The sequence below is a fragment of the Oncorhynchus clarkii genome, chromosome 3, assembly GCF_045791955.1.
Source record: "Oncorhynchus clarkii lewisi isolate Uvic-CL-2024 chromosome 3, UVic_Ocla_1.0, whole genome shotgun sequence".
Lineage (NCBI taxonomy): Eukaryota > Metazoa > Chordata > Actinopteri > Salmoniformes > Salmonidae > Oncorhynchus > Oncorhynchus clarkii.
In genome coordinates this window covers 24869175-25003076 of record NC_092149.1, presented here as the reverse complement: position 1 = coordinate 25003076, position 133902 = coordinate 24869175, and the positions used below count along the sequence as shown (strand labels likewise).

General features: G+C 42.7%; 2 protein-coding genes across 8 annotated transcripts; both read right to left on the bottom strand.

Annotated features, from left to right (window-relative positions):
* Window positions 1–16436: 16436 nt before the first annotated feature.
* On the bottom strand, window positions 16437–41903 carry LOC139405835 (aromatic-L-amino-acid decarboxylase-like). Its single transcript, XM_071148272.1, has 14 exons — window positions 41863–41903; window positions 36258–36465; window positions 35055–35168; window positions 33935–34054; window positions 31665–31799; window positions 27083–27232; window positions 26666–26732; window positions 26400–26494; window positions 25563–25630; window positions 24263–24339; window positions 23163–23182; window positions 22853–22951; window positions 20796–20897; window positions 16437–18884 (listed from the first exon to the last, which is right to left on the bottom strand). The coding sequence occupies exons 2-14, from the start codon at window positions 36456–36458 to the stop codon at window positions 18684–18686; spliced, it is 1449 nt and encodes a 482-aa protein (XP_071004373.1). The 5' UTR covers window positions 36459–36465; window positions 41863–41903; the 3' UTR covers window positions 16437–18683.
* Window positions 41904–43788: 1885 nt separating this feature from the next.
* On the bottom strand, window positions 43789–133454 carry LOC139391657 (growth factor receptor-bound protein 10-like). Of its 7 annotated transcripts, none has more exons than XR_011629588.1 (18): window positions 133273–133454; window positions 108236–108356; window positions 97023–97119; window positions 84573–84831; window positions 83003–83135; window positions 64560–64716; window positions 61307–61422; window positions 60700–60774; window positions 58375–58512; window positions 57937–58047; window positions 54768–54863; window positions 54475–54549; window positions 54052–54168; window positions 53661–53727; window positions 53459–53546; window positions 53179–53272; window positions 49342–52995; window positions 43789–44598 (listed from the first exon to the last, which is right to left on the bottom strand). XR_011629588.1 is itself a non-coding variant. In XM_071139113.1 (18 exons), the coding sequence occupies exons 5-18, from the start codon at window positions 84794–84796 to the stop codon at window positions 52849–52851; spliced, it is 1638 nt and encodes a 545-aa protein (XP_070995214.1). In that variant the 5' UTR covers window positions 84797–84831; window positions 97023–97116; window positions 107908–107967; window positions 108236–108356; window positions 133273–133427; the 3' UTR covers window positions 48532–52848. The 7 variants fall into 7 exon arrangements, 5 of the variants coding, with proteins under 5 accessions (XP_070995214.1, XP_070995179.1, XP_070995185.1 ...); XM_071139113.1 differs by lacking the exon at window positions 43789–44598 and adding an exon at window positions 107908–107967 and having other exon boundaries at window positions 48532–52995; window positions 97023–97116; window positions 133273–133427; XR_011629596.1 differs by lacking the exons at window positions 108236–108356; window positions 133273–133454 and adding an exon at window positions 106110–106195 and having other exon boundaries at window positions 97023–97116.
* Between the last annotated feature and the right edge of the window lie 448 nt (window positions 133455–133902).

Genomic DNA, 133902 nt, shown 5'->3' with positions numbered 1-133902 from the left:
ATCAAGTGTTCTATTGCTGAGCTGGAATAGTCGATCAGGGATCAGTGGAGCAAGGTTGGCCAATGCTGGTATATACTTTTTTTTGTTCACCTGAAATGTTGGTACAGCCCCCCGCTAACACACCGCATAATTGTTTTTTATCTGCTTAATGTAGACCGTGAAAAACAGACTCGGTGTGTTTCAGGGTTGGATCAAAGGCCTGCACACCCAGTAGCGCTCCTGATGGAGGGTTGACCACATGTGTTTTATACAGTAGCCTAACTAACAGTGCAGTTATATTACTTTGTGATGGGGTTAAGTGCCTTGCTCACGGGCACAATGGCAGGATATGATACATGAATTCAGAGAGCGGCCCCGCATTGTTAAAGGGAAACTTAATAATTGTTCAACTTCATATTCATCATATCCACCACCACCAGAACATCAACATGTCAAAATGGTGCATTTCTATGTTTTGTAGTTAAATGATAAAGGAAGATGTCTTTCCAATAACATCATCGGTGTGTATTGTGTGATTTGGACCAATTGTGAGTAGGCATTGCCTACTAATTGCCTACTAATTGGTTGATGATGTTGCACACACGCAGACACACAAACAGTTGAACATGCACCATAACAGGGTATTTTGAAGCACTCTGTGGAAAACCGAGAAGCTTTACTGCGTTATGATGTGGGGCTTATCTTCTGGGAAATGCACAGACCACATGACAGGGAGGCTGCATATGCTGCTGTAGAATGCTGTCCAAATCAATGGACAAATAAACCTCAAACAGCACTCAGAAGGGCAGGCTGGACAGGCTTCCTTTGATAGCCTACAGTAACAGTACACAGTGTCGAAAGTACCACACAAAGACAGCTAACTAGACTACTGCTGCCTGCATTGAAATCCACTAGACTCGTGTGTGGTCCAAAGCCGAATACAATACAAAGCAAGGGCCGATGATCAAACTGAATTTGATTTATGATTCATCACGCAGAGAGATTTACTGGGGTATTTTTAGCTACTGGGAGTGTGATCTGACACCCGTTTGTCTGAGGAAAGCGGAAAGGCAGCCCCTTACAATTAGATTTAGGAGGAAGATGCAGGAAAGCTAGCAATACTCCACTATCTCCTATACTGACTGAAGCTCTCTGACTTCATGGCTCTGCACACAAACAAAAGCTCCTGCGAACATCAGTCTTTTAGATTGTGAACTTTAATTCAGTTAGCAACACAAATTGATGGTGTGTGTGTGTGTGTGCTCATCTTACACTGTGATAGTAAAGACATTTTTTGCAGTTGTTTTATCATAGTTATTGTTAACCCAAACTTAAGTGTAAAATGTTAACCCAAACTTAAGTGTTGTCTTACAATTTTAATACAAGCTCTACCTATGGAAATGCCTGCAGTAAACAATGCATGCAATGCAAGCATAAAAACGTTGCACACTGAAATGCAACGTATATTGCAACAATATCTATTGAGAACATCTGTGATTGACTTTTTGGAACATAACTGTTTTGATCTCATTGCAACTATAAAATGTTCCATGCATTGTTTTCATAACAGGGCTTTCCATCAACCTTTTTATTAAAATTCTTCCATTTCAGTTCATTAGCATCAACCTCGCTACATGAACAACTGCATTACGACATCTGAATAGACACAAAAATTCATAACATTGAACCCAATGATCTCAGTGCATTAAACTCCCCACTCGGAGATGACACTAGCGTGAATAGTATGTGGTCTTGCTTGTGGCCTGATCAGAAAGCTCTTGGATCCTCGGTTGGGTGACTGTCAGAAGCCACAAAATAAAATTACGTCCAAGTCCAACAGAAGGACAAGCTAATCAACGAGGATAATTTGAGAAGAGACAGATCATACAGTGGGGCAAAAAAGTATTTAGTCAGCCACCAATTGTGCAAGTTCTCCCACTTAAAAAGATGAGAGAGGCCTGTAATTTTCATCATATGTACATTTAAACTATGACAGACAAAATGAGAAGAAGAAAAATCCAGAAAATCACATTGTAGGATTTTTAATGAATTTATTTGCAAATGATGGTGGAAAATAAGTATTTGGTCAATAACAAAAGTTTATCTCAATACTTTGTTATATACCCTTTGTTGGCAATGACAGAGGTCAAACGTTTTCTGTAAGTCTTCACAAGGTTTTTACACACTGTTGCTGGTATTTTGGCCCATTCCTCCATGCAGATCTCCTCTAGAGCAGTGATGTTTAGGGGCTGTTGCTGGGAAACACGGACTTTCAACTCCCTCCAAAGATTTTCTATAGGATTGAGATCTGGAGACTAGCTAGGCCACTCCAGGACCTTGAAGTGCTTCTTACGAAGCCACTCCTTCGTTGCCCGGGCGGTGTGTTTGGGATCATTGTCATGCTGAAAGACCGAGCCACGTTTCATCTTCAATGCCCTTACTGATGGAACGAGGTTTTCACTCAGAATCTCACGATACATGGCCCCATTCATTCTTTCCTTTACACGGATCAGTCGTCCTGGTCCCTTTGCAGAAAAACAACCCCAAAGCATGATGTTTCCACCCCTATGCTTCACAGTAGGTATGGTGTTCTTTGGATGCAACTCAGCATTCTTTGTCCTCCAAACATGACGAGTTGAGTTTTTACCAAAAAGTTATATTTTGGTTTCCTCTGACCATATGACATTCTCCCAATCTTCTTCTGGATCATCCAAATGCTCTCTAGCAAACTTCAGACGGGCCTGGACATGTACTGGCTTAAGCAGGGGACACGCCTGGCACTGCAGGATTTGAGTCCCTGGCGGCGTAGTGTGTTACTGATGGTAGGCTTTGTTACTTTGGTCCCAGCTCTCTGCAGGTCATTCACTAGGTCCCCCCATGTGGTTCTGGGATTTTTGCTCACCATTCTTGTGATCATTTTGACCCCACGGGGTGAGACCTTGCGTGGAGCCCCAGATCGAGGGAGATTATCAGTGGTCTTGTATGTCTTCCATTTCCTAATAATTGCTCCCACAGTTGATTTCTTCAAACCAAGCGACTTACCTATTGCAGATTCAGTCTTCCCAGCATGGTGCAGGTCTACAATTTTGTTTCTGGTGTCCTTTGACAGCTCTTTGGTGTTGGCCATAGTGGAGTTTGGAGTGTGACTGTTTGAGGTTGTGGACAGGTGTCTTTTATACTGATAACAAGTTCAAACAGGTGCCATTAATACAGGTAACAATTGGAGGACAGAGGAGCCTATTAAAGAAGAAGTTACAGGTCTGTGAGAGCCAGAAATCTTGCTTGTTTGTAGGTGACCAAATACTTATTTTCCACCATAATTTGCAAATAAATTCATTTAAAATCCTGCAATGTGATTTTCTGGATAAAAAAAAAATTGTCTGTCATAGTTGAAGTGTACCTATGATGAAAATTACAGGCCTCTCTCATCTTTTTAAGTGGGAGAACTTGCACAATTGGTGGCTGACTAAATACTTTTTAGCCCCACTGTATTTGTCTCTCCTAATACAAAGACAGTCTTATTAGAGGAGCATTGGATAGCCAGCAGTTCAATGTATCACAAGAAAAGGGAACTGTATATTCCATGAAGTACCAAACTACTCAGAAATGTGGAAATACTCAGAAAATAGTTTGTTTAGAGTAGGCCCACATTCCATCCATGATATCCTCCAGACATGGGTTCAAATAATATTTTTTATATTTCACATACTTTGATAGTTTGGTTGAGGCTGCCTGGAGTGCCAAATAGGAGATGTTTGCGAATTCAGGACTATTCCATTGATTTTAAGGATTCCATTATGCCAGGCATCAGTCGAACATAGTTGAAGTATTTTAAAGGTTTCAAGTACTATTTGAACCTAGGTCTGATATCCACTAGACATCTACCCCCATTTGAACAGTTTTCTCCTGTTAAATACAATCAGTCATCTGAAAGTATGCTGCTAATGTCCTGCATGTGTAGATGATGCATTTGAAAACCTGAGGGGAAGCCTGTTTGATGCTAACAGATTTAATATTTTAGTACATGTTATGATAATTATTTATACAAGTTCATTATTCTTGTTATAACAGCATCATAATGCATTATATCTTTCAGACTTACTTCTAATATATTACCTAAGCAGCTTCTCCTTAAAGGATGTTACATAGTACAATAGGTAATAGGCTTTGCATGTAAAGTTGTGAAATACTAACCTTCATTAGCATTAAATGACTGGGGCACTTTGTGCTAATCTCATTTCAATGTGGTACTACTCCAATCAAAGCACAGTTCAACACGAGCATTACACGCAAGCTCGGAAACAGGATACGCTGGTTCTCGGATATAGCTATGACTGTAAATTAGATTAGTTTCTTATGACTTGCAGTGATTTCCCATTCGGGTCTATGACAGTGTCGAAACACATTATCTATCTAGTCTTCTCCCAATTAACAATGTCTAATAGGGAAATGGCCACGATGAATTACAGGGACAATTGGGATTGAGTTTTTAATACAACTTTGTGGTTGCTGGAAGGCTATGGGTGTCAAGCTGATATAAAGGATTTTGGAGACAGGCGCAGGAATACATAATAGGGTTTTTTAATACACCCAAAACAAACATGTGTACAAAAACAAAAAAAACCTTGTTGACCGACACGGGACGGTACCCGTAGTACACAATATTTAAAGCACACAGCATAACAGCTGCAGCAACGCATAGGGAACAGAGGGCACATGAACTCAGCAAAAAAAGAAACTGTAAAAATCCAAATAACTTCACAGATCTTCATTGTAAAGGGTTTAAACACTGTTTCCCATGCCTATTCAATGAACTATGAACTATTAAATGAACATGTACCTGTGGAACGGTTGTTAAGACATTAACAGCTTACAGACGGTAGGCAATTAAGGTCACAGTTATGAAAATTTAGGACACTAAAGAGGCCTTTCTACTGACTCCCTGCTCATCTGCCTGAACATGCCTTAGGCATGCTGCAAGGAGGCACGAGGACTGCAGATTTGGCCAGGGCAATAAATTGCAATGTCTGTACTGTGAGACGCCTAAGACAGCGCTACAGGGAGACAGGACGGACAGCTGATCGTTCTCGCAGTGGCAGACCACGTGTAACAACACCTGCACAGGATCGGTACATCCGAACATCACACCCGCGGGACAGGTACAGGATGGCAACAACAACTGCGCGAGTTACACCAAGAACACACAATCTCTCCATCAGTGCTCAGACTGTCCACTATAGGCTGAGAGAGGCTGGACTGAGGGCTTGAAGGCCTGTTGTAAGGCAGGTCCTCACCAGACATCACCGGCAACAACGTCGCTTATGGGCACAAACCCACCGTCGCCGGGCCAGACAGGACTGGCAAAAAGTGCTCTTCACTGACGAGTCACAGTTTTGTCTCACCAGGGGTGATGGTTGGATTCACGTTTATCGTCAAAGGAATGAGCTTCACACTGAGGCCTGTACACTGGAGCGGGATCGATTTTGAGGTGGAGGGTCCGTCATGGTCTGGGGTGGTGTGTCACAGCATCATCGGACTGAGCATGTTGTCATTGCAGGCAATCTCAACGCTGTCCGTTACAGGGAAGACATCCTCCTCCCTCATGTGGTACCCTTCCTGCAGGCTCATCCTGACATGACCCTCCAGCATGACAATGCCACCAGCCATACAGCTCGTTCTGTGCATGATTTCCTGCAAGACAGGAATGTCAGTGTTCTGCCATGGCCAGTGAAGAGCCCAGATCTCAATCCCATTGAGAACGTTTGTGACCTGTTGGATCGGAGGGTGAAGGCTAGGGCCATTCCCCCCGGGATGTCCGGGAACTTGCAGGTGCCTTGGTTGAAGAGTGAGGTAACATCTCACAGCAAGAACTGGCAAGTCTGGTGCAGTCCATGAGGAGGAGATTCACTGCAGTACTTAATGCCGCTGGTGGCCACACCAGATACTGACTGTTACTTTTGATTTTGACCCCCCCTTTGTTCAGGGACACATTTTTTAAATACATTTTTTTTTACCTTTATTTAACTAGGCAACTCAGTTAAGAACGCATTCTTATTTTCAATGACGGTCTAGGAACGGTGGGTTAACTTCCTTGTTCAGGGGCAGAACGACAGATTCTTACCTTGTCAGCTCGGGGGATCCATTCTTGCAAACTTACAGCTAAATAGTCCAACACTCTAACCACCTGCCTCTCGTTGCACTCCACGAGGAGCCTGCCTATTACGCGAATGCAGTAGAAGCCAAGGTAAGTTGCTAGCTAGCATTAAACTTATCTTATAAAAAACAATCAATCAATCATAATCACTAGTTATAACTACACATGGTTGATGATATTACTAGTTTATCTAGCGTGTCCTGCGTTGCATATAATCGATGCAACGCTGGGGGATGATTTAACAAAAGCGCATTTGCGAAAAAAGCACAATCATTTGATGACTGTACCTAACCATAAACACCAATGGTTTTCTTAAAATCAATACACAGAAGTAAATATTTTTAAACCTGCATATTTAGCTAAAAGAAATCCAGGTTAGCAGGCAATATTAACCAGGTAAAATTGTGTCACTTCTCTTATGTTCATTGCATGCAAAGTCAGGGTATATGCAACAGTTTGGGCAGCCTGGCTCATTGCGAACTAATTTGCCAGAATTGTACGTAATTATGACATAACATTGAAGGTTGTGCAATGTAACAAGAATATTTAGACTTAGGGATGCCACCCTTTAGATAAAATACCAAACGGTGCCGTATTTCACTGAAATAATAAACGTTTTGTTTTCGAAATGATAGTTTTCCGGATTCAACCATATTAATGACCAAAGGCTCGGATTTCTGTGTGTTATGTTATAATTGAGTCTATGATTTGATAGAGCAGTCTGACTGAGCGATGGTAGGCAGCAGCAGGCTCGTAAGCATTCATTCAAACAGCACTTTCATGCGTTTTGCCAGCAGCTCTTCGCAAGCACAGCGTTGTTTATGACTTCAAGCCTATCAGCCTAATGGCTGGTGTTACCGATGTAAAATGGCTAGCTAGTTAGAAGGGTGCGCGCTAATAGCGTTTCAAACGTCACTCGCTCTGAGACTTGGAGTAGTTTTTCCCCTTGCTCTGCAAGGGCCGCGGCTTTTGTGGAGCGATTGGTAACGCTGCTTCGAGTGTGGCTGTTGTCGATGTGTTCCTGGTTCGAGCCCAGGTAGGGGCGAGGAGAGGGACGGAAGCTATACCGTTACACTGGCAATACTATAGTGCTTATAAGAACATCCAATAGTCAAAGGTATATGAAATACAAATGGTATAGAGAGAAATAGTCCTATAAATACTACATTAACTACAACCTAAAACCTCTTACCTTGGAATATTGAAGTCTCATGTTAAAAGGAACCACCAACTTTCATATGTTTTCATGTTCTGAGCAAGGAACTCAAACATTAGCTTTTTTACATGGCATATATTGCACCTTTACTTCTCCAACACTTTGTTTTTGCATTATTTAAACCAAATTGAACATGTTTCATTATTTATTTGAGGCTAAATGTATTTTTATTGATGTATTATACTAAGTTAAAATAAGTGTTCATTCAGTATTGTTGTAATTATCATTATTACAAATAAAACATATTTTTTTATATTTTTTAAATCGGCCGATTAATTGGTATCGGCTTTTTTTTGTCCTCCAATAATCGGTATCGGTGTTGAAAAATCATTATCGGTCGACCTCTAGTGTGTAATCAGACAAGACAGTCTGGGGTTTATGATAATGAATCCCGTTCAGTGAAGCCTAGAAAGCCGGTGAGGTAGACCTCCAGAACTGGTGAACAGAATGAGCATCATTACCGGGGAATCCCTGACAGTACCCCCCCGACGCGCTGCACCAGAAGCGGGATAACACCGGCCTTGGAGACGACCACAGGGGCGCGGTGCGGGTTGGGCTGGGCGCCGACGGTGAAAATCCCTGGTCAGCGAAGTGTCCAGGATGTCCACCGCAGGAACCCAGCACCGCACCTCTGGACCGTACCCCTCCCAGTTGATGAGGTACTGCAGCTTCAACGAGGGACCAGGCACCACTTGCCTGAGGAGAGACACATGAAAGGTCGGGTTAATGCAGTAATCAAAAGGGAGTTGTAAACGGTACGTTACCTCATTAACCCTCCTCAGGACTTTAACTTCTTTGGGGTAGGGGGCAGTATTGGGTAGCTTGGCTGAAAAACGGCCCCAAATTAAGCTGCCTGCTACTCAGCCGTAAAAGCTAGAATATGCATATAACGCCCTAACAAAAGAAGAATTTGGACATAACTGATGAACATTATCGAACAAACATTTATGGTGGAACTGGGATTCCTGGGAGTGCATTCTGATGAAGATCATCAAAGGTAAGTTGTACCCAATATGGCTGGTATCTTTTTGGCTGCTTTGTTGTCTAAACGCTGTACTCAGATTATTGCATGGTTTGCTTTCTCCGTAAAGTTTTATTAAATCTGACACAGCGGTTGCATTAAGGAGAAGTTTATCTGAAGTCCCATGTATAATAGTCGTATCTTTATCAATGTTTATTATGAGAATTTCTGTAAATTGATGTGGCTCTCTGCAATATCACTGCATGTTTTAGAACTACTGAACGTAATGTGCCAATGTAAACTAAGATTTTTTTATATAAATATGAACTTTATCAAACAAAACATACATGTATTGTGTAACATGAAGTCCTATGAGTGTCGTCTGATGAAGATCATCAAAGGTTAGTGATTCATTTTATCTCTATTTCTGCTTTTTGAGACTCCTCTCTTTGGCTGGAAAAGAATGGCTGTTTTTCTGTGGCTTGGTGGTGACCTATCAATCGTTTGTGGTGCTTTCGCTGTAAATCCTTTTTGAAATCAGACACTGTGGCTGGATTAACGAGAATTGTATCTTTTAAATGGTGTAAAATACTTGAATGCTTGAGGAATTTTAATTCTGAGATTTTTGTTGTTTTGAATTTGGCGTCCTGCACTTTCACTGGCTGTTGCGGGGGAGTTCCGCTAGCGGAACGGGGTTCCACAAACCGCGGGCTCAGCTTCCGGCAGGGCAGGCGAAGGGGCAGGTTCCGGGTGGAGAGCCAGACCCGGTCGCATGGGGAGAAAACAGGCGCCTCACTGTGGTGGAGGTCGGGCTGTTCCTTGTGCCAAAATCACTCATCCACCGCAGGAGCCTCGATCTGGCTCAGATGCCAAGGTGCCAGGTCCAGCTGATACCCCAACACACACTGGAAAGGTGTGAGGTTAGTGGAGGAGTGGCGGAGGGAATCCTGTGCATACTCCGCCCAAGGTAGAAACTCCGTCCACTCCCCCGGCCGATCCTGACAGTAACACTGCAGGAACCTGTCCACCTCCTGGTTGACCCTCTCCACCTGCCCATTTGCTTGAGACCGATACCGAGGTGAGACCGAGGTGAGACTGACCGTGACCCCCAGGAGAACGCCTTCCATACCTGTGAGGTGAACTGAAGGCCACGATCTGACACAATATCCTCCGGGATCCCATAGTGCCGGAAGAGGTGTATAAAAAGAGCCTCCGCGGTTTGCATGGTCGACGGAAGCCCAGGCAGGGGAGGAGGCGACAAGCTTTGGAAAACCGTCCGACAACGACAAGAATGGTAGTGTTCCCTTAGAGTGGGGAAGGTCAGTGACAAAGTCCACCGAGAGGTGAGACCAGGGTTGTTGTAGAACCGGCAGGGAACGGAGCTTTCCATAAAGGAGGTGCCTGGGTGTCTTAGACTGAGCACAGATGGAGCAGGAAGAGACTTAAACCCGGATGTCCCTAGCCAAGGTGGCCAGTACTTCTCCGTAAGACAGGCGATGGCACGGCCTATCCAAGGATGACCCGACACAGGCGCCGTGTGCGCCCAGGAAAGGAGGCGGTCCCACACACCTGTGGGAACGTAGGCGCGGTTCTACAGACACTGTGCAGGTGCGGGTTCCGTACGCAGGGCATGCTGTATATGTTGGCGTCCACATCCCATACCACTGGCGCGATGATGCAGCACGGAGGGATGATGTTGGTCTCCTCTCCCTGCCTCTCCTCTGCGTCATAGAGGGGAGACAGGGCATCTGCCTTCATATTCTTTGAGCCTGGCCTATAGGAAATTGTGAAGTGGAACCTGGCGAAGAATAGAGCCCACCTGGCCTGTCTCAGGTTTAGCCTCTTTGCTGCCCTGATGTGCTCCAGGTTGCGGTGGTCCGTCCACACCGGGAAAGGGTGTTTGGACCCCTCAAACCAGTGCCTCCACGCCTTCAGAGCCTTCTTGACCGCCAATAGTTCCCGGTCCCCTACATCATAGTTCCTCTGGGCGGGGCTCAGCTGCTTGGAGTAGAAAGCGCAGGGCCGCAGCTTTGGAGGGGCTCTGGTACGCTGGGACAGCACTGCCCCAATTTCTACTTCGGCGGCATCCACCTCGACAATGAAGGGGAGTGAGGTGTCGGGATGTGCCAACACGGGAGCAGTGGTGAAACGTGCTTTCAGCGTCTCGAACGCCCTCTCCGCCTCCGCCGTCCAACGAAGCTGCTGGGGAACTCCTCTCAGCAGGGAGGTAAGAGGTGCGACCACCGTGCTGAAGCCCCGAATAAACCCCTGGAAATTGTTGGCGAACCCCAGGTATCGTTGGACTGCTTTCACCAAGGTGGGGATGGGCCATGATCTGACTGTACTGACGCATTGCTCCTCCATCTCCACTCCCTCCGTGGCGTTGAGATAGCCCAAAAAGGACACGGACCGCTGGAAAAACAAATATTTATCTTGTTTAACATTTAGGTCATGCTCCAACAATCTTCTCAGCACAGACCTGACCAACAAGACATGCTGGACGCATGTATAGACCAAAATGTTGTCTATATAGATCACTAGGCCGCGTCCCAGCATGTCCCGAAACACTTCGTTGATGAAGGCCTGGAAGGTTGAAGGAGCATTAGACAGGCCAAAGGGCATTACGAGATACTCGTTATGACCCGTGGTCGTGGAAAATGCAGTCTTTCATTCAAAGCCTGCACGAATGCGCACCAGATTGTAGGCACTCCTAAAGTCCAGCTTCGTGAAGTACTGCGCCCCATGCATTTGTTTGATGATGGTTGGGATGAGGGGTAAAGGATAGCTGAACTTGACGGTGGCCTTGTTCAGTGTTCGATAATCAATGCAGGGGTGCAGTCCCCCATCTTTCTTCTTGACAAAAAATAAGCTTGAGGATTCTGGTGACTAAAAGGGGCGGATAAAACTCTGTTGGAGACTCTCCTGTACATAGTTCTCCATGGCCTCGGTCTCCGCGTAGGAGAGGGGATAGACATGTCCTCTCGGGAGGGCTGCGCCAGACAACAGGTCAATGGCACAGTCCCAGGTTCAATGGGGAGGCAGGCGTGTAGCCTGGGTCTTTGAGAAAATCCGGTGCAGATCCTGGTACTCCTCTGGTAAATCCACTTGAGGAGCACAATCCGGACTTACCACCGTGGTGGTGTTAACAGACACAGCGAGACACCTACCCTAACACTCCTGCGACCAACCTAGCAGTCTCCTATCGGACCAGGAAATAACCGGGTTATGCAAACTCAACCAGGATAGACCTAAAACAATGGGGTGCGTGGGAGTGTCTATGATCAAGAAAGTGATCTGTTCTGAATGAGTGTCATGGGTCAGCAAAGAAACCGGAACAGTAATGTGATGTACGAGCCCTGTCCCTATTGGACGATTATCCAGGGCTCGAACTGGAATGGGTGACTGTAGGGGAACCAAAGGAATGCGTAATGCAGTGGCCAGTGCGCTAAGAGATTCCTGGCAGCTCCGGAATCAATCAGAGCTAACTGGAGTAAAGGGCTAGGGTACTCAGGGAATTTAACGGGAAAACACACTGGTTCATTTGACAGACAAGGAGAGGAGACCTTGCCTTCTACCTGGGTTGGCGCAAGAGAATTCCCTGGCTTGTTACCTCCTCGCCTCCTAGTGGATAGAGAGCGGGTCGGAGAGAAATTACCCCTTTCTCCACAATAGAAGCAGATGCTCAGATTACTCCTTCTCTTGTGCTCTGCCTCGGGCAAACGTGCCGAGCCCACCTCCATCAGCTCTGGCCACAGAGCAGGGGTAGCCATGGGCTCCGAATTCTGCACAGGTCTTCTTCGGGACCACAGGAGGTAGTCCAACCGGGTCCGCCATGCTGATGAGCTGGTCGAATTACAGGTTGTTATCACGGCAGGCTAACTCCAGCTGTACCTGGTGGTAAATGGTGACCAGAGCCAACTCGTTCCATCCGGTGGAGGCCGCGATGATCCGGTACTCCAGGAAGAACTTCAAAGCGGTCCTAGATCCCTGGCATAGTCGGAGTAGATGCTCACCCTCCTCCCGGCCTTCCACAGGATGATCAAACATTGAGCGGAAGAGGAGGGTGAAGTGCTCGTAGGACTCGACCTCGGGTCCGCCCGTCTCCCAGACCGCGGCACCCCAGTCCAGAGCCTATCCAGTCAGTGCCAAGATGACGGTGGCAAACCTGTCTCTTCAGCGAGGTACAGGTCGCATTGTAGAAGGAACCCCTTGCATCTTGCTGGTGCACCGTCAAAGCGCTCCGGGAGGGACAGGGGTATTCCACGGACGGGCTCCGATGGAACGGGGGTAGGTCGTGGTGTGGGAGCTGGTACCGGAATCGGTGCTGGAGACTGGAGGGACTGCACACTCCCCTCCAAGCACAGGATGGTTGCCAGCACACTGTTCATGGCGATACCGAGTCTGGAGAGACAGTCCTCGTGGTGCTGTACTGTCCCTACAATGGTCGCTAGCGCAGTCTTTCCTGCGGTCTCCATTTCGCGGGTAGGTTATTCTGTATAAAGGATTTTAGAGACAGGCGCAGGAATACACAATAGGTGTTTTTAATACACCCAAAACAAACAAAAATACTGGGCTGTACCCAAACAAAAGAGTGTGGGTAAACCTCATTGACCGGCACGGAATGATACCCGTAATACACAATATATATAGGGTACAGCATTACAGCTGCACTAACGCATAGGTCTTCACACCACCAATGGACATGGGAACAATAACCGACAAAGACAGAGGGAACAGAGAGCACATATATAACATACTAATCAGGGGAAATGGGAACCAGGTGTGAGCAACTTACATCTGCATCAATCACTTGCAGTTTTAACTTCCTGCACACACACATGGGCTTTCTGTTTCACTAAGGGAGGAGGTCATAGACCTGGCAGTGTGGTGCCAGGACAACAAACTCTCTCAACGCCATTAAGACCAAGGAGCTGATCATGGACTACAGGAAAGAGCATCCTGGTTGTATCACTGTCTGGTATGGCAACTGCACAGCCCTCGACCGAAAGGCCCTACAGAGGGTGGTGCAGACGGCCCACGCATCAGTGGGGACAAGCTCCCGGCAATCCAGGACGTACAGTACATGCCAGGCGGTGTCTGAGAAAGGCCCGACCGAGACATGGACTGTTCTCCATGCTCCCGTCCGGCAGGCGGTAATGGTGGATCAAGGCTCACCCCAACAGGCTCCTAAACAGCTTCTATTCCCAGACCATAAGACTGTTAAAATGGCTAACAATTACTGCTCTCCCTCTCCCACAGACTCTATGCCCATCCACAAGTCTCTACCCACTCAAACACACACCTTCACTGTCACTGCTACTCACACGCACTCACATACACCCTCACACATAACTGACGGCACACACTTACACCCCCTTACACCTACGCTGTTCCTAATATGATTATTGAGTCAATTTATTACCAGCATTACACTGCCATTCTTTGATTATTGATTATCATTAAAATGTATATATTTATCCTGCTACTAGTCAGTATTACTCCTGTTTACATGTACAGTGCCTTCGGTGTCACGACTTCCGCCGAGGTCCGTCCCTCTCCTTGTTCGGGTGGCGTTTGGCGGTCGACGTCACCTGCTTTCTAGCCACCGCCGATCCACTTTTCATTTTCCATTTGTACGGTCTTTGTCTAATCACACCTGGCTTCACTTAATCAATTACTTGTTTATTATTTAACCCCCTGTTCTACATGTTGTATTTGTGAGTGATTGTTTGTTGTATTGTGGTCCGTATTGTGTGGCCATGTATATTACGTGTTATGTTTGAATTTTTGAGTAAAGTATTTTATTACTCATATCTGCTGTCCTGCGCCTGACTCATCTCACCTGCTACAAACAGACACTTTTACATTCAGAAAGTATTCAGACCACTTTACTTTTTCCACATTTTGTTAGGTTACAGCCTTATTCCAAAATAGCTTAAATATTGTTTTCTCCTCAATCTACACACAATACCCTATAATGAGAAAGTAAAAACAGGTTTAGACATTTTTGCAAATTTATTCAAAAATAAAAACTGACATATCACATTTACATAAGTATTCAGACCCTTTACTCAGTACTTTGTTGATGCACCTTTAGCAGCGTTTACAGTATCGAGTCTTCTTGAGTATGATGCTACAAGCTTGGCACACCTGTATTTGAGGAGTTTCTCCCATTCTTCTCTGCAGATCCTATCAAGCTCTGTCTGGTTGGATGAGGAGCGTTGCTGCATAGCTACTTTCAGGTCTCTCCAGAGATGTTCGATCAGGTTCAAGTCCGGGCTCTGGCTGGGTCACTCAAGGTCCCGTAGCAACTCCTGCGTTGTCTTGGCTTTGTGTCTAGGGACGTTGTCCTGTTGGAAGGTGAACCTTCGCCCCCAGTCTGAGGTTCTGAGCGCTCTGGAACTGTTTTTCATCAAGGATCTCTCTGAACTTTGCTTCGTTCATATTTGCCTCGATTCTGACTAGTCTCCCAGTCACTGCTGCTGAAAAACATCTTCACAGCATGATGCTGCCACCACCATTCTTCACCATAGGTATGGTGCCAGGTTATCTCCAGACATGATGCTTGGCATTCAGGCCAAATAGTTCAATCTTGGTTTCATCAGACCAGAGAATCTTGTTTCTCATGGTCTGAGAGTCCTTTAGGTGCCTTTTGGCAAACTCCGGAGGAGTGGCTTCCGTCTGGCCAATCTTCCATAAAGGTCTGATTGTTGTCGTGCTGCAGAGATGGTTGTCCTTCATGCATAAATGTTTTGGTACCCTTCCCCATATCTCTGCCTCGACACAATCTTATCTCAGCGCTCTACGGACAATTTCTTCGACCTCATGGCTTGGTTTTTGCTCTGACATGAAGTGTCAACTGTGTGACCTTATATAGACAGGTGTGTGCCTTTCCATGTCATGTCCAATCAATTAAATTGACCACAGGTGGACTACAATAAAGTTGTAAAAACATCTCAAGGATGATCAATGGAAACTGAGATCAATTTCGAGCAAAGGGTCTGTAAAATTATGTAAATAAGGTATTTCTGTTTTTAATATTTGCAACATTTCTAAAAACCTGTTTTCGCTTTGTCATTATGGGTTATTGTGTGTAGATTGCTGAGGAAAATGGTTAATTTAATCAATTTTAGAATAAGGCTGTAACTTAACAAAATGTGGAAAAAGTCAAGGGGTCTGAACACTCTCCGAAGGCACTGTATATGTTATAATTAGTATACTACTGTCACGTTCTGACCTTAGTTCCTTTGTTTTGTCTTTGTTTTAGTATGGTCAGGGCGTGAGTTGGGGTGGGCAGTCTATGTTAGTTTTTCTATGATTTGGGATTTCTGTGTTTGTCCTGGTATGGTTCCCAATCAGAGGGTGCTGTCTATCGTTGTCCCTGATTGAGAACCATACTTAGGTAGCCTGTTTTCACCCTTTAGTTCTGGGTGATTGTTTTCTGTTGTGTGTCTGCACCAGCCAGAACTGTTTTCGGTCGTTCTCTTTGTTATTTTCGTGTTCATTTAATAAATATGGACACATACCACGCTGCACCTTGGTCCTCCTCTTCTTCCACCACCAACGGCCGTTACAACTACCATAAGTATTGGCGTGTTCTCGCATGCATCTGCATATTTCCGTTAGGGATTGCCTCCTCTGTGAAGTGTGCAATAACTCAATTCAACTTTTGCATTCCTTCTAAACAACTTAGTCCACTCTGTTGATAACACATTCTAGTTTTGGGAACAGAAAACCGTATTGAGATCAAATGATTAATGGATGAGAATGTGCATTGTCGCCCAAAATCCATCTCGTTCCATTTTCTCCCACTGCTGACCAGTGGGCTTCCTCTCACATGTATACATCCAGTGAAATATCCATCTCATTTTTCCATCTGTGGTTTTGCTGCTCCAACCCTCACTGGACTGTGACAATGCTTCCATCTAGTGGTTTGCAAGGGCGTCACAAACTCCTAACGACAATGTATTTGAAATGGTATGATCTGATAGTGCTGATTGAGTTTTAAATGGGCTAATCATGCATAATCAGTTGTGGGTACCAATGGACTGTTCCAATCCAATGTGAAAGTATGACATACTCAAACACACATTGCAAACACATTTATTTTGTTGTGTAAAGAGATGATACAATGATGCCACAAGGCAGACAAGCAGCAGGAAGCCACAAAGCCACTCAATGCCTATAAAAGAATACATCTACACTTCAAAAAACATAGGATTGCACTACCAGCTTATTGCCAGGTAAAAGCTGATCAAGCGTACAATGCAATTTCCCCCTAGTGTTGACTGAAGCGGTCAGCCCAGTGCTGGTTATATCAAGTAAAGACACAAAAGAGACCACTACACATATTCTACACACACACCCCTCCATTCCTCATTCAAAAGGCACACTTGACTTGTGAATCAAACCAGTGAGAGAGATTTTATCTCTTAAGATGACTTAATACATTTTGAGTGACTCTGACAAGCTGGGATTCACAGCTTAAAGTTCTAATCCAATTAAACTGGTTTGTTTATCCAACAGTCCAACAGAAACAGATGTGCATACAGTAAAGCACACATTTGAAACACATTCATATTAGCTTAAGGAGAGACCCTCTCAAGTCAATTCCTCCTTGGCTCACTGCTACTGCTGAGGGCATTAAGTGAAGCTAGGTACATATTGTTTTTGTGTCTCTTCAAATCAACTGAGACAGTAACTGTTGTCTGAATATTTTATTCATGCACTTCAGGGCAAAGGCCTACTGTAAGTGTTTTAACTGATGCTCCCATAAGAGCTCTTATTTGTCTCATGGGTTATTATGATGTTCAAGACAAAGCTGGTTATGAACCAGGGTTGGGGTCAATTCCTTTTTAATTTAGTCGATTATGGAATTACATTTTTTTTCTCAATGCTTATCTAGGAGAACATTTTGGAATTGGAATTTTAGTTTATTTTCAGAATTGACTGAATTTAAATGTGAATGGCCCCAACTCTGGCATACGATACCTGTGTCTCTGGCATACGATATCTGTGTCTCTCTTTGGCATAATCTCAACATGCTGTTCATTTTTTAACTTTTTTCTCTTCATTAAAACAATGAACAGCTCAAACCTTGGAAGGCAATACTTCAGACAAACAGCAAGACTAAAAGGTTAGTCTTTTGTATCTCTTCTTACTGTATAATGGTGCCAAAACATACAATGTTTTTTGACTCTTAAATCTTGTTTTAGGGACCTAGACTACACCAATGTTTTAATCAATATGTCGCTAAGGGGATAAATAATGTTGTACTGAATTGAATACCTCTACTAATCACTCCAGTAGAGCAGGTAAACACAGCTGAGTGATCAGAGCCTGGATAAACCTCAGACAGGATAAAGCCCCACTCATACTAAGTCCTTGCCTGTATTTTTAGCATGCTGACCCTTCTCTAAAGTGATTTGGTTGAACAGTTGGTTGAGAGGGGACAGGGCTGGGTGGGTGAGGGTGGAGAGGGGTTGTAGGAGCAGGTGGGGCATACACAGAGCCCTGAGGGGGGTGGTGCCCGTCTCTAGCCTGGCCTCTCTCATTTAGCACACTGGTGTAGAGTCAGAGCAGAACTCTGGGGCTCCACAGCAGAACTCAGTCAGTCTGGTTTTACATAGAACACATGCTTGTGTAGTGTCAGTAAACCCTACACTACAGTAACTTATCAGGCAAAACCTTAACATCTGGATATGATTTGCTTCACCCAAAAAGCACCTTTAATTTAGTCACGCTCACCCACACAAATTCATTGATTCACATACAACCACACAAAACACACATAAATACACACATGGGATCAGACAGCAGAGAGAAAGGGCTGCAATTTGCTGATGATGTAAACACAGTGAGATCACAGGAGGTTGGTGCCACCTCAATTGGGGAGGATGGGCTCGTGGTAATGACTGGTATCGGAGTCAGTGGAATGGTATTAAATACGTCAAATGCATGGTTTGATGCCATTCCAGTCCCTCCGTTTCAGCCATTATTATGAGCCGTCCTCCCCTCAGCAGCCTCCACTGAGTGAGATCCAGGCCTGTAGCATCTCAGAGTAGGCGTCAAACCGTGCTGAACTAGGATCAGTTTAGCCTTTTACTTCATAAGGAATAAGATAACATGGAAACTCCTACTCTGAGACGCTTTTTGAATACCGGCCATGGTCAGGCGGGGTTAGGGCCCTTATTCATCAAGCATCTCAGAGTAGGAGTGCTGATCTAAGATCAGTTTCTAAGATCAGTTTAGCCTTTTAGATTATAATGAATGGACAGGGGGGACCTGATTCTAGACATGCACTCTTACTCTGAAATACTGCTTGATACATACAGCTCCTGGACCAACCCAGCCTGTCTAGTCCATGTGGAGGGTCAGTGGGGCAGCTCCTGCATGACCTCTTCAGCCAGCTGTGTGATGAGTTGCCAGGCCTCGCGGATGTGACGTGACTCGGTGGTGCGGGCGCAGAGGGCGAAGCGCAGCACAAACTGACCAGACAGCAGGCACGGCACCAGGTGGATCTTCCTGCCATTGTTGATCCTCTTCAGCAAGGTCTCATTCACCTCGTTGGAACCCTTTCGGGAGGAAAGGTTAGATGGGATGCTATTTGGGATACAATCTATTACCTATATAGTGCACCCTATTCCCTATATGGCCATAGGGCCCTGGTTAAAAGAGGGGCACTATATAGGTAATAGTGTGCCATTTGGGATGTTACAATAGTCTAATACATTTTTTTTTATTTTATTTTTTTTAAATGGATGCCAGCAGGTAATGTGAACAATGCATAAGAAGCATAGGTTCCAAAATGTAAACTAAAACTACACTGCTCAAAAAAATAAAAGGGAACACTTAAACAACACAATGTAACTCCAAGTCAATCACACTTCTGTGAAATCAAACTGTCTACTTAGGAAGCAACACTGATTGACAATAAATTGCACATGCTGTTGTGCAAATGGAATAGACAACAGGTGGAAATTATAGGCAATTAGCAAGACACCCCCAATAAAGGAGTGGTTCTACAGGTGGGGACCACAGACCACTTCTCAGTTCCTATGCTTCCTGGCTGATGTTTTGGTCACTTTTGAATGCTGGCGGTGCTTTCACTCTAGTGGTAGCATGAGACGGAGTCTACAACACACACAAGTGGCTCAGGTAGTGCAGCTCATCCAGGATGGCACATCAATGCGAGCTGTGGCAAGAAGGTTTGCTGTGTCTGTCAGCGTAGTGTCCAGAGCATGGAGGCGCTACCAGGAGACAGGCCAGTACATCAGGAGACATGGAGGAGGCCGTAGGAGGGCAATAAGCCAGCAGCAGGACGCTACCTCCGCCTTTGTGCAAGGAGGAGCAGGAGGAGCACTGCCAGAGCCCTGCAAAATGACCTCCAGCAGGCCACAAATGTGCATGTCTGCTCAAACGGTCAGAAACCGACTCCATGAGGGCCCGACGTCCACAGGTGGGGGTTGTGCTTACAGCCCAACACCGTGCAGGACGTTTTTCATTTGCCAGATAACACCAAGATTGGCAAATTCGCCACTGGCGCCCTGTGCCCTTCACAGATGAAAGCAGGTTCACACTGAGCACATGTGACAGACGTGACAGTCTGGAGACGCCATGGACGCCGACGTTCTGCTGCCTGCAACATCCTCCAGCATGACCGGTTTGGCGGTGGGTCAGTCATGGTGTGGGGTGGCATTTCTTTGGGGGGCCGCACAGCCCTCCATGTGCTCGCCAGAGGTAGCCTGACTGCCATTAGGTACCGAGATGAGATCCTCAGGCCCCTTGTGAGACCATATGCTGGTGAGGTTGGCCCTGGGTTCCTCCTAATGCAAGACAATGCTAGACCTCATGTGGCTGGAGTGTGTCAGCAGTTCCTGCAAGAGGAAGGCATTGATGCTATGGACTGGCCCGCCCGTTCCCCAGACCTGAATCCAATTGAGCACATCTGGGACATCATGTCTCGCTCCATCCACCAACGCCACGTTGCACCACAGACTGTCCAGGAGTTGGCGGATGCTTTAGTCCAGGTCTGGGAGGAGATCCCTCAGGAGACCATCCGCCACCTCACCAGGAGCATGCCCAGGCGTTGTAGGGAGGTCATACAGGCACGTGGAGGCCACACACACTACTGAGCCTCATTTTGACTTGTTTTAAGGACATTACATCAAAGTTGGATCAGCCTGTAGTGTGGTTTTCCACTTTAATTTTGAGTGGGACTCCAAATCCATGGGTTGATAAATTTGATTTCCATTGATCATTTTTGTGTGATTTTGTTGTCAGCACATTCAACTATGTAAAGAAAAAACTATTTAATAAGAATATTTCATTCATTCAGATCTAGGATGTGTTATTTTAGTGTTCCCTTTTTTGAGCAGTGTATATACAATAGACCTAACGAGAAATAGTTTTAATGTACTCCAGTCCAAAGAACGTTCAATGATCATGTGCTGAACTAACATTCACAGTTGGCTGAATTGTCTTACCTTTAGTCTAAAGCAGACCAGCCCTAACACGACGTCTGCGCTGATCTCAAAGCGCTGGTCAGCGCGAACCAGGCTCTCAAACTCTTTGGCCAACTCCACATGCTATGAAGGCAGAGAGACAGTCAGTCATTCATTCATACTCAGACAGCCAGTGGTGGAAAAGGTACCCAATTGTTATATTTGAGTAAAAGTAAATATACCTTAATAGAAAAGTAAGTCACCCAGTAAAATCCTACTTGAGTAAAAGTAAAAAAGTATTTGGTTTTAAATATACTTAAGTATCAAAAGTAAATGTAATTGCTAAAATATACTTTAGTATTAAAAGTATAAATAATTTCAAATTCCTTTAAGCAAACTAGACGGCACGATTTTCTTGTTTTTAATTTTTTTAACGGAGAGCCAGGGGCACACTCCAACACTCAGACATAATTTACAAACAAAGCATTTGTGTTTAGTGACTCAGCCAGATCAGATGCAGTAGGTATGACCAGGGATTTTCTCTTGAAGTGCATGAATTAGACCATTTTCCTGTCCTGCTAAAAGCATTCAAAATGTAATGAGTACTTTTGGGTGTCAAGTAAAATTTGTGGAGTAAAAAGTAAAAATATTCTTTAGGAATGTAGTGGAGTTAAAGTTGTCAAAAATATAAATAGTAAAGTAGAGTACAGGTACCCCCAAAAACTACTTAAGTAGTACTTTAAAGTATTTTTGCTTAAGTTCCTTACACCACTGCAGACAGCAGTCTGAGGTGCTGCAGATGGAAATGGGTTAAGGTGAACTTCTTGATATGGACACTAGGTGACACCCTGGTAACTAAATTTGAATTAATATATTTTTTTCTAGAGGGTGGTGTCCTTACAGCAGCTAGCTGGCTGTTGTAATACACATTTTTTTCAGCAATAGTAGCTACATTGTCTTTAATATTCATTCCCCCTTGAGAAGGGCTCCATTCTCAACCAAAGGGTTAATGTGATGACAACTGTTTGATGAGTGAAAATACTAGATAAACATTAAAGCACATGGCCCTAACCATACAACTTCCTGAATTTAACAGAAAATGCATTGTTGTTTAGTATGCCCATGGAATCAGGTATATCTCAGTATGGAAATTAATGCACAAGCTCTTTGACAATGAATCTAGTCATAAAACGGTCAGTATTAGCCCAAAGGCTGGCAGATGGCAATATTGAGTCATTTCAGCTTACTGTCCAAAGAGGATCTACAGTATTCAGCTGGCTATACATTTGTATCCACAGTGGACCAGTTCGTACATAAAACATTCTCCATGTGGGCTACAAAGGCATCGATTTCCTCCTTAACTTGATTTAGTGGTGACAAAATGGTGGCTAATGCTACTTCCTGACATTGCGTACAGCGTTCAGACCAATGGTAAACAGTCTGCTGCAACCTAATTGGCTGAACGCGATACGCAACATCCGGGAATTGCAATTAGCCACTCTAGCATTCTGGTGGAAAATGGTGTTTCATAAAGTAAGTATGCATATTTTCCCAGTTGTTGTATCCCTTCTCACAACTAAATCAAGTTAAGAAGCAAAGTGATGCCTTTGCAGCCTGAATGGAGAATATTTTATGCACGAACCAGTTCACGGGGGATACAAATGTACAGCCGGTTGCATAGATTCCCTTTGGACGATAAAATGAAAAAATTCAATATCGCCATCTGCCGGCCTTTGGGCTAAGTCAGTCTATGTTTGAACTTGGCGCTCCGATACCGCTTGAGTCTGACAATTTTCTGGGCTTTTCTCTGACACTGCCTATTATATAGGTCCTGGATGGCAGGAAGCTTGACCCCAGTGATGTACTGGGCCATTCGTACTACCCTCTGTAGCGCCTTACGGTCAGATGCCGAGCAGTCTCCGCTTTACTGGAGTTTTTCAATCTAATAAAGACAGTAGATGAATGCAGTATGGCTGAAGGCCTTGTGTTGCTGTTGCTTAATTTACTGATAGAGCTAGACAGACACAGACCAGGCTGATTTGATTGACAGACCGATACAGAGGAAGGGAACCGGAGCTGTTTCTGTGCTTTGCTGTTACCTTACGGATGTAGTCCTGAAGGCCTTTGAGCCCATACATTCGGAACACAAACCACATCTTGAGAGAGCGGAACCTCCGGCCCAGTGGAATCTGCCAGTGCTGTGAGGTAGTGTGAGGTACAGGGGGAGATAGGGTGCGGTAGGGGGAGGTAGAGGGTGCGGTAGGGTGAGGTAGAGTGGGAGATAGGATGAGGCAGAGAGGGATAAGTGGGTTAGGGTTAGTGGAGCAAACAGAGTGAACACTGATATGACATCCAGTGCCACTTACACATAGACAGAATATAATGATAATAGATAACCATTCAGCTTACCCTGTAATCTGTGATCAGTCCTGTGAATAAACAGATGAGTAATTATACTACTAGCAATTCACAGCCAACATTTTAATTATTAACATATTATTGAATGTTGTTACCATCGCTGACCTGTATTCTCTCTCTCCCTTCCCAAAGCAAGTGTAGTAGATAATAAACAGATCTCTCGCCCTTCTCTCCACATACAGTAGAAAAGCCCTGTTGCAGTGGTAATAACCTGTAATTTCATTGAGCTGGAACTGGGGAAGCAGTGGCCTTACTGTGAGCAGCCTTCTCTGTGGAGAGGTTGGCCAGTCTTTTGTCTTTCTGTCAGTCCAATTAAGGAGGAGGAGGCTTCAGTGTTGTGTTGAACTGCGTCCCAAATGGCATCCTATTCCCTACATAGCGCACTTTGTACAGTCCTTTGGTGCCCTGGACAAAGTAGTGCACAATCTAAGGAATAGGGTTCCAATTGGGAGAATACATCTGCATCTAAGATGGGTGACACTCTGTCACTGGCTAACACTCTGTCACTGGCTAACACTCTGTCACTGGCTAACACTCTGTCACTGGCTAACACTCTGTCACTGGCTAACACTGGCAGGCAGCGATGCAACATGACCATTAGTGGACTATTACAGTGCAAATGTTTTGTGGGGAGGACATCGGTAATTGAATTGGATTGTTTTAGAGTGACATATTGCGTGTTATTAGGTCAGCGTTTGGACGCCTTATTGTATTTACTCTCTAACACAAGTACTCACACACACACACACACACTTCCTAGCCATATAAAACATGGGGCTGTGGTGGTGAGTATTAGTTTATCCACCTTGGGTTTATTAGCAAGCCTAAAGCCAGCAGGATTGTGAGGTGAGCAGGCCGACAGACCCTCAGATCCTTGATGTGATATACTGGGCTCTCACACTAACACCATTCACATCCCATTACATTACAGGGACTCCAGACATCATCTGCACTTGATCAAATTAAACCACTATACTGTAAATAGGCTGATGAGACTATTGCTAGATTTACCACATTTAAACCTAATAGTTTGGAAATAACACAAAAAAAGTAATGTCAATACAGACTATTGTCAGTGCAAAAATATCTACCTGACTCTTGATGATCATGTTTCAGGTATAGAGGATCCATCTTGAAGGCCCCAATGAGATCAGATCTTTTCTTCACCCTGTGGATAGACACTGAAACACTTAAACACTCTTACCCTATGAGAGCTCCCACAGAAAACATAAGGGTGGGCTAAAGGGCAAGGCTTTTTAAGAAAGAAAACGGCTCCCCCACATACAGGTGTTCAGTGCTACATTAAGTCTTACAAAAGACACACTGTATTGAAGTAAATTATAATCTCTATTTTATTGAAGTATATTCTCTTTTTGTTAACTTATATTGAACAATAAAGTTGTATTGTAAAGTGACAATGATCTAAGGGGACACCCTACAGGGGATGACACAGCAGCATAAATTATGTTTTTGTAAACAATGACTTGGCACAACTTGTGCTCTAGATTTTGTCTCTGAAAATGAGTTGAAAGAATTCTGTTTTCACAATCAGTTGAGCATGAAACAAGAACGTAAGATCATAAGTGAGACCAGGGTCTCTCAGTTACACATTCACCTGACGTATTGTTACAAACTGTTATAAACCAATAATACCATTCATAAACTGAGATGCTACAAGTAATTTTAACTTTATTACAGTTATTAAAATACACTATAGCGTCATAAAAAAGCACAGCTATTTCTGAGCAGACTACATAAGTCTCTCCTTACATAAGTCATTTTCTTTGTTAACTGACGTTGTCATGGCAACTCACCAGGGATGGAAGAGGGCATTGAGCGTTCTATCAACAAGAAATGTTGGGGTTGTTTGTGGGGTGATGAGAGAGGGCAGATGGGATGCCTATTCCCACCCACTGTTTAAAGAATGCTTTAGGTGTCTAGATAGTGCTTCTGGAGGTGACTTTGTTATGTCGGCCCATTGTAGAGTAGACAATAGCCACATTAAGCAACAGTGTAACTAAGGATGGGGAGAATAGTACAGCCTTAGATTTTAGGTTGTAGACACGTATACAGTTGCGCAGTGTCGTGCTGAGCTCAGAAGGTAGTTTAGATTTGAATCAATATTAAAAACCATGCTGAAGCCGCTCCCCTCTCCCCATAGAACAGAAAAGAAACTAAGGGGTCATACAAAAGCAAAGTGAATATATATATATATATATATTATACAAATAAAGATTTTACTTGTATTTTACTTGTATGATTGTTGTATGATTTTATTAAAATGACCAGCAGGGAATCTTACAGACTGTCCCCCTGGTCAGATAAAACAGCCTGTTCAATAATAAAACGATGTTTCTACAAAGGCTGACTGTCAATCACTTGATAACTTACCACATTGTAGAGCAGTCAAAGTTGACCAACAGCCATTTGTGTGCATTGAAATTGAAAGAGTCTGCAAACTGAAAGAGATAAAAGAGTCAGCCAATCAAATCAGCTGATTTTGACGTAAGTGTACAGGTCACCGTCTTAATACACAAGCCATTTTTTCCCCATTTAATTGTAGGAAAACCGTGGTCTTAGAATATATTTGATTTGTCAAAGCCCCTTGCTTCCATCACTAGGTTTGCACTGACTGCAGCTGGCCTTCCCACCTGCCTTCACAGACGCAATAAAAGCAGGCAGCAATAAGAGACAATATTAATCAGAGGGGCTCGTGCCCAGTTGTTACCATGCTGACAGATGCAGGAGCCTGCCTATCACTCATATCCTAGCAACCAGCCTCAGCTGCAGAGGGAGCCGGTGTGTCTGCCCCCTGTCATTCAGGTGTGTGTATGTGTGTGCGCGCGCGTTCCCGCCTCCTCTACTACATCCCTATCCCCCACCCCCCAACATTCTTTGAACTTGTGTCGCTAATAAACAGTGATATTTCTTTGACGAGGAGAGCAGCAGGGTTTTATCTAAAGGTCTGATGATGCCTGAGGAAATGACTTTAGCCTTATCTGTGCTCTCAGTGTGTCACTCCACTCGGCTCTGTTCGGTTGAAGACGCATGATATCCAAAAGGCCAACGGATGCTGTTCTAATTTCCAACGGATTATTGGGATATTACTTATTCTAGCACGCTTCCCTCTTGACAGTTAATTTAAGTTATTATCAAACACAAATTATAATGGGTGTAAAATACAAGTATGTTCACTGGCAATTTAACTGGAAGTGTGTGGTTTCTAACCTCAATGCCGTTCAACAGGGGTCTGAATTCAGGACAGATAAAGGAACTCCCAGCATATGCAGCATCAATGTGCATCCAGATTTTCTCTGCATTACCTGAGACAAAAATACAAATGTGTAGAACCAGTAGTACAGAAACATACAAAGCTGGTCCTGAGACATGGCTGTACAGTAGATTCCTATGTCTTTATCAGTCTACAACCACATGTCGGTGCTAATAGACAGCCTTTAGGAGTATGTTAATAATGCTTTGAGAATCATACTTACATATGGGCCCAAGTTCAATAATGTGATCAAATGCACATGAGGGAGTGGTCCCAAGAGTAGCACAGAACTAAATGAAAGGACAAAAATCAACATGATATTCATAAGAATGTGTTTGTGGACTGTATTGGACTATTGGTTATTTCTGTTTGACTATTGTCTTGGACAACATGTGGCATATTCTTTATAATAAGGGGGAAATGAATGTGTCTATTCTAAGTGCCAATCTGCCGAGGCATGTAAATGGATGTGTGTTCTGACTTCCAAAGAAGGGGATGAGTGCGTTCTGTTCTGACGTAGAAGGGGATGAGTGTGTTCTGTTCTGACGTAGAAGGGGATGAGTGCGTTCTGTTCTGACGTAAAAGGGGATGAGTGCGTTCTGTTCTGACGTAAAAGGGGATGAGTGTGTTCTGTTCTTACGTAGAAGGGGATGAGTCCTGCAGCCTTGTCTTCCTGTATCATTCTCCGGAGGGTCTCTCCCTGGACAGCATACTTGTCTGACTGCTCCGTCGGAATCTTCTTCATCCTCACTCCGGCAATCATACCTGCTCGTTCCACCGAGCAATGAGCCTGTTCAAAGAGAATAGAGTAGAGTTAACACAAGTGACTTCAAGATAGCCAACTGTCACAACCCAAACAGAGCAGATGATAAACATGTAGGCCACTTCAAGATGGTGAACAACGTCCAACCAAAGAGAGTAGAGCTCCCAAGATAGCCAACTGTCACAACCCAAACAGAGCAGATGATAAACATGTAGGCCACTTCAAGATGGTGAACAACGTCCAACCAAAGAGAGTAGAGCTCCCAAGATAGCCAAAGAAAGACAGTGATTTTGGTGACTTAAAAGACAGCCAACATTGTCTCGGCCACCAGACTTAAGCCCGATCATGCTAATAGGTTATTTTAAACCTGTCTAAATTATCATTCTATCTCGGCATATAGTACTGTACATTCACCCAAAGATGAAATAATGTTTGTAGTCCGTCCATCAAGTAAGACGTTAAAGGACCAGTTGTACTGTGTGTAACGTCACTCCTGGAGAAAAGGGCTGTTATCCTCTTCCCCATAAAGGCCAGTGTTGTCCTCGGGGCAAAGCCATAACCTAATCCTATGCTGCTCAGGTCAACAGAGCAGAGCTAGCATGACTGTGCTGCCTGACAAACTGTTACGGGATTTTAATGAAAAAATGACTAAATTATGTATACATTTAAATCAGAACTATAACTAAAACAGAATACTACTATGTTACTGTATGGATGTTTGAATCTTATTATAATCATTAATACTGAATGTAATGTGTGTAGTTTGTCAAGAATTAGTACAAGGACTTTCTGTTCCTTGTTAGAAACGAATGGAGCTATCGTCAGAGGTATATAAACCAATGTACATTGTATTATGACCAGAGCTCTCGAAAATAAACGCTACTGATTAAATATGAGACTGGTCTCTGTCCATTTTATGCAAATAAGTATCTTACAAATTCTTAGAAACGGACAGAGTGTTTTAATTGAACATATAGGAAATAAATTCCTCCAACACATACAGACCCATATCACGAGAAAGTTTTACCAAGAAAAACTTACAAAAGGACTAATTCAAGGCAAAAAGGAGTTGGAGCATGCAAGATTGATTTATTTTAGCTCACTTTAATCCGTTGTAGAGGATGCAAACAGGTGACTGTCGTTTCAACGTCAAGCTGAAGTCTTCCTCAGAGTGACCTAACCATTGCACTTACCTCCTATTTATAGCCTAGTGGCCCATTGAAACACAAGTGCTAGAGGCATTACTACAGATCCGGGTTCATTCCAGGGCTGTGCCACAACCAGCCGTGGCCGGTAGTCCCATAGGACGGCACACAATTGGCCCAGCATCGTCTGGGTTAACGGAGGTTTTGGCTGGTGGGGATTTAATTGGTTCATCGCATTCTAGTGACTCCTTGTGGTGGGCCGGTTTCCTGCGGGCTGACCCCAGTAGCCAGCTGAACGGTGTTTCATCTGACACATTGTTGCGGCTGGCTTCCGGGTTAAACTGGTGTGTGTTAAGTAGAGCGGTTAGGCGGGTCATGTTTCGAAGGGCGCAATATCCCACTTTCACCTCTCCCGAGCCGATTGGGGAGTTGCAGTGACGAGACAAGATCAAAAATTGGGGAGAAAAAGGGGGTAAAAAATATATATATACAGTACCAGTCAAGAGTAGGTTCCATGTGTATTATTTCATAGTTTTGATGTCGTCACTATTCTTCTACAATGTAGAAAATAGTAAAAATAAAGAAAAACCCTTGAATGAGTAGGTGTGTCCAAACTTTTGACTGGTAGTGTAAATAAATAAACAATATAAAACAATTATAATGATTAAGGTAAATGGCAAATTATAGCACACAGTAATACAAATAATAATGTGCATTTGAGCATGTACAGTACATGATATTTGTAGCGCTACAATTAATGAAGCTTGGATTAACGACACATTTATTTTATCCTTAGTATTATTTTGTGCTATAATTTGCCATTTACCTTGAAACACATCATTAAAATGATTTTACATTGTTGTGTCTCAATGGGCCACTAGGCTATACATTGGAGCTAAGTGCAATGGTCAGTTTACTCCGAGGAAGACGTCAGCTTGACGTTAAAACGTCAGTCACCTGTTCGCATCCTGTACAATGGATTAAAGTGAGCTAAAATAAATCAAACTCCTTTCTGCCTTGAATTAGTCCCTTTGTAAGTTTTTCTTGCTAATGATTTTTGTCTACTTTGTTGAGCATCTCTCCTTTCCTTTTGCTGAAGCACCAACGCGTTGTGGCTCACAGGCCTTCTTTAGGGTGCACAGGTGCACAGCAGTGACAGGCGAAATGAATGACCAGAAATTAAAGGGCAGTGCATTCAGAAAGTATTGAGACCCCTTCACTTTTTCCACATTTTGTTACGTTACATCCTTATTCTAAAATAGATTAAATTGTTTTTTTCTTCATCAATCTACACACGATACCCCATAATGACAAAGCAAAAAAAGGTTTTTAGAAATGTTTGGAAATGTATTAAAAAATGAAATATCACATTTACATATTCAGACCCTTTGTACTTAGTACTTTGTTGAAGCACCCTTGGCAGCGACTACAGCCTCAAGTCTTCTTGGGTATGACGTTACAAGCTTGGCACACCTGTATTTGGGGAGATTCTCCAATTCTTATCTTCAGGTCCTCTCAAGCACTGTCAGGTTGGATGGGGAGCGGTGCTGCATGGCTATTTTCAGCTCTCTCCAGAGATGTTCGATCGGGCTCTGGCTGGGCCACTCAAGGACATTCAGAGACTTGTCCCGAAGCCACTCCTACGTTGTCTTGGCTGTGTGCTTAGGGTTGTTGTCCTGTTGGAAGATGAACCTTCAACCCAGTCCTTCGCCTCGCTCTGGAGCAGGTTTTCATCAAGGATCTCTCTGTACTTTGCTCCGTTAATCTTTCACTCGATCCGGACTGTTCTCCCAATCCCTGCCGCTGAAAAACATCCCCACAGCATGATGCTGCCACCACCATGCTTCACCATAGGGATGGTATTGACCAGGTGATGAGCGGTGCCTTGTTTCCTCCAGATGTGACACTTAGCATTCAGGCCAAAGTGTTCAATCTTTTTTTATCAGACCAGATAATCTTGTTTCTCATAGTCTGAGAGTCATTTAGGTGCCTTTTGGCAAACTCCAAGAAGGCTGTCATGTGCCTTTTATTGAGGAGTGGCTTCCTTCTGGCCACTCTACCATAAAGGCCTGACTGGTGTCGTGCTGCAGAGATTTTTGTATTTCTGGAAGGTTCTCCCAACTCCACAGAGGAACTCTGGATCTCTGTCAGAGTGGCCATAGGGTTCTTGGTCACCTCCCCGATCAAGGTCTTTCTCCCCCAATTGCTCAGTTTGGCCGGGTGGTCAGCTCTAGGAAGAGTCTTGGTGGTTCCAAACTTCTTCCATTTAAGAGTGATGGAGGCCACTGTGTTCTTGGGGACCTTCAATGCTGCAGAAATGTTTTGGTACCCTTCCCTATGCTTCGACACAATCCTGTCTCAGAGCACAACGGACAATTTATTTGACCTCATAGCTTAGTTTTTGCTCTGACATGCACTGTCAACTGTGGGACCTTATATAGACAGATGTGTGCCTTTTCAAATCATGTCCAATCATAGGTGGACTCCAATCAAGCTGTAGAAACCTCTCAAGGATGATCAATGGCAAACAGGATGCATCTTAGCTCAATTTAAAGTCGCATAGCAAAGGGTTTGAATACTTATGTAAAAAAGGTACTTCTGTAAAAAATAAACTAATAACATTTGCAAACATTTCTAAAAACCTGTTTTCGCTTTGTCATTATGGGGTGTAGATGTTTAGATTTATGGGAAAACATTTATTTAATCAATTTTAGATTAAGGCTGTAACTTAACAAAATGTGGAAAAAGTGAAGGGGTCTGAATACTTTCCGAATCCACTGTATATTATATTAAACAATAGAAAGAGGAACTAATACCCAAAACTATAAAGAGAAAAAAAAAACGTTTGTTTATTTTTTCTCTTAATTATTTTGGAAATTATTCCCTCTATCTATTGGTAAATATTGTTAACCAATAGATCAATTAGAAGTCCAAAAAAATCAAATCAAATTTATTTGTTACATACACATGGTTAGCAGATGTTAATGCAAGTGTAGCGAAATGCTTCTAGTTCCGACAATGCAGTAATAACCAACGAGTAATCTAACCTAACAATTCCAAAACTACTGCCTTATACACAAAAGTGTAAAGGGATAAAGAATATGTACATAAAGATATGAATGAGTGATGGTACAGAGTGGCATAGGCAAGATGCAGTAGATGGTATCGAGTACAGTATATACTGTACTGCAAAACGCACCTGCATTGCGGTGGGACTGATTGGGTTAAAGTGCTCTATAGTGCTCATCTGGTTTTGTGACCTGACCTGTTCAGGGTAGGAGTAGGATTAATAAGAGCAAGAGTAGAAACCTGACCTGGTCGGAGGAGTAGGCCACCAGTTTGGAGGTAATGCCAGTCTCTGGACGTTGTGGGTCACTGGCCAGGATCATTCTGACCGCCCTGCAGCGGGCAGCTAGGAGAGCCACAAGAGTTGCCTCACTGGCCGTACCCTTCAAAAAGACAGACGAATGTAAGTGGGGTGAGTTTCGATGACTTCAGTCAAACCAGTAGGCCTTGCAACATGTACATCCTCTATGGTCATAGGCAGGTCCCACGTTCTATAAAAAAACAGACTTCACATGTCAAATTTGCTCCACATAAACCTGATGGTTTTCAAATAGCTCTTGTTCTTTGCTGAGGCTAGTCATATGCACATTCACTTAACCAAAAAAGCAGTTAAGAAAAAAACTTAAGAGATAAAAGTAACAAATAATTAAAGAGCGGGGGCACTGGTGTCAAGGTAATTGAGGCAATATGTACATGTAAGTAGAGTTATTAAAGTGACTATGCATAGATAAGAGAGTACTGCAAATACTCTGGGTAGCCATTTGACTAGATGTTCAGGAGTCTTATGGCTTGGGGGTAGAAGCTGTTTAGAAGCCTCTTGGACCTCGACTTGGCGCACTGGTACCGCTTGCTGTGCGGTAGCAAAGAGAAAATTCTATGACTAGGGTGGCTGAAGTCTTGGACAATTTTTAACCCCAAAACCTGCTATATACGTCCTGGATGGCAGGAAGCTTGGCCCCGGTGATGTACTGGGCCGCACGCAATACCCTCTATAGTGCCTTGCGGTCAGAGGCCGACCAGTTGCCATACCAGGCAGTGATGCAACCCGTCAGGATGCTCTCGATTGTGCAGCTGTAAAACCTTTTGAGGATCTGAGGACCCATGCCAAAGGGGCCTCCATCATTCTTCCATTCAAGAATGATGGAGGCTACTGTGTTCTTGCGGACCTTCAATGCTGCAGATATTTCTGTACCCTTCCCCAGATCTGTGCCTCGACACTATCCTGTCTCGGAGCTCTACAGACAATTCTTTCGACCTCATGGCTTGGATATGCACTGTCAACTGTTTCTTTTCTTCTTCCTTCTAAAACTTGTTTTCACTTTGTCATGATGGGGTATTGTGTGTAGATTGATGAGAAACATATTCAATTTAATGCATTTTGGAATAAGGCAGTAACGTAATAAAATGTGGAAAAAGTGAAGGGGTCTGAATACATTTCGAATGCACTGTACTTTAATTACCTCATACCCCTGCACATCCACTAGGTACTGGTAGTCCTTGTATATAGACTAGTTATCATTATTCATTATGTATCTATTATGACATGTTTAACTTTTCTATTATTTCTCTATTTTCTTTCTCTCTGCTTTGCTGGGAAGGGCCCGTAAGTAAGCATTTCAGTAGTCCACACCTGTTGTTTAGGATGCATGTGATTTGATTTTTCAGTATAATAATTTCACTCACAATCATAAATGCAAATCTCACTCATTAGCTTCTGTTTGATAAAACTGCTCCTAAACGCATCTCATACTCTTTCAAATGCTCATCTGAACATGATGCATCATGTGAGATGGCAATTTGTCACAGCTCTCATAAGGCTAGCAACAAGTGAGCGGAGGCCTACTTTTTGCCATAGTGAAGCGCACTTAAAACCCCAGCCACAAACAAAACACCCCTAGGATGAGCGATGATCCTCGATGGATTCAATAGAGGGCCATTAAATTATCTGTCAGCCTTCTCTCTCATGCCTAAGCCACCTCTCCTATCTCATCCCTGGCTGAGACAGTCACCTCAGCTGCACTGCTGTATCCACAACAATAAATGAACACTTTACCACACAAAATTAGTACCCACAACCCCAAAACACACACGCCCATCTTTGACTGACATATTAAAAGGCAATTACCTGCTGTTTATCTGGTGTTGTGAGGCAAACAATAACCAAAACATATATGACAGACAAATTGCTGGCAGCGACAGAATCGTGAGCAGTCAATTGCTTTTCCTACTTTTCTAACATCTGCATTGTTTTAGAAGGCAAAGTGGCAGGCGCTGTAAATACGGTTTTGACCCTACTGTGAATGCCATGTGTTCTGTACAAATATTAGATTTATATTGTTCTTGGATATCCTTACTTGAAATATGACTACGACAAATATATCCGACTACATTTTTCATTTAAATTAATTAATTGAATTGTAAATGTATTTGAAAGTATGTTGTGGCAATGTAGCAATACAACTGTGGAAATAAAAGCAATGCATCGTCTTACCCCAAAGAAATGGTAGTTTTACCATACCTGGATGACGCCTCCTCCTTGTCCGTGTGTCCCGGCAATGAAGTCTTCTGGCAGCTTGAGCATCTTCCCCAGCCAGTCCATCATGACTGTCTCCAGCTCTGTACAAGCTGGGCTGGCAGCCTACAGTAACATGGGGTTAGAGACAGGGTCAACACACAGCTCTGTACAAGCTGGGCTGGCAGCCTACAGTAACGTGGGGTTAGAGACAGGGTCAACACACAGCTCTGTATACGCCAGGCTGGCAGCCTACAGTAACATGGGGTTAGAGACAGGGTCAACACACAGCTCTGTACAAGCTGGGCTGGCAGCCTACAGTAACATGGGTTAGAGACAGGGTCAACACACAGCTCTGTATACGCCAGGCTGGCAGCCTACAGTAACGTGGGGTTAGAGACAGGGTCAACACACAGCTCTGTACAAGCCGGGCTGGCAGCCTACAGTAACGTGGGGTTAGAGACAGGGTCAACACACAGCTCTGTACACGCCAGGCTGGCAGCCTACAGTAACATGGGGTTAGAGACAGGGTCAACACACAGCTCTGTACACGCCAGGCTGGCAGCCTACAGTAACGTGGGGTTAGAGACAGGGTCAACACACAGCTCTGTACACGCCAGGCTGGCAGCCTACAGTAACGTGGGGTTAGAGACAGGGTCAACACACAGCTCTGTATACGCCGGGCTGGCAGCCTACAGTACCGTGGAGTTAGAGACAGGGTCAACACACAGCTCTGTACACGCCGGGCTGACAGCCTACAGTAACGTGGGGTTAGAGACAGGGTCAACACACAGCTCTGTACACGCCGGGCTGACAGCCTACAGTAACATGGAGTTACCACACCATTTGGACATGGACCGATATTAGCATTTTTCACATCAATTAATTAAATTTGTGCCACAAATGCTAAAACGTTAATATTTTGAAACAGTGCTATGGAATCTTAACCAAAACATGGATTGCTGTCATATCTTGTCCATAAACTGCTTACAGGGTAAGGAAGCCAACAAGTAATTTTGTAATGTGGCTGAACTATCCTTTAATGTCTTAAAATGTTGATACTGTTCAAATCATATTCAAAAGAAAGAGAGAGTGTGACAGAAACAGATGACAAGGTCATACATACCCAGGAGAATCCGATGCAACCAATAGCTCCAGACAGCATGTCTGCCAGCATGGCCGGGAAGGAGTTAGCCGTGGGGAAGTAGGCATAGAAGTACGGGCTGTGCCAGTGGGTCACCTAAACACAGAGGAAGAGTCGTGTCAGGTAGCCTAGAGGTTAGTCTGGTTCGAATCCCAGGTGTAACCTGACAGAGTAAATCTGAGGTTTGCTAGTATCAAAATCCTGCTAAATACCATGCCTTGCCATGGTGCCACTGAGCCCTTGATCAAGGCACATAACCCATAAACTGCTCTAGCCCTTGAGCATGGCAGTTAAACTGTTCCAGGCTGAATTCCAGTCTTGTGCGTGTTTGGGGAACCAAGCTAGAGGCTGCCAGTGTCCCTGTCTGTCTCCCTTACATGCTTTCCCATGGTGAGTCATTCATTAGACTAACCAGGCTTATTCCACACTGTTAAAAGCAGAGGTGGTAAAGAAAAAAAATATGTTTTAGAGGGTCAGATTGATAATGGAATAACAGCTTTCATGTTACAGCTAAGGAAAGGGTTTGGGTTGGGAGTAGATAGATTGAAACTGGTTTGTTTCTCTGGTGGTGAGATTATTGATGTGGGGTTAGAGACAGGGTCAACATTCATTCATTCATTTAAAGTCTTTGAACTTTGCCATGTGAAAGTCCACAGAATGCAGGGAATTCTACAACCATTTGCAAAAACAACTACATGGCTGATACGTGTCATATACAGTTAATGTGAGCTTTCGTGAACTGATTTCTCAGTACAACGGAACACTGTCTCGGTAACAAAACGTTCAACACTGAAACTCCTTACTGTACATCTTCTGAATGGTCACTAAACAACAGTCAACAGACCAGAAGTTGATACAGATATTGTGATAATGCCTCCCCCATAACTTAGCGGTTAGTGACTGTGTGCATTGAGTGTTGTGTATGTTCTCATGAAATCATGTTCAATGCAGCCGGAAGCCACTGGGTAAACAGCCCATTGGTATCATCAATGCTTTCATATTTAATGCTTAACTTTTCACTGATGAAATCTGTGAGAAAGCAGATCTCCAATAACAGAGTACCTGACCTATAGCAAGTTATGTATGCCACCTTCAAGTAAAGTTTTACCATCATGTTACAGCTGTAATCAGCCTTCAATCAATAGTCACCTCATCTATAATAATATAATCATCTTGGCCGCCTACCCCAGGCATGATGACCCTCTCAATGTCTTTGACCACGTCCTCGTAGGTGTCAGGCTCCTCAGGGGCCTCCTCAGGGATGAGGGACCGCAGGTACCCAGGCTCCACGTCGGGGTACACCGTCCTCTGCTCTATGTTCTCCAGGTAATCTGCTATCAGGTCTACCATCTCCTTCCCTCTCCTCCGGAACTCTGTAGCGTCCATTGTACAACTGGAACAGACAAATATCCCACTTCATCGTCCCAACCTTCACTAACAGTCCTACAAACTTAATACTGATTGCACGCACACACACACGATTTAGCAAGCCACATTATGACAAAGACACCTTGCTTCCAGACAAACTAAACACCTTCTTCGCCCTGCTTTGAGGAAATCAACACTGAGCTGCCGACGTGGGCCCCTTCCACTCACGAGGACTTTGTGCTCCCGATCTCCGTGGCTTACGTAAGTACCCAGAACCCAAACTTTGGGTTAGCTTGTTGTTAATCCACCTGGCGTGTCAGATTTCAATAAAGCTTTTCAGCGAAAGCATACCAAGCATTTATGTAAGGACATCTCTCTCAGTAGGCAAAATATTACAAACAGCTAACAGCCAAGTAGATTAGTCACGAAAGTCAGAAAAGCAATCAATTAAATCACTGACCTTTGATGATCTTTGGATGTTTGCACTCACGAGACTCCCAGTTACACAATAAATGTTCCGTTTGTTCCATAAAGATTATTTTTATATCCAAAATACCTCCATTTGGTTGGCGCGTTATGTTCAGAAATCCACAGGCTCGAGCGGTCACGACATCACAGACGAAAATTCCAAATAGTATCCGTAATGTTCGTAGAAACATTACAAATGTTTTTTATAATCAATCCTCAGGTTGATTTTACAATATATAATCGATAATATATCAACCGGGAATGTAGCTTATTCTATAGGAGAGAGAGAGAAAATGGCTGCTACAAGCTGTTGCGCATACAAAACGCTGCTGGCACCCAGCAATACAATGTGTGATCTTTCTCGCTGATTTTTCAAAATAAAAGCCTGCAACTACGTCTAAAGACTGTTCACACCATAGGGAAGCCATAGGAAAGGGAATCTGGTTGATATCCCTTTAAATGGAGCAAAGACAGGCTATGGAACATGGAGCTTTCAAAATAGAGGCCACTTCCTGGTTGGATTTTCCTCAGGTTTTCACCTGCAATATCAGTTCTGTTATACTCACAGACAATATTTTGACAGTTTTGGAAACTTTAGAGTGTTTTCTATCCTAATCTGACAATTATATGCATATTCTAGATTCTAGGCCTGAGAAATGGGCTGTTTAATTTGGGTACGTTTTTTTATCCAAACATCAAAATACTGCCCCCTACACTCAAGAGGTTCATTTATGGCAATTTAGCAAGTTAGTTTGCACTTGCTAGCTAATTTGTCCTATTTAGCTAGCTTGCTGTTGCTAGCTAATTTGTCCTGGGACATAATCATTGAGTTGTTATTTTACCTGAAATGCACAAGACCCTCTACTCCGACAAAAAACGACCAACCGAATCGTTTTGAGTCATCTCTTCTCCTTCCAGGCTTTTTCATTGTTTAACTTATATGGCGATCGCATCTAAACTTTAATTTTATTACCACAACTACAGGCAAAACAGTTCGTCTTTCAGTCACCCACGTGGGTATAACCAATGAGGAGATGGCACGTGGATACCTGCTTCTATAAACCAATGAGGAGATGGGAAATGCATGACTTTCAGCGTGACCTGCGTCAGAAAAAGGAATGAGTTTTATTTTAGCCCTTGGTGTCGGAGACGCTCGTTGGCGCAATAATTGAATAATATGGATTTCTACATTTAATTTGCGACGCTCGCGCACGCGACGTGTCCAGTCTGGTCAGCATGTAAAATATAACGCAGTTCTATTTCTGACGCAGATCGTGCTGCAAGTCCTGCCTCTCCCATCTCATCATTGGTTTATAGAAGCAGGTATCCACGTGCCATCTCCTCATTGGTTATAGCCACGTGGGTGATTGAAAGACGAACTTTGCTGCCGGTTGTCGTGGTAATTCAATGAATGTTTAGATGCGATCACCATATAAGTTCAAAGATGATAAAGCCTGGAAGGAAGAGCGATGACTAGAAACGATTCGGTTGGCCGTTGTATGTGTGGATTAGTTGTCGGAGTAGAGGTCCTTGTGCATTTCAGGTAAAATAACAACTCAATGTTTCTATCCCAGGACAAATTAGCTAGCAACAGCAAGCTAGCTAAATAGGACAAATTAACGTTAGCTAGCAAGTGCAAGCTAACTAGCTAAATTGTCATACATGTTTAATGCTTTTTGACCTGTCCCCAAATTAATGTAATTGGTTCAGAGTTTGTTTTGATATTTTAACCTGCGTGTCGTGATCGCGTTTGGTGTAGGGGGACAACATAAATGTATGCACGATGGCGCACGTGCATTCGGTTTGGGTTCCGTAGAGTCCTTGGCGACGCAGATGCTCGTTGGCACGTGCAAGAAGTGTGGGTGCAAAAATTGAATATTAGATTTCTAAATTGATTTTACAACGAGAGCGGTGTATAGACATTTAAGTGTTTTAGCCTTCGCAAGGCTGCCGGCCCAGATGGCATCCCAAGCCATGTCCTCAGAGTATGTGCAGACCAGCTGGCTAGAGGGTTTACGGACATATTCAATCTCTAACTATCCCAGTCTGTTGTCCCCACTTGCTTCAAGATGTCCACAATTGTCCCTGTACCCAAGAAAGCGAAGGTAACTGAACTAAATTACTATTGCCCAGTAGCACTCACTTCTGTAATCATTAAAGTGCTTTGAACGGCTAGTTAAGGACCATATCACCTGCATCTTACCTGACAACCTAAAACCAATTTGCATACCTCCCCAACAGATCCACAGCTGACGCAATTGCCATTGCACTGCACATGCCCTATCCCACCTGGACAAGAGGAATACCTATCTATGTAAGAATGCTGTTCATTGACTACAGCTCAGCCTTCAACACAGTAATGTCCTCCAAGCTCATCAATAAGCTCAGGGCCCTGGGTCTGAACCCCGCCCTGTAGAAATTGAAGCAAATTGTATTTCTGATTCATTCTTGTTACATATCTTTTAGGACAGTCAATAAAGTGAAAAGGTGTTCTTATTATATGATGAAACTGATGTGAAATCATTCAAACTTCAAAGAGTTCATTTATGTAATGCTCCCTGTTAGTGTTTTTTAGGTCAGTGTGTTATGAGTGACAATGTAGGCTTTCTGAGTGAGAATTGTTGCCAGTTATGGTTGAACAAGCTTATTTTGAAACATTAAGTATTTGTGTTTTGAGTGAATTTGAGGTGAGTTTAACTGTTAGGCCAAGATGCATGTTGGTAATGCAGACTGAAGAGTTTTGAAAAGGACTTCATTATTGTTAGCAATTGGAAAAAAAAGTAAATCGGTTTGAGGTCAGGACCACTTCAGAAGGCATATTTTCTTCTGTTGAAGTCATTCTGTTGATTTACTTCTGTGCTTTGGGTCATCCTGTTGGATCACCCAACTTCTGTTGAGCTTCAATTGACGGAGAGACAGCCTAACATTTTCCTGCAAAATGTCTTGATAAACTTGAATTCATTTTTACGTTGATAGCAAGCTGTCCAGGCACTGAGGCAGCAAAGCAGCCCCAAACCATGATGCTCTCTCCACCATACTTTACCGTTGTTATGAGGTTTTGATGTTGGTGTGCTGTACCTTTTTACCTCCACAAATAGTGTTGTGTGTTCCTTCCAAACAACTAAACTTTAGTTTAATCTGTCCACAGAATATTTTGCCAGAAGTGCTGTGGAACATACAGGTGCTCTTTTACAAACTTCAGACATGCAGCAATGTTTTTTTTGGATAGCAGTGGCTTCTTCTGTGGTGTCCTCCCATGAACACCATTCTTCTTTAGTGTTTTACGTATCGTAGACTCGTCAGAGATATTAGCATGTCCCAGATATTTCTGTAAGTCTTTAGCTGATACTCTAGGATTCTTCTTAACCTCCTTTAGCATTCTGCACTGTTATCTCGTAGTCCTCTTTGTAGGACCACCACTCCCTAGGGAGAGTAGCAACAATGCTGTACCTTCTCCATTTATAGACTATTTTTCTAACCGTGGACTGATGAACATCAAGGCTTTGAGATACTTTTGTAACCCTTTCCAGCTTTCTGCAAGTCAACAATTCTTAATCTTAGGTCTTCTGAGATCTCTTTTGTTCACATCAGGCAATGCTTCTTGTGAATAGCGAACTAATTTTGTATTAAAAAAAAAATTATAGGGCAGAGCAGCTCTAACCAAAATATCCAATCTCGTTTCATTGATTAGACTCCAGGTTAGCTGACTCCTGACTCCAATTAGCATTTGGAAAGTCATTAGCCTAGGGGTTCACATACTTTTCCAACCTACACAGTGAATGTTTAAATGATCTATTCAATATAGACAAGAGAAATACAATTTGTGTGTTATTAGTTTAAGCAGACTGTCTATGGTTGTGACTTAGATGAAGATCACAATAAAAACTAATTTGTGCAGAAATCCAGGTAATTCCAAAGGGTTCACATACTTTTTCTTGCCACTCTATCTGCTGCACTAAATGTTTTATATACACTACCATTCAAAAGGTTGGAGGTCACTTAATGTCCTTGTTTTTGAAAGAAAAGCACTTTTTTTTTTGTCCATTTAAAATAACATCAAATTGATCAGAAATACAGTCTAGACATTGTTAATGTTGTAAATGACTATTGTAGCTAGAAACAGCAGATTTTTAATGGAATTTCTGAGGCTCATTATCAGCAACCATCACTCCTGTGTTCCAATGGCACGTCGTGTTAGGGAATCCAGGTTTATCATTTTAAAAGGCTAATTGATCATTAGAAAACCCTTTTGCAATTTATGTTAGCACATCTGAAAACTGTTCTGATTACTGATTAAAGAAGCTATACAACTGGCCTTCTTTAAACTAGTTGAGTATTTGGAGCATCAGCCTTTGTGGGTTCGATTACAGGCTCAAAATGGACAGAAAAAAAATTAACTCGTCAGTCTATTCTTGTTCTGAGAAATGAAGGCTATTCAATGCGAGAAATTGCCAAGAAACTGAAAATCTCATACAACGCTGTGTACTACTCCCTTCACAGAACAGCGCAAACTGGCTCGAACCAGAATAGAAAGAGTGGGAGGCCCCGGTGCACAACTGAGCAAGAGGACAAGTACATTAGTGTGTCTAGTTTGAGAAACAGACGCCTCGCCTCACGAGTCCTCAACTGGCAGCTTCATTAAATAGTACCCGCAAAACACCAGTCTCAACGTCAACAGTGAAGAGGCGACTCCGGCATGCTGGCCTCCTATGCAGAGTTGCAAAGAAAAAGCCATCTCAGATTGGCCAATAAAAATAAAAGATTAATGGGCAAAAGAACACAGACACTGGACAGAAGAACTCTGATCATAATGACTAATCATAGATCAGCACTCCTACTCTGAGAAATTTGCTACAGCCCCTGGTGTGCATGTATTCTGAAGCCCGGTGGAGACCTGCAGTCCTGATAAACCCGAAGAATAATAGAGAGGTGGGTTGGCGGTGGGTGTACTCACGTTGTCGAGCACAGCCGGGGTCAGGTCCTCCTCTCTTTCAGTCTTCACACACCGCAGCAGTGAGTGGTGTACATCAGGAGCGGCGAGCACGGCTCTTTTATCTGCCCAGTGGCCCCCACAGCCAGCCAATGGGAGTGTGGCTCCGGGCCAAGGCAGTGTGCACAGGCAGGAAGGGCTGATTTCACAAGGAGTTAATGAGATCCAAATCACTTTCCACACAGCCTGATTGACACAGAGGCTTAGCACAGCTACCTGCTGAACGGCACTATTATAACTACTATTGTTAACCTATATTACTGTTAGTATTACCACTTACCAGTAAAGCCTGATAATCTTGGGTTTTGGCAAGCAGCTAACTGACAAACATAATTTCAACCAACCAACTTTATTACAGACTTATAAACTATAAACTACTAATTTTACATTTACAAACTAATTATAAACCTTGTTATAACTCATTTTAGGTATACATTTTTGGTTTATTTGATTGAGGTTGGTTTGTTGATTTAACTCTAACTCAAATGTGCGAACTATGTTGACATTTACGCCTCCAGGGATAATATTTGAGACTCAACCCATTGTTAACAAGCTAAAAATAGTTCCAAAATACATATGGTTATGCATCCACTAGTGTCTGGATATATCAATGCTTAAATACACAGATGCCAATCTGACGAAAGATCTTAAGCAAGATAAAATGATACATCTCAATTCTCATCTGCATAACCAGGATGTTGTTTTATCTACATCCTCTTATGGGTCCTGGATGATTGCTCCATTCTAATGCTGCATTCATAACCAAGTGGCAAGGTGGTAATTACCATTTGTGAAGTTGTACATATGAGTTAGATGCATTCACCCCCCTTGAACTGCACCGACCGTAGACAAAAAATACAGATAGTACTCGCAAACAAATTATAGTGTTCACCAACCATATTAATAGATGTATTTTTATAAATAATATTTTGTTTAACTTTACTTCCAAAAATTCTGTTATAGAGATCATTTCCTTAGTGGGTTACGTCAGAGTTCAACATGGGAGAAGTCGGAGCTCAGGGATAACAGAACAGTTTCCTAGTAATTACCAGTTGGAGGGACGGTCAAGTGGATTTTTCTTTACAGTTCTATGCTTGTATTTACGACTTCACAACATGCTATTAACGCAGCATTGGGTCTGTATCGAGTAAACTGTCCAAGTTTTGTGCCAACATCCGTGATGCTTTTGAATGAATCTTGATTGTTGGGACATGAACAATCCTTAAAAATGTGAAATGTGTTAGTTCATGACGTTTGTCCCTTAAAGGGACAATCCATTTTTGGACTTATAAATGAATGATATGTAGTTTCCCACTGAGTCTTGAAGAATATAGCTTATACATGCCTCATAAGCTTAGTTCAACTGCCGTACCCCATCAGAACACAAAATATAAGCTTGATTTACTCCAATGTTTGTGAACAAAGAAAATGTAAACAAACTACATGGCTTCAAAACATGATTAAAACTATCATTTTGATATTATGGATGCTCAGTCCTTGCACCCATATCTCTATGAATTTGAGAGTGGTTACTCCAGCCCAATCCCACAGCTTTTTACCAAAACATAATGCGGGGAATATGCTTTGCTATTGTTTCAACGGATGATTTCCCACTTAAGTAGAGTATTTGATTCGGTATTTGTAGTGGTTGTCTGCCATCTAGTGGGAAAACAGGGTGACGTATAACCCCATGTACAGTTGAACTTTCAAGCAGATATTTATGATAGCTAGATGAAATTATATAACTAAACTCATGGTAAGTTGCAGTGGAAATGTAATGCCATCTATAATAATTAGCATTTGTTTTCAAAAGAATTAGGACTCAAGGTAATTGAGTAATGAGGAAAAAGGTAAAACTTCTCTACCAAGACAATACCATCACTGCTTAAATTAATAACAATGTATTAATGTTTTATTCTAATTACAATAAACAGAACATATCAGTCCCTTATTTGTACAAAAATACCTGAAAAGGTTACAATTAAGAGATATAAGCCATTCAGCTATTTACAGATCGAAGCAAAGCACAGTATGAATACAGGATCTTTCTCTTAAAAAGAGATACAGGTTCTTGTTTTTTTGCATTCCCTGAAATACATAATGGTTTATATTTATATAGATCTATATATATTTGCTTTACTCCTTTGTACAGTCACTGTATCTTGCATTGTGACAATATATGCAAAGCACAAGAGTCATTATCGATCACTGGAAAAGGTTCCCATGAACGGTCCAAAGTCAGCTCTGGTTTAGTGCAGAGAAAAGGGTCATCAGAGGCACCTGCTGCATTTTAGGCTTCTTGGGACAAACAGACTTACACAAGAGAAAAGAGGACACCTGTGCTGTACTACTGTTTGGGAGAAACTACTGGTATTCTGAAAGAACATCATAAAGGCCAAACTACTTACTAAAGAAAAAATGATTTGGTGAAATACTATTAACCCCAAGTTGATCAACAGAACTACACAACATCGCGCATACAAAATGTCACTGGTCTGACGATATGACCAGTTTTCAACAGGCTCCATGTCAACCCTGAGCAACCCAGTTACATTCATTTCTCTGAAATATAAACAAGTACATTTACTTAATTCACTTTCATCAGTTCACTACTTTGCAGGTGATTTAATGTCACTAGTAACATTCTAGTTCATAGCAAGACACTATGTGAGAGAACTCGCCTCTGAATACAAAAAACACCTATCTGTATCTAACAGGCCTAAACAGTTAGTGTTGAGAAGTCAGTGATGTCTGAGTAGCTTAGGATGACTTGCAGGAACTATGAAAATATGTATAACCGTCTGCCCAAGCCAACTCCAGTTCCATACCAGCAACATTTCAATATTACAGACATTTGTGAAGAGGTTTTTAAATGACAAACATTTAAGAAATGAACTCGATGTGCACATTAAATCTGATAAAAATCACCCAAATAAATCAAGTTCCTTCATGGCGAAGGCAGTGTGCATGGGCAGGAAGGGCTGATTCACAAGGAGTTCATGAGATCCTACTCACTTTCCACACAGCCTGATGGACAGAGGCTTAGCACACAGCCACCTGTTGAATGGCACTGTTACAACTAATATTGTTAATTGATTTTACTGTTAATACTTTACCACTTACCAGTAAAGTCTGATAATCTTAGGTTTTGGCAAGCAGCTTACTGACAAACGTAATTTCAACCAATGTGGTATAACTGTTTAGTACAGGCTTAAACTACTAATTTATAGTTTACAAACTACTTATAAACCTTGTTATGACTAATTTTAGGTATACATTTTTGGTTGGTTTATTGATTTAACTCTAACTCAAATGTGTGAACTATGTTGACATTTACGCCTCCAGGGATAATATTTGAGACTCAACCCATTGTCAACAAGGTAAAACTAGTTCCAAAATACATATGGTTATGCATCCTCTAGGGTCTGTGGATATGTTAATGCTTAAATACACATTTAAATTTTTACAGACTGGCCAGATGCCATTCTGACGATAGATCTTAAGCAAGATAAAATTCAAATCGTATTTGTCACATGCGCCGAATACAACAGTGAAATGCTTACTTACAAGCCCTTAACCAACAACGCAGTTTTAATAAAATACAAAAAAAAGGTAAGAGATAAGAAAAACTAATTATTAAAGAGCAGCAGTAAATAACAATAGCGGGCTATATACGGGGGTACCGGTACAGAGTCAATGTGCGGGGCACCGATGTCAAGGTAATTGAGGTAATATGTACATGTAGGTAGAGTTATTAAAGTGACTATGCATAGATGATAACAGAGTAGCAGCAGCGGGGGCAATGCAAATAGTCTGGGTAGCCATTTGATTAGCTGTTCAGGAGTCTTATGGCTTGGGCGTAGAAGCTATTTAGGAGCCTCTTGGACCTAGACTTTGCGCCCCGGTACCTCTTGCCGTGCGGGAGCAGAGAGAAGTCTATGACTAAGGTGGCTGGAGTCTTTGACAATTTTTAAGGCCTTCCTCTGACACCACCTGGTATAGAGGTCCTGGATGGCAGGAAGCTTGGCCCCGGTGATGTAATGGACCGTACGCACTACCCTCTGTTGTGCCTTGCGGCCGGAGGCCGAGCAGTTGCCATACCAGGCAGTGACGCAACCTGTCAGGATGCTCTCGATGGTGCAAGTTGTAAAACCTTTTTGAGGATCTGAGGACCCATGCCAAATCTTTTCAGTCTCCTGAAGGGGCATAGGTTTTGTCGTGTCCTCTTCACGACTGTCTTGGTGTGCTTGGACCATGTTAGTTTGTTGGTGATGTGGATGCCAATACCTTGAATCTCTCAACCTGCTCCACTACAGCCCCGTCGATGAGAATGGGAGCGTAGTCGGTCCTCCTTTTCCTGTAGTCCACAATCATCTCCTTTGTCTTGATCACGTCTCTCCCTTTGTCTTGAGGGAGAGAATGTTGTCCTTGCACCACACGGTCAGGTCTCTGACCTCTTCCCTATAGGCTTTCTCATCGTTGTCGGTGATCAGGCCTACCACTGTTGTGTCATCAGCAAACTTAATTATGGTGTTGGAGTCGTGCCTGGCCGTGCAGTCATGAGTGAACAGGGAGTACACAGGAGGGGACTGAGCACGCACCCTTAAGGGGCCTGTGTTGAGGATCAGCGTTGCAAACGTGTTGTTACCTACCCTAACCACCTGGGGGCGGCTCATCAGGAAGTCCAGAATCCAGTTGCCGAGTGAGGTGTTTAGTCCCAGGGTCCTTAGTTTAGTGATGAGCTTTGACGGGCACTACGGTGTTGAACGCTGAGCTGGAGTCAATGAATAGCATTCTCACATAGGTGTTCCTTTTTTCCAGGTGTGAAAGGGCCGTGTGGAGTGCAATAGAGATTGCATCATCTGTGGATCTGTTGGTGCGGTACGCAAATTGGAGTGGGTCTAAGGTTTCTGGGATAATGGGCCTTGTGAATGTTGACCTGTTTAAAGGTCTTTCTCACATCGGCTGCGGAGAGCGTGATCACACAGTCGTCCAGAACAGCTGATGCTCTCATGCATGTTCATTGTTACTTGCCTCGAAGCGAGCGTAGAAGTTATTTAGCTTGTCTGGTAAGCTCGTGTCACTGGGCAGCTCTCGGCTGTGCTTCCCTTCGTAGTCTGTAATAGTTTGCAGGCCCTGCCACATCCGATCGGAGCCGGTGTAGTACGATTCGATCTTAGTTCTGTATTGAGGCTTTGCCTGTTTGATGGTTCGTCGGAAGGGCATAGCGGGATTTCTTATAAGCTTCCGGGCTAGAGTCCCGCTCCTTGAAAGTGGCAGCTCTACCCTTTAGCTCAGAGCGAATGTTGCCTGATAAAATGATACATCTCAAATCTCATATGCATAACCAGGATGTTGTTTTATCTACATCCTCTTATGGGGATGATTGCTCTATTCTTATGCTGCATTCATAACCAAGTGGCAAGGTGGTAATTACCAATTGTGAAGTTGTAAATATGAGTTAAATGCATTCAACCCCCTTGAATTTGAGAAACGTTGTTTGGCTAATGGCAAAAAAGCTGCATCAACCATAAACTACAAGTACAGATAGTGCTCACAAACAAATTATAGTGTTCACCAACCATATTAATAGATGTATTTTTATAAATAATATTTTGTTTAACTTTACTTCCAAAAATGCTGTTATAGAGGTAATTTCCTTAGTGGGTTACGTCAGAGTTCAACATGGGAGAAGTCGGAGCTCAGGGATAACAGAACAGTTTCCTAGTAATTACCAGTTGGAGGGACGGTCAAGTGGATTGTTCTTTACAGTTCTATGCTTGTATTTACGACTTTACAACATGCTATTAACGCAGCATTAGGTCTGTATCGAGTAAACTGTCCAAGTTTTGTGCCAACATCCGTGATGCTTTTGAATGAATCTTGATTGTTGGGACATGAACAATCCTTAAAAATGTGAAATGTGTTAGTTCAGGACGTTTGTCCCTTAAAGGGGCAATCCATTTTTGGACTTATAAATAAATGAATGATATGTAGTTTCCCACTGAGTCTTGAAGAATATAGCTTATAAATGCCTCATAAGCTTAGTTCAACTGCCATACCCCATCAGAACCCAAAATATAAGCTTGATTTACTCCAATGTTTGTTTACATTTTCTTTGTTCACAAACTACATGGCTTCAAAACATGATTAAAACTATCATTTTGATATCATGGATGCTCAGTCCTTGCATCCATATCTCTATGAATTTGAGAGTGGTTACTCCAGCCCAATCCCACAGCTTTTTACCAAAACATAATGTTGGGAATATGCTTTGCTATTGTTTCAACGGATGATTTCCCACTTAAGTAGAGTATTTGATTAGCTTTCGTAGTGGTTGTCTTTCAAGTGGGCAAACAGGGTGAAGTATAACCCCATGTACAGTTGAACTTTTCAAGCAGACATTTATGATAGCTAGATGAAAATATATAACTAAACTCATGGTAAGTTGCAGTGGAAATGTAATGCCATCTATAATAATTAGCATTTGTTTTCAAAAGAAACAGAATGACTTGCAAATAGAATACAGTGATTTAAATGCATTTGTAATTACCTGGATTAGGACTCAAGGTAATTGAGTAATGAGGAAAAAGGTAAAACTTCTCTACCAAGAAAATACCATCACTGCTTAAATTAATAACAATGTATTAATGTTTTATTCTAATTACAATAAACAGAACATATCAGTCCCTTATTTGTACAAAAATACCTGAAAAGGTTACAATTAAGAGATATAGGCCATTCAGCTATTTACAGATCGAAGCAAAGCACAGTATGAATACAGGATCTTTCTCTTAAAAAGAGATACAGGTTCTTGTTTTTTTGCATTCCCTGAAATACATAATGGTTTATATTTATATAGATCTATATATATTTGCTTTACTCCTTTGTACAGTCACTGTATCTTGCATTGTGACAATATATGCAAAGCACAAGAGTCATTATCGATCACTGGAAAAGGTTCCCATGAACGGTCCAAAGTCAGCTCTGGTTTAGTGCAGAGAAAAGGGTCATCAGAGGCACCTGCTGCATTTTAGGCTTCTTGGGACAAACAGACTTACACAAGAGAAAAGAGGACACCTGTGCTGTACTACTGTTTGGGAGAAACTACTGGTATTCTGAAAGAACATCATAAAGGCCAAACTACTTACTAAAGAAAAAATGATTTGGTGAAATACTATTAACCCCAAGTTGATCAACAGAACTACACAACATCGCACATACAAAATGTCACTGGTCTGACGATATGACCAGTTTTCAACAGCCTCCATGTCAACCCTGAGCAACCCAGTTACATTCATTTCTCTGAAATATAAAAAAGTACATTTACTTAATTCACTTTCATCAGTTCACTACTTTGCAGGTGATTTAATGTCACTAGTAACATTCTAGTTCATAGCAAGACACTATGTGAGAGAACTCGCCTCTGAATACAAAAAACACCTATCTGTATCTAACAGGCCTAAACAGTTAGTGTTGAGAAGTCAGTGATGTCTGAGTAGCTTAGGATGACTTGCAGGAACTATGAAAAGATGTATAACCGTCTGCCCAAGCCAACTCCAGTTCCATACCAGCAACATTTCAATATTACAGACATTTGTGAAGAGGTTTTTACATGACAAACATTTAAGAAATAAACTCGATATGCACATTAAACCAAATGATAAAAATAAATCAAGTTTCTTCATTTCATAAGTAGTTAAGAGTAAGCCAATGCGGTAATAATAGTGATCTGTAACCTAAATACAGTGTTGCATCTACATGGTTTCATATGCTAATATGGTACATTGATACAATACACAACTTTTACATGAGTTGCATATTACATTGTACAGCTAAGATTACCACCGGAGGAGGCAATTCTAACTGATTTCTACTGAAATCATTATGACCAATGGGAAGATATATTGTCTGACGTTTTGACCGAATTTAGCAAAGGAGAAGTAAGCAGCTTTGGCACCTAACCTGCTCATTGTATAGTCATAATGATTCCACACCCAGAGCCATACATTAACATATATTATATATTCATGGCTCTGGTCACACCCAATAAACAGTGAAGTGTAGCTCTGAAGTTACTCTCAAAATGCCATGGAAAAGGGTACTGCAGTGGGCATCTAGTGGTGCCATCACATCCAAGCCTTTCTAATTGAATAATACACACTACGCTGTGGAAAAGACTTGGCCATTTTTAACGTACTCTACACCAATTCGTTCTTTGCAATTGTGGCTCAAGTATTGTAAAGGTATAGCTTCACTTCTGACACAAGAAACAAAGTTCTGATTAACGCAAAGTTTAAAGAGTGAAAGTTCTGTAAAATGGAAGACAACTAACTGTAATGAAATGGGACAGAGCAACTGAACTGCGTATTTGAAAATCAACTCATGAATTAAATATCTAGATATGAAATGAATTTGATTGACATTATCAGTGGAAGTCACACTTAAGAAGATGTCAAATGTTTTAAATATGTTTAAAAAAAAATACATGTAATCTTCTTCAACCTGTGTGTTTGAAATATTCTTGAGGGGTTCATGTGAAAAGATTTCCTAAATGTAGAAGAATGTGTGAGAGAAAGGCATTAAACTGAATATCGATGTGAAACGCACTGTGACTGAAATATTAGTGACTTTTATTCCCCACACTTTTTCTACTGAATGAAAACCATTAGGGAACACCACTTGAATGTTACTTCATAGTAAGTGTTGGTGATAAAATAGTTTGAGTGTTCAAACATAAAAAGCAAGAAATTAATTATAGGCTTTGTAATAGATGCTATGTAATAATTACGCGGTTCAATCATTCTATGTTAATGATAAAACAGTAACGAACAGCACTGAGAAAAGAGCTACATTTCAAGTAATCACTCACATCCAGGTAAATAAATACATTTGCAAAACAATACTTGAAATGATTGAGTCATTACATCTTATTTTTTGAAATGTCATTGTGCAGAACTTGTAGATCGTGTGGCTAATATTCTGTATCTGAATCTATCCAGCTTAAGACACTATAAATAAAATAAAAAGATGGCTCTTTCTTAATGTTGCGTTACAGGTAAAAACATCTTTACAAATCTGTGTGTTCACTGCAACCTTGGACGAGGCTGGACAGTAAAAACCCTTCCACTTCAGGGTATCATCCATTACTAGGGTTTCACAGTGTCTGTTCTAAAAACAATCATTCAATCACATCATGGAAAAGAAAAGCAACAAGTCTAAAATGAATGGACTTGGGGTGAATCCCAAATGGCACTCTATTCCCGATATAGTGCACTACTTTTGACCAAAGCCTTACGGGCCCTAGTCAAAAGTAAGGTAATGCACTATGTAGGGAATACGGTGCCATTTGGGATGCACCCTTGGATTAAGAAGATGGGTCATTGTAGCAGATGAGTCGATTGATTCCAGTTGCATTCTACAGACAGCACAACAGACAGACCAGACCGACCTTGGACTGTACACGTCAACTCTGAGCTAGTCAGATCCCTCTAGTGGATCACAAGAGGTTGATGTAGTGGTTATATTTCCCTGTGTTCTGACGGAGGGAATGCAAACAGGTAGGTTTAAAAGAACTGTGGCACCCTCCCGCCCCAGTGGCCTGTTAGATTTTACTCATATAATCATAACCATGTCTTCAGAGTGCTTACAACATGGAATTACAGTCCACAAGATGGCCATATGCTTTCCAATGTTTTACATATAGCTTTATTATTGTGTTGACACCAAGAGAGACCCAAGAGCAGAGCTGTTATGTTGCTTGTTATCACCTGAAGAGCAGCATGGTAGCCTAGTGCCATTCTGAATACGTACTGTAGCCAACAATAGAAGGGTTGGTTATAGCACACGGTATAGGACTAGGCTAGCAGCGTGGACCTCAACAGCTATCTATGGACTTAAATGAGTGGATGAGACGGGGAGTGAATGAATACCTGTAGTAGTTTATATTTTGGGGGGAAGTTCATGTGGAACACCAGATGGTGGAGCTGATGATGGATTGATTTAACACTGAACTGGATGTAGTGATTGAGTTGTTGTTGTGTGACTGTTAGAAATCTATATGCTCCAGACTACTGATAAGAAACTAAAACGGACTAGGAACACATTTGATGCAGTACTAAAATGTAATGAATACAAACGCCTGTGAGGTCACCAAAGAAAGAAAGAAAGAAAGAAATGAACAAAAGTCCTATGAGAGTGGAATGAATGGATCCTGTGTAGTCCTTGAGTATCCTTCAGCTCCATCCTAAATTACCAGCTCCAGCCTTTCCTTTCCTACAGCTTGACAGAGACAGCTGGCCTCGTGATCTGTCTCGTGATGTTCTTTTTCCGAATATCAGATTGTCCATCCATCCCTCCAACACAGGAGGGATTTGCCATTGTTGGTAACGAGAAGAATGAGACAGTAGAGGAATTCTTCTTCAGTCAGTGTGGAAAGGTCTGTTCCCAGTTTCACAAGCGCCAAACTAGAAAACAATCAGTTTTTCAAAAAAAGGTTGTAGTATAGATGATTTGTAACAAAAAAAATACTTTCATTATGTAAAAAAGTGGCCCAGACTAAACAAAGTCCTGATGATTGGACAAGGAAAATAAAAACTACTTTGATCTCATAAACTGTCACTAAACCGTGTCAGTGGATCAGAGCTTATTGGTGACTATGAATACAAACTTGAAAATGTTTTTGTTTTTTACAAGAGTTAATAACAACGTGGTGCAGCTTTTTGCTTTTATTTTTGCTTCTTTATCTCCTCCTTCCTTCCGAAACACAGAGGTCACTGAAGTCCACTGGCGTCCGTCCTAACCCCCCAACCACTCCGTCCTGTTCCATCCGCAGTCTCTGGCAGCTCATGACACATCAAGAACAACATGAGTTCATCACTTTAGCTTCTCCTAAAGTAAAAGTCTTGAGTTTGTTTTTAGGCAGAGTCCGGTCAAGTCATAGGTCAGGGGTCATAAGGCTACGAGGGTGCAGGGGTGCTTGAGTTTACAAGGCAGGACTCCTCTGTTGAGCTGGTAGAACTCCACCAGCTGGATCAGGTCGGTGAATTTGGTGGACCCGTCGTCAAGGCTGAAGAAGATCTGGCCGTCCTCTTCACACTGCAGGACGAACCATAGAGACAACAGTCAGGTGAGAACAAGAGGAGGTAATGAACAACAAAAGTGACTTTACTCCATAAAATTGTTGACTGTTTTACTTGGTTTTCTAGTGTGCCTGTAGTCATAAGAGAGATGGGGAGGTCAAGGAGAGAAAAGCCCAGAGGCAAGATAAAGCTCACTTACCGGTAAGATCTGGAAATGCTTGATTTTCTGGTGATGGCACAGTGTGAGGACAAAGGCCTTTGGGTTGCTTTGACTGTCCCTCAACAGAAACAACCTGAGCACAAAAGGGGGAAAATCAGTCTTTGGTGAAAACGTCAATGTCGGTCAAATTTACAAATTTAAATCCAACATACATTGGCATGTGGGCTGGGCATTCTGAAGATGCAGCACTTTAATAACCAAATAAATCCCAATGAAATAACAGGTTGGCTGTGTGGTTGCAGAGACTGAGGAGTCTTACCCGTCCACCTGGCCTTGTTGGTGGATCATCCGATGGGACTCTTCTCGCGTTATCCGCCCCTGGAACCACAGCTGTGTTCTGTGAATAACTGGACGTGGAAGAGGAAAGGAGAGCTTTAGGACAGGAACAAGGCTTTTATCTACACAGAATGTAGCCAACTCAAATAACAGAGGGATTGTGAGAATTTATGTTGTTGAATTACCTGAGCTTAATAAACAGGGATGTAGTGGACTGGGACTACCTAGAATGTTCATCCGTTGACTTCTCTTCTGAGATACAGAACAAACAAACATGGATTAGTTTGTTACTCCATTGGTACAGCTGCGTGACAGAGAGCATGATAGCTTTGTGACAAGCATGACTCAAAGAAAAGTTGTTGCACTCTAGCTCAGATTATTTCTAAATCACCAGCAGCAGTACGTTTTCTTTCTGACCATAAGGTCATATTGTAATATCTTAATAACGTTGTAGTCGCATTGTGGACAGGTTGTAATAACATTGCTGTAACGTAGGTACGTTGTAGTAAGGTTGCATTATTGTTGTAGAACCATTGGAATAGTAACATTGTAGTAGCGTTGTAGAAAGAGACTCACCCTCCAGGCATAACCCTCCTCCATGGCAGCGCTCTGGGCCTCCAAGGGATTGTCGATCACCCTGCCTATCCTCCCTGAGAAATCCATGGCAACCAGAGAATTCTCAGACACACTCCGCTAGAGGGAGACAAACAGTGCTAATGTCAATACACTTCCAATGTAGAAAATGCCCTGTTACAGTACTAGGGCTCTTCCTCAATTGTCTGTCATTGAAGTCCTCCTCTCTCCTCACTTCCTTCTCAAAATGCACTGAACAGGTAACCTAGCGGTTAAGAGTGTTGGGGCAGTAACCGAAAGGTCGCTGGTTCGAATCACCGAATAGAGGACACAAAGAGTCAAGGAAAGACAACCGAGAAAGAGTCTGGATGTTAACAACAGTTTGAATGGCATGGTGGCAGTAAGGAGCTAAAAGGAGAGGCTTACCACTGGTGTTGAAAAGTGTGACAGAGTTTTTCTCTGCTGAGGAATCTTGTAGTTCTGATAGAGGACTATTCCATACTGTGAAGAATAATGAAAGTATCCACAAATTAAAAAGAAAAGCAAACCTTCCAAAATATTCATAAAATTCATAAAGATAGATAGTATTCAAATTAGCATGGTATAAGTGACTCTCACAACAACCCATGTGAAGTGAACTTGCATCTGATACAACCCTCTGGTATAACTGAGGCACTACTTTGCAGTGTATTGAGGGCTTGTTGCCATGGAATTGGTACCTTGAAGAGTCTGAAGGCTGTCATCCAGGACGTTCTGCTCTGTTCGTCTTCAGTACACAACATCCTCAACTCTTTCAGCTCAGTCCTCTTGTTTGGCTGTCAATTAACACACAACAACCAATTAGAGAGACCAAACAAACACCTCATCATTAGAAACAACCATTCAGACAGTATGGTTGTACTAAAACACTCCTCCCTCGTACACTGCCATATCCCATGAGATGATAGTTGATCTTGTTCAGGGTTGGTGAGAAAAACTGTAAACCATTACGTTACAAGCAAAAATGTTGTAATCAGATTACAGATACTTTTGAAAAACTAGATGATTACTTCTAGGATTACTTTGAAATTCAGAAATTCTTTGATACCTTTCTGTTGTCTCAATGACATTTAAATCAGCATTGAAAAGGGCGCACGTTAAAGTTTTTCTGCCTGCGCAAGTCTGAGACCACTATGATGACACACCAAATGTGTTAGATGGATTGCGGGAAAAGAGCAGGAATGGGCTTTTGTAGGCTACAGTCCAAAGATTATCCAACTTGAATAAATGCTTGGAGGTAAAGACGACAGCAGTGGTGTAGCCTATGGGCAATACGGATATCACATATTATTGATATCTACAGTGGCTTGCGAAAGTATTCACCCACCGTGGTATTTTTCTTATTTTGTTGTCTTACAACTTGGAATAAAAATAGATTTTTGGGGGGTTTGTGTCAATTGATTTACACAACATGCCTACCACTTTGAAGATGCAAAATATTTTTTATTGTGAAACAAACAAGAAATAAGACGACAAAACAGAAAACTTGAGCATGCATAACTATTCACCCCCCCCCCCCCCCCAAAGTCAATACTTTGAAGAGCCACCTTTTGCAGCAATTACAGCTGCAAGTCTCTTGGGGTATGTCTCTATAAGCTTGGCACATCTTGCCAATGGGATTTTTGCCATTCTTCAAGGCAAAACTGCTCCAGCTCCTTCAAGTTGGATGGGTTCTGCTGGTGTACAGCAATCTTTAAGTCATACCACAGATTCTCAATTGGATTGAGGTCTGGGCTTTGACTAGGCCATTCCAAGACATTTAAATGTTTCCCCTTAAACCACTAAAGTGTTGCTTTAGCAGTGTGCTTAGGGTCATTGTCCTGCTGGAAGTTGAATCTCTGTCCCAGTCTCAAATCTCTGGAAGACTGAAGCAGGTTTCCCTCAAGAATCTCCCTGTATTTAGCACCATCCATCATTCCTTCAATTCTGACCAGTTTCCCAGTCCCTGCCGATGATGCTGCCACCACCATGCTTCACTGTGGGGATGGAGTTCTCTGGGTGATGAGAGGTGTTGGGTTTGCACCAGACATAGCGTTTTCCTTGATGGCCAAAAAGCTACATTTTAGTCTCATCTGACCAGAGTACCTTCTTCCATATGTTTGGGGAGTCTCCCACATGCCTTTTGGCAAACATCAAATGTCTTTGTTTATTTTTTTTCTTTAAACAATGGCTTTTTTTCTGGCCACTCTTCTGTAAAGCCCAGCTCTGTGGAGTGTATGGCTGAAAGTGATCCTATGGACAGATACTCCAAACTCCACTGTGGAGCTTCGCAGCTCCTTCAGGGTTATCTTTGGTCTCTTTGTTGCCTCTCTGATTAATGCCCTCCTTGCCTGGTCCGTGAGTTTTGGTGGGCGGCCCTCTCTTGGCAGGTTTGCTGTGGTGCCATATTCTTTCCATTTTTTAATAATGGATTTTATGCTGCTCTGTGGGATGTTCAATGTTTCAGATATTTTTTTATAACCCAACCCTGATCTGTACTTCTCCACAACTTTGTCCCTGACCTGTTTGGAGAGCTCCTTGGTCTTCATGGTGTCGCTTGCTTAGTGGTGTTGCAGAATCTGGGGGCCTTTCGGAACAGGTGTATATCGACTCATGTGACACTTAGATTGCACGCACACAGGTGGAATTTATTTAACTTATTATGTGACTTCTGAAGGTAATTGGTTGCACCCAATCTTATTTAGGGGCTTCATATCAAAGGGGGTGAATACATATGTATGCACCACTTATCCGGGTTTTTTATTTTTTGAAACAAGTAATTTTTTTAAATTTCACTTCACCCATTTGGACTATTTTGTGTATGTCCATTACATGAAATCCAATAAAAATCTATTTACATTACAGGTTGTAATGCAAAAAAATAGGGAAAACACCAAGGGGGATGAATACTTTTGCAAGGCATTGTACATAGCACATTGATGTGAATCACACTGCTGCTCTCTCTTTTAGCTATTTGTTCATTACGGATTGTGGTTGTTGTGGATGGCTGTTCACAAATGTATATGTGTATTTTAACTCAATAATAGTTGAATTGAAGAAGTTTAAGCTGCCTATAAATCATTGTTTTTTCAACCAGTGGACAGTGAGTGAAAAATGCACTCCCTCAACAGCTGCATAGTGCGGATCCCAGCCTACGGAATAAAAGTTTGAGTTGCTCCCTTCTAAACTCCTCTGTGGTGTTGTGCTCCATACTGTCAAAAACAAGTTTAATTTAAGAAGACCACGAGTGGGGCTTTTATTGCTCAATCTAATCTGTGATGATTCAAAATGTCCATGGGCCTAATGGATACATGATCAAACTCACACAATTAGATCGACTTAAACAGCTGCATATTATCCAGATACCAAAGTGTCACCAACAAAAACGTAAATATGGCATACATTTTTTACACACAAATAGCACTTTTTGGGAGTGATCAAAGCATGCCATTCCATGAGAGCAGCATTTTTTTTTTTTTTTACTGATGAGCCCAATCATTTAGAAAGGAACCTTTCCAACCCTGATCATGTTGCTGAATAAAATAGGATTTTGTTGGATTTTAGTTTCATTCTCTATCCATTTATTATACAGCCAGAAAGTGGGTCAACACAGAGCACACAATGGCAGCGAAGCCTGCCTCTTGTCAGGCATGTCTCAGCAAGATACAGGATGCTTGCCAAATGGCAACCTATTCCCTATATAGTGCACCATTTGGGAAGCAGACACAGTCTAGACACGACACTGTTCAATAACTGTAATAGGAGACGGCTTGTCCTCCATAGAAGACAGCGGAATAATAGACAACATATGAGCATCTGAATGACTTGCAATGCCTCGAGTGCAGAGGCCTTTCTTTCTCTTGAACGTACCTTTATACAGAACTCGTAGTCTGTCGGCGCACTGTGTAGCTTCTTGCCTGTTGTTACTGTGAAGACATTGCTGTCCTCCAGGTCTGCTAGTAACTGTAAATGCCTGGGCTCCTGTGGAGGATAAATCAATAGCCGATGTCATTTCATCACAAAGAAACTTAAACCTGGAGGTAACAGAGAGCAGAGCTCCACTCAAATCAATAGCAGCTTGTGTGGTTGTATGGGACATAGAAAAGGCAGGCATCTCTGAGCAGCAAGTATGTACACTGATGATTGAGGCAAGCAGCCTCTTAACTAACAACTAAAGTATTAGACTTTGTAGGCTATTTACTAGTGCAGTTTAAATGTGGGATATTGGCTAAGGGATTCGGCAATACAAGCCTAATACTAACAGAGTTCATGTACTAAGCCTACCATAGAAGAGAAAAGGCCATGTACCTTTGACGTTCCTTTTGTAGAAAAGTAAAGTCCTGAGCGTCTAAGGAACACGTATAGCTTCTTCCAGGACTTCCTGCCCATCTCTTTCACATATAAAAAGCCCTGGATCTCAGGACAACTGCTGGAGTTCAAGAAATTCTGAGAGAAGGAGAGAGAGAAGAAGGCTTTAGCACACAGCTATCATCATCAAATATCATCATTTTCATGGGGCTCTGAGAAATAAACCTCCACCGCCTTCCTTCCTAGCCAGAAAACAAACATTTATATAACGAACAATCTTGGCATTCTTGTGATACCAATTTTTATGAGCCACTTTAAACATGGGAGAGAAATGTTCAGACAGATGTTCTGTCTTATGTAACAGTATTAACCAAGACACATACACACTGTAGAGACAGGACTTCTGATTCTGACAGCAAATTGTTCCAAGAACTGAGTGGAGCGATAAGATAAGCACCTACTGGTTTTAACATGCCCTGCAGAATACAGAACTCTCTCTGCCACATTCAGACACTGTCTCCTGACCTGACAAGATACTAATTAAAGGTGCAATATGCCACTTTTCGATGACCAAATTGACATAGAAATGCGAGTTAAGGATCTGACATTCTCATTGAAAGCAAGTCTAAGAAGCGGTAGATGTGTTTTATGTGTGCCATTTCTATGCTTCCCGTTCTTAAGTTCTGCTTTTGCGTCTTTTACTTCTGTCTTTGTACACCAGCTTCAAACAGCTGAAAATACTATATTTTTGGTTATGGAAAATATATTTCACGGCGGTTTAGACGGAACACTGATTCTCTACACAATGACTGAAAGTAGGCTAACTATTAGAATTTTTGAGCAGCGCACCTTTAAGTGATCCACTGTTTATGATCTGACTTGATTTGATTCCGACTGGATTCCTGGAACCGCCCCCAGCCTGCTCCTTAAAACTGACCATGTCAGGGATGGTATCATTTTAAAAGCTTTCTGCCATAGTGGATGGATTCCAGTCATGGCCCTTTTAATAACGCTTTGTCACACTACTACATTTGCAGGCTGAACATGTAAACTTCATTCCATTAGAGGCTCAGGTCTTTAAAGGCACCATGCATCTACGCTGTGCTGCCTGGTGCAGAATGGGAGGATGTTGGCCTGATGCGCTGTTCTGCCTGGTGCAGGATGGGAGGATGTTGGCCTGATGCGCTGTGCTGCCTGGTGCAGAATGGGAGGATGTTGGCCTGATGCGCTGTGCTGCCTGGTGCAGAATGGGAGGATGTTGGCCTGATGCGCTGTGCTGCCTGGTGCAGAATGGGAGGATGTTGGCCTGATGCGCTGTGCTGCCTGGTGCAGAATGGGAAGATGTTGGCCTGATGCGCTGTGCTGCCTGGTGCAGAATGGGAGGATGTTGGCCTGATGCGCTGTGCTGCCTGGTGCAGAATGGGAGGATGTTGGCCTGATGCGCTGTGCTGCCTGGTGCAGGATGGGAGGATGTTGGCCTGATGCGCTGTGCTGCCTGGTGCAGGATGGGAGGATGTTGGCCTGATGCGCTGTGCTGCCTGGTGCAGGATGGGAGGATGTTGGCCTGATGCGCTGTGCTGCCTGGTGCAGAATGGGAGGATGTTGGCCTGATGCGCTGTGCTGCCTGGTGCAGAATGGGAGGATGTTGGCCTGATGCGCTGTGCTGCCTGGTGCAGAATGGGAGGATGTTGGCCTGATGCGCTGTGCTGCCTGGTGCAGAATGGGAGGATGTTGGCCTGATGCGCTGTGCTGCCTGGTGCAGAATGGGAAGATGTTGGCCTGATGCGCTGTGCTGCCTGGTGCAGAATGGGAGGATGTTGGCCTGATGCGCTGTGCTGCCTGGTGCAGAATGGGAGGATGTTGGCCTGATGCGCTGTGCTGCCTGGTGCAGAATGGGAGGATGTTGGCCTGATGCGCTGTGCTGCCTGGTGCAGGATGGGAGGATGTTGGCCTGATGCGCTGTGCTGCCTGGTGCAGAATGGGAGGATGTTGGCCTGATGCGCTGTGCTGCCTGGTGCAGAATGGGAGGATGTTGGCCTGATGCGCTGTGCTATAACATTCAGTACGTTCCTTTACTCCCCTCTCACAGTTGCTTCCCTTCAGAAGCTGTAATATCTGTCTGTCTGTTTGTCTTTCTGTTAGGCACACCTGGCCTGCGTGTGCAGAGACACTCGTATGTCAACAGAACATCAAGTGTTACAGTCTGTTCTCTGACAAGACATGCACAAGGAGGTCAAAGGTGAGATCAGACATACAGTACACAACAAAGACTGAAGTACGCAGTATGCTGAGGCAGTGGAGTCTTTATGGTTCTATGGTACATACCTGTAAAAGTTGAGATGGTGGGATTGCACCATTTGTTTCCTGGCACCATGCAACCATATGCTCGGGAAAGAAATTCTGTTGGTAAGTGAGAAAGGGAAGGTTGTGGGTAAAAGGAAAATCAGAAGGATGGAGGTGGAACGCCAAGAGACATTAAATTAATCCCTTTTCCCAAATGAAAATGAAGAAAAACATTAAACAATAACATTTGTCTCATAACTTTTCAATCTAGTTTCAACCTGTTTCTTAAATAAGTACGTTTAGGGACAGTTTCCCAGACCCTGGTTTAGCCTTTCTGAGTCCAGGACAGTTATAGCCACCAGTCTAACAGTGTTATCACAATCTGTTTATTTTTTTGAGTGTGAGTGGGTACATTACTATAAAGTGAGGGAAGGATGATTTTTCTGGGTAATATGCAACATTTAACAAGCACAACCAAACATTCGCCACTCATTTAAGAAATGCATTGCTTGTAAACAAAAAATAACATCCAGGCTGTTTAGCTTGATGTAACCGTTTACACATGTAGAGAATATAAATAGGACAAGGAAAAACTCTGCATGCGAGCTCTGGGATTCTTTGGAAACAAATTAACAAAAAAAAAACCTACCAAGGGATTTCTGAAGAATTCATATTTGGCATAGTTCTTCCTGAACAGAAATCTGCCCTCGCTGGTCATGGATGCCTGCACTTGTACCACTAGCTCATGGTCCTCCAAGCACCTCTCTGTCGAGAGAGAGAATGAGCTAGTTACCAAATGGAAGCCTACAATAAGGACACATTTTCACATGTCTTTAACAAGGAAAAGTTTTAATTTTAATTTCCTGAACATTGCGTGTATAAGGTAAACAATGAAAGAACAAGCAGTTCAGCCTATGAACCCCACCCCCACACACACACACCCCTCCTCACCCATAACCCACTCCCCGCCTACTCTGCCCACCCCCTCTCCCTAACCCTCTAACCCACACCCCTTATCTTATCCAAAACTTGCAGACAAATCAGCATGTTCTTACTATATTCCAGGGTTGGGGTCAGTTCCATTTCAATTCCAGTCAATTCAGGAAGTACACTGAAATTCCAATTATTTTCACTGCTTTTCAAAGATGAACATTTGGAATTGGAATTTGGTTTACTTTCTGAAATGACTGGAATTGACCCCAACCCTGCTATATTCCTCTCCCCCCCATCCTGTCAATGTCTTGAGCATACATGCACTCCCCCCTCTCAAACAATTAGTGGGGCTATGCTGCTATGCTATACAGGCCCTGCTGTCTGCCTGGACCACTGGCCCTGCCTGGCCCCTGCTCTCTCTCAGGAACACATGTTTCACATCCAACTGTGGAAGCAGGATTCCTAAATAGATTTTGGCAGCAGGAAAGGAGACACTGGGGACTGGGGAGGAAGGGCCCAGGCTTTCTTGGACAAGCAGTAAGATTCTCTCACTCATTAAGAGAGAGAGAAAGAGGAAATAGACAATGTGGACGTTTTCAGAAACTATGTGTGTAGTTTCATACTGATGTTGCAACCTGGTTGGATTCCAGTCCACTTATATATCAAGAAATGGAGAGCCAATTCAGTACCTCCTCTACCTTGCCTTTACTGAGGCTCTTTGGTGAGTCACTTCCTCTCTGACCATGAGTCAGTCAAGCCCCTGACTCACTAGCTTAAAGCCTGTAGAGGTTGTAACCCTTTGTGGGGGAAGCTGAGGGAGGGTCATTGGCCATTATTCTTATCAGCTATTCTATTCACCCGATGACTGACAGTGGCCTTCTCTCGCTCTCTCTCTCGCTTTCTTTCTCTAAGGAAACACCCCCACTGATTGTGGGGTTGTCTTTCAACTATCTCCTGACCCATTCTGAAGAGATGACTCAGTAATGACAGACGCATTAGCCTTCTTCATACCAGGGAGTCAGGGACCCCGTCTCCATTTTGGATCTGTGTGTCTCCGTGTCTTTCCTAGTTTCCTCCTTAGTGAGGGGATTGGGAGCAAGGTTGGGAAAGCAACATATCTAATTGGCTGGATGTCATTCTTATACAACAAGGCCCATCTGGACAAGCCTGGTCAGATTAAGGAGCAATTAGGAAGAGTGACCTTGCCTTGCCTCTAGTGGACTGGACTCACCATAGAGAGCCTGCCCTAGCTCCATTCAGGCAGCTTCTAAAGGTCAGATCAGCCCTGGTTCCTTTTACAACGAATGGAGGTTGCGTACAAATGGCACCTTATAGTGCAATATAGTGCCTTGTAGTTCACTGTAAAAAAAAAAAAAAAAAAAAAGTGCCATTTGAGATGCACAAAAGTCTGTAGAATTTTGCCATTGTAGAGGGATGAAGTTATACTTCATGGGGCGGCAGGGTAGCCTAGTGGTTAGAGTGTTGGACTAGTAACCGAAAGGTTGCAAGTTCAAATCCCCGAGCTGACAAGGTACAAATCTGTCGTTCTGTAACCCACTGTTCCTAGGCTGTCGTTGAAAATAAGAATTTGTTCTTAACTGACTTGCCTAGTTAAATAAAGGTAAAATAAATACAAAAATACTGGTCATCCCTACTATACTTAGCACGGTTTTGGCAGCGCTGACACCAAACCAATCAGAACAAATCATGTGACGAAATGAAATACTTATGTCATGCAATAAAATGCAAATTGATTACTTAAAAATCATACAATGTGATTTTCTGGATTTTTGTTTTAGATTCCGTCTCTCACAGTTGAAGTGTACCTATGATAAAAATTACAGACCTCTACATGCTTTGTAAGTTGGAAAACCTGCAAAATCGTCAGTGTATCAAATACTTGTTCTTCCCACGGTATAAAACCTAAATAATTACTGAAAATAATACTGCATATAATTGTTACCCTTTATGTTGTGCGTACATATTGGGTAGCCTACATTTCAGTGTTTAGGCCTAAACGTTCCCAGAAATACAGTACTTTCATTTCACCCATCTGCTATAATGAAGATATAAGCCCAGACACAACTTGTGTTTTATAATTGCTCGTTCCTTAGGGGGTTGAAGTTTGGAGCATTCAGTTTCTCAGAACTCTTAACAAATCACTGCAATGCCGCCACATTAAGCATTCTACGTTTTGACTTACACAACCTAATTTCAATGAATCTAACATTCAGTGAGACGAGCGTTATCCTGTTCAGCTATGGTATAAGCCCAAAGTAAAGTCCCCGTACAAATGTTGACTAGCATGGGGGTGACTAGATATACAGTAACTAGACAGAGCAAGGTACCTGTATGATCCAGTGATCGCTACTCCTGGTCTAGAATTAGATAATAAAGAACATCTCTTACCATATTATTATCATATTACTACCATATTATTACACGTGACCATATTATGGTACATTCTTATCTCCAACTGTAAGTGACCGTATATCCGTTCTCAGGTACGGTAACAAACTACAGTTTGGGAGAGTGATGTCAGGGGGGTTCCCGTTGTCTCAGACTGCATCTCAAATGGCACCCTATTCCCTACATAGTGAACTTCCTCTAACAGGGCCCATAGCGCTCTGGTCAAAAGCAGTGCACTATATAAGGTGCCATATACACCAGACTCTGAAACCGTCTAAAAGACTAAGAGCAGGCGCGGACAGGCAGCTAACGTTTGTTAACCAAAATAATGATATACAAGAGAAAATATAGGCTATAGATATAGGCTATCTATTATTTATGATGACTCTTGGTTTCCATAGCGAGAACTCTGTTGACTTTAACATGAGCAGGAGAACATGTTCATTATCCAGTCGGCTTCTCACAGAGCGAGGGCAGAGGGGGGAGGGAGCGCTAGGCTATGTCCTGCCAGCCAGCCTGCCCACCAGCCCACCCATCCAGCACACCAGGTTGCCACTTACCTAGTCCGAGGAGAGGGTGATGCTCAACAAGTGCCCAACTGTTGTCGTCCACACAATGGCTTTTGTACACGAGGAGCTGGCAAAGATCTCTTGCAGTCATGTCGGCTGGTATTTCCACTACTTTCCCCATGCCGTCCTCGCTGAAAATGTTTATAATCTAAAAGAGGAATGAAAAGGCCCTTTCATGTTAGAACTATTCCCAGACACAACCTCGTAGGCAGACAGACATAATTCAGATAGATGAGGCGCAAAGTTCAGGCGTAGACAGGCATAGTTTTACATAGAAAGCATTTGTAATATAGTACCAAGAGCTAATTTACTTTGATTCATAACCATGCGTGTTTGATGAGCATACGAGACATATACAATCCATTCTCACTGGCAGCGGTTTGTGGGAAAATATAGGTCATAAAAACATAAATGTGACACTCATCAGAATCATACTTCAAGCTTAAATACTAAGGGGACTGTTTTAGTCCTTCAATCCACACCACCTGTTTCCATAGAGATTATCCACTGACAGAATTAGGCACAAAGATAATGCATAGAAAGACACTGTATAGAAAGACACTGTATAGAAAGATACTGTATAGAAAGATACTGTATAGAAAGATAATGTATAGAAAAATAGTGTATAGAACGATACAGTATAGAACAAGATACTGTATAGAAAGATACTGAAATATACTATATAGAAAGATACTGTATAGAGGAATATAGTGCATTAATAGAAACAATGGATAAAACTCTGATAAATCCCCGTCTGAGCACAGATCCTATTTCCTCTGGTTCTCCCAAGGAGATTTTAGTAGAAATTTAGCTTTCTTAGCTTTCCCACTTAGGCTACAGTACGCACACTTTGAACATGATGTCTTATAAAAATACATTCTCATTCCCTTCTCCAGCTATAGCTTCAACAAATTCAAAGCCTTACAACAGATCACATCTTCTTTCGACAGGAAAGGAAAAAACAATTTCTCCTTTCAAGGGGGCATTCTGAGCCTCTCCAATATTCCCTCCTTGCTCGTCATATCTTAAAAAAAATACAATTTTTTTTCGAACTTTATAGCGTATACTTTGACCTTCATCTCAGCTAACCTTTATCAGACTTCAGAGAAAAAGGGAAAAGCGGTTAAATAAGTCTCTTAGAGCTTACCTCTACGGCCTGTAATAGGCAGCAGTCCGGAGAGCACGATGGCATTTTTGGAGTGAGCCTGCCTCCGCACAGAACACACACAGATGAACAACCCTCTCCACAACTTGGTCGAAAAAAAGACTGTAGTACAGCACAGTTCCTTACTCTCTGTCAGCGACTGCCTGTTATGGGACCTGTCACATAATCTCCTCTCCTCTGCCTAGTGCAGGACAAAGCAAGCAGATGGCACTATTTCCAGTCCGGCTAGCTGACAACTTCCCTCTGCATCCCTCACAAAGGGTTACAGCCATGGGCTTTTAGGTAGTGAATCAAACCACACTTCCTTAACCAATCATAGGGCTCGCTCAGGCTGATGTAATCATTCCCACACAGACACACACTCACAGACTCACACAACCTCTCTCTCTCTCTCTCTCTCTCTCTCTTACACGCACACACAGACTCACATACACAGACGCACAGTCATGCACAGACACAGTCAACTTTATCAGGCTGCAGCTCTGAATAGCTTTCAGATTCTTTTTGAGTAAAAGTGAAAATGATCATTTAAGAGGGGTGTGGGGCAGAGCGAAAGAAGCCTTCGTTTTAACCTCCCAACATGTTCTGAAGTTTCAAGTGAGGGCTTGTTTCTTTTCTTTTTTCTCTCCGTGGTACAGCTTTGAACTTTGCAGTCAGAAATCTCTCTCACGACAGTGCAAGGCTCATTACGGGCTAAATTAAACAAACCTGAGTACTTGAACTTCTCGTTGGCCTCCGCTCGAGTCTAGCTTCATGCCAAAATTCTTTCTCTCAAAAGAACAAAAACCGGAAACTTAGTGTTTTCACTATTCCGTTCACCCACCAACCCCCTTTTGTTTTGTTTTACTTCAGATACTTAATACCCCACTGACTGGACTGACAAAGGCTCTGCCCCACCCTGTCTGGAGTAGACATTTAGCCAATGTCCTTTCAACATCCTCATTGGGTCAATATCTATATACAAACACTATGCTGAAGGGAGAAGGAGGATAATGGGAGGTCTTAAATAACAGTTCCCTTCCTTCCAGTGTAGGAAGCAGGAAGCAGCCATAGTGGCCAGGAAGGATGATTTAGGGTTTCACTACAATTGCCATGTTCAAAACAACTGGGAACTCGAAACTGGGAAATCTCTGACTTCCGACTTCAGTGCATTCAAGACAACTGGGAATTCCAAGTCGGGAACTCAGGCCTCTTCCTAGAGCTCCGACTTGCCGACCTGAAGATCACCGACGTTACGATTCAACCTCGATTTTTTTTCTGGGTTTCCAGTTGTCTTGAAAGCATCATAAAGCCTTAAAGAGAGTTGGGCTATGGCAGGGGAGGGGAGAGCTAGAGAAAGAGTCCCATGCCAATAAAGCCCCTTAAATTGAAATTGTATCGAGAGAGAGAGGGTGAGAAAGAAGAAAGAGACGGACAAGTAGAGAGGGGAAAAGACAGTGAAATATGAGAGATAGATGGAGGAAAAGAAAGAGACAGTTAATTAGAGGAAGAGATAGTGAAAGAGCGAGGGAGAGGGGAGGGAGAGAAATAGTGAAGGAGAAAGAGAGCAGATACACAGAGACAGACAATAGTGAGAGAGGTGGGAGAGAGAACAAGAAAGAGAGAAAGAGAATGTTATGTGATAGTAGTAGTAGGGCTATGTGCAGTGTACATGCCACTATACTAGGCTTCCAGTTGTCACTGTAGCCACACCCCTCTCCTCATTGACTTATCACTACCTCACTACTGGCCTGCCTGGTGAATCAGTGGGGAAAACCCCATGTCACATACCTACCATGCTGTACCACAACAGGACACACTACCACTGCCAGCAGCTAACATGTGTGGAATGAGATAGCACAACCAGTACTACACCACTACGCCTATTACATCACTGTTACATCGTATTATTATTCTAGAATACATACTGTACTGGATATTATGAGGAGAGGAGTCACGTGCTTTGACATGTGTGTAGAGGAGTTAACAAGTACACACTTCAGGGGGTAGAGAATTGGAGCACATGGTCCTAACTTAACCGAACAAGAGCAGGGACATTACCTCTCAACCTCTAAGTGGAAAATGTTTCAATCCAACATTGCATCCCAATGTGATGAAAGGAACAGAAAGACATTCAAGTGACTGATGAGGACTGAGGAGACACGGCACGCTTCCTTGACCTACTCCACTTCTTTTTTCTAAAAGAGAAAATAATTCCTTGTGTGTGAGGTGATAAAGAGAGAGGGGGGAAGAAAGAGTGAGAGGGAAAATGAAAGCGAGGAAGGGGAAGAGAGGGAAGGGAGAAAGAGAGAGGCAGAGAAGGAAAGAGAAAGACAGGGAGAGAGAGAGAGGGAGGGGGAGGGAGAGAGAGCGAGCTGGGTTGTCTTCCGGTTCTTTCTGAACACTATTCTCATTCAGTGGTGGGCCTCCAGGATGACTCAGGACTTGTGATGTAATTACCCAGGGACAAGCTGCTGAGAGCCCCAAGCTACACACACAGGCAATGTCCCTCTTCAGCCACTCTCATTCTCTCATAAACACACACACACACATGCAATGTCACGCTTCAGCCACTCTCAGACACACATTACAAGTGCATTAAAAGCACAACATTTACATCAGGGATTGTGTTAAAAACTAGATTACTGGTCAATACTGGTTACTAGCCTCTTAGGGTCGGTATAATATGGACTGCAGTATAAATCTATAAGGTTGTGGTGACATCAGGTCCTCTCTACTCTACCTCTCTACCCACACCGGAAAGGAATGGTGAAGTAATATAGAGGGTCACCAGTGAATAGGTTTTACCATGCTAAGTACTGTAAATGGTGCCATTTGGGACACAGGCAATTGGGGTCTTCAGTAAGCAGGCTACAGTGGGGTAGTAGTGGTCATTCCATATAATTAGAATACGTAGAACATAGTGCACCCATGAGTTTACCAGTGAAATTGCCAAAGTTAGAGGATCCAATACTATTCTGTTCATTCTATTTCTATGAGTAATTCTTCTGATGGAAACATCTGACCTGATCTCTTTGAGAGGCATTTTATATTTAATATAGCCTACTGTACCAGGCTATATAACAACATTTTATTGGCTATGACATAAGAGGCAAAGAATAAGTGGTGGAACCAATTGAATAGGGCTGTGACGATACCAGTATCTCAATATTTCCATGGCAAAAATGAAAACACGAACCAGACCAAACTATTTGGATCTTTAAAATCCTGCTGTATATAATACACTGTGTGCTATAGCTTTGTTTCCAACATTAGGGCTGTTTTTCTAAGGAAGTTTGTATTTTGTTTCCTTGCCACGACACTGACGAGTATCGTGATACTGGTATCTTCCCGGACTTACAATTGAATACCTTAAATCTTATACATAAGAAAAACCTGAGTTCAATGAAATCTCTAAGGAGGCGATTCTAAATCTAGTGCTTCTCTGTAGGATAACTCCATTATCTCCGTAAGTTATTAAAACCAAAGAAGTGGCTCGACTCTCTGATCCCCCAAAAGAACAGCCATTGATTAAACCGTGTTGGCTAGCGGTCGACTGAGTGGTGGTCTCTGCAACCCACCAACAAACCAGTCCCGTTTACAAGTACCTCTTTAATGAAGCCAAATGTACTGTGTGGTCTCTGAACTTCAGTGGCCATTGACATCCACTAATGAGAATGTGAGACAAAACCTTGTGGAATAAAGACAATAGACTTTCAGAGGAGCTTGCCATGTCCTGAGATGCACTCGCTGCCTGCAGTCTGCTCGCCCGGGGGGAAGTGCTGGGCTGAGTCGGCCTGTAAAGGGAAGGCTACGTAAATACTGCTGACTCATGAGGTGGACATGAACCAATCCTTGTTGTCAAATTAAGCCCCCCAAAGAGGGGATTTATCCAGGCTCACTATAGAAGAAAAATGACCAGAACTTTGGCCAAGGACTAAAATGGGGGCTTTCAGATGCACAATACCAAGTCATGTACAATGCACTCTCCATCCCACGCAGTTAGTGAGCTGGGTACAGAACAATAAAACGACAGAATATATAATACGGATGATTTGGAAGGTTTTGAAGTACTATCCTTGTCTCAGGATGGTAAGTTGGTGGTTGAAGATATCCCTCTAGTGGTGTGAAGGCTGTGCTTTGGCAAAGTGGGTGGGGTTATATCCTTCCTGTTTGGCCCTGTACGGGGGTATCATCGGATGGTGCCACAGTGTCTCCTGACCCCTCCTGTCTCAGCCTCCAGTATTTATGCTGCAGTAGTTTATGTGTCGGGGTCTAGGGTCAGTTTGTTATATCTGGAGTACTTCTCCTGTCCTATTCGGTGTCCTGTGTGAATTTAAGTATGCTCTATCTAATTCTCTCTTTCTCTCTTTCTTTCTCTCTCTCGGAGGACCTGAGCCCTAGGACCATGCCTCAGGACTACCTGGCATGATGACTCCTTGCTGTCCCCAGTCCACCTGGCCGTGCTGCTGCTCCAGTTTCAACTGTTCTGCCTGCGGCTATGGAATCCAAACCTGTTCACTGGACGTGCTACCTGTCCCGGACCTGCTGTTTTCAACTCTCTAGAGACAGCAGGAGTGGTAGAGATACTCTTAATGACTGGCTATGAAAAGCCAACTGACATTTACTCCTGAGGTGATGACTTGCTGCACCCTCGACAACTACTGTGATTATTATTATTTGACCATGCTGGTCATTTATGAACATTTGAACATCTTGGCCATGTTCTGTTATAATCTCCATCCGGCACAGCCAGAAGAGGACTGTCCACCCCTCATAGCCAGGGCGGCAAGGTAGCCTAGTGGTTAGAGTGTTGGACTAGTAGCCAGAAGGTTGCAAGTTCAAACCCCCGAGCTGACAGGGTACAAATCTGTCGTTCTGCAGTTAACCCACTGTTCCTAGGCCGTCATTGAAAATAAGAATTTGTTCTTAATAACTGACTTGCCTAGTTAAATAAAGATAAAATTGCCTGGTTTCTTCCTAGGTTTTGGCCTTTCTAGGGAGTTTTTCCTAGCTACCGTGCTTCTTCACCTGCATTGCATGCTGTTTGGGTTTTTAGGCTGGGTTTCTGTACAGCACTTTGAGATATCAGTACAAAGGGCTATATAAATCCATTTGATTTGATCATGCACGTTTAGCAGTGTATTTAGCAGATGCTGGGGCCAGTTAAAACAGTACTTTTATACTTTCAGAAGTGGAGAGATGTGGATGAACTAACAGTGACTACTCATCCCCATCGAACTCCCACATGCAAACCACCCAGCTCATGGCTGAAACTCAACCATATCCCATCGATATAACAAAAGTTAGCCATGGGAGTACAGAGTACAGTACAGGGCAGCCCAGTCAAAGACAGTCAGTCTATTGGCTCAAAGGGCATGATGAAAAAACGACTCTCTTTGGAAAGTTTAGGTTATAATAAGTTATAATATATGACTAACTGTATACATTTCATTTTTTTCTGGTGGTTCCAGATATCAGCATATGTTCAAAAAATGCAGAACAACTTGACTCATTAACTAAAACTCAACAAGCTACCATTATGGAACCCACCCCCAAAACCAAACAATCCTTCAGTTCCTTAGCCACCAGAACAAACCACAAGCAAAAGACCCACGGTTGGTGTCTATATATAGATCAAATAGAGGCTGATCCATCAGCTCTGTGCATTCCTCTGGGAAGAATCCCCCCTGAGCAGAGCCTGGAGCTCCCATACCTCCTCCCTGCCACACACATCTCATCGGCCCCTGCCTCCAACCCCAACAATTCCTTTTGAATGGCCGAGATCTTTCCCTGCGGCTCCCTACTGAGATCAATCCAGAGAGGAGCCAAATATTTCTCCAATAGGAGCAGACTGGTTAATTGCACAGCAGGGGCCTGGGTAGCACCCTTTCAGGCCACCGCACCGCAGATCATTGTCCCCTTACGGGACTCAGGGACTGCCATTGGGCACTCACAAAAGGATGACATCATTCAATTTTGACTACACAATAAAACCAGCCGCCCGCAAGTTGCACTCACTGTACTTCTACTTGCACTTCTACGTTCACCCAAGCTGTAAGGCCAGGCAAAGGCCAGCTAGCTGCTGGTGGTGGCACACAGACACACACACAGACACACACACACACACACACACACACACACACACACACACACACACACACACACACACACACACACACACACACACACACACACACACACACACACGGAACCAGCCCACTCAGACTCAATAATGCTCTGGTATAGGCCTACTACAATACAAGAAGTCAGCAGCAGAATCAGTTTATTAAAGGTGAGTGCTGAGAAACGGTGAGAGAGATTTGATTTCAGAGATTTAACATAGCTGTACATTGTATTCCAGTATAATTAGGTGTTTCTGGAGAGAAGGCGAGATCAGGCCCCATTCCAATGGCGCTGCTCTGCTCTCTAATATGGACGTACAGTCATTACTGCTATTTGAATTAAGCCAGTTGTCCTTCTGCATTTCCTCCAATGGTTGCCTTTTCAAAATTGAACAAGTTAGAGATTAATTGAATGTATATGCTGAGAGTGTGGGAGTATTGTTGCATCTCTTTTTTCCTGTTTACAGAAAGCACTTTCCTTGTGTCTCCATCTCTCACTCTCTCCCCCTTTCTTTCCCCCTCTCTTTTCCCTCCTCTCTCTGTGAACACAAGTTCCACTTGAGAGAAATCTGAGCTGTCCTACTTTCCTGTATGAGAGAGAGTTGAGGCAGAGAGAGATAGAGTTGAGAGAGAGGGAGGAAGAGAGGGAGAGACGGCAGGGCAGAGAGAAAAGCAGAAAGTTGAGAGTTAGAGTTGAGAGTGAGAGAAGCTGTCCTCTTCTCAGTTTAGAGAGCAAGAGAGTTGTGAGGGAGAGAGGCCTGCTCTGCCCTGCAGTGGAGGATTCCATGCAGTCTCCATGACCTACATGAGTCCAGCTGAAGCTTTGCGGGCCCGCTGAGACACTCTACTCGGGCCAGATGAACTAACAGCTTGCAGCAACACATTCCACCCTGTCAAGCCTCCATCCTGGACACAGAGCAGGGCAGTTCACATTCCCTCCAGTAAAGTCATGCAATGATGAATCAACTGCTCTTTTCTCACACGTTCAATATAGGCTAAACACACACTTCTATATATAGATGGCTCTGGTATAATTTTATCAGACTAAAACTGTGGCCCATGCAGATAGTAAACAGTAGCAGCAGTATATGTGAATCAAAACATTTAGTGCAAAAAAGGTCAATGTAGATAGTTAAATTGTTAACCAAATGATACCCGGACTAACTATTTAGCAGTCTGATGGCTTGGGGTGGCTGGAGTCTGACAATTTTTAGGGCCTTCCTCTGATACTGCCTGGTATAGAGGTCCTGGATGGCAGGGAGCTCGGCACCAGTGATGTACTGGGCAGTATGCACTACCCTCTGTAGCGCCTTCCGGTCGGATGCCAAGCAGTTGCCATACCAAGCGGTGATGCAGCCAGTCAAGATGCTCTCAATGGTGCAGTTGCAGAACTTTTTGAGGATCTGAGAGCCCATGCCAAATCTTTTCATCCTCCTGAGGGGAAGAGGCGTTGTCGTGCCCTCTTCACAACTGTGTTGGTGTGTTTGGTTCATGATAGATCCTTAGTGATGTGGACACCGAGGAACTTGAAGCTCTCGACCCGCTCTACTCCCCCCGGGGCGAACGGGGGGCGTGCTCGGCTCTCCATGGTCAGCTCTTTTGTCTTCCTGATGTTGAGGGAGAGGTTGTTGCATTCCTATAGGCTGTCTCATCATTGTCGGTGATCAAGCCTACCACCGTCGTGTCGGCAAACTTAGTGATAATGTTGCAAGTCATGCGTGGACACACAATCATAGGTGAACAGGGAGTCCAGGAGGGGACTAAGCACACACCCCTGAGGGGCCACGTGTTGAGGGTTAGTGTGGCGGATGTGTTGTCTCCCCTCACCCCCTCGGGCGACCCGTCAGGAAGTCTAGGATCCTGTTGCAGAGGGAGGTGTTCAGTCCCAGGGTCCTTAGCTTAGTGATGAGAAAAAAATCGACCCACGGTTGAATCTAGTTGATGATCCCTGTGCTATAGTAATGAACAGGCCTGTACTAAGTGAGGGAATGGTTATGGCTTGTAAAGCTAACATGACACGGCTTACCAGGGTATCGTCTAGCAGTCTCAAAATAAGAGACATAGAACACAAAGGAACATGAAGGTGTCGACCTATAACCTTCCGTTCTTATTTACGTAATAAAGAAAAGAACAGCACAAATCAACCAAGGCATTTAGCAGCATGAAAAAAATCCACTTTTATGTCAACTTCCCTCATAGAAGTTGAGTTAGCGCTTGCCTGTGACCCAACATCACCTGTACATACATGTTGACCATTTGACCTCATCAGCACATAGAAAATAGGTTTGTTACTTAGTTTCATCTGTGACCTGGCAGGCTCAGTGTACAGAGTGAGGGACCTTAATGTCCTTCTCCCAATGTGGGACCACAGCCAGAGAGTTTGTCCAGGTAAGCTTACATCACAGCAGTTAGCATAGCCTATACTAGCATGGTCTAGCATAGCCTAAAATTCATATCTGGGACTGATTTAAACCTGGGACACCATGTTGGTGCAATTAATTATCAGGTACATAGAACAGAAAACCAGCAGTGGTCTAGCTTGACAACTCACACTAAATTATTCCGCTGCTCTGTCGTTTGCTACATACTTTAGTCTGAGACTGTCATCATTTAAATAGTTTGTGGTGACGAGGAGCGTTGTAAAAAAACAATGTCATCATCGATTGGATCATCTCTAACCAATCAGAGTGTCAAAGCCAATTACGAATTTACAAACCGTGTTCTGGCTCAGGCCCAACCGATCGGTTTCTGGACCAATCAGAGATGAACGGGGAGGGACTCATTGCGGAAAATGAATTAACATCCATAGGCGTGGCATAGCGTATGGCTGAAGCGGTAGTCCGGACCTCGGGTAAGATTTAAATACCCTTTGCCTAGCCTAACATAGCGTAGCATTGCGTCTCCCAGTTCCCCAGAACTTAACACACAAAGCAGGACAAGCCAGGGCTGTTGATTAAACAGTCACAGATATTTGTCACTGAGTGACTGCTGCACTGGCCAAGTAATCCAAGCAGCAGGTCGAGGCTTGTCTTGCTGGGTAAGTGGAGGGTTAAATATGGCCTGACACATGAGATGTTCCAGAATAAACCACAAGCTCCCTGGCACGCCACCAACAAGCATTTGTTAACAACACAGTTGCAATTTGTATCTCAAGAGTGCTGCCAGTCAGCGTGCAACACATAGATACACACAGATACGCTGGCTTTGCGGACACACACGTACACACACACACACGTATGCAGGCACCAATTTAAGACCTGCAAGTGAACAGCATGCTTACTTCACCCACGCAATGTCATTAGATACTCAGCTACAGTACAGCAGCCTCTCCTCTCCAGTACCTCTGCCTGCAACGTGCCTCAATTAATTAAATTGAACCCAAACAATTCTCTTTGGGAGGTTGAGAAAGATCTAGTCAGAGCCGAGCCAGCTGAAAGTCCTACAAGCAGTTGCAGGAAGAATGTTCTCTCCCAGCAGCAGCACAGAACTCCAAGTGCTGACTGGTCCCATGTAATCCTTCTATGTTCCATTTGGGAACATTCTTTGGGAAGGAGAAACAATAAGCATGCATTGCTTCCATACACGGGGCTCTGAACAATTATGGGCCGTGATTACATGATACTTTGCCTAAGTTCTAAATGGGACTCTAAATGGGACTATTCCCTACATAGTGCACAACTTTTCTTTCTATGGGCCCTGATCAAAAGTAGTGCACTATATAGGAAATAGGGTGTCATTTGGCCTGTCCACTAAGTTAGCCCGCTGTGGGATCTGGGAAGTGCTGCTTCACTCTTGGTGTGGTTTAAGAGCCTGTTAAAACAGACTCCCTCTAGTCTAGAAGCAAGGCAGCACATTTCTGGCACTGGTCACTTTGATCTCCAACTCAGCGCTGCAGAACACATTAACCTGAAATTGTGTTCCAACGTAATTAACCTAAACACTCAGACGAGCCAACATCAGCAAAATACCAACATTTTATTTACAGTGGAAAAAGGTGAACTCTGACCCAAACTCGGGCATTCCTGAATCCCCAGCAGCCAAGTATGATGCTCAGCTGATGCTCAGGTGATAGAATGCTGCACATCCCTACTAACATGTAGTGAGTTTACTGTGACATTGATGAGTGGCCTCATATGCTCTGCCATGGAATTTACAACATTTACAATTATGCACATTATATTCATTCTATGTTCTAATTAGCCAACTATTACATTCCATACACAGCCATTACTGTTCATGTGAATCCAAGCAATATGGATGACATCAAGTGGAGACTCCTTTCGCAATGTCAAGTTCACCCACTATGCCACCAATGTCAAGTTCTCCCACTATGCCACCAATGTCAAGTTCTCCCACTATGCCACCAATGTCAAGTTCTCCCACTATGCCACCAATGTCAAGTTCTCCCACTACTCCACCAATATCAAGTTCTCCCACTATGCCACCAATGTCAAGTTCTCCCACTACTCCACCAATATCATAACCACCATCGATAAAAGACAGTACTGTGCAGCCGTCTTCATAGACCTTGCCAAGGCTTTCGACTCTGTCAATCACCGTATTCTTATCGGCAGACTCAGTAGCCTCGGTTTTTCGGATGACTGCCTTGCCTGGTTCACCAATTACTTTGCAGACAGAGTTCAGTGTGTCAAATCGGAGGGCATGCTGTCCGGTCCTCTGGCAGTCTCTATGGGGGTGCCACAGGGTTCAATTCTCGGGCTGACTCTTTTCTCTGTATATATCAATGATGTTTCTCATGCTGCGGGCGATTCCCTGATCCACCTCTACGCAGACGACACAATTCTATATACTTCTGGCCCGTCCTTGGACACTGTGCTATCTAACCTCCAAACGAGCTTCAATGCCATACAGCACTCCTTCCGTGGCCTCCAACTGCTCTTAAACGCTAGTAAAACCAAATGCATGCTTTTCAACCGTTCGCTGCCTGCACCCGCACGCCTGACCAGCATCACCACCCTGGATGGTTCCGACCTTGAATATGTGGACATCTATAAGTACCTAGGTGTCTGGCTAGACTCTAAACTCTCCTTCCAGACCCATATCAAACATCTCCAATCGAAAATCAAATCAAGAGTCGGCTTTCTATTCCGCAACAAAGCCTCCTTCACTCACACCGCCAAACTTACCCTAGTAAAACTGACTATCCTACCGATCCTCGACTTCGGCGATGTCATCTACAAAATTGCTTCCAACACTCTACTCAGCAAACTGGATGCAGTTTATCACAGTGCCATCCGTTTTGTCACTAAAGCACCTTATACCACCCACCACTGCGACTTGTATGCTCTAGTCGGCTGGCCCTCGCTACATATTCGTCGCCAGACCCACTGGCTCCAGGTCATCTACAAGTCCATGCTAGGTAAAGCTCCGCCTTATCTCAGTTCACTGGTTACGATGGCAACACCCATCCGTAGCACGCGCTCCAGCAGGTGTATCTCACTGATCATCCCTAAAGCCAACACCTCATTTGGCCACCTTTCGTTCCAGTTCTCTGCTGCCTGTGACTGGAACGAATTGCAAAAATCGCTGAAGTTGGAGACTTTTATCTCCCTCACCAACTTCAAACATCTGCTATCTGAGCAGCTAACCGATCGCTGCAGCTGTACATAGTCTATTGGTAAATAGCCCACCCATTTTCACCTACCTCATCCCCATACTGTTTTTATTTATTTATTTTTCTGCTCTTTTGCACACCAATATCTCTACCTGTACATAACCATCTGATCATTTATCACTCCAGTGTTAATCTGCACAATTGTAATTATTTGCCTACCTTCTCATGCCTTTTGCACACAATGTATATATAGACTCCCCTTTTTTCTACTGTGTTATTGACTTGTTAATTGTTTACTCCATGTGTAACTCTGTGTTGTCTGTTCACACTGCTATGCCTTATCTTGGCCAGGTCGCAGTTGCAAATGAGAACTTGTTCTCAACTAGCCTACCTGGTTAAATAAAGGTGAAATAAAAAAATAAAAAAATAAAAAATATCAAGTTCTCCCACTACTCCACCAATATCAAGTTCTCCCACTACTCCACCAATATCAAGTTCTCCCACTATGCCACCAATGTCAAGTTCTCCCACTACTCCACCAATATCAAGTTCTCCCACTATGCCACCAATATCAAGTTCTCCCACTACTCCACCAATGTCAAGTTCTCCCACTACTCCACCAATGTCAAGTTCTCCCACTATGCCACCAATATCAAGTTCTCCCACTATGCCACCAATGTCAAGTTCTCCCACTACTCCACCAATATCAAGTTCTCCCACTATGCCACCAATGTCAAGTTCTCCCACTACTCCACCAATATCAAGTTCTCCCACTACTCCACCAATATCAAGTTCTCCCACTATGCCACCAATGTCAAGTTCTCCCACTACTCCACCAATATCAAGTTCTCCCACTATGCCACCAATGTCACTTTCTCCCACTACTCCACCAATATCAAGTTCTCCCACTATGCCACCAATGTCAAGTTCTCCCACTACTCCACCAATATCAAGTTCTCCCACTATGCCACCAATGTCACTTTCTCCCACTACTCCACCAATATCAAGTTCTCCCACTATGCCACCAATGTCACTTTCTCCCACTACTCCACCAATATCAAGTTCTCCCACTATGCCACCAATGCCACTCACTAACTGACTGAGTGGCTGCTTTTCCAAGCCTCTTACCTCACCATGTGTAAATATGCATCGCTACAGTAAGGAGCTCAGAGGCTATTAACCATATTGCTCGTCTCTCTCTCCACACACTCCTACTCCTCTTCTCCTTTCAGCGTGCGTGCCAGCTGCTGAGTTCACAGAAAGATTTAAAAGGATAAAGCGCTGCACACAAGGGAAGAGGCGGAGGGAGGGGATGGGAGCGGGAGGTGAACCTGTGTCACCGGTGTGTCAACTTAACAACAGTCTAATAGAAACAGAAAGGAGGCTAAGCTAAGGAGGACTAGGCACCAGGCATGACAGTGCAGTTTATTAACCCAGTAATAGGGCTGCAGCACAGTTGCGTCACATGCGGTGTCGCTGGCGTGCTTAGACTTGTCCCTGATGGTGTGTGGTATGGGCTAGAACCCAGAGTCTGACTGCATGGTGATGGATGCCCTTGGACTCTGTGCTGTGAGAGCCAGTTATGTGGTTCGCATCCATCCTGCTGCCTCTTAGGACTGATGACTTACTACAGAGCAGACATGACAGACAGAGACGGACGGACAGACAGACAGGACTGGGACGGAGGGCGCTCAAGGTACAGACAGTACATGCAGATCTGCAGCTTCTGTCCAACCAATGCCAACCCATGGACAACTCACATCAGATCAGCATACGTCCACTAATTACAGAGATCATTGTGTCCAGATCAGTTGAAGACACAACACTAGGGACAGGGTGTCCAGGTCAGGCAGGCAGCATCAGGATCAGTTAGTATAGTGACTACTGGTTGGTCAAGACCCTCCATCTTCAGCCCAGTTAACAGATCATGAAAGACCCTACGCCACCAGGGTTGTCAAAACCAGCCAGTGAACATCCGTCCGTCCAGCACGAAACAAGTCAGTTATTTGTTAACACTACCATTTAAGAGCACAGCTGGGGTGAGACACAGAGAGAGCGAGAGAGAGAGCTAGGTCATTGACTGATACTTTGGGGGGGAGGCAAATGAAAATCATATAGGCATCGTGTAACACATTGCGCAGTGATCCCTGACAGGCCTGCCTTCAGCGCAGCGTTCGCGTGCCTCCAATGCGCGGGGGCTGGGGAAGAGGAATGGGAGCCTGTCAGAAAGCGCCCAGAGGTTGGAAAATTCTGTAAACAGCTAAACTTCTCACCGGCCCTACTCCGCCAGCCAGCCAGGCCTCCAGGGTCGGCATGCATGCAGGCAGGAAGGCAGAAAGATGGACGTACAGACAGAGCCGATTCTAGAGGGCAGACACTGCATGCTGGGAGAGAAAAGCAGAGCCAGCTGTGGAGCAGGGCTCATCTCTACGACCCTCAGCCTCACACACACACACACACACACACACACACACACACACACACACACACACACACACACACACACACACACACACACACACACACACACACACACTATGCAAAGGTTTTTAGGCAACATGTCTTTATTTCAGTATAGTGGGCCAATCACAAGCCAGAAAAACATGCTTTAGAACTGCTTTACAAACACTGCATGTTCTAGCCAAAGGTACATAGAACCAAATAAATGTATGGTTATTTTCCATCTCCATCTCCCTGCATCTACAGACTACAGCTCATGCTGCCAGTTCTTACAGACCAGGCCTGGGTTCAAATAGTATGTGTCTTCTGTCAAATACTTTCATTGAGCCTGTCTGAAGTGCCAGATTGGCGGGGCCTGCATTTTCCACGAGTTCCATTGAACCAGGCAAGCTCTATCAAGCAGCTGAAAGTATTTGAAAATAAAATGAATACACTTTGAACCCATGGTCTGCTAATACAGGCGCTGATCCCCAGTGCCATAAAAGTCAAGTCAGGATTAGCCAGGGACATATTTATTCGAAATATACATCCCTTTTACAGTAATCTTGGCTCTGCTATAGTAATGACTAAGAGTGACTCTTCCAGGAAAGAGTTCACCGCATCCTTCCCATTTCTTTCAACTAAGGGGGGGTAGTGGGCGTTGGCAATGGCATGGTCCCCAACCGAACATTTAAAGGCTGTCCTCTTGGCCGCAGAAACAAAATGTTGCAGTTTTAAAGCTAGTTTCCTGCAATTCTACACATTTTGCCATGGCTTATGCCGTGTTATCTTATCTGAGTGACTCAAACATTATTAAAAAATCTATGGGGACCCATGCCATGACATTTTTTGAATTTTAGATTCTCCCTGTCTAGTTTTTATTTTGGTGATTGTAGTTCTCAAAGATTATCTTATTTAAAAACATATAGCTCCATTATCCTTTCTACATACTTTATATCTGGTTTTAGTAGTTTAAGTTTACACTGAAAATGTGTTTTTAATAAAACATATACAGTACCTGTCACGCACTGGAAAATAGAGAGGCTTTTATTCTCTATTTTGGTTAGGTCAGGGTGTGACTAGGGTGGGCATTCTATGTTCATTTTCTATGTTTTGTATTTCTTTGTTGTTTGGCCGGGTGTGATTCTCAATCAGAGTCTATCGTTGTCTCTGATTGAGAACCATACTTAGGTAGCTTTTTCCCACTGGGTTTTTGTGGGTAGTTGTTTTCTGTTTTTGTCTCTGCACCAGACAGAACTGTTTCGGTTATTCCCTGCGCTTTGGTCCTCACCTTCTTCCACCGACAGCCGTTACAGTACCAGTCAGAAGTTTGGACACAACTACTCATTCAAGGGTTTTTCTTTTACTATTTTCTACATTGTAGAATAATAGTGAAGACATCAAAACTATGGAATAACATAAAACATATCAAAATATACTTTAGATTCTTCAAAGTAGCCATGCCATTGCCAACGCCCACTACTTTGAAGACAGCTTTGCACACTCTTGGCATTCTGTCATCCAGCTTCAGGAGGAATGCTTTTCCAATTATTTTTTTTAACCTTTTTTTAACTAGGCAAGTCAGTTAAGAACAAATTCTTATTTTCAATGACGGTCCAGGAACAGTGGGTTAACTGCCTGTTTAGGGGCAGAACGACAGATTTGTACCTTGTCAGCTCAGGGATTTGAACTTACAACCTTTCGGTTACTAGTCCAACACTCTAACCACTAGGCTACCCTGCCGCCCCAATAGTCTTGAAGAAGTTCCCACATATGCTGAGCACTTGTTGGGTGCTTTTCCTTCACTCTGTGGTCAAACTCATCCCAAACCATTTCAATTGGAATGAGGTCGGGTGATTGTGGAGGCCAGGTCATCTAATGCAGCACTCCATCACCTTCATTCTTGGTCAAATAGCACTTACACCAGATGGGATGGCGTATCGCTGCAGAATGCTGTGGTAGCCATACTGGTTAAGTGTGCCTTGAATTCTAAATAAATCACAGTCACCAGCAAAGCACCCGCACACCTCCTCCTCCTTGCTTCACGGTGGGAACCACACATGCAGAGAATCTGTTCACCTACTCTGTGTCTCAAAAAGATACGCGGTTGGAACCAAAAATCTAAAATAATCAGACCAAAGGACAGATTTTCACCAGTCGTGTTTCTTGGCCCAAGCAATTATGTTCTTCTTAATGGTGTCCTTTAGTAGTGTTTTCTTAGCAGCAATTCGACCATGAAGGCCTGATTCACACAATCTCCTCTGAACAGTTGATGTTGAGATGTGTCTGTTACTGGAACTCTGTGAAGCATTTATTTGGGCTACAATCTAAGGTGCAGTTAACACTAATGAACTTACTTATCCTCTGCAGCAGAGGTAACTCTGTGTCTTCCTTTCCTGTGGCGGTTCTCATGAAAGACAGTTTTAATATTGCGCTTGACGGTTTTTACGACTGCACTTGAAGAATCTTTCAAAGTTATGGAAATGTTCCAGATTGACTGACCTTCATGACTTAAAGTAATTATGGACTGTCGTTTCTCTTTATACGTATTTTAGCTGTTCTTGCCATAATATGGACTTAGTCTTTTACCAAACATCTCCTGTATCCCACCCCTACCTTGTCACAACTCAACTGATTGGCTCAAACGCATTAAGAAGGAAATAAATCCCACAAATTAACTTTTAACAAGGCACACCTGTTAATTTAAATGCATTCCAGGTGACTACCTCATGAAGCTGGTTGAGAGAATGCCAAGAGTGTGCAAATGTGAAATTAAGGCAAAGGGTGGCTACTTTGAATAACCTGATTGATTGACTAAACACGTTTTTGGTTACTACATGATTCCATGTGTTATTTCCTAGTTTTGATGTCTTCACTATTATTCTACAATGCAGACAATAGTACAAATAATGAATGAGTAGGTGTGTCCAAACTTTTGACTGGTACTGTATTTTGGAGTGGCGGCAACAATTCAGCAGAGGCAACCCGCCACTGATTCTGATGAGAGATAATGACCGTGGGAGAAATAAACCAAACTGCTGTGCTACTGTAGAATGTACGACACCATACTTTAGTGGCCATTTTCAAGAACAATCTTCATGGTTAGCTAAGCTATCATAGTAAGGAGTGAAGAGAAGGGTCTCTGACTTACGTATGTGCCTGAGGGCTGACACGGAGGTAAGGACCCAGGGCTGAGGACAGGAGAGCCGGAGAGCTCGGGAAAGGGGTTGGGGATGGCTGGCAGAGAGGACGTCCGGAGCTGCTGCTCCTCTTCCTGCAGTCTCCTGAGAATCACAACATTCAGGGAGGACATTAACAAAGTGGGGGACAGACACAAACAGACTGAAAAAGCTGTTATGAAGCAGATGAATGCAGATCATGAGAACACGAGGACAGTCTCCCCTAATATAAACCCAATGCTTTGTGGCTGAGTATGAATAATGAATAATCCACGGTTTCACAGTGAGTGAGACTGCTGTCGAGCCGGGGCCTCATGCCCATTACTCTCTGATCACTGCACTGTGAGCTGATTCTTTCTGCCACACCACAGGAAGACTGCCAGCGTTTGAGGAGCTACTAATTACATGCAATATTCATCAAACCATTATTTCATGCAGTTTCTAGAGGAAAGTGCCCATTTCATGACCTGCTGCAAGAGCAACAGCCTGTTCCTTCACTGTCTGCCTGTAAATAAGAAACCGACTAGGGCTGCTATTATTCCAATTACAGTGCATTACTTTTGACCAGGGCTTATTGGGCTCTGGTCAAAAGTAGTACACTATGTAGGGAATATGATGCCATTTGGGATGCAACCCCTGACTGTCAATCAGAAATAGACTAGAGGTTGGCTTGGCTTTATCAGATGACTAGCATCTGAAGTGAACTGCAGCAGCCAGGCAGATAGCCATCATTAGCATCTCTCTACACTTTCTCCAAACCCAGGCGGGGAGGGGAGTTGAAAAGGAGAAGTGTTTGATGCAGTTCCATGTGAGGCAGGAGCAGGGTGCTATTCGGAGGTCAGGACTGAATAATAAACTGAACCGTATCATTTCAATCTGACAGAATGTACCAACGATACATCTCATTACCAGCCAGTGCCAAACTTTCTCTAGGGATCCAAAATAATGGATGCTATAACTCTGACAGACCATTTTAGATTTCATTAAGACCAGAGGTGAATAAAAGTTCCTCTCAGCTTATGGGAGCAGTTGACACTCGGTTTCTAGAATTAAAGAGAATTTTAACTTGGTCTCCCCCTCTGCTAAGCTATGTTAGGACAAGGGGAAAGTGACGGGGAGAATGGGTCACACAGAGATTGCAGATAGGCAAAACTATGAACTATAATAAGCACATATACCTGTCCTCACAGAGCATACTGTGAACATGGTCCCTTGTTTAGATGTACATTGTTTAGATGGACAATGAGAACATGGCCCCTTGTTTCTGTACAGCACTTTGTGACATCAGCTGATGTAAGAAGGGCTTTATAAATACATTTGATTGATTGATAGAGGACTTTTATCTATCAGGTGTGGATGTGTTGTGTGTGGGTGCTCACCAACAGCATGCCATACACACAACTGTGTCCAGTAAGTGCTGTGTGTGTGTGTGTGTGTGTGTGTGTGTGTGTGTGTGTGTGTGTGTGTGTGTGTGTGTGTGTGTGTGTGTGTGTGTGTGTGTGTGTGTGTGTGTGTGTGTTGGTGCCAACACAGTAGACATACCTGACGGCGAGGATGTGCATGGGCTGGGAGCGTCGGAGTCTCTGTTTGGGGGAGGTGGGGCTGTGCTGCAGCTCGCTGGCGGAGGTGTGGGTGTGGGGGGGCATGGGGGCACTGCGGTGGTGGTTGCGGTGCACATGCACCTGGCCGTTGTGCTGCAGGAGGGGAACCGACTCAGAATGCACGCTGCTGCATGTGGAGTACAGGCTCTCGAACGAGGAGTTCATGTCATTCACCAGCGCCTCCAGGTCCACATCATCTTCTGTAGGGGGAGGAGGGAGAGACAGGAGAGAGAGAGAGTCTGTGTGTGTGATATTCAGAGACAGACACAAAGTGCGTGTGTGTATGCATGTGTGTGTGTTATATCATATGCACATCCCAAAAATCTCTACGGCACCAGGTTGACCTCTGCTGTTCACGTGCTTTATTCCTGCATGTAGGTTACATGTGTAAGAATCTACTTCTCTCAATACTTCATGCACACCTGTCATCACCAACCAGTTTTGCAGTGTAGCTGCACACACACAAAAACCCTAACATGACATAGCTTAATCATCATTACCAACCTGTCAGGCAGTGAAGCTAATTCACCAGGTTGAAACACTCCCTACGTTAACTACATGTTCATGTTATCAAGGCTCTCTGTATCTCTGGGGAAGACTAGAGAACAAGCCGGGACCTGTAGTCTCAATACTCCCATCCTTCAGCATAATCACTACTGGCCTCAGGGTAAAAGATCAAACCAGGCCATTGGTTAAGAGGCACAGAGGTCACTCCCAGTGAGTCAATAGTGGATGGAAGTTTTGACAGTTCAGAGGTATGTCCCAAATGGCACCCTATTCCCTATATAGTTCACAAGGTAAGGAATAGGGTGCCATTTGGGACGTTCGTTTCATTACTGTGGGGGAGTGTCTGCAGGGCATGTCATCTCCTAATAATCATTATCTCTGAGACAATGAACAGCCAGTAATAGAAAACTACTGATATTTTCTCAAGTTTCCCCTTTTATTCACCATTGCTATACTGCAGTTACCTATTTCACCACTAGATGCTGCTCAAACTCTACCGTGCAATTCAGGGCTTTGGATGTCCACTTTGGCAATTAGAATGTTCTGCACTGTATGCTATCGTTACCTGGCTGGGCCGGGGTAAGTAGAAAGACCAACGCAATTCTTCATTCATTTATTCTATGTTGTGGTTTTAATCAATCACTTTGAATGGTGAAATCCATAGCATGTGCAATAGGGCACACCACATTTTCTAAATGTTGCATCATGGCATCGATTTGCATACTATGGATTTGCAAGCCTAAATAGTATTAAAATACATTAACACTCTGAACGCTTTTCGACCCAAATCTTATAATTCCTTCATAATGAACCATTGTACGCATTTTCAAATGTAAAGCATGTAACTATAGCCTAATATTCAAACAAATAATGAGCCATTGAGAACAGTCCCCAGTATCTCCCCACAACCTATGCTGACCCAGTGATGCAGTTGCTACCCCCCACCCCTCATACAGAGCTGCAGCTGACAGACAGGCAGACTAACCTATGCCTTTTGAGGAACCTTTCCTGAAAAGGTGTCCCCTAACCAGCTGTATCACAGGTGCCTAATCTGTCAGTATTAATAGTCAGTGAGGTAAGCCCCTTCTCTACAAGATCCTGGAGAGTTAAAGACATGTAGGCTACAGAAGTGTACTGTACGGTCTAAAATAGCTTTGTGTTAGGTGAATAGTATTCATGTGTTTTCTAACAAGATTACTTAGGTATAAGTAACTTTATGTTATCAGGCATGTTGTCTACATGCCGTTACATGTGGGGGTGAAACTCTTGAACGAAGATCCAATCCGATCAAGATATTTGGGGGCGTGGTTGGATAATAGCCAAACTAGATTGTCAACAATAAGCTTATGGCCCAATTTATTAGCTAGAACCGTGACAGGTAAAAACTCACGCACACACAGACTCATACACACCCAACAGGGTCAGGATTATTTGTCTTTGACACTGTGTTTAGAAAATAGAAAAATTGCACTGCACGTTCATCAATTACCTTTGGCTCTGGAGCACGAGGACAACAAGGAAAGCCCAGACAGAGACAGGATGGGACAACAGGCGAAGCCAAGAATGGAATGGGGATGAAGCACATGGACAAGGCTAGCAGAGCCAGGGATTGAAGGATAGGATGGGATGGAAAGCGACAGGATGAGGATGAAGCACATGGACAAGGCTAGCAGAGCCAGGGATTGAAGGTTAAGATGGGATGGAAAGCGACAGGATGAGGATGAAGCATATGGACAACAAAGCGACCTTTCAGAGACTTTGGGTCGTTGAAAAGACTGTATAAGTCCCATGTAATATTATTATTAACAAGACAAGCACAGCCAGTGACAGGATGGTTATGAAGCATGAGGAACAGGATGCTCGAGTTCAGGAACAGCAGATGCTAGAGGGGCACAAGGCTAATAGAAGTCTGTCTGGAATAGAGCCAAGGTCAGGAGTAGAAGGTCTGGTCCGTCAGAAGGTAGATAGATGCAGGGTCAGGGGAGCACATGAAGGTTTAGACACTTAAGCAATAAGGCACAAGGGGGTGTGGTATATAGCCAATATACCGTGCCTAAGGGATGTTCTTAGCACGACAAGTGCCTGGATACAGCCCTTAGCCGTGGTATATTGGCTATATACCACAAAACCGAGGTGCCTTATTGCTATTCTAAACTGGTTACCAACGTAACCAGTTTGTCATTCCTGTGGTATACGGTCTGATATACCACGGCTGTCAGTCAATCAGCATTCAGGGCTCGAACCACCCAGCTTATAATATCTAATAATAACTTCCATTAATGTCTGTTATAGGACACCTGCTCATGTTTTCTCAAATGATGCATCTTTTTTACATTTCAAGTAGTTCCTGAATTAGGCTAGAGAGACTGGACTGTCTAAATGATGTTGTGACCACAATTACATCTGGTCTTGCAGTGAGATCTACCAGGAAAAGAAATTCTAGGAAAAGGAATTATACAACTCCCTCCAGTGCCAGTGGCTAACACTAACCTGACATAAAATTGTCTCGCTAGTCTAGAGATCCGTCTCATGCAGAGGCAAGGAGAAAGAGAGAGAGGGTGCTGTTCAATTTCCTTAAATGGCTGTCATGCAATCTGAACGCTGAATACCTTATTAAGAGCAGTTGTCTCACACTCTGATTAAATCAATCGGCAGAATTTACATTTTGGACTGAGAACATCTCGTTCAGGTTTCAGGCTTATTTTGATATGGCCGAATAATACATTAGAATATAATAGCCTCTTAGAAAAAAAGCTAAACTATTAAAACCATGACTTAAAATAACAGATATTGGTATAAGATGGAGGGAATGTTGGAACGTAACTAACGGAATTACAGTTAACAAAAATGTATGCTTAATCCAGTATAAACTAAAGTATATAATTTATTATACAAGAGACAAAATTCCCAAATTCTAGTCACAGAGTCACAGAGTCATGTCTTAAGTATAAAACTAATAATGACTCAGTAATCCATGCCTTCTGGGAATGTTATAAAGTGCAAAAGTTATGGGTGGAGTTAGAAAGTTGGCTGTCAGAACTATTACAATATAAAAGTACTTTTAATCCGTATATTTCAAGACATGGAATATGAGGGTGCAGTGGGATACCCAATGGGTTGGACGATACTTTCATCGTCAATCATCTTGAAAAAATGTACACTTAAAACTGGAAATTGACCAATCCTCAATTGTTAACAGAATGGAAAGGTCAAATGCTTTATTGTCTAAATGTTGAAAGTGTGTGGGCGACAGAGAGAAACAAAATGGTGCAGTCTGAGGCCATGTGGCAGAGAGTGATGTGGGCTCTGGAGATGGGAGTGTGAGCAGGTGGGTCGGTGAAGGATGATGTTTGTGTGTGTTTGAATGCTGTTGTTTGTATGTGTATGTTTTGTATTGTCAAAAAAAATTATCTAATTGTACAAAAAACAATAATTATTTGTATAAAATAATATAATAGCCTACATACTATCCTGGGATCAAATGGTATTTGTTTTCTGTCAAAAACTTTAGTTGCCCTTGACTGAGGCTGTCCAGCACAAGGTTGCCTAGAACCAATACAATAGTCCCAAAAGTGCAAACCCTGCCCATTCAAACGCTCAAAGTAGTTGTAAGAAAACAAATACTAATTGAACCCATGGCATACTCCTACTACAACTAAAAATATCCTCAGTCAGTCTAGAACAGCGTCAATCAAACTGTAACTCTGACAGCCCCTCACTGTCTCTCAGTGAGACGACAACAAGTCACAGATAGATCCCTATTCATGTTATTGTCTGTCTTATTCAGGGCCTGTCCTGTTTGTATTCCCTATATAGAACACTACTTTTGACCAGAGGCCATAGGGCTCTGGTCAAAAGTAGAGCACTACATAGGAAATAGGGTGCATTACCTAGGCAATAGGGTGCCAGTTGGGACACACTTTGTCAGTACTGTAGGGGCCAAATCGGGGCGTAGCGGTTAGCATAAAGCCCTCCATCGCGACGGAATGGTTCCCCCACTCTCTCTCACCATTCCAGCTTGTCTGCTTCAACAGCCGAAGCTTCCCTTTTCACTGTCTATTATTAATTTGTAAAAGGGAAAAGGATGGCAAGCCCTGGTGATAACTCCATAAAAGCTGTTTGGGATGTTTCCGATGCTTAGCAGACCATTATATGGACCAAATTCCTTATGGCTTTTCTTTACAACCACTCAGGAATGTATGTATTCATTATAATCTTCCTATCTGAATTCATTATGAGTGGCGTCGTCTCAACCAAATTTCCCCCCTGCCCTTTCCCAATGTACTGCTGCTACACACACACTTGCTAAACTAAAGGGAAATAATATGTGTGATAGTTTAGTTGCTCTTATCAGGAGTTCGGGATAACAAATCAAAAAGTACTTTGATGAAAGTGATGTGTTGACAACGTAGCCCAGTCCCTCTAACCAGCCACTGTCAATTAGCATTCAAATGTGTAAAAAACAGAGGGGAGCTGGCATGGCTGGAAGTCAGGAAATGGCACAGCGTCCTTGAGATGTGACGAGGAGACCGGACGATAGGAAGACAACACAGGGAAAAATGGCCCACGTGAAAGGAATCAGTGGACCCATTCTTTCACGGTTCACACAGATACAGTCTTAACTGTAGGGTGGTTCTACAGTGACTAGGACAATACTGGGACAATACGGCGCGCCAGTACACACCCACTGAGGACAGTGGCCCAATCAGAATTGTACAAAAAACAATAATGGTCACAATACAAAAAACAATAATGGTCACTCTGACAAAGCCCAATCAGAATGAACAGAAGAGCCTGTTCTTGGGGAACACTTAATCAGTTTAAATCAGCGTATTTAATTTACATCAGCTACCATCATCTCAAAAGAACCACCCTCCTCATCACGTCTTTCATCTGAGGAATGCGTGATTGGATATTGCCTGTTCCAGATTTCATCAAAACCTGAGTGCCAGCCAGGGCTACAAGCCAGGGCCTATGACTCTCAACAAAGCATAATTTGTTTTAACCTTTATTTAACTAGGCAAGTCAGTTAAGAACAAATTCTTATTTACAATGACGGCCTACCGGGATAGCTGTCTTCTTCAGAGGAAGAATGACAGATTTGAACCTTGTCAGCTCGGGGATTCAATCCAGCAACCTTACCAGTTATTGGCCCAAAGCTCTAACCACTATGGTACCTCCCTCAGTCTTGTTAGCCCCAAATGGCACCCTATGGCCCATAGGGCTCTGGTAAAAAGTAGTACACTATAAAGGGAAGAAGGTGCCATTTGGAGTACAGCCCTATGCTTCAGCCGTAGGTTATATTACTGTTTACCAGTAAACTACCAGAATGTTAGTATCTTTCAAGGATTTTATGTAATCAATCACAAGACATCTAGTGGCTGTGCACTTCAGATTATCACAGGTCTCTAATTATCTCAGATGTCTAATTATCTTTTTACATTACATTTTTTTTGTCATTTAGCAGACACTTTCATCCAGAGCAATTTACAGTAGTGAATGCATACATTTTCATACTGGTCCCCTGTGGGAATTGAACCCACAACCCTGTCATTGCAAGCGCCATGCTCTACCAAGTGAGGCACAAAGGACACTGGCCTTACCACATCTACAATTGATCATATAATCAAATAAGATGACCTTAAAAAAAAAAATACAATGAAGAAACTGTAAAACATTATCCTAAATTTAAACCATCAAATGCAAATGTTTCTGAGTGATCATATGTTAAAACTATTAAATAACAGACACATCATTTGAAAGATATTAAGTAGTATAAGCTAGGGCTGGGAATTGCCAGGGAGCTCACAATATGATATGATCACAATACTTAAGTGATAATTCTATATGTATTGTGATTCGATATGGCAAATGTATTGCGATTTGATGTTCCAAACATACAGTGCATTCTGAATTTATTCAGAACCCTTCCCTTTTTCCACATTTTGTTACATTACAGCCTTACTCTAAAATTGATTGAATAAATATAAATCCTCATCAATCTACACACAATACCTCATAATGACAAAGCAAAAAAAATTTTTTTAAAACAACATTTTTGCTAATTTATACAAAATTAAAAACAGAAATACCTTATTTACATGAGTATTCAGACCCTTTGCTATGAGACTCAAAATTGAGCTCAGGTGCATCCTGTTTCCATTGACCATCCTTAATATGTTTCTACAACTTGATTGGAGTCTACCTGAGGTAAATTCAATTGACTGGACATGATTTGGAAAGGCCCACACCCGTCTATATAAGGTCCCACAGTTGACAGTGCATGTCAAAGGAAAAATCAAGCCATGAGGTCGAAGGAATTGTCCGTAGAGCTCAGAGACAGGATTGTGTCGAAGCACAGGGAAGGGTACCAAAAAATGTATGCAGCATTGAAAGTCCCCAAGAACACGGTGGCCTCCATCATTCTGAAAGGGAAGAAGTTTGGAACCACCAAGACTCTTCCTAGAGCTGGCCGCCTGGCCAAACTGAGAAATCAGGGGAGAAGGGCCTAGGTCAGGGAGGTGACCAAGAACCCAATGGTCACTCTGACAGAGCTCCAGAGTTCCTATGTGGAGATGGAAGAACCTTTCAGAAGGACAACCATCTCTGCAGCACTCCAACAATCAGGCCTTTATGGTAGAGTGACCTGACAGAAGACAGTCCTCAGTAAAAGGCACATGACCGCCTGTTTGGAGTTTGCCAAAAGGCACCTAAAGGACTCTCAGATCATGAGAAGCAAGATTGAACTTTTTGGCCTGAAAGATGAACGGTGCAAAGTACAGAGAAATCCTTGATGAAAGCCTGCTCCAGAGTGCTCAGGACCTCAGACTAGAGCGAAGGTTCACCTTCCAACAGGACAACGGCCCTAAGCACACAGCCAAGACAACGTAGAAGTGGCGTCGGGACAAATCTCTGAATGTCCTTGAGTGGCCCAGCCAGAGCCCAGACTTGAACCCAATCAAACATCTCTGGAGAAACCTGAAGATAGCTGTGCAGTGATGCTCCCCATCCAACCTGCCATCAGTCTTGTTCGTCCCAAATGGCACACTATGGTCCATAGGGCTCTGGTCAAAAGTAGTACACTATATAGGGAAGAGGGTGCCATTTTGAGTACAGCCCTATGATTCAGCCTAGGTTTGCAAAAGGAGAGTATATTACTGCAAACTTTCTAAGTTTACCAGTAAACTACCAGAATATTGGTATCTTTCAAGGATTTTATGTAAACTATCACAAGACATCTAGTGGCCATTTTGGGTACTTCAGATTATCATCACAGGTGTCTAATTATTTCTGGCCCTTTTAACATTATTCACTAAGTTGATGTTGTTAAGGCCTCATAGAAGTGAGAGAAAGAAAGAAATCCAAATGAAGTGTTTGTGGTGGGGGGTGGGACCTAGAGAAGAATGCCTTGCCAGGCCTAGCCTAAACCCCTCCCTGGGCCTGCCGTGTCTGGATCACAACAACCCTGCTGAGGGGCCCCTGAGATTCAGCCTCAGCCTATAGCTATGTATGTCCTCCATATTCAGTCCCAAATGGCTCTCTATTCCCTTAATAGTGCACTACTTTTGACCAGAGCCTTATGAGCCCTATGGTGCATTACATAGGGAGTAGGGTGCCATTTGGGACGTAACCCCTGCCTCCTGCACTCCACCATGACATATCTTCTTTTGCAATAGCTGAAGGCTGCATCGCGACTCTCCACACTTCTCCCAAAGTGTGAACTTGCACAATCCCCGTCAAGGATTTTAAAGCATTGCTTTGGTGTAAAGATTGGCTGGAGAGGGAGTGCCCACCATTGTTCAATCCATGACAGGGAGTGGGGAGTGAGCAAGTGGGTGGAGAATGTGAGCAGCAGGATCTCATCCTCAAACAGCCTAGCCAGGGTAGCAGCAGCAGTATCTATGTCCCAAATGGCACCCTATCCTTATAGTGCACTACTTTAGACCAAGGGCCACAGGTCACTTTATCCCCTAAATGGTGCACTACTTTTGACCAGAGCAGTGCCCATAAGGCTCCGGTCAAAAGTAGTGCACTAAATGGGAAATAGGGTGTCATTTGGGATGTAGGCAGCAGTGTTTATCTGATATCTCCTGCTAATCTCTCTCCCACCTGCCCAGCCCCACTCATGGGAATGTATGGGAGAGAGAGGAGGAACCAATCATTTTGAAGGGGAGCGTCCCATGAGGTTTCTTTAAGAATGGAGCCCTAACACATTATTCACTGCATACATACCACAGTTCTGTATGATAAAGATCTCATATTAACCCTTCAGCGACCAGACCACACCTGGCCTTCAGTGTAGCCAATGTATGAACAAAGGAAATAGTTAGTCAAATAGTTAAAGCAACAACACTGAACTAAAGGCAGACTGCAAAGGCTGTGAACGGCTGCAAAGGCAACGAATACTAGACTACTACTGGACTGGTAAATAGGACACAAGAAATGATGGCAAAACTACCACACCAGAGACTTAAAAACCTTTAGTCCCATTAACAGCACAACACCATGATACACCCCCACACCCCCACACACACAGTGCCAGCACAAAACCCAAATAATCTTTTACCTCATTTCGGCCTTGTACTAATTCTCGCTACAAACGTACTTAATTATCTGCGAAAGGATTTAGCCATGTCAACAAAACTGCACCTTGACATCAAGACATTTCTTAACACAACAATGTTATAACATCTCATAAGAACATGTCATAACATACCCGGGTCAATTTGTACAGTACATTAGTGTGTGTTGACAAGTTATATCTGTCCTTTTACCTATAACAAACTGCTTCAATCCTTCTCATTCCTGAAATATCAAATTATTCAGGGTGCCGTTCCAACAAAAGACTTGTTCTTTCTGCCTAAGCACCAATGAGGTTTATGACAAACACACAAAGTAGGTCTTAGCCCTCGGCTCTATTCAAATCCTATAAGCAATAATTTTGCACGCCCAATTTTTCAATTTTTGATTTGTTAAAAAAGTTTGAAATATCCAATAAATGTCGTTCCACTTCATGATTGTGTCCCACTTGTTGTTGATTCTTCACAAAAAAATACAGTTTTATATCTTTATGTTTGAAGCCTGAAATGTGGCAAAAGGTCGCAAAGTTCAAGGGGGCCGAATACTTTCGCAAAGCACTGTACATATTTGAGATGAGACTCTTTAAAGTATCCACCTTTTGCCTTGATGACAGCTTTGCACACTCTTGGCATTCTCTCAACCAGCTTCATGAGGTAGTCACCTGGAATGCATTTCAATTAACAGGTGTGCCTTGTTAAAAGTACATTTGTGGAAGTTTTTCCTTCTTAATGCTTTTGAGCCAATCAGTTGTGTTGTGACAAGGTAGGGGTGGTATACAGAAGATAGCCCTATTTGGTAAAAGACCAAGTCTTTGGCAAGAACAGCTCAAATAAGCAAAGAGAAAGGGCTGTCCATCATTACTTAAAGACATGAAGGTCAGTCAACACTGAAAATTTCAAGAAATGTTTAAGTTTCTTCAAGTGCAGTCGCAAAAACCATCAAGTGCTATGATGAAACTGGCTCTCATAAGGACCCTCACAGGAATGGAAGACCCAGAGTTACGTCTGATGCAGAGGATAAGTTCACTAGAGTTACCAGCCTCATAAATTGCAACCTAAATAAATTCTTTCTGAGTTCAAGTAACAGACACATCCCAACATCAACTGTTCAGAGGAGACTGTGTGAATCAAATTGGTCAAATTGCTGCAAAGAAACAACTACTAAAGGACACCAATAACAAGAAGAAACTTGCTTGGACCAAGAAACATGAGCAATGGACATTAGACCGGTGGAAATCTGTCCTTTGGTCTGATGAGTCCAAATGTAAGATAATTTGTTCCAACCGCCGTGTCTTTGTGAGACGCAGGGTAGGTGAACGGATGATCTCTGCATGTGTGGTTTCCACCGTGAAGCTTGGAGGAGGAGGTGTGATGGTGCATTTCTGGTGACACTGTCTGTGATTTATTTAGAATTCCAGGCACACTTGGCTACCACAGCATTATGCAGCGATATGCCAAACCATCTGGTTTGCGTAAGTGGGACTATCATTTGCTTTCAACTGGCCAATGACCCAACACACCTCCAGGCTGTGTAAGGGCTAATTGACCAAGAAGGAGAGTGATGGAGTGTTGCATCAGATGACCTGGCCTCCACAATCACCCAACCTCAACCCAATTGAGATGGTTTGGGATGAGTTGGACCGCAGAGTGAAGGAAAAGCAGCCAACAAGTGGTCAGCATATGTGGGAACTCCTTCAAGACTGTTGGAAAAGCATTCCAGGTGAAGCTGGTTGAGAGAATGCCAAGAGTGTGCAAAACTGTCATCAAGGCAAAAGGTGACATTTTCTGGAATTTTCCAAGCTGTTTAAAGGCACAGTCAACTTAGTGTATGTAAACTTTTGACTTACTGGAATTGTGATACAGTGATTTATAAGTGAAATAATCTGTCTGTAAACAATTGTTGGAAAAATGACTTGTGTCATGCACACAGTAGATGTCCTAACCGACTTGCCAAAACTATAGTTTGTAACAAGAAATTTGTGGAGTGGTTGAAAAACTAGTTTTAATGACTCCAACCTAGTGTATGTAAACTTCCGACTTCAACTGTACATTCACACATTTGTTTTCCAGTGTGGGCCTTGTGTACTAAAGATATTGTTTGTCTTTTATTTGATACTCGAACAATAAAAAAAAAAAATGTAAATGCCCATCCCTATATGGATATTAGACAATGCGTTAACAAAGGTTCTATATCAATAATATTGACCAATGTTGAAATGTATAGTTTCAACGGTCTAAACAATGAACCAATGAGCCTTTCAAGTATACAATGGTTATCAATGCAATCCATGATTAATTCATTTATTCCCTCAATCTGATCTTCATATTATGGAGGGAGGGAGGTCTTCACACATATTAAACATTTTGTGTTTTTTACAAAGCATTCTTTTCTAGCATTCTATTCTTTTTTTACCCAAACTCTCATATTATTATAGATAATTTGTCATTTGAATCACAGTGAAAATTATTATCTGTTTTCCCATTCATAAATTCCAGTGCAGTGCTCTCCCTTGACAGTAAAAAAATGACAAATCTAATTTCTGCTCCATTTATTTCCACGACAGCACCAAGCTTTCTCATCCACTACCAGACAGTTCAAAAACCTTCCAGCTTTACATCCCATGCTGGGGAAATATTGTGCGTAAATCTCATGCTCCGATTAACATGGATGAAATTTGTATAGCACAATTAGATTGAAAGCTTAATTATAATGGCACCCCATGTCTTTACAAATCCCCCTTTGAACTGCTGAAATGTTTACAGCGGAAGAGACCCAGAATATACATCCTAATCTGAATTTAATGAGCAACGGAGCCCTCTGCCATAAAATGCATCAATAGTAACCCCCCACCCATATCAAAGCGTGCGCGCATGCACACACAAACACTGAAAAGACACACACACACACACACACACACACACACACACACACACACACACACACAATTAAACTGTAATACAGAAAATGAGACGCGCAAATCTCGGATCTGAGAATTAACAATGTGATAAGGATCGTCTGAAGCTGCAATTCCAATACAAATAGGCCGCATTTCAGAACATAATCTTGTTAGTGACGTTAGTATTCTCAGAGCAAAAAACTGTGATTATTATTATTAAACAGTTCAATTATGCAGCCTCAAATATGTTACATCCTACTTCTGGAAATGTACTGACAGACCATCAACACTTACACCATTACACCATATAACTAGTCTACATCTGTCAAATAATTTGAGCAGTGACACAATTATCAAATGAATATTTCCATGCCAATTTCTAAGTACTGACATTCTAAGAACACCAACCTTGATGGTTTGGAGAGTTCCGATTGGTTGACTTCTGTAAACTCGGCCCAATTAGATCTGCTGGTCTGTGATTGGAGGCTCGGTCTACATTGTCCTGCTGAGAAAAAAGCCAACATAGCAGTCATGCCAAAAGCATTTATTCACAACTTCAGCATCACATCATAACACTGGGTTTGTCTTTGTCAATCTAGTCTAACATGCAGAGGAACATTCATTTGGTTAAGACCGTATTGTATGCAGTATCAATCTGGTCAATCATGAGGTTAAAAAAACAACATAATCTCATTGCAGTGCGTGTACGCCCAAGCGCGCGTGTATGTGTGTGTACAGGCCTATACTTGGCTCTCCTCCTGCCTTTCTAAACCAGAGCATCCCCTCAGAGCAGCGCGGGGCACTACCATGAAGAGGCAACATACCAAGTTGCCTCTTCTTCCACCCAACCACCCCATGTTTTAGGCTGGATATGAGATTATGGCAAAGAGACTAATGAACTAGAACCAGCTTCTGGATTGAGTAAGAAGACTACATACTAAGCTGTCTTCAGTCAAGGCCTAGGTAGCAGTTACTGTTGCAGTAAGCAGTTGTCTTCATTCAAGGCCTTGGAAGCAGTTACTGTTGCAGTAAACTGTTGTCTTCAGTCAAGGGCTTGGAAGCAGTTACTGTTGCAGTAAACTGTTGTCTTCAGTCAAGGCCTAGGAAGCAGTTTTTATTTAACTAGGCAAGACAGTTAAGAACAAATTCTTATTTACAATGACAGCTTACCCCGGCCAAACCCAGACAATGCTGGGCCAATTGTGCACCGCCCTATAGGACTCCCAATCACAGACTCTAGCACTGAGATGCAGTGCATTAGACCACAGCGCCACTCGGGAGCCTCCCAGTTACTGTGGCAGTAAGCAGTTGTCTTCAGTCAAGGCCTAGGAAGCAGTTACTGTGGCAGTAAGCTGTTGTCTTCAGTCGAGGCCTAGGAAGCAGTTACTGTGGCAGTAAGCTGTTGTCTTCAGTCGAGGCCTAGGAAGCAGTTACTGTGGCAGTAAGATGTTGTCTTCAGTCGAGGCCTAGGAAGCAGTTACTGTGGCAGTAAGCTGTTGTCTTCAGTCGAGGCCTAGGAAGCAGTTACTGTGGCAGTAAGATGTTGTCTTCAGTCGAGGCCTAGAAAGCAGTTACTGTGGCAGTAAGCTGTTGTCTTCAGTCAAGGCCTAGGAAGCAGTTACTGTGGCAGTAAGCTGTTGTCTTCAGTCGAGGCCTAGGAAGCAGTTACTGTGGCAGTAAGATGTTGTCTTCAGTCGAGGCCTAGAAAGCAGTTACTGTGGCAGTAAGCTGTTGTCTTCAGTCAAGGCCTAGGAAGCAGTTACTGTGGCAGTAAGCTATTGCTAGCTAGTTTGTCCTAGGAGATGAACATTGGGGTTGTTATTTAACCTGAAATGCATATGGTCCTTTTTTTGCTGGATCTTTGTAAAGTTTTGACCAGGAGTCATACAAAATCGTGTGTTTATATACTCCGATGATTAATCCACAGATAAAAGGGGAAGCCTAGTTAGTTTTTAGTTAGTTATCGTTGATTAACTCTACTCTTTCATCTTTCAAGCATGTATGCTTTGTATGCTTGTGAAAACCAATGAGAAGATTGTTGCGCGTATTTTAGCATTCTGCAACACAGGCACTCGTTAATGTGCATGGATAAAATGAGTGAATAACATGGACACGTTCATTTATATTGTAACACTTGCGCACAAAACTCGTCCGGTCTGCTTTCCCTGTTAGTCCACAGCAGAAGGACTCATTTTTCAGTCTATAGGATATTAATCCAGGCATTGAATGTGTTCAGTAGAACCATAGAATGTGTTCAGTAGAACGGTGTCCAGAGGAGATAGTACAGGTGTGAAAAGCGATCGGCCGGGTGAACCACAGCGTTGACAGCCAATGTTCAGAGTTCTCCCCAGTGTTTATGCTAGTTGTTCGGTAGATAGGCTAGTTGTTTTCTTTATAGCAAGGCAAGTTGTTTTCTTTATAGCTTTGTTCTGCCTCAGATGTAGGCCTAAACAGCGAGTAGCAGAGAACTCAAGATTACAGGGCTTCCCACAGAAACACATGCTCCCAGAGAACACTGTGTCTTCTTGGACAAAAACAATTAAAAGAATAATAAATCACTACAAAATAAGTGTGGGAGATCCATAATGCCAGCACTGATTGGAGCACTCACAGCATGCCGCGGGAACAGAATGTACTGTGGTGGACTTCTGTGTTTGGCTTGCTAGGATGCTCTCACACGCACGCACACACACACACACACACACACACACACACACACACACACACACACACACACACACACACACACACACACCCACCCACCCACCAAGACCTCTTTTGATCCGGCAGAAAAAGCTGTAGCTGTTATAATGCCTCAGTGAGAGAGGTAATATGATTTATAAAATGGTTTTGTTGTGAAATTGAAGAGGCTCGAACATTCTTTCATAATTTTGAACACCGGTTTTCATGGTCGACCCTCGGTAGGAGGGAGCCCACTTCAATAAATAAACTCTACACAATCTTAGTTAGGCCGCGTAATAATAACCCTACGAACTCAAACCGGTTTTTAATACGAACTAAATCAACTCACTGAGAAAAAGCAGCAGCAGTATAGTGGTGGCCCTCTCCAGTCTCGTCCTCCTGACTCCAAACTAATCCCAGTGCAAAGTGTCTGGACATGGTCGACACCACCAGACTAGACAGGGCTAAAGGTCCAGCTACCAGAGCGTGACTGATCCCACCCGCCCAGCCCCGACTGACTCCCACCCCCCAAATGGCTGAAGCCAGTGACATTCTTACTGGGATGGGGCCAACCATGTATGCCAGTCCCAGCGAGCCCAGGGTTCAGCTCCAGTGAGCCCCACCCAAATCTGCACGCTGGTATCATGCTCCGAAAGGTTTTAATAGGACTAGGACAACGTTTTGTTGGCTTCCACAGGATAATTCTTCTCAGCCAAGTCTTCCAACAGTATTACTACTCTATATTAACATGGGGTTGGAAACAAACACCTGCTCAATTCAGACACTCCGAGAAGAAGCTATTAACCTAACCACTATATGTTGGGTTTATAGCGGTAGATAAAGAACAACTACAACACTTTGTTTTAGTGATGCTATCTCAAAACATGGCCACCTACATTCTACACCATAGAAATAATTCAGATTTTTCTATGATCTACTCTGCCACAAACTCAAACGTAGGCTAGGGTTAGTGCGTGGAGAGGGGTCATAGTAAAGTTGGGGTCAGGTTTATAAAAAGGGGCAGATATAAGGCAAATATGGGACCAGGACTAAGGTAGGTTCCAAGATAAGGTCAGGGTTAAGGGTTAAGAACAGAGACAGTGGTATGGTTCAGGCTGAGGTTAGGGGTTTGAACAAGGTCAAGACAAGACGAATGTTAGGGTTGCGGTGTTGAAAGGGGAGTGCCTGACACAATAATCACACATGGGTCCTTCATGGGGCGTTGCTAAGAAGAAGCACTATGCTTTCGGTTTAAAAAATAACTGTTGTGTTGTGTGCGATAAAAACGATTGATTTGCTGACAGTCCTCGTCAAGGCTAGTCTGTTAGAATAGAATGTTCTTAAACACCCTGAGAGCAATTTGAGTTCCTTATTAGCCTACATAATTAAGTAAAAAGATCAAGAGTTCAATTTGGACTCCACACTGTGCTGTCTCTTTGAAGACACACAGAGTGAGAGAACGAGAATGAGAGTAGGCGTGGCCTATTATTTGTTTCCACAGCAATGGGTGGATATAGAATAGCCTAACAGCTGTTAAGTACATACAGTAGGCTACTGTACGTCATTCCTGCATTGCCATCGTCCGGCACTAACACACCCAGTACACCCACTACAATATAAAATAAACACAGCCTCTTTCCACATGCAGGGCTACCTCACTGAACAAGTCGGGGCCTATTCATGTTTAGGCCTAGGTTCTACTCTGGTAGGCCTATTCATGTTTAGGCCTAGGTTCTACTCTGGTAGGCGTATTCATAATACTCAACACTGGTTCACTTTCCTCAATAACGGATGTTGTGGTTTTGCATAGCGCATTACTAACAGTCATGAGGCATTTCCTAAATGTTTAGCGCTCTAAAAAAGCAGCATAATCCTCACACTAAGGATCATTTAAATGCTACTTCACATTCCAGAAAAGGTCACCATTTCTCCCACCTTGAACTTCCATTGGTCATTCTATTACGTTCAAAAGTCACATTGTTTAACTCTCCTGAATACAAACAATAAGTGGTCCAATTGTCATAGAGTTACATTTCATTGCATGCTAACCTAAATACAAGTGCATGGATCTATTGTGGATTAGAGGCTAGGGTGAAATGGCCTACTCTACTGCTAGATGACGTCAAACTCCTAGTCTAGTAGCCTAATTCAGTAGGATACTTAGCCCTGCAACATCATGGTAAAGTCAAATACCAATTTAAATAGCAGATTTTATTGCTGTATGTTTATGTAGATAAGCCTACGGTTTCCTCTGGGGTTTCTCTGGTAGAGAGAGAGAGAGGCTTTGAAACACTGACCTTCATTTACAAGTCAGGGCACATTTGTCATGTAACCCACTACATGCCTAAAAATGCATCCTGATTCAACAAACGCAGCTCAACCCAAACCTTTCCTGTCGGTCAGTGTCTCAAAAATAAAGTAAAATAACCAGATTTTTGAATCTCCCTATTTACTTCCAAGAAAAACCAGAACAAGAAAGCTTGACTTCCAGGAACAGAAAACCATATGCTCCTGCCAGAAAAATCCCCACTTCATTCACTCTGAAAACACCTATAAACTCAAGGCGAAAAATGTACTGCTCTGCAAAGACCGATGTGTTTCAGGGAATAAGATCAGCTTTAATTTCTACAGCAGCGTGAAGCCAGAGGCTGTGTCCCAAATGGCATGATATTCACTACGTAGTGCACTTATTTTGACCAGAGCCCTATGGGCCCTGGTCAAAAGTAGTGCACTACATGGGGGATAGGATGCCATTCGGGACACAAACAGATCAAAAGTAGTGCACTACATGGGGGATAGGATGCCATTCGGGACACAGAGTCAACATAGCTGCCGACCAAATTATAAACCTAGAGCTAACCTACATATATATTTCTCTCTGCAGAACTTGGACTCATGCTTATATGATCAATGTTAAAATGTGCTGCTGCACATTGCCAAACTTGTATTTAACCTGTCATTTCCATAAAGATGTTCCTTCTAATCCTATTCTAGGCAGTTCAATTTTTTGAATTGTTTAAAACTGCAGTATGTCACTTTTTGGGCGACCTGACCGAATTCACATAGAAATGTGAGTTATAGATCTATCATCCTCATTGAAAGCAAGTCTAAGAAGCGGCAGATCTACGTGCACTATTTCTATGCATCCCTTGCTTAAATTTAGTTTTTGTGTCTTACTTTAGTTTTGTGCACCAGCTTCAAACAGCTGGTGTACAAATATATTTCACAGCAGTTTAGATGGTACAATGATTCTCTACACTATACTTGCTTGTTTTGTCACATAAACTGAAATTAGGCAAACTATTACCATTTTGGTAACACTTTACCTGACACCCAGTGTCAGAACACGTTATGACACGGTCATAACTGACATAACTTGTCATAACCTGTCTTAATATGGTCATAATATGGGGCGGCAGGGTAGCCTAGCGGTTAGAGCATTGGACTCGTAACTTAAAGGTTGCAAGTTCGAATCCCCCAGCTGACAAGGTACAAATCTGTCGTTATGCCCCTGAACAGGCAGTTAACCCACTGTTCCTAGGCTGTCATTGAAAATAAGAATTTGTTCTTAACTGACTTGCCTGGTTAAATAAAGAAAAAAAGAACACTGTCATGACATATATTGCGTTATTTTATGGCTGGTTATGACACCTACATAAAAGTGTCAAAACCCACCTTGATTCAAATGAGTTTTTCCCTTTCAAGAAGCATTATGGCCATCCTGGGTCAACTGGACTAAGAAAATACACTTTATGACACTGTCAAGAAGCATTATGAACATCATAATACTTGCCCGTATATCAGTCAAAAAGAGGGTGTCTTGTCCTGCTCCTGAAATCTGCTGCTGCATTCATTCCAGTCATCAGCAACACAGCATTGGTGTAGGTGCATGTCTGACATCAATATGTGCACAATTACAATCACTTAATTTTAATTGTCAATTTAAAAAATATATATATATATAGCATAAACATAATGTTGACATGTAAGTTATGGTGTAATGGAATGTTTTGCCGTGTGTGGTAGGTTTTGACACACTGTATGTAGGTGTCATAACAGGCCAAAAAATAACACAATATATGTCACAACAGGTCTAAATATGTGTCATGACAGTGTTATGACCATGTTATAACAAGTTATGTCAGCTGTTATGACATGGTTATGACCGTGTTATGATGCTGGGTGTCAAGTAAAGTGGTACCCTTTGTAGCAACCAGGAAATGGCGGAGCAATTTCTGCATAGTGCATCTTTAAATGTCACTTATTTTCTTCAGAGTTTAGGCCTGCACAGAATCCTATTTACATTTTACAGTCAGTATAAACTGAAACAGTAAGCCATCTTGACAAATGGAAACTACTTTAGCAAGTAGGCCAACCTCTGTTTCCAAGGAATATGCCTAGTCTATTCAGTACACTAAAACATTAAACTAACCACAATACTATTTAACACAGACTCCTGAGCTCAATACGAAGTCCACAGCTGTGTAGCAGCCATAGTCCGATGGTTCATTATTACATATTTACGAACCTCATTGCATTGGCTGTTTTCGAGTAGCGGACATATGTTCCAATAGTCAGAGCAGCTCTGTGGCTTTGAACTCTAACATGATTAACGGTGTGAAGCACCCTCAAAGCACCTCGTGCACAGGAGATGGTCTGAGTTTAGATTCCTGGAAGGCTGGATTAGGCTGTGATGGACCTATGATCTTGTTTCTACTATCATATTAAGCCCCTCAACCTGTAAAATAATTTCCCCTTTTGAGAGACCAGGTTGGACTGTTTACTAGGACAGCGGTTACAGGCGGACAAGAGCAGAGAGATCACCATGGAGAACTTATGACCAACAGACAGACAGTTTCAACATTGTTGCACTTGACTTGTTGCAGAGTTGTAAAAATGAGCTAGTATCTAGCAAGGCAGCCTGGCTACAATAATAGTAAGCTGTGGAATGTATCCCCTCATATATAGGATCTTCTCAGGTAACATTATGAAAGTTTTTGAGGATGTATTGAAGTCAAGTGTATTTTGCTTGTGTAACAGGGTTGGTTATGTTTCCACTTGACACTGCAGAAATATGTATTCAATGTTTATGTATTCCCATTGGTTGGTTGAATTTACATATCGATAGGTACTATACCATTGGTTATGCTTTCAGATAGCGGGAGATCAGGAACGTAAATTCTTCCCAGTCTGATATTGACAGGCAATTGGTAGGTCACGTCCTGAAATACTTTATTCTATTTCCATATTTACAATGTGTACGAGTTCATTACGTACATGTCTTGATGTATAAATGTGTACGGTGCCTGTTAGATATTGGGGGCATCCTGGGATGTGCTTTTGTGTGTATTTGCTGTAAGAGCGAGTTAGCTAGCGCGCTCTAATTGTAACGGTACGTTATTTCCATGCTAACAGACAAATCACAACTCTACAAGCATCAACATACAATTGTCCTGCACATCTAATGTGCTTCCTTGTGTCTATTGTCAGGTACTTATATTTATTGTTTTTTTGTTTTGTTATTATGATGTTTGATTACAAAATACCCCGTCTGATATTGACATGCAAGCGAGGAATCACAAATCTACAGCCATCTAATGTGGTTCCTTGTGTCTATGGTCAGAATAAACACCAATCAACAGGAATCGCTGGCTGGACAGTCCTTTTAAAACAACTTCCCTGGTGAAAAATGACTGCCACCGCCAGTGAACCTTCACGTAACTGTCTCACTGGCTTTGTATGTCTGGCACCGCCAGTGAACCTTCACGTAACTGTCTCACTGGCTTTGTATGTCTGGCACCGCCAGTGAACCTTCACGTAAATGTCTCACTGGCTTTGTATGTCTGGCACCGCCAGTGAACCTTCACGTAACTGTCTCACTGGCTTTGTATGTCTGCCGCTGGTGGCAAAACCCAGTCACCCCTCTGGGGATCAATAAAGTTAACTCGACAGACACTGTGACCCAAAGACCTATTAGAAGCAAACCAAGAGCGAGAACGCAATCCATGTGTCTATGAACTGTTAAAGATCATAACCCTACACGGTGGCCTACATCAATTACAGTGGGGTCCCAAATTATTGGCACCCTTGATAAAGATGATCAAATAAAATAATAGAAAATAAATCATTTAAATACTGAGCTACATTGTATGTTCCATAAAATGGGGACATTTTATTATTTTATACTAATTCAATTGCTCAGAGAAAGAGATTTTGTTTAACAAGTCATCAATTATGGGGGCACCCCTAAAGATTCTTACAAATAAAGTAGTCAAACGTGTTGTATTTGGTCCCATATTCCTGGCACGCAATGACTACGTCAAGCTGTGATCTTTGACCTTCTGTAACTTTATCACTCATCATTATTCACAATTCATTCAGGATGATCCGTAATCATGGTAGCATCCACATTAATGTAGAAGTGTTTAGAAACATTTTCTATTCTTATTTGCAATAAAAGTGCCTCCAAAATGACACAATACATTATTTACCATGAATTTCTATTGGGCACAAAATGATCTGAAACACAACCAAAACAAACTGCAAATGTATCCAACAACTTTGTAGAGTCACAAGCTTGATGTAGTCATGTCTACTTAATTTAGAATAATCTTTAGGGGTGTCAAAATTATTATTTGTTAACAAAATCTTCTTATTTGAGCAATCGTATTAGTATAAAATAATATAATTTCCCCCTACAATATAGTTTAGTATTTTAATTATTTATTTTTAACAGTCATTTTTGGTCATCTTTATCAAGGGTGTCAATCATTTCAGACCCCACTGTATGTACTGCACTATTATATACTGTACCATCTTTGATGACAGAAGTCTATCGATCCATCACTGACTGACCCAACATGGAAACATGATGCGACCCTCCAGATCTACCAAACAAAGAAAAACCAGACTTCTGTTCATTAGGGCACGCAACGTAAAACGCTTGAAAACTTTTTGCAACAGAAAATAAAAGGTTTGTGTCCAGACCCTCAATGTTTCTGACCATTTTCTTCTATTTGGTGACTAATGAACATGACTCAGAATATACAATTCTCCTTCACTGGCATCCCAGACCATAAGCACAAACTCATAACAGGACTACAAACACCTGACCTTTCACACAGTGTTTAATTGAAAGTAGAGCTGGGACGATAAACCGGAAATGATCCATCTCTTCTGCTGATATCGTTCATTACTGTAGCCTATAAGTAGCCTATACTACTAAATGTGAAGTTTGAAATGAAATACGTTTCCTAATATGGGTGATTTTTAATGGGACAATATCCATCAAACTAGTAGTAGTTTAAAGGATAAAAAAAATAATAATTATAGTTCTATTTATCGTTATTGCATCAGTTCATGCAATTTATTGCGATATGGATTTTGGTCCAGCTCTAATTGAAAGTACAAAAACTGAGACAATTCCATCCATATAAAATCCAGTTCAATAGTCCAACCTTGGAGTGCTGTGGCAAACCTCCAGTCAGTTCACCCAGCTCTCTCTCGCTCTCTCTCCAACACCGCCTTGGAGCTGAGCCCAGAATCCCATAACATTTACAAGTTATATAACCCCAGGATAAAGAGGCTGTTTCTGCCCATTATTTACCAATTAAAAAACTGACAGTGTGAATGAGCCCGTCGAGGAAGAGATCAGATGCATAGGATAGCTACTTCTAGGAACTGTTAAGCTAGTTGAGATACTTTGTGTTTAGCTGCATGACTAAACGAGTGTGTCTTATACTGGAAAAGTGGACATAGCCTATTCATATTCTATTCTTTAGCCTTAACCACAATGAAAGCCCAAGGGAGAGGGTGGGTGGTGGATGACATGCTAAAATCCCCACAGCACAGGCTTCCAAAATAGCCCTTTAGGGCTGGATGGGTTGAACTCTCCTCTACAGGGCGGGTGACCAGGCTGATTGATAGTCTATTTCCCACTGGACTGGGGTTGAACTGCTGCACGTGGAAACAGACAATGTAAAAACAAAAAGGTTAAAACAATCCGGTTAATCCGTTGATTGAGACCACTGCTGACGGTCTTACGTCGGGTCCAGATTCCCCATGCTGGGCCATGCACCATGTGAATCACCATCGATGTATTCAGCCCAAAGGAATGTGCGTCCATGCCACTGCCATTCATTGGCTCTTCTGTTTTCATTCATGCTCTGCCACTAAATCTATTGGCCATGACAGGTACATTCACAGCAAGGTTTTTTTGTTACGGCCCAGCTGAGAGAGTGGGGCTCTGGTTTTTACTTCTCTCTCCCGCCTTCCCTCAGCTCTGGGGTGAGGGAGGGCTTATAGCAGGGGAACTGGGAGTGTTCAAACAGTCTTTTCCTAACCACTCCATGTATAGTTTTATATACAGGTCCATATGTTAGATGCATATAGAGCGTTTTATTATTTTTATTTTTACGTTTATGACTTGTGTAAATAAGAGTTACAAATCCCAAATGGTGCTGCTTCAGCAAACACTATAATATTACCACAGCTAATAAAGAGCTTATAAAATATGGCAGACCTGGGTTCAAATAGTATTTAAAATCCTTTTAACACTTTAGTTGTGCTTGCTTGAACTTGCCTTGTGAAAAAGTACCAATGGAATACTCACAAAAGTGAAAACCCTGCCCAACTGGCCCTGCAGCCAGGCTCAAGTAAACGCTCAACGTTACTGAAAGAAAACAAATCATATTTGAAGCTAGGTCTGATAGATGGTGTGGTTAAACTATGGTCTAAGCCAAAGGTTTTAACAAAAAACATCACAGTAGTAAATGAGAGCAATTGTAACATTCGTAATTGCTATTCCAAATGAATTGATATCTCTGGCACATGAAAACATTTGAAATCTACAAATGAACACTCAAGAACAAAGACAAAGAGGTCAATGTACTGAAATACAGATGGTACACAACGTCTAGTAAAATACATGCACTATTTACCTGATAATTTGGATGGTGTAGAAAATAATCTGGACATCCGGCTACAGCCATGCTATGGAGCTATTTCTCAATCTCTGTTCTTCGGGTTTTCCCATTCACTTTTGATAGATGGTGCAAGAACCTGTAAAAGAAGACAGGAGAGATTAATGAAACTACACACAGTAAAAAAGTTTTTGGTGATCTTTTACAATTATTTTTACTGCATCAAGGATAGCATACACATACGTTTTGGGTTAACATCCTTCTTCAGTGTGTAGCTTCATGACCAACGTTAATTAAACTAAAATGCTTCAGAACAGTGGAAACTAATATAGCACAGAGCACATCTTAACCCACATAAACTCAGCAAAAAAAGAAACGTCCTCTCACTGTCAACTGCGTTTATTTTCAGCAAACTTAACATGTGTAAATATTTGCATGAGCATAACAAGATTCAGCAACTGAGACATAAACTGAACAAGTTCCACAAACATGTGACTAACAGAAATGGAATAATGTGTCCCTGAACAAAGGAGGGGGGTAAAAATCTAAAGTAACACTCAGTATCTGGTGTGTCCACCAGCTACATTAAGGACTACCAGCTGCATTAAGTAGTGCATCTCCTCCTCATGGACTGCATCAGATTTGCCAGTTCTTGCTGTGAGATGTTACCCCACTCTTCCACCAAGGCACCTTACCTGCAAGTTCCCGGACATTTTGGGGGGGAATGTCCCTAGCTCTCACCCTCCGATCCAACAAGTCCCAGGCGTGCTCAATGGGATTGAGATGCGGGCTCTTCACTGGCCATGGCAAAACACGGACATTCCTGTCTTGCAGGAAATCACGCACAGAACGAGCAGTACAGCTGGTGGCATTGTCATGCTGGAGGGTCATGTCAGGATGAGCCTGCAGGAAGGGTACCACATGAGGGAGGAGGATGTCTTCCCTGTAACGCACAGTGTTGAGATTGCCTGCAATGACAACAAGCTCTGTCCGATGATGCTGTGACACACCGCCTCAGACCATGACGGACCCTCCACCTCCAAATCGATCCTGCTCCAGAGTACAGGCCTCGGTGTAACGCTCATTCCTTCGACGATAAACGCAAATCTGACCATCACCGCTGGTGAGACAGAACCATGACTCGTCAGTGAAGATCACTTTTTGCCAGTCCTGTCTGGTCCAGCGACGGTGGGTTTGTGCCCATGGGCGATGTTGTTGCCGGTGATGTCTGGTGAGGACCTGCCTTACAACAAGGCCTACAAGCCCTCAGTCCAGCCTCTCTCAGCCTATAATGGACAGTCTGAGCACTGATGGAGGGATTGTGCATTCCTGGTTGAACTCGGGCAGTTGTTGTTGCCATCCTGTACCTGTCCTGCGGGTGTGATGTTCGGATGTACCGAGCCTGTGCAGTTGTTCTTACATGTGGTCTGCCACTGCGAGGACGATCAGCTGTCCGTCCTGTCTCCCTGTAGTGCTGTCTTAGGCGGACATTGCAATTTATTCCCCTGGCCACATCTGCAGTCCTCATGCCTCCTTGCAGCACATGCCTCCTAAGGCATGTTCACACAGATGAGCAGGGACCCTGGGCATCTGTCTTTTGGTGTTTTTCAGAGTCAGTAGAAAGGCCTCTTTAGTGTCCTAAGTTAATTGCCTATAGTCTGTAAGCTGTTAGTGTCTTAACAACCGTTCCACAGGTGCATGTTCATTATTTGTTTGTGGTTCATTGAACAAGCATGGGAAACAGTGTTTAAACCCTTTACAATGAAGATCTGTGAAGTTATTTTGATTTTTACAAATTATCTTTTAAAGACAGGGTCCTGAAAAAGGGACATTTCTTTTTTTGCTGAGTGTAGTTCTACAGGTCAGTAAACACTAGCCTAAACAGTGAACAGCTTCTAGCAGCAAACAACTCAGGTCTTAGTTAAAGGCTATGGTAAGATTGTTCAAAAGTTCTATGTTGAAACTACTGTACTCATGTGGTGTGTGGAAATTAAACCTACAGTGAACGTCCTCACTCAAAAAAGCTTTTATGTTGCTTTTTTAATAATTCTCAAGAGGTTTATAGACTACAATTGACCACCTTTATCACCCGGCCTGGTTGGTGGTGTTGATCATTAGAACCCAGATGAAAACAGATACAAAAGGTAAAAATTGGTGCAGATCAGATTATGAAGTATTTTGTTGCAACCACTGTCTGAGAATCCTGGTCAGTCAGACAAGATCACATGTAAAACTTATGAGAAACAGAAACATCGACTGACACAATGATGCTGTTATTCCAAGCCCTTCAGCCAATACTTTGCCGGTGCGTGTTGACATGTAGCTAAAGCCTCATCCAATCCCTGGGTCAAGACAGGAGAAAGTTCAACAACAAGTTGGACCTTTGGTATATTTGAACATCTTAAAAGGCAGTATCCTATTAACCTATTGAAAGCCTACATGTACAAATACAAACACTTGTAAATATTTCCCCTGAAATACAGGCCATTTACATGACACAGTCATCTGCAGACTTAGGCCTAGCACAGTTTCTCACTGAATGGAGCTGAATGCCCTTTTGGAGTCCCCCCCCCCCCCTCCCCCCAACTCAAATCACAATTACCTTACAAAACATTTTCATACATGTACAGTTAGACCAGAACCATAGATTTTACGAGTTTGGACATATACACTGGGAGGACAAAACTTTAGGAACACCTTCCTAATATTGAGTTGCACCCCCTTTTGCCCTAAGAACAGCCTCAATTCGTCGGGGTGTGGACTACAACGTGTTGAAAGTGTTCCAGCCCATGTTGACTCCAATGGTCCCCACAGTTGTGGCAAGTTGGCTGGATGTCCTTTGGGTGGTGGGCCATTCTTGATAAACACAGGAAACTGTTAAGAGTGAAAAACGCAGCGGAATTGCAGTCAAAGGCACTTAAATCTGTTACATGTTAAATGTATGTCTTAATTGAAGCAAGGCTTAAAAATCCTTCTTTAACCTGTCTAACATTTATATTTTCCATTGGGGCTATATATTTGGGTGAGTTTTTTTCTCTCGCCTAAATAGCCTCGTTTCACTGCCAAAAATAAAATTAAACCATCTAGTGTTCAGCAAAATAACAACACAATGCCAAATACAGGTAGCCTAGTCAAATAATTAACATCCAATCACATTAACCGTTATTCTCTCGTGGGAAACCTTCACTCTTGCGCAGACATTTAGAAACGAAACATGACCATTTGAACAATAAGTCACAGGAGTTTTTTGAGCGAGAATAAAGACGACTTTTGAGTAGTAAGTCATGAATAAAAGCAACAGATACCATTAATAAGAAGGGGCTAGAAGCGTCTTATATGGTGAGCTACAGAGTGGCTAGGACAGGCAAGCCCCATACTATTGTGGAGGACTTAATTCTTCCTGCTGCCGCGGATATGGCTGGGACAAAGCTGGGGGAAAAGGCCAAAAAAACTACACAGACAATATCTTCATCAAACAACACTGTTTCAAGCATCAGTGACATGGCAGGAGATGTTTTGAAACAATTACTGCTTCGCACACAAGCCAGTGAATTATATGCATTACAGCTGGAGTCAACAGACGTCGCTGGCCTGACACAGTTACTGGTATATGTCCTTTACGTTTATGGGGGTCAATTAAAGAAGACATCCTCTTCTGCAAACCACTGGAAACCAGGACATGAGAGGATATTTTGTGACATCAAATGTGTTGGTATCTGTACTGATGGCGCAAAAGCCATGACAGGGCGACATAGCAGTTGCTCCCAACGCCACTTGAGTACACTGCAGCATCCACCGATAGTCTCTTGCTGCCAAGGGAATGCCTGACAACTTGAAAGAAGATTTGGACACGAGTGAAAATGGTTAACTTTGTTAAAGCAAGGCCCCTGAACTCTTGTTTATTTTCTGCATTATGCAGTGATATGGGCAGCAATCATGTAATGCTTTTACAACATACAGAAGTGCGCTGGTTATCAAGGGGCAGAGTATTGACGTGTTTTTTAAATTGAGAGACGAGCTTAACGTTTTCTTCACTGGCCATCATTTTCCCTTGTCTGACCTCTTGCATGATGATGAGTTTCTCACACGACTGGCCTATCTGGGTGATGTTTTTTCTCGCCTGAATGATCTGAATCTACGATTACAGGGACTCTCTGCAACTACAGTTGAAGTCGGAAGTTTCCATACACTTAGGTTGGAGTCATTAAAACTCGTTAACAACCACTCCACAAATTTCTTGTTGACAAACTATAGTTTTGGCAAGTCGGTTAGGACATCTACTTTGAGCATGACACAAGTCATTTTTCCAACAATTGTTTACAGACAGATTATTTCACTTATAATTCACTGTATCACAATTCCAGTGGGTCAGAAGTTTACATAAACTAGGTTGACTGTGCCTTTAAACAGCTTGGAAAATTCCATAAAATGTCTTGGATTTAGAAGCTTCTGATAGGCTAATTTACATCATTTGAATCAATTGGAGGTGTACCTGTGGATGTATTTCAAGGCCTACCTTCAAACTCAGTGCCTCTTTGCTTGACATCATGGGTAAATCGAAAGAAATCAGCCAAGACCTCAGAAAACTAATTGTAGACCTCCACAAGTCTGGTTCATCCTTGGGAGCAATTTCCAAACGCCTGAAGGTACCACGTTCATCTGTACAAACAATAGTACGCAAGTATAAACACCATGGGACCAAACAGCCGCCATACCGTCCAGGAAGGAGATGCGCTGGTGCGAAAAGTGCAAATCAATCCCAGAACAACAGCAAAGGACCTTGTGAAGATGCTGGAAGAAACAGGTACAAAAGTATCTATATCCACAGTAAAACGAGTCATATATCGACATAACCTGAAAGGCCGCTCAGCAAGGAAGAAGTCACTGCTCCATAACCGCCATAAAAAAGACAGACTACGGTTTGCAACTGCACATGGGGACAAAGATCATACTTTCAGGAGAAATGTCCTCTGGTCTGATGAAACAAAAAAGAACTGTTTGGCCATAATGACCATGGAGGAAAAAGAGGGAGGCTTGCAAGCCGAAGAACACCATCCCAACCGTGAAGCACAGGGGTGGCAGCATCATGTTGTGGGGGTGCTTTGCTGCAGGAGGGACTGGTGCACTTCACAAAATAGATGGCATCATGAGGAAAGAAAATGATGTGGATATTTTGAAGCAACATCTCAAGACATCAGTCAGGAAGTTAAATCTTGGTTGCAAATAGGTCTTCCAAATGGACAATGACCCCAAGCATACTTCCAACGTTGTGGCAAAACTTAAGGACAACAAAGTCAAGGTATTGGAGTGGCCATCACAAAGCCCTGACCTCAATCCTATAGAAAATTTGTGGGCAAAACTTAAAAACTGTGTGCGAGCAAGGAGGCCTACAAAACCGAGTCAGTTATACCAGCTCTGTCAGGAGGAATGGGCCAAAATTCACCCAACTTATTGTGGGAAGCTTGTGGAAGGCTACCCAAAACGTTTGACCCAAGTTAAATCATTTAAAGGCAATGCTACCAAATACTAATTGAGTGTATGTAAACTTCTGACCCACTGGGAATGTGATGAAAGCTGAAATAAATAATTCTCTATACTATTATTCTGACATCTCACATTCTTAAAATAAAATAAAGTGGTGATCCTAACTGACCTAAAACAGGGCATTTTTCAAGGATTAAATGCCTGGAATTGTGAAAAACTGAGTTTAAATATATTTGGCTTCGGTGTATGTACTTCCGACTTCAACTGTATATTCCATGTGCGGCAGAAAATTGAGGCTATGATTAAGAAGTTGGAGCTCTTTTCTGTCTTCATTAACAAGGACAACACACAGGTCTTTCCATCAGTGTATGATTTTTTGTGTGCAAATGAACTCAAGGTTACAGACAATGTCAAATGTGATATAGCGAAGCACCTGAGTGAGCTGGGTACTTTCCCGAAACGGACAACACAAACAACTGGATCAGTTATCCCTTTCATGCCCTGCCTCCAGTCCACTTACCAGTATCTGAACAAGAGAGCCTTATCACAATTGCATCAAGCGGTTCTGTGAAAATGTTATTTAATCAGAAGCCACTGACAGATTTCTGCAAAGGGCTGCGCTCAGAGTTTCTTCCTTTGGCAAATCGAGCTGTTAAGAGACTGATGCCCGTTGCAACCACATAACCTATGTGAGAGTGGAATCTCGGCCCTCACAAGCATGAAAACTAAATACAGTCACAGACTGTGTGTGGAAAATGATTTAAGACTGAGACTCTCTCCAATACAACCCAACATTGCAGAGTTATGTGCATCCTTTCAAGCACACCCTTCTGATTAACCTGTGGTGAGTTATTCACATTTTTTTATGAACAAATATGGTTTTATATGTAAGATGGCTAAATAAAGAGCAAAATTATTGATTATTATTAGCGATGCACAGATATGACATTTTTGGTCGATACCGATATCTAATATTTAACATTTTAGCGGACTTCTAAGCATTCTAGTATAGTTAAATAGTTAAGACACACACATGGACGCAGCGGTCTAAGGCACTGCATCTCAGTGCAAGAGGAGTCACTAGAGTCCCTGGTTCAAATCCAGGCTGTACCACATCTGGCCGTGATTGGGAGTCCCATAGGACGGCGCACAATTGGCGTCGTCAGGGTTTGGCCGGGATAGGCCGTCAATGTAAATAAAAATGTGTTCTAACTGACTTGTTAAATAAAGGTTACACACACACACACACACACAAACCCCACACTGACAAAAAAGTTATTTTGTTTGCATTTACGTACAGTGGGGAGAACAAGTATTTGATACACTGCCGATTTTGCAGGTTTTCCTACTTACAAGAGGTTTGTAATTTTTATCATAGGTACACTTCAACTTTGAGAGACGGAATCTAAAACAAAAATCCAGAAAATCACATTGTATGATTTTTAAGTAATTCATTTGCATTTTATTGCATGACATAAGTATTTGATACATCAGAAAAGCAGAACTTAATATTTGGAACAGAAACCTTTGTTTGCAATTACAGAGAACATATGTTTCCTGTAGTTCTTGACCAGGTTTGCACACACTGCAGCAAGGATTTTGGCACACTCCTCCATACAGACCGTCTCCAGATCCTTCAGGTTTCGGGGCTGCCGCTGGGCAATACGGACTTTCAGTTCCCTCCAAAGATTTTCTATTGGGTTCAGGTGTGGAGACTGGCTAGGCCACTCCAGGACCTTGAGATGCTTCTTACGGAGCCACTCCTTAGTTGCCCTGGATGTGTGTTTCGAGTCGTTGCCATGCTGGAAGACCCAGCCACAACCCATCTTCAATGCTCTTACTGAGGGAAGGAGGTTGTTGGCCAAGATCTCACGATACATGGCCCCATCCATCCTCCCCTCAATATGGTGCAGTCGTCCTGTCCCCTTTGCAGAAAAGCATCCCCAAAGAATGATGTTTCCACCTCCATGCTTCATGGTTGGGATGGTGTTCTTGGGGTTGTACTCATCCTTCTTCTTCCTCCAAACACAGCGAGTGGAGTTTAGACCAAAAAGCTCTATTTTTGTCTCATCAGACCTCATGACCTTCTCCCATTCCTCCTCTAGATCATCCAGATGGTCATTGGCAAACTTCAGACGGGCTGGACATGTGCTGGCTTGAGCAAGGGGACCTTGCGTGCGCTGCAGGATTTTAATCCATGACGGCGTAGTGTGTTACTAATGTTTTTCTTTAGACTGTGGTCCCAGCTCTCTTCAGGTCATTGACCAGGTCCTGTCGTGTAGTTCTGAGCTGATCCCTCACCTTCCTCATGATCATTGATGCCCCACGAGGTGAGATCTTGCATGGAGCCCCAGACCGAGGGTGATTGACCGTCATCTTGAACTAATTCCATTTTCTAACAATTGCGCCAACAGCTGTTGCCTTCTCACCAAGCTGCTTGCCTATTGTCCTGTAGCCCATCCCAGCCTTGTGCAGGTCTACAATTTTATCCCTGATGTCCTTACACAGCTCTCTGGTCTTGGCCATTGTGGAGAGGTTTGATTGAGTGTGATTGATTGTTTGATTGAGTGTGTGGGCAGGTGTTTTTTATACAGGTAACGAGTTCAAACAGGTGCAGTTAATACAGGTAATGAGTGGAGAACAGGAGGGATTCTTAAAGAAAAACTAACAGGTCTGTGAGAGCTGGAATTCTTACTGGTTGGTAGGTGATCAAATACTTACGTCATGCAATAAAATGCAAATTAATTACTTAAAAATCATACAATGTGATTTTCTGGATTTTTGATTTAGATTCCGTCTCTCACAGTTGAAGTGTACCTATGATAAAAATTACAGACCTCTACATGCTTTGTAAGTTGGAAAACCTGCAAAATTGGCAGTGTATCAAATACTTGTTCTCCCCACTGTATGTCCCCATTACCAGTAAAACATAACCAAAACCTATTTCTTTCACTTACTTGCTGTGCTGTTTCATTGTTCATTTGTTCAGTCGTTTCATTCTCAACCAGGATTTCTATGGAACGCCGTTTGGGTCTTTGCATGTCAAAAATTATACTATTTAACACGTCAAATAAGCTTGTTGACCAATCAGGACCTGAATATGACTACACGTCAAATAATAATTTAACGCGTTCATACATTTTTTACATAGTTATTACACATTGATTACACCATCACCTGTATGCTATGATGCTGGTAAAGTTGTATCGCGCACCTACAGTGCTGATCATTTGAAAAAAGCTAGCTAGCTGATGGATGCAAACAATGTTCTTCCCCAAAAATGACAATCTGTTTCAGTAGCTATAGTTAGCTAGCTAACTATATAGCTAGGTGTCATCATCTAAAATAACGGTGGTCAGACCGATCTATGTGAAGCTAGCCACAATAAGTATTAGCCACAATAATGGACTTTGCGGTTTGCCTTCAAGATATATAAGTATGGCATAATTCTACTATTTCTATTCATTTGCATCATTGTCAATTACATACTTTTCTTTTGAAGGCAAACCGCAAATTCCACTATTATGCCTAATCCTTATTGTGGCTAGCTTCACAACACATAGTCCAGTTGAGCCTCACTAGCCAGATTAAGCTTGCTGGCTGCTTATAACGTTAGCTTTGGGCAACAGGGTTACGTAGCTGGCTAGCTATTTATTTTCATGAACTGAAGTTCAATTTCAATAGGGGAACAACAAGTGGCAACCTAGCTAATACAAGGATTCCTAAATCATTGCTAAGAATAATGAAAATCACTGCAGTTTCTACTGGTCATTGTTTTCAGGCTGATTGTATTGGTGCTAGCTAGATACCAAGCTAAAGCTTGCTACCCCAGAAGTTGCGGTCAAACAAATGACGCTTTATTACCAACGCAGTAATGTAAACACATCTTTTTTCTACAGCTTTGACAGTGCTACTGTATCTTTTTTGACACGCAAAGACCCAAACGGCGTTTCGTAGTATGTATTTCGTGACGCTAATAGAGTGACGCATTTACTGTGTAACTCCGGCAGTGCAACATCTGACAAATATACAAACACTACATGCTCGACCAGTCGACGATAGCCAGCATCACTCACGACGGAGAACGGTTGATTGTCAAGGGCAATGAATTCGATTATCTTGGCTTTAATGGAACTCGCCTTTGAGTTGTCCCGCTGAAATGTGTTACTCTTTCAAATGACTGCTCGACTTGTTGACACTCAATCCACACAGCAGACATTGTGGGCTAGTTAAGGAATGCTGTGTTGCATGTATAGAGCAAAATTGTATGTGGCGTCATTACATCATGTACGTTATATAGGTATGCGCGTCAGCTTTGACATCGGTTTTGCACATCAGCGTTAAACTAGACATCCGATATGTTCACCGATATATCGCGCATCCCTAATTATTACTGTATTATTATTTGTGCCCTGGTCATAAAAGAGCTCTTTGTCACTTCCCAGTAGCTGGGTTGTGACAAAAACTCACACTCAATCTTATGTTTAATAAATGTATTGTATACTGTTTGTGTGGCAGGCTTACAATGACGGCAAAAAACAACATTTGAGAGTGCGCTGACCCTGGTTCTAGAGGGGGTACGCAGCTGGAGGTTGAATGTTTGAAGGGGTACGGGACTATAAAAAGTTTGGGAACCACTGATCTATACTGATTGAAGTGGATTTAACAAGTGACATCAATAAGGGATCATAGCTTTCACCTGATCAGTTTGTCATGGAAAGAGCAATGTAGATGGCTCTGAGTGAGACCCTTTTGATGATATTTCAGAAATACTTCTATCAGGCTATTAATCGGTGTTTGGAGTTGCAGTAAGCCTAGACTGTCCCATGCCATGTAGTAATGGACTATTTTCAGGAATTCACAGGATTTTCAGGCTGCCTGGTACTGTTACAGTGCTATTTCCCGTCCCATGGCCCTGCCTGATTACATAAGAAAGTAAAAGCTGGCCGCAAGTTTCACAGCCAGCAGCAGCACCACTCCTACTCTTTCCTGCTCCACAACAAAATTAGAGGAAGCCCCCTGAAGGATGTCATGGTGGCCATAGATCATGTGGACCATCGTCAGAGACGAGAGAGAGAGAGACCTCCTTTTGTTAGTAGGTATCTGCTGTTAATTTATCAGCAGGGGAAATACAGTAGCACAGCATTTTCATTCAGTAGCAGTTCTGCCTTCCACTCTCATCAGATAGAGAACTAGAGCCAGGCAGGCCCAGGCCTTGATGCTGAGTGGAACTAACTGAACAGTTTGTGTTCCTTGAAAAACATGTCTGTTCCACTGGGTCGCGGAGGCCCCTGCCACTAGTTTCAACAGAAAAGTAATGGGCAGATTCCATGAGCTTTTTTCCTCATGCTGCCTCTCTCTGAGATTGACAAACGAACGTAGCAAAATCTTCTCCTCCTCGGGTTCTGACTTACATAGAAAACCTTAGAGAAACAGACTTTTCAGAGATTTCTTGGACATACATCATCGCCATAGTCAAAGCAAACTTCCACTAGGCAAACATTTAAATTAAAATATTGTTCTATCCCAAACAATGACTTAGAGTTTACAACAGTTCCTCCAAGTTCCTCAGAATTAAATAACTGTGTAATTACAGTCCGCCAAACCTGATAACAAAATATGAATTATCCACAAAATACAAAAAGCTGATTGGACATAAATTACATTAAAAGTTCTGAGAAACTGTCTTAGTTTCCAATTTGTTGAGAAAGCAGAGCATGAACAACGTTTTTAACATGCAAATAATGATCCACTCATGAGTTTATCTACAATAAAGAGCTTGGCACTTGGATCAATAGAACCACTGAATGGGCTCACTTGTAATTAGTGTGTGTGGGTGTGTGTCCTCTGTGTGTGTGCACTGTGTGTACGCACCGCACTTTGAACTGCTATGTGCGTCTCAGTCCCGGTCTGTGTGTAGCCCCACGGATTTATAAGTCATACTGTCCTGTACGGGTGATCTTGAGAACAGAAGAAACATTGATCTCTTGCCCTTCGCCTATGACACTTAACAGTAAAGCCCTCATCATAAAGCTGGTCTGAGAGGAGAGGCACACTATGTGTGATAAACACTATTTGCTGTGAGATATGGCTGGAAGGGCTTTCCTCCATTAATAAAATCAGAACATTCTAGTGTGCTCTTATGACAAGTGCCTTGGGGGTTACTTGCCATAATTGGACAAATTGATAAAAAACATATACCTATGTTTAATCATTCCTTTTCAGAATCAAAGTCATCCTGTGTGTGTGTGTGGGGGGGGGGGGATAAAAGGGCCTTTGATTTCACTCATTCCACTTGAACAGAATAGTGAAATATGATTAACTGTGACCTTAACGGAGCAATTAGCCCCAAAGCATAGATCAACTAGAAAGGCTGGGGACTTTAGAGCACCGTGTGACACTGGTACTGTACGCATCTGTACTAATTAGAGAGATTGTTGCTCAAGCTTGCGTGAACGAAGAATGTAACTTCAAACCGAGCCTTAACAATGGACATCTTCATCACAGCTAGGCTTAATTATTACAGCCGTGTGAGAGCGGAGAGAGAGAGAGCATGCTAACTATTAGCCTTAACTATTAAAGTAAGGGGTTCTCCTTCTCCACTGGGCTCTTATTCAACAAGACAAATTTCCTCTGTCTGCTTGTGGGATTTCAAGTCAACATTTCTCCATGCCAGGGTGGGAGGGAGGGGTGCAGTCAGAGGTTTGAGGTCTATTCCTCAGGCTATGCTCATGTTTCTCATGCAGTTAACTTGTTCTGTTGTCTTTGCCTGTCTAGTCACACTGAGCTAGAGAACAACAGTAGATCTATACTGTACGTGACGATACAACTATGTTGTGACAATCAATGTCATCTTAACATACGGAGGAAAAGGGGCACCTATCAACAACATAACTACTAGACTGTACTTGGTCCTTGATGTTATGATGAGAGCTGACTGCATGCATTTCATTGGGATTCATTCTTCATGTGCTATATTAGAACTAGAGGTTAATCGATTAATCGGAATGGCCGATTAATTAGGGCCGATTTCGTTTTCAGAACAATCGGTAATCGGCATTTTTGGACACCGATTATGGCCGATTACATTGCACTCCACGAGGCGACTGCGTGGCAGGCTGACTACCTGTTACGTGAGTGCAGCAAGGAGCCAAGGTAAGTTGCTATCTAGCATTAAACTTATCTTATAAAAAACAATCAATCTTAACATAATCACTAGTTAACTACACATGGTTTTGATATTACTAGTTTATCCAGCTTGTCCTGAGTTGCATATAATCGATGTGGTGCCTGTTAATTTATCATCGAATCACAGCCTACTTCGCCAAACGGATGATGCATTCGCGAAAAAAGCACTGTTGTTGCACCAATGCGTACCTAACCATAAACATCCATGCCTTTCTTAAAATCAATACAAGTAAATATTTTTAAACCTGCATATTTAGTTAATATTGCCTGCTAACATGAATTTATTTTAACTAGGAAAATTGTGTCACTTCTCTTGCGTTCTGTGCAAGCAGAGTCAGGGTATATGCAGCAGTTTGGGCCGCCTGGCTCGTTGCGAACTGTGTGAAGACCATTTCTTCCTAACAAAGACCGTAATTAATTTGCCAGAATTGTACATAATTATGACATAACATTGAAGGTTCTGCAATGTAAAAGCAATATTTACACTTTGGGATGCCACCCGTTAGATAAAATTCGATATGATTCCGTATTTCACTGAAAGAATAAATGCTTTGTTTTCGAAATGATAGTTTCCAGATTTGACCATATTAATGACCTAAGGCTCGTATTTCTGTGTGTTATTATATTATAATTAAGTCTATGATTTGATATTTGATAGAGCAGTCTGACTGAGCGGTGGTAGGCAGCAGCAGGCTTGTAAGCATTCATTCAAAAAGCACTTTCCTGCATTTGCCAGCCGCTCTTCGCTGTGCTTCAAGCATTGCGCTGTTCAAGCCTATCAACTCCCGAGATTAGGCTGGCAATACTATAGTGCCTATAAGAACATCCAATAGTCAAAGGTATATGAAATACAAATGGTATAGAGAGAAATAGTCCTATAATAACTACAACCTAAAACTTCTCACCTGGGAATATTGAAGACTCATGTTAAAAGGAACCACCAGCTTTCATATGTTATGAGCAAGGAACTTAAACGTTAGCTTTTTTACATGGCACATATTGCACTTTTACTTTCCTCTCAACACTTTGTTTTTGCATTATTTAAACCAAATTGAACATGTTTCATTATTTATTTGAGACTAAATTGATTTTATTGATGTATTATATTAAGTTAAAATAAAAGTGTACATTCAGTATTGTTGTAATTGTCATTATTACAAATATATATATATATATAAAATTGGCCGATTTAAATCGGTAATCGATCGACCTCTAATTGGAACTATGCAGTAGTCCTACTGTGGCAGGCTCTGGGATGGCTTGCTTTGCTTGGTCATTACGGTACAGTAACAAGTTCATGTGTGCTGATTCTTTACGTTCTAGATTTCAACCACACATTGACAGTCATACGGTGTTGGAATGGCTTGCTTTTGCCTGGTACAGTACAGTAAGAACTTAATGTGTGCTTATACTGTGAGGGGAAAGCTTTAATATCCTGCAGTGATTCGCACCAGAACAGAGGCAAAGCCTAGGCTTGGGATCACCATGAGCGCTGGCTATTTAAAGTAAAGCCTAATTGAAAGTGAACCAACATTTCCCTGAAGAGAAGAGATCTCCTCTTTTGCATGTCGCTGCTGGTTTTAAGGCCCAGGCTGGGACCAGAGATGGGCGTTAAGGAGCCGTCACACTAACTGATTGGTCAGTCAGTGGCTGTGATTCCATGCATGATGGAATCTCTCTTGGTTAACAAGCGTCTTAATCGAGCACAGATTTACAAACAGTGTCGTCAACATCATTGCTTCCATTAACACGGACTGAATGAAGGAATGGAACACCAAATAATTTCATTAAGACCTACACTGGTATCAAATAGCCTATAGGCCTCAAACATCAAGGTAAAAAAAGATGTACAAAGGCTTCCCTTTGATATACCCTAATGATATGCATAACATAAGGCTAAACTTAACATAGGGTAAACAGAACAGTTTAAAATAGATACTTGAGCAAATTGAATGTAAAATATATACATGGTCCTAAACAAGTGCCTAAACTTCATGGAAGTAGAAAACTGCTAACACATTCTCTTGAATAGGCCCACATTCCATTAGATACAGTGTGGGTGGGAAACACTCAACTTTTAACCTCATCTTTCTGGGCCAAATAATTGAGGTAAAGCAGAAATCTATAAACTTATTATGGCTCCGGCTGCCAAATATTTCCTTGTAAATGGAGTTGGTGGGTTGGGTTCTCTGGGACCTGTCTGTGTTCCCTCCTCTCCTGACACTGCCCAACTGCATAGCATTCACAGGGCTATACATTCCCCTCCCTTCCAAATTGGGGCACACTTCAAAATAGTAGGGCTATTTATAGTTCTGGCCATCCAGAATCATAACAGCAACCTGTGCAGCAGACTCGTACACAAGTCAGTCTAGTCATTACTATTACTACCCAGTACGTTTACAGCACTATGCATACTGCCTGAGATTTGTGAGGTAGGCCTGTGGACGTTGGGGAAAACTTTGAAATGGGCATTTAGGCCTAGATGTGTAAACTTGAAATAGAAAAAATACAAACACCTCACAGGTATCTCTTACAGTCTAAGCATTTGGACAAAAATAGTGTGACTATGATCAAACTGAAGATCAATTGAAGTTGAATTGCTTTCATGTCTTCTATTTTTAAAGAAACATTTATATGAAATAGCCTAACTCTGTCCTTCTGTCTTGAAAAACAGCTCAAGCACAACCACTGATAGGGCTTGGTTCTCAAATGCAAAGAATAATGGTGTCCTCAAGGTCCATCAAAGGATAAAGGATTAATACTACTACGCATTGAAAGCCACATGCTGGGTGGTAACCCTCAAGAGAGTGACAATCTTCTAGTGGCATTGTTTCTCCAAAGAAAACAAAAAGCTTCACTGTATGTTGAACAAACAGTAAACTACGCGACCCTGCATTCTGGCCACCTTAAAGCCACAATCTGTGTTTCAGCCCACTGATTGAACAGCAGGACATATCCCAGATTGTGCCTTAAAGAGCATAAGTAGGCCAGCTTCCACCTGAGCAGGTGAGACCCGGTCTTGCAGGCTGTTACGATGCCTGCCTGCCTTACTGTCTGCATACCAACCTACTACACTGCCTGCCTGCTACACTGCCTGCCACACTGCCAGCCTGCTACACTGCCTACCTGCCACACCGCCTGCCTGCTTGCAGATCATCCCCTCCATACCACACCACATGATTGCTGGATGAAGCTCACTGCAGTCCTCTGGAATGCTGGGAGCAAATTCTTTCCACGTAGGCTATTGGATAAAAAAAGAGCAATGCCCTGAATGGTATGCACTGATTTGTAGGCCAAAGAGTGGTGATGAAAGAAGGCCCTCGGGCAGTGTGCGGGCCGGGGCATTGGAATGTGCAGCTCTGGCCTGTTCAGCTGTGGAGCTGAGCTGCTTGGGCTATGAGGGAAATGGGAGCTGGAGCTGGGCTGGAAGAGAGCTGGGGCTGGGGAACTGAGCTGCCTGGGAGGGGAGCTGGGCTAAAGCTACAGGGAATCTGGGGCTTGAGGGGTTGGGCTGGGGCTGGGACTAGGCTGGAGATGCTGGGTCTGGGGAGGGGAGCTGGGACTGCGGCCAGAGCCCCTCAGGGGTGTGTACTTAGTTCCCTTCCCATACTCCCTGTTCACCCAAGACTGCGTGGCCAAACACGACTCCAACACCATCATTAAGTTTGCTGACGACACAACAGTGGTCACCGACAAAGATGAAACAGCCTATAGGGAGGAGGTCAGAGACCTGGTGCCAGGACAACAACCTCTCCCTTAATGTGAGCAAGACAAAGGAGCTGATCGTGGACTACAGGAAAAGGCGGGCCGAACAGGCCCCCACTAACATCAACATGGCTGTAGTGGAGCGGGTCGAGAGTTTCAAGTTCCTTCGTGTCTACATCACCAACGAACTATCATGATCCAAACACACCAAGACAGTCGTTAAGAGGGCATGACAACACCTTTTCCCCCTTAGGAGACTGAAAAGACTTGGCATGGGTCCCAGATCCTCAAAAAGTTCTACAGCTGCACCACCGAGAGCATCCTGACCGGATGCATCACCGCCTGGTATGCAACTGCTCGGCATCTGACCGCAAGGCGCTACAATGGGTAGGGTAGTGCGTATGGCCCAATACACCACTGGGGCCAAGTTTCCTGCCATCCAGGACCTATATACCAGGCGGTGTCAGAGGAAAACCCCCAAAATTGTCAGAGACTCCAGTCACCGAAGTCATAGACTGTTTTCTCTGCTACCGCACGGCAAGCGATACCGGAGTGCCAAGTCTAGGTCCAAAAGGCTCCTTAACAGCTTCCACCCCGAAGCCATAAGTCTGCTGAATAATTAATCAAATGGCCACTGGACTATTTACATTGACACCCCCCCCCCCCCATTTGTTTTGTACACTGCTGCGACTCACTGTTATTTATATATGCATAGTCACTTCACCCCTACCTACATGTACAAATTACCTTGACTAACCTGTACCCCCGCACATCGACTCAGTACCGGTACCCCCTATATATATAGCCTTGTTATTGTTATTTTATTGTGTTACTTTTTATTTTTTTTAATTTAGTTTATTTGGTAAATATTTTCTTAACTCTTTCTTAAACTGCACTGTTGGTTAAGAACTTGTAAGTAAGCATTTCACGGTAAGGTCTACACATGTTGTATTCGGCGCAAGTGACAAATAACTTTTGATTTTATTTTATTTGAAGGACAAAGGGAAAACAGGTTTTTAGACATTTTTGCAAATTTATTACAAATAAAAACAGAAATACCTTATTTACATAAGTATTCAGATACTTTACTATGAGACTCGAAATTGAGCTCAGGTGCATCCTGTTTCCCTTGATCATCCTTGAGATGTTTCTACAACTTGGAGTCCACCTGTGGTAGAATCAATTGATTGGACATGGAAAGACACACACCGGTCTATATTAAGTCCCACAGTTGACTGTGCATGTCAGAGCGAAATCCAAGCCATGAGGTCAAAGGGACTGTCCGCAGAGCTCTGAGACAGGATTGTGTTGAGGGGAAGGACGCCAAAAATTGTCGGCAGCATTGAAGATCCCCAAGAACACAGTGGCCTCCATCATTTTGGAACCACCAAGCTGGCAGCCCGGCCAAACTAAGCAATCGGAGGAGATGGGCCTTGGTCAGGGAGGTGACCAAGAACCCAATAGTCACTCTGAAAGAGCTCCAGAGTTTCTCTGTGGAGAAGGGAGTAGCTTCCAGATGGTAGACGGAAGCCACTCCTCAGTAAAGGCACAGTAAAGGCACATGGCACATGACAGCCTGCTTTGAGTTTTCCAAAAAGCACCTAAATGACTCAGACCATGAGGAACAAGATTCTCTGGTCTGATGAAACCAAGATTGAACTCTTTGGCCTGAATGCCAAGCATCACGTCTGAAAGAAACCTGGCACCATCCCTACGGTGAAGAATGGTGGTGGCAGCATCATGCTGATGTTTTTCTGCAGCAGGGACTGGGAGACTTGTCAGGATCGAAGGAAAGATGAATGGAGCAAAGTACAGAGAGATTCTTCATGAAAACCTGCTCCAGAGCGCTCAGGACCACAGACTGGGGAAAAGGTTCACCTTCCAACAGGACAACAACCGCAAGTCTCAATGTCCTTGAGTGGCCCAGCCCGAGCCCGGACTTGAACCCGATCAGACATCCCTGGAGAGACCTGAAAATAGCTGTGCAGCGACACTACCCATCCAACCTGACAGAGCATAGCATGAGAGTATCTGCGGAGAAGAATGGGAGAAATTCCCCAGCTTGTAGCGTCATACCCAAGAAGACCAGAGGCTGTAATCGCTGCCAAAGGTGCTTCAACAAAGTACTGAGTAAAGGGTCTGAATACTTAAATAAAATGTGATATTTCCGTTTTTATTCAAAGTCAAGGGATCTGAATACTGAATTATTTCAGAATGCACTGTAATAATAATAATAATTTAAACGGTTATGACTATTATTTTATTTTCGTGAAGGTCTTCATCCATAATCGTCATTTACACTATTACATGGTAATTGTGCCAGCCCTATTAAGGGCCACATTATGACCCATCCAAACGCCAACAAGAGCTCACACAGTTTAAAAAAATGTCCTGCCTCCAAGCAGTGACGGTTGCAAGAGCAGCGTGTGAATCTTAACTGAACATACCTCCTCCCTCCCAAAACCCCATTGTTTCATTCTCACACCTAAATGACATATGTAACATCCAACTGACACTCACATGCACAGACTCAGGATTGAGAAGACTGCTGCAATGGTAGGAAGCGCCAGACAGCGTACAAGATGCTGTTCTTTAGGGTTCCTGGGCATCTGTCTTATAACTAACCTACATCATCATGTCCACATTGATCAGGGCAAATGACAAGAGGTTTAGGCGCAAACAACTGAAGAAGAGATGTAGCCTTGTATTTTCCAGCAGTATTTCAAGCTGTACATGGAACACCATTTAGAAATCTGAAGTCAAGCCAGAACAGAGCAGTCCAATGTCGCTGGAAGGCGCACCGTCATGCAAAATTCATAATTTAAGGAAGATTTTGGTTTGGGACTGCCTGCCTCTCTACAGTAAGGTGACAATGTAGCCTGTTTTTAAGGTAGAAGCACTCAAAGGATATGTCAAATGAACTAAGAAAACAGTTTGCAGTTTGCTGAGAGACGTGTCTTGAAGGGATGATAACTATTGGAATGCAAGTATTTTTGGAACATTTCATTTGTTGTGCATGGTAGACTAGATAAGAAAATCCAGCCAGATTCCACAACTTGATAAGATACGGGTCCTGAGAGGAGTAAATCATCCCTTTAAATCTGTAAAATTGCACAATACACAGTCATCCAATAGCAATTACACAGTAATCCATAGACAATACAAGCAATTGAGCATAGTTGAAGAATGTAGTAGTTTGAAGTAATTAGACATTCAATAAGCAAATGAATGCATATGAAAAGAACTGAAGAGCATAAATAAGTACCTACTTCTCCAATAAGTTTCTTCTGACTGTCTGTAGTACAGCACAGGTTTTAATTTACTGGACCGAGTTCCAAATGAACACTGCCATCTCTGTCATGGCTGACTATTTTATCAGTGGATGGTTCAGATTGTTGTCACACCTCAGTAGATGTGCTTGTTTCACATGTTGATTCTTCATTAAATGGCAGCTTCATTATTTCGGGCCAGCAGCGTAAAGAAGGTTATAAGAGAGAGCCTGATGTCATCGTGGAGGGCTTGAACAGCTGAAGTCTGAGAAAGGCTTTGGGAGACATGGACAATCGCTAATTGGATGAGGATTTCATTGGGCCGGCGAAATGAATGGGAGAAATGACCTTATGCAATGTGCATAATGAATGGCTTGGACGGGAGGGAGATGTTATGTTTGTGCACAAGCCTGCTGCCAGGGTGGGCTATGGCTAGGCTATTTTAGTTTTTATTCAACTAAGAACTCAAGATTTCATCTAAGGGACGTGTTATTCAAAAAGTTTAAATAAGATCAAGAAGTGTAAATAGAATAAATGATTATTTAGGCTACTGTACAATGGATCAGACTGATCATCTGGAAATATGAGAGTTTCTAACTAACATTGAATAGCCTACATTGAGTTATGTAATAAACATGGTATAACAATAGGGAATTTAGGCTTCATGAGGCTAGAAGAGAAAAGGAGGAATAGGCTTGCTGTATCTATGGTCTTAGTAATTTTCAACACAAACCCCCCTAAACAAACTTAATTTGACCAGAAACCCCCTATCCCTATGATAGTAGGGCCTTATAACATCTGGTGTATTTTGTGCCCAATTGCATTTCGTTTTTCCCCCAAATTAAAATTTCTCAGTTTTGTTTTTCCAGGTTTCGGTTTTTCCAACAACAACAAAAAGGTTTTCACTCTCAAAATCACCACAAAATAGGATGTTCTAAGTCCACAACAATGCCAAACCCTTTACACTCATGGGAATTGGCTGCAGATTATGTGTAGAATTGCAGCAAACCATTGCGATCATGTATAGCTTGTTACTGTACAGCCACTGCGTTCAAATGTAGGTGTTCATCAGTGCCCAAATCTGCCATTTTCAACCTGTATACGGTACGAGTGTAAAGGGCTACATCACATCAGGAGATCACTTTGGAGGTCTGGGAAAAGTCTAAGAAATGTAGAATATTGTGTGTAGTTACCCTTTAATTCAAGTGCACACCAGACAGAGACCATTGTTTGGTTAGCGGTGTTGCTGTTGCGCTTGTGTGATTTTGATTTTACAAAACAAAGCAGTTTGCTAAAGAAATGGCAGCTGGATTGATGCAAATAATCATGATATCATTCTGCCAGGTGGGCGTAGGCTTTGTAGTTAACATTTAACTGATAAGGTTTTTGGGAAAGCCTTTCCATCATCTGACTATCATTAGCATTATTGCTAACAGCTACACAAAGTGTAGACTAGACAAATGGACATATCGCACACACACAGACAGGGGCATTCCTGTGCCATTTCAGAAAGTTGCAGCAAAGCACAAGTCACTAACCAGGTTTCTATCCAACCTTTTTATGTGAGTAGAGTACATGTCGGATAAACAGACCTGATGGAAAAAGCACATTTGTTTTTAAACTTTCCAAATGTTGACAAAGCAAAATACACTAGACAATATGGGAACTTTTTGTGTCGGTAAAATGTATTATGCGAGAAATGGTGGTGGAAACATCTTTATTGCTATAATCACCATCATATCGAAGAAAACTTGGGAGTCACGTGATGATATGTTATGTGGTCCTCCCACTATGACTTGGGAAAGCATACCGTTTATTAGGCTGATGAGCTTGATGCTTGGTTGCCGTTTGACAAATACAAAATGATATTTTGCCCTAAATGTCATTCTAACCTACCTACCCACACTGTATCTGCCAGCTAACAGTTCAATTTGATGGAAACCCATCTCTGGTGGGAAAATGCACATGTTGTTTTTATTTTAGAATATTTGCATGAAAATGTGTTCCAACTGGATGGAAACCTTGCTACGTGTGCATTTTGTTCATGTCTTATGATTAACTTGAGCAAATGAATGCATTTTCAAATAGGTTAAATACATTTAGTTGATTTCCTACGAAGTTCAACAAAAAATGTATATTGTTGAATTCCGTTTTAATATCTGGATTCTGTGATTCCATTCGCATTGTCCGCAACCCATATTTTATAGGGCCCTACATACTGTATGTTATAAATCATTGAAATAGATTTCTCCAAGTGCTCATCACTTATAGGTTTGGTGAAATATGTACTGATAATATGAGAAACGATGTACAGATAAATCCAAATGAACCATTAAACTCTGAGAAGAAAATACTAATGATGTCCAGGCACAGCGATAAAATTCAAGAGCACAAAATGCCTCTATTGTTCTGAAGTTTCACTGGGGAAGAATGTCACTCAAAATCATTTTTGTTTTCATGAATACATCTCACCAAGCCCACTAACCCTGGTTTGTTTTAGATTTTACAGCACAGATTCCAGCTCGTAGAGGCTGAGTGACATTTTCTGGAACATCGCCATCATTCTGCACCACTCTCTCTGTTCTTCCTGCACACAAACAAACTAGCAGGGGTGTTCAGTTACCTGCTTTAGAAAATACAGCATTCCTGCTTCTCAGGTTTCAAACAGATTTGGACCAGCTCCAGACATTGAGAAATTGAATCCACCGTGCTGTGGTTGGTTGGTTAGACAATCATTGCATCATTCTGCCTTCTGGGTAATCATGGGTGGATGATGGCAAGTATTTATAGGACCAGTAAGCTAAAATATATTAAGTTGCCCTTCTGTAAATCAATTACAGATTACTTTAGTAAGCAGAATGTAATTACTTAGCTATAACTGAGGTAGCTAGATAAAAAATGATTACATTTAAATGAAGGGTAAGTGACACAGACAAACTAAGGCTTCTCTAGCTGCCTGCAAAGCTTTTTCATCTTGTCCTGCTGCCAAGTAATCTAACAAAGGCATTACAACTTTTTTCATCTACAAGCCTTGGGGTTCTTCGGAAGTATTTTATTGCTTTGTACAACCATTGACACCTATCTACACAAGAGAAGCAGGCCTAGCCTATAATGTCCAGTTTTTTTCATGATTCAGCTACCTGTTTCCAAACAGCACCTACCGCCACACCCACAGACAAAAATTCTGTTTCAAATGAGTTACTCTAATTTATTAAGACAGAATACAGGAGGTGTATCAACATCAGCTGTGCTCATAACTGATGAGAGAAATAACTTGGGCAATAATAGGACATAACCTAGTAATTGGTGTCATTGATTTAGGCCAAAACTCTGACTCTGCATCCCAGACTTCAGGAAAAAGCACCATGACCAGCCATCAATAAGGGGGTATTGGCACTGAATAGCGAGTGTTATACGACTGCAAACTGGCGCAAGGCCGAATGGAATGCTAGGGCCTGGGTGAGAGAGATCACCACTATGACAGAGAACATAATAATAATATAAAATGTATGTGGAAGTACAATTTATATGTCTGCAAGGCCTCTTCAGATTGAAAGTTTGGACAGCTCTCAACAAGGGAATTTGTAATTTGAGTGAACTTGGCCTATCCCTTTCACTTTCCATCCCCAATAATAAATTAAACCAACAAGCTAATAGGTCTGCCTACATTCACTGAATGAACGGCTTGTATGATGAATGGAATAGATTGGTAGAACAAATGAAATGCCAATAGGATATGATACAACAAAGCCATTTGTTAGTCAGACTCTTCCAGAGAAGAGACTTGAACCGCCAATGTCAAGACAGGTTGCATATGTAAAATATGTGAGCTCAGCAGCTCTGAGCTAGCTGTCTGTCTTCGGCCTCCTAAACTCATGCCCCATCATGTCAGTCGCTTACAGAACACAGACTTGAAATAGCTAGATTGTAGCAGAGGGTGTGAATTTAAAACGAGTTGGTAACACTTTATATTAGTAACAATTTCTATTAAGTTGCTGTTATACCAGTGTAGTGATGATGTAATTACACAAGTAGTAAGAATGTTGTATTAACATGTTACATAGTAGGCCTACATTAGTAATGGCATTTTTAAAGGTATAATAAAAATGTAGTTTAGTGGAAGGGGATAGGGATTGTTCCCAAAACGTACCATTATGATTAATCTATATATTATTATGGTTCTCACCAACTACAGTTCTTAGATGAGCTGTACAGTAGTACACTGCTGGGTAATTCTGCTGAATCAGCATTAAGTCAAACAAATATGTTATTTTGGATTCCTAATATGATCACATATCACATCTACAGCATAACATTCGTTTTATTTTATAACATCCCTGACAAAATCCATCCCTGATGTCCCATCCAGTTAGATTTGAAATACTTCTGCCTCTGAATAAGCCTACTATAAGTATACTGTATAGAAAGGGGTTGTAGAAGCCAACCACCATCCAAGGTTCTGTACACGAGTAGCTAGCTGACTGGAAAAACGCTTTTCACCCCACCCCCAAAGCAAATGAAGCCATGGGATAAGACTAACCGGACCGGTGAAAATGGTAGGACGTATAGGCTACTGCGGGTAGGACAGGCAGGGCCTGCGCCTGGTTGGTAGTTGGATAGTAAGCAGCTATTGCAATATCTGTAAACAAGCCAGCACAGTAAACAGTCAGAAAGCCGAGACGACACGCAAAATCTTGTTTATATATTGAGGCCTATCAGAGGGGTATACTACAAAACAGGATCAATGAGCCAGCTAACTTAATTGGCTAAATATTCTGAATATATATATATATTTTAAAGATACGCTTGAAATGGGCATGGTCTAATTGACTCAGCAACCAAAAACACATTTCTTAATGAACCAGAAAATCAATAGTTAGTTTCGTTTTAATCAAAGTTAGCTGGATAACTTATTGATACCCCTCTGGATTGGTACTTTTAACTACCCAACTATAGTAGTTTAGTAAGCTTTAGTTGCCCCAATACAGGAGATCATAATTCTTCCAACCTTGTCCCTACACGAACACAGTTTATCTGCCTGCATGCAGTCCCGATAGCGCTTGGTAGACATGTGGCTATATTAAGCTCAGGTTATTTAGTAACTGTCACATTTGTGATGAACAATGTTACCCTATGTTTTAGACAACAAATTACACTCATTTGCAAAACAAGTCCTAACAGCTATCCACATCCAAACCCTCACACTTTCGTGAAAGACAGCGCCTCACGCTACTAGCCACGCTGCGCTGTGTTCCAGTCTCACCGACAGCAGTTTACATCCAGAGGCACTAGCCAGCTAGCTACACTAAACTTTGCTTGCTGTGCTCTAGAAAGTCAAGAAAGATGCATACAATTACACCATATTTCAAATAACACAAGACTCCCTTGATATTGGAATAATACACTCACCTTATTGACAGGCCTCTGTAGCAAATCAAACAAGAGCAATCAGACAGCCTTGCACTTGGGATGGGATGGGAAGACTGTTGCTAGCGCAACAGCTTTGCTTTTCTTGCTCAAGACGCTCCAGTGGTCAACATTCCCGATGAGGACAAGCAGCTAGCAGTTTATTTCTCAGCTGACTCCTCAACACACACGAAACAACTCCTCCCTCCCCTCTCGGCTGACTCCGCCCACATCGCCTCATGTCTCTGAGTTCGAGAGGAAAATTCAGTAGACTCATCAACTGAACAGAGAGAGAGAGAGAGAGAGCTTGTCCTGGGGCTCTGTTCACAAACACAAACAAATCATGAGAAAACAAAAAGATAATTACTTGACACATTGGAAAGAATTAACACATTGGAAAAAATTAACATGCGCCGAATACAACAGGTGTAGACGGTACAGAGAAATGCTTACTTATGAACCAGTAACCAACAGTGCAGTTTTTTTTTTTAAGTACAGATTAACAGAGTACACAGTGGCAGAATACCTGACCACTGTGACTGACCCAAACGTAAGGAAAGCTTTGACTATGTACAGACTCAGTGAGTTTGTCAATAGCATGCTATTGAGAAAGGCCGCCGTAGAGAGGCCTGG

Excerpts from the sequence above, each read along its gene's own strand:
- LOC139405835 (XM_071148272.1), bottom strand. The coding sequence starts at position 36,458 with ATGGACGCTACAGAGTTCCGGAGGAGAGGGAAGGAGATGGTAGACCTG. Across the intron at positions 35,169-36,257 it reads AGAGGGTCATCATGCCTGGG|GTGACCCACTGGCACAGCCC; the intron begins GTAGGCGGCCAA and ends CTCTGTGTTTAG. Across the intron at positions 24,340-25,562 it reads TTTGACTGCTCTACAATGTG|GGTGAAGAAAAGATCTGATC; the intron begins GTAAGTTATCAA and ends GTCTATCCACAG.
- LOC139391657 (XM_071139078.1), bottom strand. The coding sequence starts at position 108,286 with ATGGCTGTAGCCGGATGTCCAGATTATTTTCTACACCATCCAAATTAT. Across the intron at positions 61,423-64,559 it reads TCACCCTCTCCTCGGACTAG|AGAGGTGCTTGGAGGACCAT; the intron begins GTAAGTGGCAAC and ends CTCTCTCGACAG. Across the intron at positions 52,996-53,178 it reads AGCATTTCCAGATCTTACCG|TGTGAAGAGGACGGCCAGAT; the intron begins GTAAGTGAGCTT and ends TTCGTCCTGCAG.